Genomic DNA, 129,998 nt, shown 5'->3' with positions numbered 1-129,998 from the left:
AACTCAGTGGAGAGTAAATAGACAGTTATCTACTGCTGGAGATAGGAGCTTCTGATGTCAGATGTGGAAACACAGGGCATGATAAAACAGATAAGACCCACACAGGTGTTTTCTGTGGAGATGTAGTGAACCGGGAGAGTGATAGAAAATTGTCATCCAAAAAAAAAAAAGAAAGACAAGAAAGGGAGAGAGAGAGTGAGAGAGAGGGAGAGAGAGAGAGAGAGAGAGAGAGAGAGAGAGAGAGAGGGATGGCAGAGCTAATCTGCCCATGGCCATTTCAGGAAACACTTCTCATTTCCCCCCTACTTATTTTTCTCCCAGTCATTGAACGTAACCCTCTCTCTGGCGCTCTGAAGTGGTCACTGGAGCTGCGTCTCTCCAGGTGAGAGAGTGACTGCCACTGAAATCGCTCTATTCAGAAACTGCGGCTGGTGTGCACGTGCGGACGGACGGACGGACGGACGGACTTACCCTGTCCTATTTTCTCGAAGCGTGTGTACTTCTTCTTGGGATCCCCCACGCTCACAATACTCCCTGAGTCAGACAGAAAACACAGAACGCCATGTTTGAGCTTGTGTCATGACAGCCTTCACACAGACACACACAGAACATCCTGCAGAACCATTTCTGCCTTTCTACTTCAGTCTGTTTGGTGCAGCTGCTCTAAGTACATGCAGCTCTACTTGATGCTGGTAATACGTGCTAAAATTGCATAACAGAGAGGAGCAGTATTGTGAAGGCCACAGTATAGGAGAAATGTGTCCTTGTATTGTCTTATGCATTTTTCTTATGAATACACAGATTAGGTGCACTGGAGGTAAAATGTGGAAAAAAGCCACTGGAAACTAAATATCCAGCCTGTCTTCTATGCGACACTGACCCACACACAGCCAGAAATCATGCATAGACACACATGGGACAACAAGGTCATGTCTCCAGGATTGTTTGGGGCCATTTATAACAGATTATTATGATCAATTAATGAATTATTGAATATTTGATTGTTTTTCGGAAAATAAACATGAAAAGGAGAGGATTTAGGATTTCTACATCATCTACAAAGATCAAATGTAGTGAAAATATAACTTAACAATTAAATGAATCATTAACATCTCATCTTGACTCTGAAGATTTCTCAAACTCTTTTCTGAGGAGCATTAAATCACGTGTGGTTCTAAAGGCACGTACTGAGTCTCTCCAGAATCTCCTCGTCGGTCATTTTGGACTTCTTCCTCTGGCGGTCAGTGTTGCGGTACATCGTGTTGGACGTGTTGTCCGGCTGGACCTGTGACTCCGGTGGAGTCACCACCTCTGTCACGGGGGTGGGAGGCTTTGGTGGGTCAACGACGGAGCGCGTGTAGATCTGCAAGAGGGGAACGGTGTCACAGAAAGACAGATGGAAAGGAGAAGGATCTCAACCATCGTGGCGTAGAAACTCACAGATTTGGTGTGTTCGGGCCGAGGTGCGATGACGGGGGGCAATTCGTCCTCGTCGTCTTCCTCCTCTTCCTCCTCCTCTTCTTCTTCCTCTTCCTCATCCTCCTCTTCGGATACAGGTGGAGCGATCGGGGGCTCTGACGATGATGTTTTGGCACCCTGAAGAGAGGACATGGAAGTTAGTCTGGATACATGTGCCACGTAGCACCCTGGAACAGAATTCTCTGTCGTGAGTTGTTACCACAGTAAAGAGCCTGAAAGCCCCAAACCAGCCAGGTACAGAGTTTGAGTTCTGGCCAGTTGAGGTTAAAGAGGACTTTGTCTCTCTAATAATAACGATTAATAGATATTTAAATCATATCATTCATACAGTAGAACAGATTCAGATTATTCACCAAACTCATAAACATATAAGTAAAAAAAAGGAGCATGTGGTCAACATTTGACCTGATATCCTACACTGGAACAGAGCATCTGACATTTTGGGAAAGATAAAACAAAACAGCTTGAACAGTTTATAATGGAGGAAAGCATTATGGGTCAGGTGAGAGCTAAAGGGACTCAAGGGGTGAGGTGCCATTCAGTGCAGTTTATGTGAGGGTTCTTTAAGTTGAGGGGTTGACGATGAGTTTCTACGTTGGAACAAACTGTTCGGATTTAACTGTGCCATAGGAGAAAAGAAACAACATGACGCAACATTTCAGTAGTGTGCAGTATGGGGATGAACTGTCCACATCCTCTCGATATGGAAGATGCATTTTAATAAGCATGACTTATACTCCTCAGACATGTTTATTATGCCTAGTCGCTCAGCCAGTATTAACCTCCCCCCCCCACACCTCCAAAACTCTGTTAGCCTTGGATTGACTTCCTCTTATGGAATGGAAACGTTTTTCAACCATTTCCATTTTCGTCATGCATACATGAATCAGTGCAGCTTAGTTCTAGTGATTAAAGGGAGAGGGTCTGGTTGAAGGAAAAGTCCCAGTCAGACATGCTGGGCCTCTGACCTGCTCCGGGAGGGCCGAGCCAAGACTGCAGTGCAGAAAGGAGAATCTGGCTAACTGGAAGCAGAGCTAAATTTTTTTTGCTTTTTTTAAATTTGATCCGAGCCATGCGATAACGTCTACGATGGTGATGAAGTTAAAGGCACATTATTGGTCATGTGGGTTAATCTGTGAAGAGTATGAGCTCATACATGCAGTTTGACAGTAATCACAACCCTCTGGGACATGCGCCCCTCCCCCCTCCAGTTCAGACACAGTCCAGTCACAAAAAAAAAGAAGAAGTGAGATAGATAATAAATACATTTGTCATCAAAAACAGATCCAATCCCACCCCCCATGGAATCTCAAGATGGAGAGTGAGGATGCCTCGAAAGTCAGGTATTCGTTTTTGGCAGAAAATTAGGAGATCAAATGGTGGAAATTTTGCTTTAAAAGCCAATGTAGAGATACATCATGTGGAAAGTAATGTGGAGGAGTTACCTTGTCAAATAATGCGCTGCAGGTTCTAAGGCTGACAGGAGGCCCAGATGACAGCAGCCGGTTCTGAATGTGAAGGTTGAAAATGGGAGGATTTACTCAAAACAAAACCCACACAGTGTTTATGAGTAAGTGGATTTCATGGGGAGAGAGGGGGGGAGAGGGGAGGGCGGGGGTCCGCTACAACTGAGGGATGGACATCACGTCCCAAAATCCTCCTCCTGACACAGAGCATGGGGAGAGGACAGGACAGAGACAGATCAGGCCACCTGAGGACTGTCCTTGCACGTCCCTTGTTTCCTCTTCATTTTCGTTTTCTTCCAGAAATGTTAGTTTAGTCCTTTAGGGAAAAGTCACATCTGTACCTTAATTCTAATTGAAGTAGTTGTTATTAGACCTTGTTAATTATTGTCCAGAACGTTCATAGCATACACAGCAAGACAACATAAAGACAGATGTTGGTTGAATCTTCTGCTCCTCAGTATTGTGGTTGGTCCATGTTGGTTTTAACTTACATCCAGTTTGCAATGTTACAATGGTGATGAAGTTACAGGCAGAGGAATGTTTTGACTTTCTTTAACATTGTGAGTTTGGGCGATTTTACACACTTTGGTTGACATTGATCTTGATGAAAGAAATCAGGCATGTTAAGAAAAGTTGTACCTAACTCTTAATGCAGTATTCCACTGCTGTGTTTGTGCATTTGCATGTATTATTGATTTGGATAGAATACGTAAGTCTTAGTATTGATATCGTCAAAGCTAAGAGACTTTAAGATCTCACTGAATTATCAAATATTTGAAAAGAAAAATCATATTACAGGACAAAAACCTTAATATTGACTTGATATTCACAACAATATTAAGACATTGCAAAAAAAAGACATATTTTCCTGTGTATACTGAGGAGCATTTGTATTGTGTAAACACACACGGAACATTTGCGTGAAATGTTTCTCAAAATTGTGGCATCCATGCACCAACTGCTCTGGATTTTAGGCTTTTTGTGAAGCTGAGCCGTAATTTCAACAACAGACGGGAGATGAAATGTCAAGTGCAGCGTGAGGTGAAGCTCACACTCTGCAAAACAAACTGTCAACGTTGCGAGCGTAGTTATGTGAACACTTGATCTGTGTTTGTTAGTTGACAGACGAGTGCTGTGGGTCTGACAAACACTGAAGTGAAATATATATCCAGAACCTCCTGTTTCAAACATATTAACTTAACTGATGGTTTAACAGTGAAAAGCTCCTCACATGTGAAATCAGAAGAGAAGAACTAACACTGAGTCACCAGTCAGTTAAAGAGAGGCAACAGAACAGATCCGAAAACACTCTTAAGAATGTGTTGCTGTTTTTTTTATCACTTTATCTTCATTTCTGTTGATGATAAAATCAAAAGTGTTTCCGGCAAAACAATTAAAATCTCTGGAGTAAATCTTTTGTATAGAAGAACAGGATTTAGCATGTGACTGCACGGTCACACATATGTGAGTGTAGCAGCCTGGCCTCCCGGGGAATTTGACTTTGGTGAACGTTGGATTGCGACATTTATCTGCATCGTGCATGACCGTTTCCTTATGATGGACAATCAGACCCAGCAAGTTAAGTTTTCTTACTGCTGTCCTTTAATCTAACATTCAAATGGTGCTTTTTCAGTCGGTGGGCTTAAGATGCAACCACAGCGTGTCTTCTCTACCGCCACTGTTCTCTGTTACAGGTGCACGCTGAGCTGAGGTCAAGCTGAGGCACTAGGTCGACCTAGAACGTGGGTTAGGGACGACTGGCGAAAATCTCAAAGACATATCTCACAAAATAGCCAGCAGATAGCTGTCTTTTATTCCATCGTGCTGATGCACTATGGGCATTATTTTTCTGAGTCTCTGATGACAGGATAGCTGCAGGTTGGACGAGGGCTGGACGTGATGAGTACAGAGGAGAATGTAAGAAAATACAACACCAGATCTCAATCATGTGCCTGTACTACAGGTTAGCAGGAGCTGGTGTTTGATACAATCTGACAGAGAGCACGAGGTAGCAACTCGGGACGGGTGACTGTTGCAGTTTCTAGAAAACTTGCTTACAAAATTATTGGCACCTGTCCTGTGGCTCTGCTGGTCTCAGACGGCGTGGCCAAATCTTCGCCGACTATCTGCGGCACTGCGGCCAAAAGCTGAGTCACCTCTGCAGTCGTGGACCAGCGTGACAGTCCGAGGCTGAGATGCTCTTGAAAGCCTTCACTGGGCTCGCACAACCCTTCAGACTGGACGCCACACCCGCTCGCCCTTCACTGGCAAAGAGCTCTTTCACGCGATAGCCCTGCGTGAAGTGCTCCCAGTATAGTTTGCCCTGGGCGGCAAATCTCACTGAACAGACTTGGATTTCCACTTCTTCACCCGGCCGAGCGTGCGCAGGCCGAGGCATTGAAAGCATAGATTACTCCGGTCGAGGCCAGGAATGAGGTCAACACAGTGGGAGTCCCTTCTAGATGCAGTTGAGCCTCCAGTGAAGCCTGTCTACGGGCATTTCAAAAAATCTGGTTAAGTGGATTGGAAAAGCAAACAATGAGCCACGGCAAGCTCCCATAGAAGTCACCGTCTCCGTGCACGAGCGGCAAAACTGATTGGGCCGTGTGCAAGAGCAAGGGCACTGCGGTGCGTAGTCGGAGCAGGGCGGCTCCGGAGGGGAACACAAACATTTTGCCAATAAGAGGGAGAAGTCTGTGTGAAATGAATGTGCTCGAAGGGTCACAGTCTATCCCCGACACTCCCAGACAGAGTTGGTGAGCGTAAAGTGAGAGAGATTTACTGAGGTGCAGCCGGAGCGGTGTAATCGCTCTGAGGATTGAGATGATGATATAAAGCCACATAATGCTGTAACTTACCTGATACATTATTACACTGTTGTATAAATCATAAAGAAATAAAATACCCTCCATACGATGAGGTTTTTTCAAAAGGAACGAATTAAAGCAGAGATGGTGAAGCAGAGACTGGATTGATTTCCAATTGTAACGTTTTTTTTACTGTAATAACCCGACACTCTAGAGAGGAGAAGATCTGTAGTGCAGAGATAAAAACACTCATAAAGCAGGCCGAGGAGCCGCCTCCAACAAAGAGCGGCATTCTTAATTAACAACATCACAATTCTTTTAAAAATGAAGCATTTAATAGTTATTGAGTCGTATTAACAGGCGAATACTTTGTCAAGCTAAGCGACACTAACCAAAGTAAGTTTAGGTTAAAAAAAACAACTCACCAGAGTGTTTGCGGCTATGTACCCTTGTGCCGACTTGTCTGTAACAATAGAGAAAACATCACTGTAGATGGCACACTAAAAATATCGTTCACATGTGTGTTTTGAACCTTTTTGTGTTATGGTTATCAGCGTTTTGGTTTTTGCCTACCTCCGGAGGTGAAGCTCATGTATTTCTGGTTGTTGACGGTCTCTTTGGAGTCGTAGAACTTCAGGACGTCCAGCACGGCCTGTGGATTCTTCTTCTGCTCCAGCTTGGTGATGTTGGAGGTCTGTAGGAGCCGCGCCCACTGCTCCGGGATACCCTGAGCAAACAGACGGAGGTCCAATGTTTTAAAGGAAAGTTTTGTCCTTTTATTTTCACACCTGAGGATTGAAAAAGTAAGTCCACTGTTCTGCAGAAGCAGTGGTGTTTAGAGAGATGCTACTTTGAGTGGGATCAAGGAGCGAACAGTAATGTATAGTTTCTACCCAGTAAACCACAGGACTGGTTTAACCAGACTGTGGTAATAGGGCTCTATTTGTGAAAAGGAAGTACTTGTAAGTGATACCATGAACTGAGGGTTGTTCATTTGGAAGGCAAATCTATTTGAATACAAATTATTCATTAGTGTAAAGTCTGATTAAAGGAGAAATGAAGAAGACAAGACTTTACGGCTTTAATACCAGAGAAGTCCTGGTTTTTGTTAAACCATGTCAGATCTTTCCGGGGGGGTTCTGTTTTTTTTACTACCAAATTGAATTAGCTGTTCATGAATATGTGAGTATGTTTCCATTGTTTAATCTGACATCAGCATTACAATCTCCTGAGAGAAAATGACAACCATAAACAAAGTGTGGAAAAGAGTACCCTGAACACTTACAGTATAATACACCTGCAATAAAATCCCCTTTAGAACAGAACTTAATGTGTGTAATACAATATCACTGAGTGGGGCCTGAGATTAAAAACATTAAAAGTTAAAGATATTTGCAGTGACCTGAGTCAAACAGATGCTGATGTTGATTTATTTCTTCATAATATGCTGCAGTAAACCTGGTTAGAGTAGCTGGCTGTTGGGGGAGGTACCAATCATAAAAGTAACATAAAGACATTAGAACAGGTCTGTTAATTCACTAAATTTGATGAAAACAATGTAAAACTGAGAAAATATAAGAAAAGGGAAATACTGTGTTATGGAATTTCTTATGCAGGCTTTGGCTGGAATAAAACATCAACTGCAAACCTGCAACTAAAATGTTATTTACCAAGAAACACTAAAGGATTTCAATTCAGCTTTCACCTGATAGAGGTGATAGCATGATGTTCATTCAAGTGACTTTATTACCAACGTTAGGTGAGGGGAAACACATCAGTGGACTCCATCACTTCAGGGAGTTGTTATTTTAGAATGTGTGCCTGGATCTCTGCCACGGGAGGAGGATTTTAGAATCACTTGCTGTTTATACGTCTGGTCGTCAGGTGAGAGAGATACTCACTGTGAATTCTCCCGTTACAGCATCAAAGCCGACATGGATGGTGTGTTCAAAGTCCGAGGGGAGGGATATCTCAGGACGCTCCTTCTCCTTCTTCTTGTTTGCTGCAGGAGAAGAACAAAAACCTGATTACAGGCTGGTTTATTTAGATTTTTCAATGTTTAGAGCCAGAGAGGGGATACTCACTCTTATCTCCCCCGGGGAAGATGGAGCGCAGGCGGACCTTCTTGTTTTTCTCTTCAGGAGCCATTGGAAGCGGTTTAGAGGCGTGATTCAACAAGGAAGAGTCTCGGGAACTACTGTTCATTCTCAAGGGGGGGGCTGGTGGTTTCTCTTCAATATCAGCACTATCAGACATCTTTAGTGGCACTCACAATGTCCTGTGAGGGAGGAAGAGAGAGATGGAGGAGTTGGAGTTAGTGGAGTCTGATCATAGATCAGTAAGGATGTCAACAGGTGAGGAACGGTTACAAAATTCCTTTCAGTGGACCAAACCCAAATAACTTAAAGGGGACATATTATGCCCATTTTACCACAAGTTGATATGGCTCCTTGGGGTCTTAATGAAATGTCTGTAACATATTTTGGTCAAAATAGCACAAGAATCATTTAAAACAGCACCTTGTTACCCTGTCTAAAACAACCCTACTCAGATTGACCTGTTCATTGTGAGATAGGGCGTGTTTCAACATCTTCTCGGATTTCTCAGAAATCTGGTTTATTTAGGGGACTGATACTAATGAGTGAAAGTAATTTGGCGTATATTAAAATCCAATTTAAAATCCACATTTAGGAAATTGTCATGTTACAAAACCCAGTGTAATATTTTCAAATTCAAAATCAAACAGTCCAAAACACAAAGATATATTGGCTGAAATAATAGATAATTGAAGAGAGAACTGGTAGATCTATGCTGTTGTTTATTTATTAAACATCTGCTATTTGATTAAAGTGTGACATTTTGGCCAAAGACAAGTGATAAACACATAAGGAATATCATTTTTTCTGTGGCTGGTTTCTAAAGCAGTAGCACTGGAGCAAGGTGGAGGTCATATTCAGACAGATATAACACTTGCCAAAAATTCCTAGTAAGAGTTTCAGAGCTTTGGCCTATTTTTGCAATGTAGCATTGAGCAATCCTGCAACAGCAACCCTATCTGCAGGTCTGAGACACCTAACCCTGAATTGACGATTACGATGCAAAAGACTCGATCTAGTGTTTCCCTTGTTATTTGAATGGAGGCGGTATAGAGCAGAGGTGGGATTCGATGTCCAGTGGGACTGTTGAGCTGCAAAAAATCACAGTTACCAGGAATTGATTCTAAAAGAAACTGGCAAGAGTAAATATTCCCATCACTCATCCCCTCGTCTTCTATCTCACTGTCCCACCAACATCTTAGGACTCCTTCACTGCCTCACCCCCGAGGCCAAGCCCATCATGTGATGTGCAGCACGACCGTCCCAGAAAGCGGGCCATCCCGGGCCGCCCCCTTTAGTGCAGACCTACATTAGCAAACAAAGAGCCTTCCTCAGCTCTTAGACGGTGCGCACTGCCTCTGACATATTACACATGTGCCTTTACAATTTCACAGAAACCATCGCAGCGTGCACAAGACCAACTCTGGTTGGTTACACCCTACTCTTTGTTAGTAAACCTAAGGAACTGGTTTTGAAAGATGGAATTTGATTAAAGCAGAAAGATGTAACTTGATGCCCTGATTAAATCGGTTGTGTCGACAGCAACAGCATTATTACACAAGACGTCCGGGCTTTCCCCTCGGCTTCCTCAAATCTTAATATAAACACTTTTCCTCTTTATTTCTTAGTCATGTGTCACTTCCTCATGAACTTGAGTGACCGGAGCAAACAGAACCGGTACTAAGAGTGTCTCAGAAGGCATCATTCGTCTTTACAATTCTGCAGCGGCTTTATGGCTGTACATCTCAATAAAGGAGAAGCAAAAAATGATGTGCTGACACAAAATAAAATAATTGCTAACAGGACTGGTGGATACTTTGATTACCTTCTTTAAATTAAATTCAGTTTTTTCTCATCTCCTCAGCGACGCCAGATTGGGAAATGTTGAAAAATCGTACCAAAGGCTTTTTTGGGGGTAATCATAGAAGTCTTATCGAGGAAAACAGTGATAATATATATATAAAAAATCGTTATAAATTAACAGTTCTTTAATATTGACAAACAAGTATTTGACAATATATTAACCTAGCCTCCTGAAGAAAAAAATTACATATTTAAAGCTTCACCTCTGAATCACCGCCTGTCTCCTACATCAATAGCTAATTATTATTGGCTGGAAAGAAAAGAGATACATATGGTCCATATTCATGTTCATCCTCAGCACAAGCATGTGTACACACAGACCTAGATCTATACAATACTGATAATAATAACTTTGATATTGTTACCAAAGAAAATTCCAGGTAGGTGTAAACCTACTTGGCAATAAAATCCTTTCTGATTCTGATTCTGAAATGCTGAATTCATCGTATCTACTATAAATAGTTTAGTTTATGTGTACATCAAACTTGACAAAGTCGATCTCGTCTCAAGAACAACTGAGCAGTGTCTCTTCTAATCACAATCTGACAGTTTTTCTTCCCATCAAATACAAATTAAAATGTGTCAACAGGCTTTTTTTATGTTATATTCTTACGAATCAGACGACAAAATACTTGCCAATTCATATTATGTGGAAAAAGTATTGAAGATAGAACATTGGCCTGATATATAAAAAAAAAGATGATCAACATAATCTTGATGTTTCTTATTAATTGGACTGTTTTTGATCCCTTCTGCTTTCATATAATGAGAAAAAGAAGGATTAATTTGCACTAGTATTCAACTCTGAGGTCTTGTAAACAAGATTAACTATTCAAAATAACTGCAGGATGTTGTTTGTTATTCAGCAGCCCGAACGATGATGTCCTTCAGTATCAGATTTTCATTTCTCATCTAAGTCAAGATGCAGCACGTTGTAGAAATAAGTTATACACTGACAAAGCCAGAGAGTTTCTTTCTAGTGTATTTCCAGGGTCTTATGGGATATACTGGTGGTGCTGGTGTTAGTCCAGACATCTGCACCGAACAGGTTCTCTGGCGCTGGAGGTTAGGCGTGTCACAGACAACCAAATCTGGAGGAAGTCTGTTTACGAAGAGGTGTCTACAAAAGAGCGTCACAGTGTTGACATGCGTCAGCAACTAGGAGTCGCTGACAACATCGCTATCATAACACCTGAGGGGGGAAAAAACAGAAGCTGTGACAGTAACAGGGAAGACATGGAGATTAGTCTTATGCTGCAGCACCTAGATGCAGGAGGAAGTTCTGTGTGGAACTGACCAGGGTTGAGCTGTCTGTTTTCACCATGCTGTAAACAATGGCTTCAAAAGACTTTATAAAAGTTCACTTGAATCACCAGTTGTGGATTGAGGTTAATTTATCAGCAAAATAACACTGACACAAAACTGAAGCGTTTATGCTCATTCATGCTGCAAAAAGAGATACGTCCATTTCAATCGATGTAACCATCACTGCCCACAAACTTCCATACATCCTTTACATTGGCTCGGTTGTAAAGCAATACATCAGCTTGAGGACAGCACAGGGTTTCTAACCACAACAAGTATCATCATATAGATGCCTCTCATTTCTTTCCTACTGTTGAAGTCTCTCGTCAAAAAAGTTACGTCATTGTTGAAATGTCTTCCACATGTCCTACGGTCGTCTGGGTTGAACTATTGACTACACTGCCCCCCTGCATAAATGAGTCTTTGTTGAGGCGCCTCTACCTCCTCTTACTATCCAGAAATGAAGCCAAATTGCCCCAAAACAAACGCTGCCATCTTGCAGTAGAGACCAGGAGAAGCAGCCAATCAAAAGTCAGTCTCAAACATGAACACTTGAACATACATCAGTTTGACAAGAACCAATAACATGTAGGAGGTGGGGTTCATCGTCTGTAGTGCAGCCAGCCACCAGGGGGCAATTGAGGCCCTTTGGCTTCACTTTTGGGGAGCTGTCATGTTGCCATCTACACTCTATGGTTGATATAAGGTAAGTCACATTAAATCATACCTGAAAAAAAACAATGTGAACTCTGCCACTTCTTTTTTGTCTTAAACAAACAAAAAACATTATTCATATCCCCAGACATCCTTAAGTGAGGGAAAGACATTTACTGTAATTGTTTCTGCTTAATGCTCAGCTGCATTAAAAAGCATTCAATATTCAATCCTTTATATACATGCATGTATCCACCTTGCCTTGAGTTCATTATAAAGACACATACAGCTGTGACTGATGCCTCTGTTAATCCATTAGCGTAATCGTCTGAACACATTGAACTCAGTTTGTCCGACAGCTTTCATAGTTATACACTAAAGTGGATTCAGCAACATGTTCACATGGAACAAGAAAGACCTGACAACAGTAACTGGGGTATCATCGATCAGGTCTCTATCTGTCTAGCAGCAAGTACAGTGGGTTAGAAAAAAAATCAATGGCTGCAACATCAAATGATGAGGAGGTGGCAGGAGGTTAGGACTCCTTTGAATAGGAAATTGCTATTTTCATGAGGTTTCTAGGTAGTTTCACGCTGTACTTCGTGGCTTCTCGTGTCCTTCTTTGGAGCAGGCAACACGGAACACTTCCATAAAACAGTGAAGGTAGCGCATTGCTCGTAAATATGATCATTTCAGCGAACAACTGCCATTGGAGAACAGTGTGGCTGAAGGATGGAGCTGAAAAACTCCTCAAAGTCTGTGGTGATCAAGTAATCTGAGCCCCCCGCGGCAACAGAACACCACAGAAAACCACAAAGAGTCTAATAATTTGATGTATTACAGATTTTAAATAAAACAAATCCTTCACTCCTGGTCCTGACTACTCTACCGTGTGGCCATTTGGCTTATCACCTGACAGCCTGCGAGCCGTTAGACAGCGAGAGATGGCAGAGTCATGGAGGCCCAGACTTTTCTGAGTCTTCACTCACATAAAACACTGACCTATTTACTGTGCAGACTGACAGGCAGGCAAGCAGTCAGTCAGCGGGTGCACTGTCCCTGAAACAAGCAGCTCCTCTTTCGGAAACACACATAGGCCAGTCTCTCGACATCATAAATCAACGCTACGCTTGCTGTTTGCCTGATACTGAGGATAGTCTTACATGAGGCTCAACTATCCCAGCAGGAACGAAAAGAGACCAGTCATTCATGAGTTGTTGATTTGTTTTTTCGAGATGTAAACCAGCTGTAACACTGATCCATGAGATGCAAATTTGTCAGATCTTACAGCTTCAAACTTCCTTCTGCTTCTGCATGCTTTGGTAGGGGAGCTGACTTGCTGACAACAGCATAAAAACCTTCAAGTGTCTAAAAAAACTAAAAAACTGAGCCACCACACCAGCTCAACTCATATATTACTGGGGATGTTTTCGCATTTCTGTCCCATAAAATATGAATCCATCCAAGAAGAGCAGGCATTTTCACTCTCTTTCAAACATTAATGCTGAATTTGAATGTCTAACCGAGGAAGAGACTCTAATCTTGAGCCCATGGCGGCTCAGTAATGGCCCCCGCAGCGGGGGGAGGGCTCCATACGCCTGGCTCTTCATGCCCCTGATTAGGACACACTCACTGTTTGACTTGGCTTTAGCTTTGGCTGTGCTTCTTTGAAGGATGCTGATTGCTTGGATGGGACGGACAGCTAGAGGACATTCAAAGGATAAGGAGGAAGGAGGGGGGGGGGGGGGGGTACTCCGAAACCACAGTTTACTATTGTTGTCTTATTTATCTTGGTTTTAATGACCACTACAGAGTGTATTTTTAAAAAGCTGCGGCAGAACAGCGATGCCAGTTTACTTGAAAAACCAAAATACAAACAACACACACACACACACAAAAATTAAGAAAACCTTAAAAGCACAACAAAAAAACACTTCACCCAGATGTTACAGCCCTGGCGGCTGACGACACACGGATGTCAGCGTGTTACTGCATAAACACTCCTCTCTCACATGGCTGGCCTTTCAAGGTCAGAACATAAAAACACACAGAGCCACAGTGTAGATGCCATGCGATGCCATCCCCCTTTAATTTCAGACGGAGGGAGAGAGGGAGGAGGAGGAGTGGTGTTCAATTCTGTTAAAAAAGGCTTTGAGAGGAACATGAGCAGAATATATGGTCACAAGATCAAAACCTCATGTGGCCAAACAAGCCACAGCTTCCTCGAGGAAACAACCTGATCTCCTTCAAGTTTTTTGGGGGGTCGTTTTTGTTTATGTAACTTTTGTTATTCAACATAGGACAATGGTGTCTTTTTTGATGCTATTATATTGACATTTTTCTCATTAAAAGCGCACTCCTGTATCACTGGAGTTTATGTCCAGTCATCAACCTTGACTTATACAAGACCATAAACAAGCTTTTTCTCTTTCTTGCCAAGAGTTGACATTATACGGTCTGTAAATTATGCATATAAACACCTTTAAAACTCACTTATTAACATATTATATATAGTTACACCTGTAACATGCTATTTTTACACTTAAATTTTACGCTGTTTAAAGTAAAAATACAATACGTCAGAATTAGAAATCTATCTGACTTCATCCGTGAGCTAGAGGTCATATCTCCACCAAGGAACAACAGTCCCCTCATGAAACCACCATGAATTATTCTTTGAGAAATCAAGGATAATGTTGGAAAATAATTCCTCAATCGCTGCCTGATCCAAATCTGCACCCAAATGTAATGAGTTCCTCCTTAAGTCATGTCCCACCTCTCATGTAGTTTTGCGTAATCCTGACAACTGACAAACGTGTTATACGTTGCGAGAGCATGAATTGAACCAGAACTTTCCAAAACATCTAAATATGATGAGACTGTGACTGAGTGGGTAAAAAAAAGTTCTGCCATAACAGCTTTTGTCAGTTACAGAAGCTCCACCTTCTTTAGCCTGGTTTGTTCCCCCTCCTGTTCAACTCAGTTACTCTGCTTTGCATACAGCTGCCAATGTTTGGTTCATAACAGGGACAAGTCCACATTAGTTTTCTGAGAACATGTGGCAGGTGAGACAGTTCATCATCAGCTTGTTGCTGGGTGCAGAAGAAGCTGTTTTAAATTTCAGGATTGAAAACTAGAAACATTCCTTCAAACTACTTTGCAACAGTTGGGAATAAACAGGGTTAAAATTGATATATAAACCCAATGAGATAGTGATGGCGCTTAGAACTGAGCTTCTTAGTATTGACTCAGTTGTTGTCACCTTTTATAAAATGCAGAATCACTTCTCCCCTCCATTGTTGGCTAATTGCCTCACAGCGGTGAAAATCATGAGTTTTCATTACTGAGTCAATTTGTTTGTTTTTCTTCCAAACTTCTATTTTTAGCAGATACACATGCCTGGGGGGGGGCATGGAAAAACGTTGAGCATGAACATCTTTTAATCGTGTTGGTAGAAAAGGTTTATACCCGTTCATAATATGCCAACTAGAGCATGAATACACAATATCCAAGGCAAACCTAAATGGATTCAATAGTTGCTCTTCCATGTTAAATGCCCATTTGAGCTGACCCATTGGATTCTTCAGAGATCTGAACTCTCGCCTCCCGAGAAAACACGCTAATGTAGTCAAATTCATAAACATGATCAGGAACCAGTGATCTATTATTAGCCACCACACGGATGTTTGTGTCTGATGTTGTTTCGCTTCATTCAGTTGCTTTCCTGGATTTTCTACAAGAACTCAATAACCCGGTGTTATTAGAGCTTATGGAGTCAAACTGTGACACTTTTTACACCTTATTAGCTTTTTATAGCTGTACCTTAAATATTGACTTTATGTATTTCAATATTCATATTACATTTCCATGTACATTTTTTAGGCCTACATTAAGTTCAATTCTTTATTCAGTCAAATTACTTTAAAGTTTTTTTATTTATTCACACGCAGCCTGATAGATAACACTTAATTAAATATAACATTGAACATATGTCACATGGAAGTAGAAATACGTAAATTCCATGTTTTTGAAATCATTACTTTCTGAGTGTATCACTGCTCTTTTTCCTTGCAAATCACATAAAAATGACACGACAATTACGCTTAACCAGCAATTACAAAGCTGGAAATCCATATCATATGAAGATAAAAGAAAATAAACAAGTCCCTAAACTCTTGAGTCTGGATGTTGTTTTTCCTGTAATCTGCTTCAAAACCACACAAGGTGCTTTCCTGATACACTTTTTGTTTAATCTCAAATTAGACAACTCTGATGCATCTTTTGTTTGGCTTTAAAAAACTCCACTCTGATCTTGTGCGATGCCAATCAGCAGCAACACTAATGAGATTGAAAAAGCACACAGTGATAAAAACCTGCCTTATCTTCTCTTCAGTTGATCGCACTAATTACTCTCTGGGAGTCAAAGGATTCAGTGGGTCTTACCACACAACAGCTCCATGGTGGATTTACCTACTATTTAGTAACCTTCTGCTCCCAGGGTGTGGGATAACAATCCTCATATTTAAAACAAAGCAGGGGAAAAGGCAGGTTGGTCCACGCTCATATTCCCCACAGACCACAAATCCACCAGCACTCTTCTTTCTATCAGGCGTCATCCTTTCACACACTCCCCTGCTGCTGAGGCCTGAGAGCTCGCTATGTCATTTAATATCTAGTCCTGGTGAACCTGGCCCATGTGCTGCTCTCCTCATATCAGGAAAAACACATTCTCCTTCCCCCTCATGTTTTAAAACCTAAAGCTGTCACATAAGTTTCACAATCTCAAATACGACAGTTTGGTTAACAGCGTTTTTTCCAAGGTAATTCAATCAGCTGTGTGTACACTCCCTTTTGCTGGATGATGACATGTCAGCAGCAACGGTAAACAACATTAAATTTGAGGCAATAAATGGCACTGTGGTACAGTCACAGCTGACAAGGGGGCTGTGCACCTTGTTCTGACAGTTTGCTTTGAAAATGCTTTAACGTGAAACAGTTTATTGCGTCAGTTGGGGAATTTGTGTGGAAAAGGACGACCAAGGACTTTATAGCTTAAAATATGTAGCTCATTCTGTCAAATGGACGAAAGCTGGCTGGTTGACTGCTTGGAGACATTGTCTGATTTCATTCAAAATCTCATAAATGTGTCTTCCACTTATCTAGTTCTGGAGAGATGTGGGATTTTCTTTTGCATGTGTCTGTCCACTGTGTAAGGTGATATTCAGTTGGCACCTTGAGGGATTAATAATGTTGGTATTGTTGTATCGTAACATATCGTATCAAATGTACTGTATCAAGTGTATTGTTTTTATATTGTGTCATATTGACTGTATCATATTATAGTTTATTCTGATTGGTATTTCCTGTCTGACAAAGCCCACGTTTGTTAGAGTAGTACCTCATGTCTTGCCTCCTCCAAATAACCCCAGCTCTATGTCAGTGGCTGTAATGTAAATATACTGTAAATAATGAGCCATAGAATACATACGTTTTCAAGATTACAAACTCGACACAGTAATGGTTTCCTCTGGTTGATACGACACATTCTCCGTTTTTTCTCGCTATTAGCATCTCTAGGTTTCCTTGATCTAGCATTGTAAGAGGACTTGCCAGCAATTAGACAGGCCCATTAGGTTTAGTTTCACACTATCGAAACAATGATCGAAAGCTACTTGAATTAACTTTTGAACCAAACTACACTACTGCTGTTTACTGCAGTTTTCTTTTTTTGCCTTGACCTTCTACTACCATGTCCAGGAAAGACGTGAGCACCAAGCACAGGTGAGGCCTCATCTTGTATCGTATGCTCTCAAGGTACCAGAATTTTTGTTTGTTGCATTAGTGTGGCATGGGTGGGTAATGTTTGAGAGCCAGCTGGAGGCAGAGAGGGGAGTGGATTCCCTCCTGCCACGCCAGCTGGTGCAGGAAACTCTGTGTCGAGTTGAAAGGGTTAAAATGCACCCCTCGGAGAGCAGGATGAGAAAATAGTATGGGGGGGGGGGGGGGGTGTATGTAGATTTGTTGCTGAATTTAAAATGTGTAAAATGCTTAATTTGTGTGTGCACGTCACCCTGCACGTCACCTCTAAAAGGTCTGGCCCTCTGGTATGTTCTTCAATTACACAGCACATAATAATGTTAGTTTTGCTGTTCTCTCATAATTAAACCTGCCCAAGCATTTCATTATAATAACTCATACAGCCTGGCTGCTTTTTGACTTTGCATGGAAAAACGTTACCATGAGACAGATGAGACTGTGTCAACAAGTGAATCAGAATCAGCTGAGAAAAGACACACTGTTACTTGGATCTGAAGCAACAGTGTGTCAGCAGGACTTGGCGTGATTATTGGTGAGCATTCACTCTACCTTAAGTTACAAAACACAATGTGGTTAAGAAAACAGCTTCTCTGTAAATCTGAAAACAAACTGTGTCCGAGTTTTTCCTAAATTATTAAACTTTGAATGTTTGATGTATAATTTTGTGTAAATGACAAATAATAAACCAGGTTTGCTGCATTACCATAAATGTAATTAAAGTTTCCCAAATAGTCTAATATCCTGTGGCATGACAGAGTAAAGAGAGTATCACTTAAAGGGTAAAAAACTGAGATTTTGATAATTAACTGGTGATATTATGAGAAAAAAATCATAAACTCAAGAGAATAGATTCAAAATATTCAAAATAGTCGTAATTTAGGCTACATGTCATTTTAGAAGGGGATATCACATCAGCTTCTTGCCTGCCTTAAAAGGATGAATGTGGAGCATCTTGTAAAGTTATACTTTATGGTGATTTTCACAAACAATGAAACACTCCTCTCTTATTTTTGAATGATCAGGACATTGAAATTTTTTGATGAAAACTGAGTCTGCTCGGAAGAAAGAGCGACACTGACTTGCAGGATATTGCCTCTTTTGTGGAGGAGGAAATGTTTGTTGGTGGTCGACGATACAGTTATCGTTTGTTCCATTACATCTGAGTTCTCTTCAAAGGACTTTCATGCTTTCAGGAAACAATGAGATTGGTTCAGAAGGAGTGAAACTGCCTATTTGCTAAGAAATCTGTTTTTTATTACCTTTATCTCATTTAAAAAACACTTTATTATTGTAATATTTCTACATTATGCTTGAAATCTCTGAATTTATTTTCTTCAATGCGGCCTTTATACCTGTAGATAATGCTCCAGGAACATAAGTTAAAATTCTAATCTCAGAAAATCCAGCACAGCCACTAAAATAAGGTTAAAAATGTGAGCTTATAACACTTATAACAATTATTTTTTGTAGGATAAATGACATCGTAACCTTGTAACCCGCTGCTGCAGACTTGTCATTCTCTGGACACTCTTTCTACTTGATAGCCTCCAACGTGTTACCTCCTGCAGCCTGTTCATCTTCAATCAACTTCAAGTTCAGATGCCATTCTCTGCAACTCTCGTGTTAATCTTTTAAACCCCCTGAACCCTTTTCCTTCTCTGCCACATTTCATCCTTTCCACAGTCTCGATCCATCTGGGACGTATTCTCCATCATTGCACCACCTCAACGTAAAGTCTTTCACTTTTTGGGATCTTGAATCCCACCTCCGACTTTCCTGAGGCCTCAGAAACAGGACAGGTCACACAAGAACCATGTGTATTTTAAGTGCACACAATCATATGTCACACAAACACACACAGACAAGTAACCCTTTTCTAAGTAGCAACAGACATCAAGTAGGGAGATTACCGAGGGGAGCTGTGTCAATGTGTCAGTGTGTGAGTGTTTCCTCTGTCTCTCTCTCTCCCTCCCTGTCTCTCTCCATCCATCTCTCTCACTTATACTCTCCCTCCCCTTACGGAGACAAAATGGCCAGATGGCTTCCAATCCTACATGCTAATCCACAACACACAGGCTGGAGCTCTGACACACCTACCGCAAGACTACCACTAGGCTCTAGGCGGCCGTGCCCTTAAAACACACGCATGTACGCGCACGGTCGCACGGCACGAGACCGCGACACATTTACAAACTGTCAACAGGAGTCCTCCACGATAACTCCACTCAACAATAGCAGCACAACTCAGCTGCACTAAGTCCTCAACAGATGGAGGCCTACTTGTGTGTGTGTGTGTGTGTGTGTGTGTGTGTGTGTGTGTGTGTGTGTGTGTGTGTGTGCTCTGTGTGTGCGTCCTACTATCATATTTCAGCCAGCCCAGCTAGCAGGCTACAGACTGAGATGAGGTCCTGTGTCTTTTGCTTTTGTTAGCTGAGGTGAGGTAAGAGAAGCTGTGTGTGTTGGGTTACACCGGCCAATGGAAAACAGGGGGAAGCCCAAAGCGGCACACTAAAACACAATGGAAAAATAAATGGTTTGCATTGTTCCGGGGGACAAATTTGTCCTCTACGACCATGTTATACCAAGCAGCAGGACAATTTATGCTTAGATGGGGTGGCCAATTATATATTAACTCTGGGCAGATGATCATATTATAAAAATAAATAAGGAAAATTAAACATCCACTGCATGTATCTAACTGTGACAGAGATAAGCAGGTCCAGGTATAATCTCCTCAGCAGAACCCTGCTACGCCTTTCTGTCAAATCAAGCTAGAATAAAGTTTTACATTATTTAAGCAGAACGTTCAAGGAAAAGTCATAACCTTGATACAGATACTATAAATGAAGATTATTGATCTATTTTCTGAGTTAACTTATTAATAAACTCCCCCCCCCCCCCCCCCCCCCCACACACACACACACACACCCTTCAGTCTTGCAAGGCTATTCTATCCACTGCCAGTAGTCAGCTGACATGATGTGATGAATAAAAATAAAAGTAACCCTAGTTCATTTTTCGTCCATCATCAGGTTCAGTTGTGGAAACATTTGCATCAAAGCTGAACCTGGATTTTGCCTGCAGAATTACATGTTTACACTGTAAACAGCACGCTGAAAGGTGCAGTTTTACTTTTGCTCTGTAAGACCGGTGACATCATCCAATTTGGACCAATGACAGCTTCTGTCTGTGTTTTTCTCGTTGCTCGCATGAAAATTTCATGAGGTGCATGTAACCAACGCAGAGGCAACAGCAGGTTTGAATACATGGAACCGATGTCAGGCACGTCCTGCACAAACCCATAAAGCTTTGAGCTGTGCATCTCAACGCTGGACCAGACGTGTGAGAATAAAGGTGTGATAAATGTGTCAAGAGTGTGGCATGTGGAGCGTAGCTTCTAAAGCCCCGGAGAGGAGACCAATTATCCAGCAGCAGTTTCACAGATCCGTTGAAAACAGCAGGACGTACACAAGCCTAAAAAAACACTTCCATTCTTCTGTAACGGCATATACAGCATTTCTGTCTGATGGCATGCTGCATTAGATGATTAGTGTAGGCCTGCTGTCTTGCCTGCCAAGACCAATACTGAGTAATGTGCTGGACCAGCATAAATAAAAACGAAATTTCGTTAAAACAACAATTTAGATCAACAAATGATGTTCAGGACAGGAGAGTGGTGTTGGCGGTGATGGCAGGGGACAGTTTGTGTTTTAAGCCAAAAATATGTTTGTGTTGTAAGTCTGGATATTGGTGAATGGAAGAGCATGTATCTGTATCAATAGACCAGGCCGGTGTTCAAAGAGAGTATAGCACCTTCCATACCCCATCCCCCAATTCCCCTCTACAACCATCTCGCCCTCCCTCCATCACTGACATGACTCCCTAACATCCCTCCTTCACACGAACGCCAGACAACAGGTCTCCCATCAGGCCCTGCTCATCCTCACAGACCTGATGATGACTGTGCTTCCTGGGAGAGGAATCTCTCTCAGCCCCTCCACGTCGCCTCTGACACCACAATCTAAAAAGGTGATGGAGGGGGGGGGGGGGGGGGGACACCAATCCAGCACCCTCTCCATCCTCCTCCACCACCAACGGCTGTGGAAGGATCCGGGGCGGAATAGCTCAGCGTTCACAGGACCGGCCCCCACCCCCACTCCGATCCCAAATGAAGTCAGGTGACCAGATGTTGTATATCTCCCTGTCACCACAGCCGCCATGAAACCGCTACACACATCCATGTTGGAGCTGGGAGACAGAGGCACGTCTCTGCTCTGTGTGTGAGATCAGTGTCATGCAGGAATGGAAATCAAAAGGCATTTCTTCATGGAACCCTCCCTAGAAAAACCATCAATGTTAGAGATAACAAAAGAGCATCCATGAGCATATCAACCATCGATCACCCCCCCACCCAACCAACCCATGCACAGCATATAGAGCTCCGATCCCTCCGTCAGCCTCGGGTCTACAGACCCAAAATAGCATTGCTTCATTTTTTTGTGCCAGTGATGCCACTGCAGCTGCTGCATTTCTCCAGGACTGACACACACTCACACACACACACACACACACACACACACACACACACACACACACACACACACACACAAGGCCTGTACAAACGCCACCATTGATTATAACACCTCCCCATCAATAAAGATGCTATGTGTGAGGCACAAGGGAGAACAACATACAGAGATGATGTGATGCAGGGGGGGGGGGTGGGGGTGGTGTGGGGGGGGGGGGCTATATGGTAATACAAAACATGTCCAGCCCATCTGATGCAGGCATCCATTTCCATCTCGCCCTCACAGACAGACTGCTGAGGAAACAGCTGCCTCCTTAGCAGGGCAGAACGCAGAATGGAAGGAGAAGGAGAAAAGGCTACAAGGCACCCCTACATACACTGCCTCCCCCACCTCCTCGTCCTCGTCTTCCTCCTCCTCCTCCTCCTTCTCCTCTTCTTCTTCTTCTTCTCCCTCTCCTCCCTCATCTGCCGCCCCCCCCCCCTCCACATCCCCTATTACATACACAGAGAGGGAATTACCTGAAATATGTCTTCACATTCTCTTGCTCGGGGTTTCGCCTTTGGGCCCGGAGCTGCGGAGGGTTCATCGTCAGCAGCACTAGTGACAGTTTAAAGGCAGGATTGCCATTCTCTTGTCAGACCAGTTCCTGACCCTAAAAAGCAAAGCTTGCTCGGCAGGCTGGATGCTTCACTGGCTGCTCACTGTTCCCTAGTCCATGATGTCACCCGCCCTGCTCTGCCCATTGGCTGAGAGGCTGAATATTAATGCAGGCAGCAGGTCTGGGGGAGGAGGCAGCCAACGGCCAGACAGCGTTGGTTTGCTGTTTGACAGAACAAACCTGCTGAGTGAGAAGAGAGGAGGGAGGCACCTCTTTCTGTGTGGGGATCCTTCGCAGAGTTGAAAAGCAGAGGTCCACGTTGCTTTAGCTCTTAATACCTCATGGATATTGGATAAGCATTATACAAAACATCTCAAGCCGTTTAAGATTATATCTTAACAAGAGGAGTAAATCTAACACACGTTAAAAATGTGAGGAAAATAGGTGTGACTAAATGTGATGAAGATCCCTGCATAAAACTCAAACATATCGCAAACCTACTGAACTTTGTTATTTTACATTGCACGTGGAATAGAACACTTTGATTTCGTGTAGGAATAATCTTAGTTGTCATTATTGAGAGATTGTTGGTGTGTGATGATGACACCCAAGAGCATTTATTCTATTCCCTAAGCCTTTGCAGTGTATGTTTACAAATATGGCATGAAATTTATATCACTGATATTTTGATAAAAAAGAAGATTCCCTATAATTAACAGGTAATGTATTACATGCAAGTTGTGCTGAATTTTTTTTCATTGTAAAAGGATTATGCATGTTCTGTACACAATTTTTGACATATACCAATACATTTCAGTTTTCCATTTTTAGAAATTACACCAAACACATATCTGCCAAACACTTACAGATTTGATAACAGATTTCCAGGTGTGAAAGTGAAAACAAAAGGCTGAGGCGGACACGACAAACACAATCCTCACTGCATTTGCCCTAATTTGCCTATGATGTCATCTTTTTCCTCTGTCTCACCTGTGATTGGCTGACTGTCACAGCATCTGCTCAGTCTCATGGCTAGTGCTTCTAGCCCAAGGTGGAGGCCTATCTGAGGCTCTGTGAATCATGGCTGGTTGTCCTGACAACCCCTGTAATGTCGATTCCTTGTCGGGGAGTAACATGGCTGTTCTGTGACAGCGTTCACTCAAATGATGATCGCAAGAAGACAAACGTCTCTTATCATCCCTTGTTTACATCAGGAGGAGGCAGTAGTGAGTTCTAGATAAATCGTTGTTAAAATGAGAAATTGAACGTATTTAAAATATAGATAACTAAAATGTTGTCTGAAATCTGAAATAAAATCCACTTTAATATCTTTATAACAATAGTATATACAACTTTGTGGAGTCCTAGGTGTACATTAAAACTCATGCACAAACAATTCCATGAGCATCTTTTGTGACAGTTGTATCCAGCTTTACAGGTTAACACCTGCCAGCACAGACAAGAAAGAGAAATGCAAATGTAGATCAGCGGTGCCACATAAATGTTTCAAAGCAGCAGAGGTTCTGCTCTGTCCTCCTGACAGTAGACACTGAGAATCCCTGTGCACTTACAACAGAGGCACTGGGACGCGGTTTATAAAGAAAAACGACTGGATCTGAGGCAACACCACTGTAGCGCGACAAAGCCTTTAAGACATGAAGAAAACAAACATATGGATTATATTAATCTCTTGAATGTTATCCTCTGGGGATCTACTGTCTTTTTTGTTATAGCCAATTCAACTCTCCCACAAGTTTAAAAATATCAGCAGCCACTGCTTCATCCATTTCCTACGCCTGACACTTCCCCACATGTGACTGTAATTATGACTAACCAGCATCACAGTGAGAATGCACAAGCAGACATTTGGCTGATGGACAGGAAATACCCGGGATAGGTCAGCTGTCCATCACAGGTCCAACACACGACGGACAGAGAAACGCTCTCAAACACGTTACTGTGTTAGTCATCGTTAACACAAACCAAAGGTCACTGGATACCAAAGAAATCCATACAAACACAGGTACATAAAAAGACCAGCAAGAGGAACTCACCCTGTTGAGGTGGCAGTGCTACCAACTGAGACACCTAATGGTCCATCCGGAACCAGGGGCTGATCAAGTTCTTTTTTTGTTCTCGAACAATCGCTGCTTAGTGCTTTTGGCCAACTGTGTTTATGCTGTCTGTTATAGAGTGAATGCTACATGGTATAATGAGATATAAGAGGCTGTAATCCATCTGTTGCTGTACACACTTCATTTCAGCCTTCAATTAGCAGAGTTGTTACATGAGCCTGGTCAGAAACCTGGACCCAGCACCCCAACAAAGAAACAACACACGCAAAATCACTTCCTCACCTCTGCAATGGTGGAGATAACAGACTTTCTATCAGAGGCAATGAATGTCCCGTCATGCATGTGTGAAGTTGTCTCCTTTAGCACGACTGAACTGACATCTTCTCTCTCACTGTACGACTTAGACTGTATATGAAGACGTACTATCTTGAATTTTTGACTTCATTTTGAGCCAGAGTCAGTGTGATGAGAACTAACTAAAATGACAGAAACCATCTTTGAGAAACATTAATTTTGCATTTACTTTGACTTTTTAGTTTGATCCGCCTCCCATCCACAAACATGGAGGAGACAGGGTTTTTGACTTATTACTGAACCAGCCACCAGGAGTTGATCAAGAAGATTTTGCTTCACTTTTAGTGTCTTGTCGTCCATCTCTAGATACAATCTATGGTCACAATTGATAACAATATGAAATGTTTGAATTAAAAACCCCATGTCTCACAGCTTGAAGTTGCATATGTCTTAAACTTAAAACTGTATCCATCATTTTGACGTTAATGTGACTGATGTAACATTGTCCATTGCACATTCTGTTGAATAAGTGATAATCACTTGTGAATTCTGCTGAGTAATACTCAAGGCCGATCATTTCCTAAAACTTGACAGTCAAGCTCAGATCAGTTGCTGACAGGACAACCTGCAGCTGCAATAAGGAGGAGCATGATTTACTAGTACCCATAGGCTGCTGCTGTCAGTGATCAGGTTTATATAATGAGTCCTATAAATATCCCTGGAGGCAGAGCACATCTCTGCGGTGACATTTTGTTGTAGGCCGTGTCAGACTTTACAAGTGTTTCGGTCAGTCAGGAAAATTGCTTTCTAAATTAAGTATAACCTATATCTGTATGACCTACAATTATTCTGATTAACGTCTTATCATCAGTAACATAATCCGATAGGTTCCTAGAAACAATGAAGTAATCTTGCAATGTGCATTTGCAGTTTCTAGTTAACTGGCTTGTTATTTCACTACAAAACTGTAATTCAATAAATAAAAGTGGTTTTGTGAGCCACGCTAAAGATGTGGGTTCATGGATGGTGATGTTGATTCCGGCCTAAATATAATTGAAAACCGCTTCCAGTGACAATGTTTGTCAGGGTCAAATTGATCACTATAAGCAAATTGCGTAGCTTCTGTATGATAGTCCCAGAAATTCAGGGAAAGTTAAGGGCGATATCACGTGTCACTCACTTTTCTCTCTTCATCTGCTCGTAATGAGCAATACTTTTCTTAAACTAGTAAAATCTTTCTTCATAGCGGCACGCCTTCATTTATTAATTCAGCTCGTCTCTCGCACTGACACAAGCACAACGAGATGCACGCTAACACACACAAACAGACTTTGTAAACTTAGGCAACGCATGGATGGCACGCTCGGTTTGGCTCTACTCGGTTGGCAGTGATAGGGACACGGAGAGGAGCAGTAAATTACTGAGAGAGCCGGTGAAAACTACAAAACATAATTTTCACAATCCAAACCGGTATGAAAGGACCCGAAATGAAGACTGTAAGCCTAATCCTTCATCAATCTAACCAAATTATTCAAACAGCAATTGTGTTAGGAAAGATTCTGTCTGAATATTTTTGATCCAAATAAACGCTTGATCACTATATCCAGTTTCCACTGTGTCACAAAAATGGAACACCATGAAATGTGGTATATTCATGGTCCCCCGAGGATGAATCCTAAGGACTTTTGTGATCCTCTGACCTTTCCTCTAGCAACACCAGCAGTTCAGTACTAAGCTATTCAAATATCTTCACATGCATTGGCACAAAACGTTTTGAACAGTTAAACATGAATCCTGGATGATTATTGCTTTAAAGAGAAACGCCCCCCCCTCCCCAGGGTGAACTGTAACGTCTCTGATGATCAATTCACTGTTCATGTAATGCAGATTCATACATTTGAAATAGCTACACAAACAAGGCCTTCCCATCAGCCCAAATTACAGGATTCTAAACTGCTAACTTACAGCGTGAGCATTACACCTGCGAACATAAGCAGGTTAGCTTCATCAATGTGAGCATACTAGCATGCTGATATTATCATTTAACACAAAGCACCACTGTGCATTACAGCAGAGCTGGTAACTTTGCTGCAGCTGCCGAACCTTGTTTGTTTTCAAGTGTTGTATGTATTAGTACTGAATTCAAAGATTTGTGCACCTTTTAATGATTATTTTTGTTCTGGACATGTTTCTCATTTTATGCCAATGAAGCTTTTCAACCCAGTCCAATCTATTTTATCTGCTCAAGGATCCCTTTTGTTTTCCAACTCAGCAAGCCAAACCATAAATTCCATCAACAGACACCTCATACAATTTGTTCGCATTATGAATGTGAACTTTCATCACTGCTTGTGTGCTGCAGCATTTCCTGATGATCCTTCCTCATCTGTCCAAGAGGAATGTATCATTCTGCAAAATGGATGCAAGAAATTTGAGCAGAAGCTCCTTTGGTCTGAAATCAAATAATAATAGCGCTGGTCAGTCACCGCTGTATAAACCATATCAAATTATGGTTTGGATTATCATATTATGGTAGAGCTCACTGTGCACTGGGAGGGAGCGGAGGTAGAGGGGGGCTTCGGAGAGACTGGCATGCCTCGCAGGAGACGATGATATACGAGACGAGATGAGGTGTGGGGGTGAATCCCCACTGAACTAAACTTCACTCTGTGTTAGGAGCATCGATAAAATCTCGCGCTTCTCACTTGTGCCTGAATATACGTGCATAGCAAGTCTTGTAAATTTGTTTGCTAAGTTAATCATGTATTGCAGTTTAGGAAAACACACTGTTTTCAGATGGTTTCATTGGGTCCATGTCACGTTGACTAAAGTCTATTAAATATGACAATAATATGAGAAGAAATCGTTCTACTACCAATTCCCAGTGTATTTTAAAAACATCATGGTAATAAAACAATGTAAATAATAAAACGAAAACCTGGTCTCAGATTTTGTCTGCTGTTCTAAATCATACTTAGTCTATAAAGAGAGAGAGAGAGAGAGAGAGAGAGAGAGAGAGAGAGAGAGAGAGAGAGAGAGAGAGAGAGAGAGAGAGAGAGAGAGAGAGAGAGAGAGAGAGAGAGAGAGAGAGAGTTTAAAACCACAACCTTCACTCAGGAGCAAAAAGTCTTTAATTTGAAAAGAAATAATAACATGACATTTATCGTGATAAATATTGATTGATAACATAAACACAGTTATTGACATAGATATTTGCTCTATCAACCATCCCTACATTTTTGTACTACACTTAAAATGCTGTTTTGATCTTGTAACAGTGGATATTTGCAATGATATTACTCACAAACCCTTTTACATTTGAATCAAGCACTAACTAAAACTAAACTGAAGGATTTTAGCATTTGAAACCACTTTTAATAACATTACATTTTTCATAATGGTGTTTTACAGCTGTTTTGAATCTGACAACACACCTCACAAGCATTCACCCCATAATATGGTATATTTGTTGGATTGTGTGGATATGTATGGATAAGAGAGGACTGGTATGGACAGTGTATTAAATGCTCTTCATTTTACTACATCAGATTAACGTCTGTAAGCCGCTGGTAACGCTGCATGTAAAAGATAATGGGTCACGCTCCCTCATGCTACAGCTTCAGTCACAGACAGGAGAAATCAGACGTTCTTTTGGTGTGGGTTGGTGCACAGCAAACCCCCCAAAGGAATATAGTTGAGGTTAGTGGGCCTCTATCCTGCTGATTATAGGTAACCTATTGATAGGTTACACGTGGTCTTGTGAGAACTCATTAGGTCGACTCCCCATTTTTCAGATTGAAAAATTGCTCAGCAGTAAATAAACGCTGTCAACCCAGCGCAGCAATTACAGATTACAGTGCAGTGTGTAACTTCTCAATTCTAAATTTAGAATTGAGAAGTTACATGTTTGAACATGCTAGCTCAAAGAGGATGCTAAGAGGGAGCGTCTCTGACTGTTGAAGTGAATGTCTCGGATTATAAATGCTGGTTTATAGCATCAAACAGGATTCCCCTATCCTCCCACCACTAATCTGTGGTTCCCCACAATGGTGGTGTTGTGGAGCGGGGGGGGGGGGGGGGGGGGGGGGGGGGGGGTCTTACTGATATTTTGCAGTATCATACCCTGCTCTGTCTGATGAGTGTGAGGCTGGTGTGTTTAATGTCTACTAAATCGACTCCATGTGACGATAACATAAAATGATTTCAAAACCATCCACATAGCTGTCCAGGGAAATTGTAAAAGCTTTAACAGCTAAATTAAATGAATCAATTAAATTACAGAAACATGCATGAAACGTTGATAAATATACTATGGTGATGGTAACTGCTCTACAGCTACATATCATTTGATCTATCTTTGCTCTGTAACATGCTGTCTCATCCTGCTGTTAAATATTTTGTCCAGCATTCTACACTTGATAAACAGCTAAATACTATACAAACCCGAAGTACATCAATGATGCATTATACCTCATCTCTGGCTATAATGATGTATGATTGAGCTTCCCGTGTTATATTGCTATTGATGAAAATTACATAGCAATAATTATAACGGAGGTTTTCAAATCCAGTGATGGTGTTGGTGACTGTAACAATATGGGAGATGAAATAAACCATGTAAGGCCCATTGTACGATCTTATGAACAACACGTTAAAAACTGTTTTTCTGTTTCTAATCCAGAAAATTGAAATCACATATCTCGGGTTCTTTATTAGTTCAGTCTCTTTGCAGCGTGATAGCACAGGTACATTATTCAGCATAGTGTGGAATCGCACAGTTTAGTGCATGAAACACTCAGCAAGGACATAAGCTCTGATGCGGCGAACAAGACGCTCGGAGAGAGAGACACACCTCTGAATGTAAAACAGGTGTGAAGAAGCAAATGAGGAGCCCCTGGGGATTAGAGAGGAGCATCTGTGTGCATTTAAATCAGTTATTATTTATGCGCTATTCAGAATTAAGGCTGGTGCAAATGTAATTACAATGTTGCTGGTCAGTAATCTAGTTGTACATTGAAACTAAATGCAACACCTAAATATTTTTCAGCACCAAGTCACAAATACTCGAGTATTGTCTTATCATTAAGCTTTGTCATGTAACTTGTGGATATGCAGAGCCCACACAGAGTATCTATATTCACTTTACACTGACATTTCTATGCTGCTCACTTCAGCCCTGCTCCCTAAATCAGGCCTTGTGTCAGTGTCAGTCAGTGCATGGCGGCCTTGCACAGGAGCACCTATCAGCTCTCGGAGGGAAAGGCAGCACTAAAGTACTATCCATTACAACACTGGTTAGAGCAGGCCCCTCCCACTGACAGCTGGCTCATTGTGTGCTGTGCGTCTGAAGCGGCCTTGTTTCCCCTTGCTTGGACAGTTCAATAACTAATTTCAATGCAGCCAGCAGCATGTTGCTTTGAAAATGAGCAGGGAAGGTTCGATGGAAAGTCATAATCTGCTCGTCACTGCTGTCTGCCACCCGCTTGGGAGCCATTTCAGTTGACATGAAGATGCATCGATAGGGTCAGAAACTAGAGTGCAAATCTTCACCAGGGCCCGACAGTGACCTTATGAAGCCACATATAAATCCACTAGATCCCGATTTTTATTTGACCTGCACCAGATTGCAAACACTATATATCAGTCCCCTAAACATGTCTGATCTCTTTTTTTTTCAATAGAACAAATGAATTATTGAATGAAATTGTTGTGATGTTCTTTTTAAGTCTGAATAAAACACCCTTTTTTAGCAATTTGCCAACAGCGTGTTTTTATCATTTACTTCATGTATAATCAGTGAATATTAGCTACAATTATTAGTCGAGTCCCTTTTCTTATATCTGCTGAATAATTTGGTTTGCGATCAAATTAATTACATCAAAGGTTACTGTGGCATCAAGTTTGCAATTATTCTTCCCCAATACCGAACAATGACATTTGGTTCTGTCACTTTATTGTCCTTCCGAATAATGAAATCCAGAAAGGCCATCTACGGTTTGGTCTGTGTCGTTCAGTTGATTCATGCATCTGTCACATCACACACATCCAATTTTGATCAAGCTCAGTGGGGGGATGATGCATGTCAACAAAGCCATACTGGTTTATCCTCTACCTTCAGTGTATCTGTAACAATGACAATAATTAAATAATTGTCTTATCACACTGATGTAAACCTTGTGTTTATTATTTTTGTGCCTAATGCATATTGTTTGCGCGATATTTGATTTGTTTTAAGTGTGAAAATAAATTATAACTGGTACCTTTGGATCAATGTACTGATTAAAAAAGGCACTTTAAATAGCACGTCGAACTGTTGAGTCATCCCACAGCCGACGGTTATTTTCAATGACACCACACATTACATCTGAACTTGACACGCAGCATAACAAATGGTTGGACCGCCCGGATGCTACTGCACACAGGGGCACGCGAGCTCTGTCACACGTATTCTTGTGAACAGCAGGCTTGCACCCTTGATGGAGGAGCCTTTTGGGCCACAGGAACAGTGTGTACTCACCACTTTCTGCATGGTAACACGCAAACAATGGGACACGTCTGGAGTGCTTGGGGCCCAAACCCTGAGGAAGGGCAGATGGTCTCCGGGATCGAGGACCGCACCCCCATTAACATGAGAAAAGAGGGGGACAGAGGCGGAGGGGGGACAGGTACCCTCTCTCCTATATTCCCCTTCTAAAGAGATTAGAGGGGGGTGAGTCGTAAGCCCAACAGAGTCTGTGGTGCTGATTTGAGACCCAATTAGACGGCTGCTGTCAACACAACGGAGAACATCAAGTGTGAGGACCCTGTTTGTCAAATCTGCAGTGACAAAAAAAGGACAATTTTCCTTTTTCATATTTAAGATTTCCAAGTCCACACTTCAATCAACTTGTGAAGTGTGATGTTAGCCTGCAAGAGTAACTGACTCATGTTTGTCATTGTAGATGAAAAGTGTTAAAAATATTTTTTGCCTTTGTGCATGTGGCTACATTTCCACAGGATTCATGTCATTTGTGTGAAACTTTAAATTCCCATGCCAGCAGGTGGTATAATCCTTAAAATGTTTTTATCGGATTTTCGATTTTAAGAGGATATACATACTGGGATTTCACATTATAAAAACCAAAGCTAGAGTTAAAACTGCTACAGTATTTGTTGATTGTTATTCGGGAATAAATATATTTTTTGTTAAAAGAAAGGGCTTATTGCAGCAACAGTGACTGGATTTTCCTGAATGTTCCTGGACCTGGTAAAGCCATCTTACAGTTACAGATTGAGTTATAGCCTTTCAAAACAAAACCTCAACAGATTCCTTGAGGGTTGGTGGTGTTTTCCTTTCTTTTCACTGGAGGCAAATCTCCCCCTAAGAAACACAAATACTACTGTTACAACAGCTGCAGATCTCGAGGGCTGGAGCCTCTCTGTGGGTGGAATGGGGCCGCTCTGTTGCTTTGACTCATTAATCACACTAACCACGATGTATATCTCAAAACCACAATATTACTTTCTGAAATAAATATTACCATTCCTTTTTTTTCTACTACTCCATAATAAACCAACTGATAGGGGAAGCTAAATTGCAACATTTTAAGTGTAAAATTGTAGTGATGCAATCATGGAATTCATATGACAACAACAAAATGTAGTAAAATTATGATTAAAAAAACAAGAGAGGGAGAAAGAGGAGGGAGAGAGAGTTGGAAAACTGATGGTTTGTTTCTTTAGGCGTACATACCTGTTCTACTGCATATTCTGTCTCCCCCTAGTGGTTATTTGGAGGATTGCTAAAATCTCCAGTAAATTCTGACGTCCTCCTGACCATCCTCAGCACAGTATCTCTTTACATAATTGCTGTGTCCCATTTTGATTAATTAGGGCCCGAGCACTGACAGTGGGAGGCCTTATTGAAATTGTAGTGATTATTATTATTATTATTATTATTATTATTATTATTATTATTATTATTATTATTATTATTCAGGCAAATTAATTGGCTCTCTGAGGGCTTTAACATGCTCAAATTCTTACCAAAATTGGCAGAAAGTTAGAATGTGGTGAAAATGTATGTATTCTGGAGGAATTTTCAATGGGCGTCCCAAAATGTCTCAATTGTGCCCCCCGAGACCCCCGGAACGAGTTCACATTGACCAATCTTCACAAAAATCGATACACAGGTGTATCATGACTAGACAAACAAAAAAGTCTGAAGGTGCAATTGGAAAAACGCAACAGGAAACCTGCTATTTTGCATTTAGTGGCCATTTTGGCCATATTCCACACTTTTACTTTGATATACTTGTACCAGGGCAAAGGTGACGTCTCTCTCTCTCTCTATCTTTCTCTCTCTCAGAATTGGACATTTCATCAAACCGTGTTAACATTGAGATGGTTCATCCTTCGCCAAAGGAGACGATGTTGTCATAACTCCACTGTGCATTGTCCTATCACCACCAAACTTCTGTCTCATGATCAGAGTCCAAGCCTGAACAGCTCTATGTGTCAATATTTCCTCAGTCATTATTTATTTTTTTCAGGCAAAACGATGCAACACTTCAAAATGAATGTGTTCTGGCACGCTCAGTACTGCTTTGCAGTCCTAAAATTTTTTGTTATTGTTATTTCTGTAGCACTTCAATGCAATTGAGAAAAAAAAGATCACGAATCAAGAATTCTGAAGACTTGTTAGGGAAGAGAAAGTTCATCCTATGCCATTCGAAATAACACATTAGTGTATGATCATATTTTTGTTGTTTTGTTATTATCTGAGTTAATTTAACTGCGTTAATAAGTTTATAATTTCAGATTTGTAATTTTCAATATATGTGTTGTGGTATCACCAGAGGTTTAACCACCAAGTGGGGTATAGGGCAGTGCGTCATAGAAGTACAAAGTAGTCAAAAAAAGGTTTCAAACAAAGTCCGGTTTATTAAGTAACCAAAAGTCACTCCAGAAGCAAAACATAAAGTTCATCAAACGGTAAAGGTGACCAGTCTTTAGTTTATTGGCATATTATTCTTGGTTCTGCACCATTAACACAACACAAAGCTGAAACTTTGCAAGGCCTATGAGGAAACTGCCCCAAATTACATTTGGTTGTAAAAAAAGGTAGGTTGCTGCATTAACCTTTACCTCTGGAAATCAAGGGAGGATTATAGAAGGATCTTAGGATACTTTGCCTTGGTTGGCTTCAAAAACAATAGGCTGTTCCTTTGTAATCTCTTTATATCATAGGAATGTACTGATTCACCTGTTATTAACTACTCTTGAATAGACGTTGAAGTCTTGTCTGATTCTCTCAAGGCGGGACTTTACCTGACTCTAGACCCCAATCATGAGTGGCCACTGGATCAGAACCCTATCAGATAGCTCCTAGTGATGGTGTGGACAGCAGCAGTGATGCTGTTGACAACAAGGTGTCAGGATCCCAACCAGTTAGATCCAGTGATGTTAACAACGAGCTATTAGGATCCTTATCAGATAGCTCCAGTGATGGTGTGGACAGCAGCAGTGATGCTGTAGACAACGAGCTATTAGGATCCCTATCCGATAGCTCCAGTGATGGTGTGGACAGCAGCAGTGATGAACAGGGGGGTCTGATGCTCTCTTCTAAGCACACACAGCCTGTTTATATCCCAAAGGAGAGCAGTGGAAACCGAGAGGAAATCTCAAGGCACCGCAGCAGATCTCCATTGAGAAAGGTAAGATATAATTTGTATTCATGTTGCTGCATTGTAGCTGGTTTTCTTTTAAATTATATCTCATGTACAGAAAATTAATTCCTGTAGTTTGTTTCTCTCTTGCAACAGAATGAGTTCGACAGCGAAGCTCATGATGCCCCCTTGAGGCGCCACATGCAGAGCAGCCGCCTCTACAACAAGCCGGTTGTCCACAGATCGAGGAACACCAAGAGGCCTAAATTTCTACATGCAGGAAGGAGTCTCCTGAAAACCGACTCGCCCTGTCCTCTACCTGTAGAATTGTTCAGAAGCAGTGAGTGTGACATCCAAAGCAGCAAGGACTCAGTTTGTCTTCAGTCACTCCGGAATTCCCCAGAGAGCCAGTCAGAGAGCAGTCTGGGGAGCGACTCTGTCGTCACTGAAGATGACCTGAAAGAGCGCGCTGAGTCTGGAGCAGATAGCAATGGAGAAAGCACTCCACTAAATTTAGCGAAACCGCCGCTGTCAGCTTGCAACACACTGAGCACCTTAGGAGCTCTGAGCAGCCACAGCAACCCGTCCTCATCCGTCACACTTGCCCCACTGCCAGGTAACAAACACACCCATAAACTACGATACAGCTTGAAATTGATTTCTCACAATGTTTATCCCCCCCCCCCCACACACACTTTTTTCTTGCAAAATGATAGTTATTTTTTTTGTATGAAAACATACATGTTCAATACTTATCTTAATAGTTCCAGGTTAAAATTATCTCTATGGAAGATATTTGTTACATCATTGTTTTATCTCCAGCAGCTTTTGTTTTTATATCCCAGGCAGATGCTTTTTGAATCTGATACTGGATGAGTCATGGAACATGTTTTGTTACTAACAGAGAACATTGTGACTTTCTAAAATGAGATAGTATATTTTCTGTTCCGTTTAGTTGTTCTTTGTAGTAACAGTATCTATATGCAGTGGATCACATGGTCATTTAGGTGAAATTATTGGAAGTGGATTGTGCAATTCATGCATCAAAAAAACTATCCAAAACCGACTGGTCTATCAGTGTGTCCTTTTGAGGGATGTTATAGATTTTCAGTAGTGTGGCTCTTTTCTTTATTTTGTGTAGTGTAATTTGCTCAGGTTGAAGATGCTGAGTCATGTCTCCTGTTTTTAGGATCATGGAAGACGAGCGGAGTGACAGATGAGAGAGTTCTGAAGTTGCCTCTTGAGTTTGGGTGAGCTGTTGTGCATGAAATTCTTACTAACAAACTAACATTGTTTGGATTGTCTGACTGTGTTGTCTTTGTCCTTCCTGCTGTCATACTTGCTGCACTGTTTGTGTCTCTGCTATTGGTCTTATAGTTAAATGTCAGCTCACTGAGTGCTGACTAGTGGCCTTTTATAAAAGGTCACCTTTGGCCAACTTTTCTTTGTGGGGCTGCCTCCATGTTTCTATTTTTTATTTTACATGCAATAAACAATGAGTACAATTTCGACAAACACACAAATCTATATGAAATACTATATTCTCTAATCAGATGCTGTCCTTGTGCTCCTGGTTATTTTTCCACTCCCCAATGTAAATGTTGGTAAATATTAATTTTTCCTAAGTCATGGCTCATCTCCAGTTGATCTCCTGGGGACTGAGGGGTTGCCCCTCTTGGCTCATATCCATCTAGGAGTAGACAGCTGTACAGTCATTCATTACATAATTTCCCTCCTTGTTTCCCTGCTGGTTTGAATGAGAAAATATGTATCTGCCCCAGTTCTGACCTTGAACACCATTATTCAATTGCAGGAAATAACTATTGAAAGAAGTCTTTCTCTTTGAATATATATATATATATATACATTAATGATGACTGAATACAGCTGAAACAATATTTTAATGATATTGATTCATGATTTACATGTTGTACTTGGTTTGCAATTCTGTTTGCTCAGGTGGCGGAGAGAGACTCGGATCAGGAGTGTGGCAGGTCGACTCAAAGGCGAGGTTGGTTACTTTGCACCATGCGGGATGATACTGCGTCGCTATCCTGCTGTAACGAAGGTGAAGCAACAATTGATGGAAAATATAAAATCTTAAACCATGGCATATAGTCAATGCTGCTTTATGCAATCACACACCATTGGAGATCCCAACATGTTACCAGTTATATAGCTCAGAGTTCTTCCCATGCTTTAATTACAATGCATAATTCTTTTGTCTGCAGTACTTAGTGCGGAATGGAATAATGGAAATCACACGGGATAACTTCAGCTTTAGTCCAAAAATTAAAGTTGGTGCCTTCCATGAAGCCAGAGAAGGACCAGAGGTAAATGTTCCCTTTTATTTACTTTACACAACATATATATATATATATGAGATACATACATTTTATGTAAAATTGTGTGAGGTCTGATAGAAACATTACTCCAATGAAAACCTTCTGTTTGAGAGAAATTGGTCCAATGTACCCACATAGGTATGAAGCAGAAGAATTCACATATTTGTTGAGACATCTATCAAAGTTCATTTATGATGAATCTTAAGCTTGAAAGCTTGCTTTTGTTAATGAAAGCAATCGGTAGATACAAGTCAGTCTGACCATCTTTTCTTTTCATTTTCTTTAATCCATCCTTCATCTTTGTAATATTTCTCAGGGTACTCAGTGGTTTTTACTGGCTGAGGAGGAGATCACTACCATTATAATAGCGATGAATGGCCGCCACAACCGCCGCTTGATGTCCAAGAACCAGCCATCAGGTGATGGTGCTGGGAGCCAACGATGGAAGAATTGTCCTGGAGAAAATAACGTCCAAGACGTCCAAGACGAATTATCTATCGTCCCATTTGGAAAAGTCCATATTGTGGTCCATCTGTGACCCTTGTCTTCATAGTATAGTAGAAACTGTGTTTAGGAAAGAAAATAATGTGTTTGTGCTCGGCTAGGAGGCGGAAAAGCGCAAGCAGGACATGCTGCTTCTGAAGGCTGAGGAGAATCGTAAGAAGGCAGAGGTGGGTAACTGCTGATTCACACAGATGGTTTCCTCACTAGTTTTAAATCTCTGGGAAATTTAATTTTTTGTGTTTTTATACCAATACCAATATCATTGGGAATAATATGATCTCTTGGCTGCAGGAAAAAGAGCGTGTGAAGCAAGAAAAGACGGAGGAGAACCGGCTAAACAATGAGAGGAAACTCCAGCTCAGACGATTGGCACTGGCAAAAGCAAAGGCGCTAAAGAAGCCAAACGAAGACATGTGTTTAGCAGATCTTAAGGTATACACGCACAGAGAGTCCGTACATCAGAGTGCGTACATATTACCACAGATAGTCTCCATCTGTGGAATATACATCATCAGGGGCGTCGTTAGGCCTGTTTTAGGGGGGCTGAAGCCCCCCTAAAATGTTCTTCAGCCCCCCCAAATAATTATTTGGATTTTATTTTTTTTTAAATTAAACTAGTAACGTCTCTCATCAAGACATTAGGATTACAGCCAAGGAGTTTAGCTCATAGTAAATGATGCACGGAGTGAAATTGTAAGTACAGGTAGTTACAGAATGTGGCAGAATCTGTAGTTGTTAACTACGGTGGCCCTGAAAGTTCAACAAACAGCAACTTAAGAAAACACATTCAAGTTAAGAAAACACATGCAAGTTGACAAAACACAAGCAAAGTAAGAAAACATCTTCATCAAGTTCACAACGCATTACAGAAATGTGCAGCAAATAGACAAACGCGCTGAAAATAGACAAACGCGCTGCAAATAGAGAAGAAACGACAACGGAAGTGTTTCCAGAGGACTGTATCCTAATGTTCTTCTGGCCATATTCAGCACCGTAGCTCAGGAAGAGTAGCTGAAGCTGTGAGCTTATTTCCGTTAAATTAACTGGTTATCATTGACAATTAAGGGACAAGCAATTATACAGGCTACAGAGGATAAGAAGAAAAATACACTAACATCAATTTATAATGCACCATCACCAGGAAACAACAATATCAGATAAAAACACAATCTGCATCTTCCTTTATCAATGCACGTTGTCTCTGTTTGAATTTGTAACGGCTGATGTTTTCTTTTGGTTTCGAGCACTGCCACCGTTGTCAAGAGGGGGATAATGAAGAACTGCTCTTACTTTGTCACGGCTGTGATAAAGGCTGCCACACCTACTGCCACAGGCCTAAGATCACCACAGTCCCTGACGGCAAATGGTTCTGCCACATTTGTGTGGCAGAGGTAAACCTGAGACTCTTTTCTCTTGCCTTTCACTTAATACAGTCTCCCAGTCCACAAGCAGTGCAGATCAACGAGCCTCAATCTATTCAACTGTCCAATGATATCTTCATTGTTCCAAATGTCCACATCCATTTAATAAATCTGAGCGGTGTATGTTGCGCGTGGCTCCTCACCCGTCGTTTTTATGTACAATCTTTCAGGAGAACGCTGAATTCCTCCGGAGTAGGAAGCAGAGTAACCGAGCATTGGGGGGAGGGAAGCGAGACAGGGACCAGCTTGACAGCCGTGGGTCCTGTGCCAAAAAAGCCAAACTGGCCAAAGACCACAGATATTAGCTGGAAATGTGCCAGTAAGTATGAACGCATTGTTACTGCATGGATAGAAAACCGCATTTATTTCATCTCACTGTTATAAGCGCAAACATTGGGGGAGTGGGACGTGACCCAAGGAGGAACCCATCAGATTAGATTTAGTTGTGGATTTTTTACTTTAACATTGCAAGAGAGGATGTTTCGCAACATTTTTGCTAATTTCTCAGAGAAGGATTTATGGATCTTCGTGAAAAAACCGGGACTGGTATTTATGAGCGGGTGCAGATCCAAATAAAACTTCAGATGTAAAGAATCTAGCTGTGGTTTTGTCATGGGACATGTCCAATCATCTTTGTTCACTTATAAATCTGTTTCAAACTTTTTCACAAATATCTGAAACTATAGTAAAAGCTCAGCTTTGTCAACTGCTCATTTTCCTCCAGAGTTCTGCTGGCTGAGCTGGAGGCTCATCAGGACGCGCGGCCCTTTCTCACTCCAGTCAACCTTAAAACCAAACCCTGGTACAAGAGGATCATTAAGAAGCCAATGGAATTTCGACAATCGGGAAGAAACTCAGCAACAACCAGTACGTTTGTGTTATACATACATTCATACATCCTTTATTTCAGTTACTTTTCTGATTTGAATGCTGCCTCTGAATTAAAATTAAACTATTTCCAATCTTTGCAGGTACCTAAATTTCGAGACATTCGTCATGGACGTCAACCTGGTTTTTGAAAACTGTGAGAAATGCAATGAGGAAGATTCGACAATCGGACGAGCAGGACTGACATTGAAAGAATTCTTTGCCAAACGATGGGCTGAGCTCCTGAAGCAAAACTAAAGCACAAATATAGAAAATCACTTGTGCTACTTTCTACTTATCAAACGTCCTCTTTGGTGTCGCTCGCTTTCTCTTCGCCTGTGACCCTATATCTGTATGAGCTGCAATAAAGCTGATTGTACAATGTGAAAGAACAAAAACTGTGTGTGTCCTGCGTGTGTGTCCTGCACAATATACTGTAAGAAACCCCCTTACACAAAATGCAAAGTTCTCTGTGGCTGAAGGCGTCTCCAGACAGCTGCAGCTGGAAGACTTGGAAGTAACTGGATTTTACTATGAATATAGTAGTAGCAACTTTTGTAGGTATATTCTTTTTAAATGGTGGATGAGTAGCACAGATGACATAAAAGTTTTTTTCCCAGTAGTAACACTATTATTAGGCAGAATCTCAGCCTTTTTAACTTTGAGGATAATGAGTTTAATAATCATTAAAAATATATTTTAAGGACGCTTACTTGAGAATTTACCATTTTTAACCCTTGTATGGTGTTCGGGTCTGTGGGACCCCCGTTTTCAATGTTTGCTAACGGAGAAATGATGCGATAAATATTTTTTTAACCTGAGACTCATTGGCCTTGGCTCATTTTCTGTGATGAACATATAAAGGAACATATATTCAATAACTTTACACCCCCCATACACATTTATATTACATATGTGATGTTCGTGTCCACTGGACCCAGGACTACATAAAGTGTTAAATTGTATATTTCAATCACCTCTGCTCCCACATTCCTGCACATTTACGTTAAAGTTCTCTGCAAATTACTGCATCCCACAAGGAATCTATTGATTCCCATATGGATTTGAAAACTCCAGCACGGATAATAACCCCAAAGTATGCAAATAAATGGGTTTGGTCCATCTCAATCTAGCTTTCTACGAAAACATGCTGTCCCTCCAAATTAGTGCAATCCAGAATGATTTTCGGAAAGAAAAGTTCGTAAGAAGGCTTGATGTCCTGCACATGAGTCACTGCTATCCATGTCGGCCCTGATTGCACCTTATTACATTGGTAGCCATGCGGGGTAGTGTAAGTGCAAAAATACCATTAAATTGTCATCATTTTTTGTCATCCATATGTTGGCTGCTGATGGGCTGGCCTGGATTTGGGACTGGCTGCAGATTAACTTTTTACGTAGCTGGCTGATGGTCAATCTCATCCTCTTCTTCAAACTCACTTTCAGACTCTGAATTGACAGAAACTTGATCTTCATATTCTCTAAACTCCTCCCCTTCATTGTCTTCCAAAGATTTTGTCTCTTCAAAAATAATTTCTAGATACTGTATCTGTTCATTGGGGCTCGTGTGTAGACTGACATGAGTGCGTTCAATTTCTAATTAAGTTCAATAAATAAAGTCAATACTGATGAAAACCTTGTTTAATATTTGTTTTTTCCAATCATATCTTGATTGTCATTGATGTTTCTTTGTTTAATTGCATTTTATCACAAAAAACAAGAAAAAAAAAAAAAGCACTTTTATTCATGAATGTGATTTAACAGGGGTAAATGACAAATATTAACCATCTATGCTGTTTATATTGCTTGTTATTGGGATAAAGTTAACATCTGTGAAGTATTTTTACATATATCGTTGTAGCTGTATTGATTGAAAGACCGAATAATGCGATGGGTCCACCAGACCCATGAACATTGGCTGGGTGGCCCAAACATGAACACCACACAGGGTTAAACTTCTCTTCACTGGGAAGAATTTCCTTTATTATTTCACTCCGCTCCTGCTGCTTACTTACATTTCCCAGCTTAGTTATGTGGTAGAATAAAACATGATCAACAAATACAATACAAAGTGTAGAGTTGAGATCTGATAATCTAACAGGATGTAAAGGAGCTCAAATCGGTTCAGGATTTAGATTTAAAATAATTCGGACAATTATCTTAATATTTAAGATAAAACTATTATAACAGGACTTTTTAAAGTTTGGTTCTAAGTCAGTGTATTTTACAGACACTTATGGGGAAAAAGTTGTGCTATTTAGAAAAAATGATTTCGATTTGTAAATGGACTAAAAGAGCAGGAGTTTATCATACACATGCTATAAAGGGTTCAAAGCATCAGTGCCAATGAAGGTTAATTCACTACTTCAGTGATATTTTGAGGGATTTAAGGATTTGCATTTTTTCTACTTCATACATACACCACTTCATTGGGAAATATTCACTCCAGTGTTACTGCTTACTTTAATTTCCCAGCTACAGAAGTTGGGTAATAAGCAGGTATAATTCTGAATATAAATGATCAACAGATGAAATGTAATATATTGTCATGGTTATAAAGTAAAGCTCCACTGAAAGGAGCCACTCTGGATTGTTTTAGGTTTTCATACTTGTGGCAATTTGTCTCTGATGATCACCTTCATAATTAAAGGTATATTAACTGATTTGGATCTGGAGTTCAGTAACAAGTAGTGAAACCCCTTCACTAAGAGAAGGTCAAACTGTAAGAAGAAGTGAGCATTGTGTGACTGAGGATCACATGACTGATAACATCTGAGATGAACACATTATAAATGGGCTGAAACAGGAAGTTCGTAGCCTGACGTTGTCATACTCACAATTCTAGTCAGAATGTGAGTCTGATACCGCTCCATTGGGCTGTGATAATGGGCCGTGTTTCAACCGAACCAGAAGAAAAAAAATGCCTCTTGTCTCAATTGGATAGACCTACAACCAATCAGAGCAACGTAGCATGTGACGTATGTTAAGCGACGCATTGTGAGTTATTTACTTAAGGCCGATTAATAGTCCTGCGACTGCAACCGCGGAAGGCCACGCAGTTGTATCGACGGACTCGTTTTGGTTTATGCTTCTCTAACGTGTTGCGCGTGTTGCAACGCAATTCACCGCCATTACACTAGGCGGGGTAACGTTTTTTTTCAAAGACAAAACACACAAAGAGGAGACGTCTTCTTCTTCGTCGACTTTTTATTTACATCGCCACTCCGGCTCCTCATAGTCTATTTCTGGCGGACAAATCGGCCAGTCAGTGATGGGTTATACAAGCGGTCATACTTTCGGATCTCTTCTGCCAAGTGCTCATCTATTTGGTCCATATTCGTTCTTCTAAATCTTCCGGGATTTCCGCGTATTATGGGGCATTAAACCGGAAACTAGACTCCGGACGGGATGTAGTAAGCCGACCAATCACAAGCCTTGCGGGCTGCGTGAGGCTCGCGTCGTTTTGTCGTATTGTTAGAAAAATTGGCGGACGCACGCAAGCCGCCAGAGGGCACGAAAGGGGCGTGTTGCGTGTCTTTCGTGCATGCGTGCGTGCGTACAACCCGACTATAATTCGGCCTTAACGCCGGGTTCACACCGGACGCTGAAGCGCCGCGCTGCGCCAAGGCTGCCTAGCGCCATGCAGCGATCGTTCCGGCGTCGAGTCAATTTTTTTCGCTTGACGCGACTGATCCCGCCAGGAAACACACTAAAAAATAATTTTAAACGATATTGATGACATATTTTATGATATAAATGATCAAATCTGCATCCCATACTTTGAATTCACCTTCTGTTGTCCTGGAGTTTTAATTTTACCAATGACATTATTAAATGTCCCCCTCTGCCCATCAAAAAGAGAGAGAGGGGGGGCTACGTATTGTCCACATAGGCTTGAGTGGAGAATACGTAATTTACCCTCGACATCCGACATTTAACAGAGCAAACATTGGAGAAGTTCTTCAACATGGATTGTGTGGTAGTGGGGGATGGTTAGTGGCGGCTACAGGAGGGAGGGAGTGGAGATGGGGTTCTGGGATCGGAACCAGGGAGACAGTCTAAAGGTGCACAGGTGTTCCAGGTTAACTAATGACTCTCTCCCCCTTATCAGCAGTAGCGCGCTGGGGCGCGGGACATCCACGCATCCACATAAGCCAGACTACGCCCGGACGCCGGTTGCTAGACTGAAGAACGGAGTATTATATGCGTGCGAAGAATTGTGTGATTGTGAATTGTATGTGTCCGGGAAATAAAGAAAGCTTGAGACACACGTACCGTTTCCCTGATTCCTACGAAGAACCCCGGTGACAAAGAGACTTGTTACAGGATGACATTAAATTAATAATTGAAGTGGAGAATTACAGTGAGTTGTATGATCCTCTGAACATGTTGTATAAAGACAACACCAAAAAATACAAATGTTGGGACGCTGTTGATTAATGTTGGAGCAACAAGTAAGTATATGCATGAACACTACTGGATCAACGGGTGATATTATTAGCGCTGCCCGGCAGCATCGCTTCAGCGTCCGGTGTGAACAGCCAAGCGCCGGCGCGATAGGGATTAGCGCGGCGCGGCGCTTTGGCGTAGCCTCCGCGTTCTCTGTTCCTCTTTCAAAATGAATGCGCTGTTGATGTCTTCTAAAACAGACTCAATTTCTCGGAGCTGCCCGGCTCTCCTCTGTCTGGACACGGCTACGGGGTTCACTGCAGCTGCTTCAGCGCCTGCGGCCGGAGCCTGGTCAAAAAAAAAAAAATCTCCGACAGGCAGAGACGCAAAGCGAGTCGCTTTCTACCAGCACCGCGTCTGAACGAACCCACGTTTAACAGAACTCTACTGGTTAATAAGTAAGTACAAACTGAAATAAAAACAAACTTCAAGCTGAAGAAACCCTAAACGTTAACGGAAAAGACCCGCGAACCTGAGTGACTGAGAGCTGTTCTGTGAGTGAATGAGCAGAGCGGTGTGTGAAGGGGAGGAGCGCTGTGACGCTGTGCGAGGATTTTCATTCAGTCCGAGCACAGATATTGACTCGTATTACACGTATAATACTCGTGCTCAGCAAAAGTGCTTTATCCGTACCGGATACTCGTTTCAGCCGAGTATCCGGCTCATCTCTAATATTCGCTCTTCTAAATCTTCCGTGATTTCCGCGTATTATGGGGCGTGAAACCAGAAACTAGACTCCGGACGGGATGTAGTAAGCCGACCAATCACAAGCCTTGCAGGCTGCGTGAGTCTCGCGTCGCTTTGTTGTATAGTTAGAAAAATTGGCGGACGCACGCAAGCCACCAGAGGGCACGAAAGGGGGCGTGTTGCGTGCATGCGTGCGAGCGTACAACCCGGGTCGGCCTTTAAGGCCGAATAATAGTCCTGCGACTGCAACCGCGGAAGGCCACGCAGTTGTATCGACGGACTCGTTTTGGTTTATGCTTCTCTAACGTGTTGCGCGTGTTGCAACGCAATTCATCGCCAGAACACTAGGCGGGGTAACGTTTTTTTTCGAAGACAAAACACACAAAGAAGAGACGTCTTCTTCTTCGTCGACTGTTTATTTACATCGCCACTCCGGCTCCTCATAGCCTATTTCTGGCGGACAAATCGTCCAGTCAGTGACGGGTTATACAAGTGGTCATACTTTCGGATCTTTTCTGCCAAGTGCTCATCTATTTGGTCCATATTCGTTCTTCTAAATCTTCTGTGATTTCCGCGTATTATGGGGCATGAAACCGGAAACTAGACTCCGGACGGGATGTAGTAAGCCGACCAATCACAAGCCTTGCGGGCTGCGTGAGGCTCGCGTCGCTTTGTCGTATAGTCAGAAATACTTTGGTGTGTTTTTGAACGATGACAAACCGGAATGAAAACAAGCCAAAATGAAATAGGAGTAACGAGGCTATTTTTAAAATGTAAGGAGTAGAAAGTACAGATATTTCTGTAAAAAATGTAAGGAGTAGAAGTAAAAGGTCGTATGAAAAAAAAATACTCCAGTAAAGTATAGATACCCAAAATTTCTACTTAAGTAAGGTAACGAATAGTGAGGGCAACATGTGAAAATCTGGGAACTAAATCCTTACCAAGAAATTTCTTCACAATTGTGTTTAGGAAGGTGTGTAATATCATGTTTTAAAATGTTGAAATTCAACTCCCGTGGGAAACCTCCTAAAAAATTGCTCAAAGTTGGGGTACCTGTAACCGATTTTTAAAAAATCGAAATTGGTTAAATTTGGCTTTAAGTAACTTGTGAGGGGTTAAACTAGGGTTTTTTCATGATTCTGAGTTGATTGCAAGCCTTAGCTTTTCACCAAAACCACTCCTTAGTGCAAAAACAGCCACCCCCACTTTTCCCACTCACTGCATTTTCAGCCATTATTCACGAATAAAGGGTTCCAAACCCCCCCCCCGCCTCCCCCAAAACAATTTTAAAAAAAAATAACCCAGTTAACACCATGAAAAATTCTATCTTTTTTCTATTTGTCTAAAGCAATAGCCTCATGGAAAGGTAATAATTGTCAGGGCAGCATTAGTTTTTCACCAAAACTGCTCCTTAGTGGAAAAACAGACATTTTAGTTAGGAAAGTAGCGTTATTCGTTTATTTCAGTATCTTGCATAATACTGATCCAATCTGCCAAACGCCTCATGTGTCAATGTCTGAGTCTTCTCCAAACTGAACATCATCATGAACACAATTCTTGCACGTAATGCCTTTGCAAACTCCACATGCCGAGATACACTTGACACCATTCTTTTTGCAGCTGCACCGGCGGTCGCTGCAATCTCCATTGCAATTGCAGACTGTGAACTGAAGAAGCTCATCAGAAGCCATGGGGTCTAGTGTTGGAACTGGCTCATATCCCTGAGCACCTAATGTCCACCCGTAGTCACTAGGGTCCAAGACATGCTCTTAAGAAGGATCCAGTCCCGGGTTTGTATATATGCACGGAGAGAGTGCTGTGCAGCTGCACCCTCTGTTGGAGACAGAGTCTCTGGTTTGATCACCCCAGCTGCCGCTTTCTGTGAGAACATGCTGTATCGAATTGAACCCAAACTGGTACCTGGTGCACGGTAAATGCACTGAAAGATGGCTGTACCAGCTTGAATCACTGCATCCTTAGAAGCCTGTGTGTCAAGGAAGATGTCCATGTGCTCATCAATATCCCCTGCACAAAACCTGCAAAAATTGCACTTTGAGATTTGTTTCAAATGCAAAGTGCAATAGAAATAAAATGTATTATTATTATTATTATTACTATAACCTGTCAAATAGAGCTGTTTTCCCATGGCCAGCGATTGCAAAAACCGTATCACAACCAGTGAAGGCATGACAAAAGAGCAGGTAGCGTCTTTGTCTTTCAGAGAGAGCTTCTCGGATCCTCCTGACATCATAGGAGCCCCTAGATGTGGTCAAGTAGATCGGATGGTTTGTGCCTGAGCTATGGTGCACCAGCATTACCAGCACATCTGCGTCTTCTGCCTGCACCTGAAAATAGAACAAGATATGCAAGTGTGTTGAACTATGCAAAAACAGATAACCATTGTCAAGTTATTATACAATGTGAATACTCTTCTTTTCAAAGTAATCATAGCTGGTGAAAGTAAAATATGTACACAAATGTTACTGACCTCAACAGAGCCATGATCTCTAGCAGCAGCCAATGCCTCTCTCACAATTGAAGTGTCAGCATCATTGTCACACTGCTCAACAGTGATGTGAAGTTTTCGAAATGTTGAAGAGAGGAGGTGGATGAGCTCACTCTTGTTATGAGTGTTGTCCAAGAACTTTGCTCTTGGTGTCCAGTGTATCAGATCTGGTTGAATCTGGAGATCACAGCATGACTTCTTGGTACGTCTGATGTGGTCATGATCTTTTGGCGATCTGCTATAGCCATCAAAGACCACAATGATCTTCTGAGAGCGACAGCTAAGACCCTGCAAGTATCTCAGGTAACTGTTGGCAATCTCCTGCCAACTCTGACCTTGTTCCCACTTCACCATGTAGAGAAGCCATCCACCATTAACCACCAGAGTGGAGGAGGGTTGGCTAGTGAGGTCAAGCGGATCAGTTAAATCCTTCAGGCTAGTCTTGGAAAAGCCTGCCTTGTTTATTAACTGGGTCATCTCTTGTGCTTGTGAATCCTGTTGAGAAAGACACAAGCAACTCCTTATCTCAATCTTGGTCAAATGGGTTGATCTCCTCAAACCATTTGAGGACAAGTTCAATCGCTTCAGCATCTCGCTTCATTTGAGTTTTGGCAAGGTCTCTGTGGAGTGGACCATGTTTCTTGACACCTTCCTCCATGCGCTGGTTGACATTGGAGAAGTGGTTGAGGGTAAGCACTAGAGATGAGCCGGATACTCGGCTGAAACGAGTATCCGGTACGGATAAAGCACTTTTGCCGAGCACGAGTATTATACGAGTAATACGAGTCAATATCTGTGCTCGGACAGAATGAAAATCCTCACACAGCGTCACAGCGCTCCTCCCCTTCACACACCGCTCTGCTCACTCACTCACAGAACAGCTCTCTGTCTCTCAGTCACTCAGGTTCGCGGGTCTTTTCCGTTAACGTTTAGGGTTTCTTCAGCTTGAAGTTTGTTTTTATTTCAGTTTGTACTTACTTATTAACCAGTAGAGTTCTGTTAAACGTGGGTTCGTTCAGACGTGGTGCTGGTAGAAAGCGACTCGCGTTGCGTCTCTGCCTGTCGGAGAATTTTTTCTTTTTACTTCACGCATTGAGTGTCTGGCTTCTCTCTCTGGCTTCTCTCTCTAGCGTCTCTCTCTCTCTCTCTCTCTCTCTCTCTCTCTCTCTCTCTCGCGTCTCTCTCGCGTCTCTCTCTCGCGTCTCTCTCTCTCTCTCGTTGGATTTTTTTTTTTTTAAACCGTCAGTAGGCTCTAACCAGTTTTATTTTACTTCACGCACTGAGTGTCTGACACGTTGTAGGTAGTAGTGGTATAACAAATATTACAAATTAAGCTACACACACACACACACACACACTCCCCCTCTCTCTCTCTCTGTCTCTCTCTTACTCACTCATACACACACATAAACATACACACACACACACACACACCTGGTGTGGAAATAAATTTAAAAAAAAAATAAAAATACAAAAATCATAAAAAAATGTCAAAGTTAAAAAAGAAGGTTATGTTGATTATGAAAATACTTGTTATTACATTTCACTTCATAATTGCAACAGCATGTGTTGTATTCATTGTTGCAAAACTTGTTCTGTAAATAGTTAATTTGCTATTGTGATCAAAATCATTGATCTGAAGCTCAATGCTGATGCTGCTGTGTATAGTTCTCTAATCAGCAATAAATATAACAATTTTTGATCAACCCATATCAATTGCATGCTTAAAATAACATACTGGTTAAAGCCCCGCCCGTTTCAAGACAACCCGGCCTACTGCCGGGTTAAATCCCGCCCACTTCCTGGTTAAATCACACCCACTTCCGGGTTAGGCTCCGCCCACACCGAGTACGGATACGGATACAGATAATTCATATGGTTAACAGATACAGATACAGATACAGATAATGCTGTACTCGCTCATCCCTAGTAAGCACCCAGCACCTGTGACCAGAATCACTATTTCTCATCCTCCCTCTGCTCAGTCCACCTTCTGACTTGGCTGCCTTCATTAATGTCTGCTCAGTACAGATGTAACACCAGGTGCCAGACCAATCATGGCTAGAGTAACGGACAACATGGTTCCCATGGGCAGTAAAACTTTTAAAGGTTTCCTTGTAAGCAGGCAAAGTTTCGAGTTGCTTCATGAGTTGACAGTACAGCCGTGCCCCCTTGGCGTATTGGTGATGCCCTGCAGCTGCAAAGATGTCTAGCATCCTGGTGACAATGCAGGACAGGTGCCCATTGTGGTCTGCAAGCCGTTCAGTTCTGATGAAGATCTTGATGACATCTACCATGTAGTGGTACTGCACCCAGAGTGCAGGCGTTCTTCCTCCTTTGGCAAGTCTTTTGAAGATTTCTTCAAACCTCCGTTCAAACACTACAACAACTGGATCTGTGTTTCTGGCTCCCATTTCCCATCAGCTACCTTCTCCATCAAGGTCCTCATTTCACCAAGCTCCTCCTCAGTGAAGGCATGTTTCATGATGTGCTGATAGATTGCTGCATCGATCAGGAGGTGAGCACGGATTGCCTTGTCAAAACATCCTCCATCCAGGATGTGGTTGGCTGTCGTACTCCCTGGATAGATCAGCTGGATCAGCTCTAGTAGTCCAGAATCCTCCATGATATTACCCAAGGATCCAAGGTAGGACTTTAGCAGGTGAAATCCACCCAACCGTGGAATGATGGGTAGATTTGCCTGCTTTATGATGTCCACAGCTTTGAGCCAGATAGGGAGATCGAACGTCACTATAGTGACTTTGTCTTCAGAGAGCCGCATGCACTCTTTGAGAGTGGTGAAGATGGTGTTGTGGTCATTAGGGTCACCTTCGATGACTGGGAGGAAGTCGATCAGCGTGCTCTGCTTGGCATCATCTGCATGGATACGTTTCATCCAGCCATTCCAGTTGGAGTGTGAGAAATCAGGATCCTGTGCTTTGATCACTCACCCTGCTGCCCAGAGTGTATCGCCCGGAGTGAGGAGTGGCTGATCTTGTGTTACAAAGGAGGAGAGCTCAGCGATGGGAAGAAATGTGATGGTGTTTATTCCAGTCTGTTTTCTGTTGGTGAATGGAAGAATCTTCACTTCAGCTCCCTTCAGGTTCTTAGCTTTGTCGAGTGCCTTCAAGATGTACAATACTTACATATCAGACAGAAAAAGTAGTGTCTGTCAACGACACAGATCGAAGACGGTTGCAAATGGCTTCAGCATGTCTAGCACTAGCTACTAACTACATTAGACCGTTGCTATGTAGACTGTTGCTAGGGACGCCACTCTGATCGACCCTGACAATTGTTACTCAGACATTGACACATGAAGCGTGTGGCAGAGTGGATCAGTATTATGCAAGATACTGAAATAAATGAATAACGCTTCTTTTCAAATTCAAATGTCTGTTTTTCCACTAAGGAGCAGTTTTGGTGAAAAACTAATACTGCACTGACAATTGTTACCTTTCCATGAGGCTATTGCTTTAGACAAATAGAAAAAAAGATAGAATTTTTCATGGTGTTAACTGGGTTATTTTTATTTTTATTTTTTATTGTTTTTTGGGGGGCGGGGGGGTTGGAACCCTTTATTTGTGAATAATGGCTGAAAATGCAGTGAGTGGGAAAAGTGGGGGTGGTTGTTTTTGCACTAGGGAGTGGTTTTGGTGAAAAACTAATGCTTGAAATCAACTCAGAATCATGAAAAAACCCTAGTTTGACCCCTCACAAGTTACTTAAAGCCAAATTTAACATTTTCGATTTTTCAAAAATCGGTTACAGGTACCCCAACTTTGAGCAATTTTTTAGGATGTTTCCCACGGGAGATGAATTTCAACATTTTAAGACATGATATTACACACCTTCCTAAACACATTGTGAAGAAATTTCTTGGTAAGGATTTAGTTCCCAGATTGGTCAAATATCTGCTAAAATGCCCTTACTAGAAGTATTTCGGCCTATCGCCGCTTTCTACTAATATTCAGATTTACATGCCACATTAAATACAAAAGACTGAGGTGCAGGTTATAAATAATCTGAACTGTATAATATATAAGGCGTTTATTCATTTATTTTCTTGAAAAAAATATAAATTACTTAAGAAATCATCACATCAGTTGAGGCATGTGATTGTTAAGGCCGGCGCATGCTTCTGCGTTTTCAAGGCCCTGCAAGCGCAAGAGCCCTTCCTGGCCCCTTATGTGCTTATGTATCTCTTCTTACGTGCTTACGTGTGTCGCCCAATTTTTCTGACTACTCGGCAAAGCTCCGCGAGCCTTAAGCAGCCTGCAAGGGATGTGATTGGTCTAACTACATCCTTTCCGGAGTCGCATTTCCAGGTTTCATACCACATAATACCGGCAGAAACAACAGAAGATTTAGAAGAACGAATATGGATCAAATAGAAGAGCGTTTTGCAGAAGAGATCCGAAAGTATGTCCACTTGTATAACCCGTCACTGACTGGCGGATTTGTCCGACAGAAAAAGGCTACGAGGAGCCGCAGTGGCTATGTAAATAAACAATCGACGAAGAAGAAAGAAGGCGTCTCTAAGGTCGTCTTCGACAAAAAACATTACTCCGCCTGGTGTTCTGGCGGGGAATTGCTTTGTAAGACGCGCAACGCTTGGGGAAGCTTGGGGAAGCATGAATGACAAAGAGTCCTGCGACACAGCTGCGTGAAAAGCCGCCGACGCAGTTGCACAAGCATGCGCCGGCCTTTAGTTGTAGCTTTTAATAAATCATGTCAAATATCTGCCCTTATCAAAATGGACAGGATTTTATTTCTTCTTCTCCTTTCTCCAGGCGGTCGAGTCGTGGTTGAGGAGTTTCACTCACCGAGGATCTCCTGGTCAGCACCATGAACCTGAAGCTGGGGCCTGCACTCAAACTCTGCTTCCACATCAACTCTCTGATTGATGCATGTTTCATGTCTGTGAACTCATTTACTCTGGACTGTGGATTGTGTTCCCTTGTATTAATTGTTATTATTATTGTGTTCTTGTCATAATTAATATATAGATTTGACCAAATGTAAAAGTTAAGAAACATTGTTTGTCTTCTGTTGCTGTGCTGTGTTCGTGTGAATAGTAGCAAACTAAATGAATCATACTGATTTGTTTCACTCCAACACTGTGTTTATTGATCAATGAATCCTGTATCTATATTCAGAAAGACAGAGGCAGATGTTACTGTACTAGTTATATTTATTCAAAAAGTTTAACATATTTACAACACGTTAAATTATTTAAAATATGTACAAAGGGGGACAGGGGAGGGGTTTCTTTTGAGGAGTAGGAAAAAGGTGAGGGGTGGCGGGGGCAAGGAGTCTCATGCTCCTGGTGCAGGCTCCTGGTGCAGACTTGCTTCCATAATGTTAGCCCTCGCCTGACAGTCACTGAGCTCAGCCAAGCAGTCAAGATAGGCCCTGAGGCGAGCACACCGTTTCTTGACCTCCTTCGCTATGACACCATCTTTGTCAATCAACTGGTGTTGCAGTTGCTCCACCTGCTCCTTCAGGGCCTGGATCTCCTTTTCCTTCTCCTTCTCTTCCTCTTTCTCCTTCTCCTTCTCCGTCTCCTTCTCCTTCTCCACCTCCACCTGACTGCTACAGATGGTATCAGGCTGGGGTGGCTCCTGGTGCAGACTCACTTCCATAATTTTAACCTTAGCCTGACAGTCAGTGAGCTCAGCCAGACAGTCCAGATAGGCCCCAAGGCGAGCACGCCGTTTCTTGACCTCCTTCTTTATTACTTCATCTTTGTCTTTCAGCTGGTTTTCCTACTGCTCAACCTTCTCCTTCAGGAGCTGGATCTCCTTCTCCTTCTCCTTCTCCTTCTCCGTCTCCGTCTCCGTCTCCTTCTCCTTCTCCTTCTCCACCGCCATCTTTATCATATCATCTTTGTCTTTCAGTTGGTTTTCCAGCTGCTCTACCTTCTCCTTCAGAGCCTGGATCTCCTTCTGCTTCTGCTTCTCCTTCTCCATCTCCGTCTCCACCTCCTTCTCCTTCTCTTTCTCCTTGTCCTTCTCCTTCTCCACCGCCATCTTTATGACATCATCTCTGTCTTTAAGCTGGTTTTCCAGCTGCCACATCCTCTCCCTCAGAGACTCGGTTCCATATTTAAGAGCCATGATCTTCTTGTTGGCTCGGAGGAGTTCGATCCTGAGGCTCATCACAACATCTGGTTGCTGCATGGTTTCCAACAGAGAGTAGATCTATTTGTTGATGAAGCTGTTTGAAGAGTTGATGCACTATTTTCCGAAGAAGTTTCCGTTCTTGTCTGGATCAAGTCAAATGGCTTTATGTCTGCAGGTGACAGGATGAAATAGTGTGTAAGATTTAGGTGAATTTGATCTATCAAATATTCAATGTAAAACTGTTGACACAGATAGAGAGAGAGAGAGAGAGAGAGACTCCCCTCCTGCTATCTGTGTGTATCGCGTTGCCATGGAAACTCAAATGAATGCACCTGTTCTCTCCTCACAGGGAAGAGAGAAATCTAAACTCTGAGTGCAGCACTCAAACAACTATAATTCAGAAACTATAAGTCCTATCTGTGAAATAAAGACACCGCGAGAATTCCAAGACTTTGCCGGACACACAGATATATTTGAAACTTGTGAGAGTAAACAAATGGGACCGTGTGAGCGAGTTATGTGAGTTGATGCTCCTTCCAGAGAGGTTTTCTCTGAAATAACATTAGACCCAATGGAGAGGCATCGTTTTTTTCCTTAAAGGAGCTACACACCTCATGTAACCTGCTCCTAGCATTAGCTTAAGCTCCCATCAACACATTCAAACTCCACATTAACCCAAAAAAACTCACTAGTAAAAAATAGCATTTTTTGAAAGAAATGACTGGGAAAACTCTCCTCATCAATCACCATAGCAAGCAGACGCTTTGATTTGAATTTGAATCTGAATTTGATTGGCAGTGATGGCAGTTGTTGTTTTTTTACTTTGTCTTAAATACTAAAGTTAAACACCAAGGTTAATCTTCCCAATGTTACAACAATCACATCGGTTTTTGGACTAAGATGTGAAATGTGAAAATATCCTGGTGCTACAGGTGTTTTGTCCACAATGCCTCGCTCTGCCTGGCATAACGCTACTTAGCATCAAGTTAACACATATCACTCATTAAGATAAGCAGCAGAAAACACAAAACAAGCCAGCTACAACATTCCCACATTTGTCATAAAAGCAACAGAAAACAGCACATTATCAACATGTAACAGCAGCAGCTTCATTTTATACAGTGGTTTCATTTCAAACTTAAATTATCAGCCTGAATTGTATTGTGGACCATGCTGGGTAAATAGAGAGAGTGAGACATGACTTACCTCAGTCAAGGTCAGAGTGCAGTAGCAACTGTCTTGAACTTTAACAGTATTTAAAGCAATCAACAGCCAATCAGAGGTCTCCTATCAAAATACCTCATTTGATGCAGTTCATCAAAGCATCAAAGGAGGTAGTGAGGGAGTGTCCCTGTCAATCAAAATAATCTTCCATTTCAAATCTTAGCATCTGGTTGCTATGGTGATAGAACCACCTCCCGATGAGGAAGTTTTGCGATCATTTAAATCCAGTAAATACTTTTCATCATTTATTTCAGTAAATAAAAACAGGACGTTTCATTTTGGTGGACTTTTAATTGCGTCATACTTGCAGCATCTGATCTTTAAAAACAAAGAGAGGTGCCCTAAATCCGTCACAATACCCTGACAGCGGTGTGGTGTTACTCTCCAGCTTATTGAATCTAATAGACAACACTGCAGAGGTCATTGGACACAATATCAGCGCTTTATTTAGAGTGTAAAACGCATTAACCTGCTCTGTGCTCTGAACATTTCAAGGGAAGAAAGAAAGAAAACATAATTCCAGGATCGATAAGTTGAAGGACAAGCGGCAATGAGTTTGAAGAGATGTGGCAGAAACATACAAACATACACAAACACACACACAAACATACACACAGACACACACACTCACACACAAACAAACACTCTCACACACACACACACCATAGGCCATATATGAAGACAGATGACATGGCGGCTCCCCAACAATAAAGCCAAAGCATCTCTATCACCTGATAGATGGGGCACAGACCGAACTAACAAGTCCACATCAAATAAGCTTTTCTCATAGATGGTTTCTGCAATTTTAGGTTGTTCTTATCATACTGATGTACTGTGTGTTCAAGTATTTATTTTTCTTTTGGTTTGGTTTTGATTAGTTATTTGATGCAATAAAACTTCCTGAGTCTGACTTGCGATTGGTCGAACGTTAATATTGTCCTTCGTACGTCCATATCCTGATGCCATCCCCCCGATCACTTTTGTCCAGGCTATGAGACCAATTGCGCAAGATGACGACATTTGTATCTCAGATATGTTGCCTTCATTTCTGCATCGTGGGAAGAAGTCTACGACAAACATAAAACTCTCTTCTAAATTCAATTTATTTTCATGAGGAAAAAATTAATTTGTAATTCATTGGTAATTGTACATGAACGACTCAATAATCCCAGCAACACAGGCTTTGCCAGCCAACTTGTATGAAAACCTTGTATGACCTTTCGAGTTGTTGTTTGACTATTTCACTGCATCAATAAGTAAGATAAATCAATCAATCAATCAATCAAAGATTATTAGTTAATAATTAGTAACAAAGAAAAGCGTCAGATCCACATATGAGAATGTGGAACCAACAAATGTTTGGTATTACAGCATAAAAGCACACGTTAATAATCGATTATCACATAAGTGGCAGTTTAGTTTTATGTAAATCAACTGTTTGACTGATCAGTTGTCTCAGAATCAGTGTGAATGTTTGCTTTGGCCACATCTGGTACAACCTTCATCAGCAGATGGAAACATCCCGCAACGACTATTAGGATCTGCCTTGATATATATTGTTTTGTAAAACCTAATGGTGAACAGGATCATGTGCCTTCAAATTATTAAAGTAATCGTCAGAGTGAGTGGAGCACAGACAAAAACACATTCAAAATGTCTCATAGTAAGATGCTGTTTGGAAAAGTGTAACCTGTAATCATTCATTAACTGAACCCATCTTCTAAAGAAACATTAAAGTTAATTCAGGGCTGCATCAAAATAAGGTATAAAGTCATATTACTGCTTTGAAAAGATACATGTGAGACTAAAGAACATGAAACACAATCACATCAATGAAGCTGATGGACTAAGTTGATAAAATGGTGTCCTTGTATGTGCAAAATCATTCTGGCCCTCATCTCCTCAGGCCTGCTCTGTCCCTTCACTCTCACAGGTCATGTTAATCTTCACAGTCTAATCCAAAATGGTTTTTAAACTGGTTCATGTCGTTCCCTCTACTTCACCCCCTTCTTCCTAAGCCGTGTTGTTTCCTACACAGATGCAGTTCAGTAAGCGAGGCCAGTGTCGTGGCGTGCTGCTACTCACTGTGTGGCCAGGTCTTCGTGACCGGCTGCACCAGCGGCTACCTTAAACTATGGGACGTGGCCATCAGCCTCCTGCGCGCCGAGAAGGACGCCCACGACCTGGGAGTCACCTGCTGCAGCTCAGCACCGCACCTCAGACCTGGTGAGTTCAGAGAGCTCGAAGGGTCAATTCAGTCAAACCACAAAAACAAACATTTCCTCTGATATTCACTCACAAGCAGATATATATATTTTTTTTTTTTCAACAATTCTGAACTGAATATTGTGATTCATGTTGTTTGGAGAAAACAAACAACATGAACACATCAGTTTGGGGAACTGTAGTCATTCTCTTTCATTCAAATCAACACTGTCACTTTTACTGAGCAGCAGCGCCCTCTGCAGCCTCATGTGGTGATTCATTCTGTATGTTCCCTGTAAAGAAAGAACTATATCTATCAACGTGTGGACTGGAGCTCTGACTGTGTCTCCCACTTACTGAACTGAAACACAACTGAACAGTAGATTCACAGCTTCCTCAACTAGAAGAGCTGCTGTTGTTTCAAATTCACCAAACTCTGTTTAGGATTCTTCATATCTGAATAGTTTCCTTGCTGAATAATGGAGAGAAACTCTTTAAGGAACTATTTCAGCAGTAGTTCCACTTTGACAGCTGTTAATCCCAGGGGATCCAGTTCTGGCCTGTTCGTCTCATATAAAATATAGAATCCACTCACACACAAATAAAGTTTTCACAGAGAGCACAGATTGTTGAAAACATCCTGTTGCACAGTGTCTTGAATCATAATGTTCATTTTATGATGTTGATTTTGAATTAAAGGCTCATAAATCTAATTTAGTATGAAGTCCATTAGTTCAATGCAAAGTCAGCTTTCTTACTTCAAGAGGAAAAAGTGCTGTCCAGCTTACATTAGGGAACAGGGTACAGCCTATGTCTTATTTGGAAATGACAGTATTTTCAAAATGAAAGTTAAACATTTAGGTTATTTTATATATTAATTCGTGAATAATATGCTCTAAAAGTACTTGTATTTTGGTAAATGTTGCACTCTTCTCCATCCAACTTGCTTCATTCAGCATTCATCACTGTCAACCACATATTGTCATAATTTATAATACACAACAAAGCTAATAACATTTAGGGTATGAAGCGTGTTATGTTGGAAATTAGATGTGTTTTGTATTATACTGGTATGCACCTTGCTGTCGGTGAGCTACCAGAGAATGATACAGTGACAAGACGGCAGAGAAGCCTATTTAAAGAATGTACTCAACCTAAATCCAAGCAGTCTAGTAGTATTAAACCCCCAGAAATGAAATGCACACACAACAAAACTACTTATAACTAATTTGCATACATATACACCTCTGTTTTTATTTGCAAACCACTCACTGATACTTAAAGTCACTGATGGACAAAATGGTCAGCAAGTGTCACGTGTTTATTTTACAAGAACAAAGAGGTACAAGGAAAATCTGCATTAAGAATGTCACTGACATGAATAGGGTGGCAGCTTTGGCTGAGGGGTAGAGCGGTCATCAAGTGCTGCCCATAGTTGCACTGTATGAATGTGAGTGGGAATGGGTGAATGTCAATAAACTGTACTTTAAAACGCTCTGAGTGGTCATAAAGACAACACATGTGCTATATATATATAGCAAATGGTCTGCATATATATGCAAATGGTCTGCATATATACAGTATATATATATATATATATATATATGCAGACCATTTATACACATATATTTTATTTAAACCTCTGAGGTCTAAATTTAATTTTCAAGTCCAGACAGGTCAGTCATAGAGTAAAAACCTCAAGTCTTTCAGAGAATTTTATCTGGAGTAGGTAGCACAGATCAATTTGCTGCCTCGACCGAGAACAACAGGATATCTTCAAGCTGACAGATGAACACTGGCCTTGATCCTGCCAAAGCTGCTCCGGTGAACAATCACAATTATGTGGAGGTCGAGGTGACAAGAGGTTGCCTTGCTCCCTTAGGGAATTTTCCTAAACCTACCTCGTAGTTTGGAGCCTTGAGGTTGACTCTGATGGCGTCATCAAATCACCAACAGCTGGTCTGTAGATGGTAGCCGTGGCTGCGATGCTGTGGTTACAAAGAAAAGAAGATGTCGTCTTTGAGATCAAAACATGTATCAAAAATCTAGCCATGATTTTGTGTGCAACATAACCATGAACTTGAAATGGCCTTTACATTCGCTACCTCCATGGTCCATGTTACACAGGTGACTCCTCTATCTATATAAATGGAATGCAGGTCCTACGTCACTGTAGCCTTTGTTATGGCATGTTGTGTACAGATAGTGATGGTATCCACTTAAAAATCAAACATGCTAAATGATTACTTGACTAAATTGAATAGTGTTTGTACGATTAATCAATAAGGACAACAGATAGATCAACGTGATGATTCATTAAGTTCAATTTGATCATTCATAAATTTGATGGTCTGTTTTACTTTAGTCCAAATAAAAGATTAATCAATTAATTCATTAGGGCCCAAGCACTGACTACTATTGAAATTGTAAGGATTATTATTATTATTATTTTTCCTGCAAATGAATTGGCTTTTTGAGGGCTTTCACAGGCTCAAATTCTTACCAAAATTTGCAGGAAATTTGAAAGTGGTGAACATTCACAAATTCTGGAGGAATTTCCCATGGGCGTGGCAAAATGGCTCAATGGTGCCCTCGAGACCCCCGGAACATGCTCACATTGGCCGATCTTCACAAAAATCTATACACTTTTTATTTTTCTTTGACAAATCTAAGTCTAAAATACAGATATAGAAACAGAATGGTACCCTTAAACACCAGTCAAGTTTTTAATTGAGGTTAATCAGATGTCCAAAATGTGAGGTATTATATCACCAACTAAACAATTAATGGATTAATTTCAACAATATTCGACTTATTAATCAATAAGGAAAACAGGTCAACCAACTGATTGATAGGCCATTGTCAATATTTTAGTAATTCAGTTTCCATAAAAGTGAGGTACTTTAATGTTGAAGCTTCAGTTCTGACCTGTTTTTATGACAAAATAAACAGTTAATTGATACATTTTGACAATATTCAACTTGTTTATCAGGAGAACAGATCGACTTGATGATAGGATAATGGTCAATATTTTTTTATTTGAGTAATTCAGATGTTCAAAATGTGAGATCCTATTCCACTGTAGCCCCAGTTATGACCTGTGTTTATGTCCAACTAAACGATCAATCGATTCGTTTCGACTATAATCGATAATTATCGACTCAGCAACCGATAAGGAAGACATATGGCCAGTCTCCGGCCTCGTGTTAACCTTTATTATTGTGATCCGTGAGGCTCATCATCACATGGAGACAGCCTCCACCCCCCTCACCATCTTGCGGCCGCTGGTCGGAGATCTCCGCCCCAGTCATGTTGGGCTACAGCTCGGAGCCCGGATGCGCCGCCATGCCGCCTCTACCACGGAGCGAATAATGTCTCCAGCAACCTGCCCGACGCTGGAGGACTAGGAGTTGACTGAGGAAGTCTCAACCGGCGGTGGTGGGGGACAGAGGAGCCGTCTCAGCGGCCACAGAGCTTTGTTTTCTTCCGTGTTTGTGAGTCGACCTGCCGCCGTGTAGGAACACTTGTGTGTGTGTGTGTGTGTGCGTGAGTGTGTATTTGAGTGTGTGTACGAGCTAGCTCAGGCTAACGCTAGCTCCGAGTGCGGGGCAGTGACAGTCCGGCCGGAGGCGGGGAGGAGAACTGCGAGGTGAGACTGTTATCTTGATGGCGACTACACACACTTGAGTTGTAGGCGAACAGGAGGCCGCCAGGGAGATAGTATCACCCCGGGTAGGGCGACTCACACACGGGGCTCGGGCAGCAGCGGGGCTCCTCCACTGCTCGTCAGATAGCGCGGTTTGTGCAGCGGGACGTTTGCTCGACGTTGTGGCCCGCGGAGGAGAAGCTAGGAGCTAGCTGCTAACTAGATAACTGTCCAGCACAGCCAGGGAAACTTTTCAGGTCAGTCACCCCCGAGCGGACACGACCCAGAGGTCGCCCCCCTCAGTCCGATAACTGTGCGACTGACTCTCCGGATTTATAAGCGAGACCATGTTTTGAAATGACAAGTGGGAAGCGGAGGAGTTGACCACGACGTCCACTTGAGCTGACCCCGTGTTTGTGAGCTGCTCCCTGGAGGACACAGGTCCCTGGACCCTGGATCCCAGAAGTGTAGCCTCTTAGGAACTTCAGCGGGTACAAGCGACTACAAGTTTTCACTCTTAAGTTTGTGAGATCGCAGCCACTGGAAATCTCCTCCAGGCAAATTTGAAGCTCCTGTAACTGCTGTTAATGTTTGGTTATGACATGTAGCTCATTTTTCCATGTGTGATCAGGATGTGCATTTCATATTTGTTGTTATTCCAGTCATCCTGCCAAGTGTTTTTTAAGCATTGTTAAAAGAGCTGTACAAATACAATGTATTATTGTTATCAGCACATTGAGATAGGGCAGGCAGATGCTTTAAAGTTGGGAATATTGCAGCATTTCATAAAATATCTTTAAGAAATATGAAAAATGGGGGTAGGACTGGATGAGTATTTACTTCTCCTTTTTGGATGTCATTTATTTATTTATTTCAAACAGTTGTTGTTAAAGTTCAGTTGCTTGCTTTGCCTTTTCTTACTTGCAGATATTGATATTTTTATTTTAAACATTCTACATATAAACCTAACTGACCTATTGAAATATTGTTGACCATAATTGCAAAAACTGATGGCACGTGGTAGATTATTTCAAAAACTTTATTTGAACTGTTGTTCTCTTTGACTTTCAGATCGAGACAAAACGTAAATGTTTGCATCAGCTCTGCAAAGCTAACAAGATGTCCGCCGATGAGGATACTGTAAAAACTGGCGGCCCACAGGCCAGCTCAGCTTCATTTATGCAGCTCTCAGATTGCACTGGAGGTTACAGTGACATATCCGTTATGGTGGAGGGTACCACAGCCACCCCTGACTTTGTGGCCGCGTGTCCCGTCCCGGGCACTGCGGCCTCGCCGAAACACACCAGCGCGACCGACGTGCTTAGTCACTCAGACAATACTGCACCGAGAACCAGAGGGAACGAGGACAACATCAGTCACAGGAACAGCTTTCATCATTCCAAACAACAACAACAACAACAGCAGCAGCAAACTAAATTAACGAAGCGGCGCAACACAGCTAGCTTCGGTTTCAAGCATCCGACATCTGGCAAGAGGAGACGAAGGGCCAACTCTGAGAGTGACTCCGTCCTGCCCACCAACTTCCTGCTGGGTGGGAACATCTTCGACCCACTGAATCTCAACAGCCTGCTGGATGAGGATGTGAACAGGGCCCTGAATGCAGAGACGCCCAAATCCTCCCCGTTGCCAGCGAAGAGTCGAGACCCCGTGGAGATCCTCATCCCCCGAGACATCACAGATCCGTTAAACCTGAACAGCGGGTTAGCAGACAGCAGCTTCATGGTGTCCCCCTTTAAGAGCAGTGGCAGGAAGAGACACCGCAACCGACACCATGGAGGAGCAGGAGGAGGTGGAATTTCACACCCGCAGGTCAACCTCTCCGACTCGGGAAGACTTGAGGTAAAAACTGGCCCCTCTGCACTGCTTCCTGGTCTGTTACCTTCATCTTCTGCACTAGATGTCTCCAAAGAGTCAGACAGTGTCTCCAATATCACAGGAGAATCCCATGAGCACTCAGCTGACACCACAGCCAGCTGCAAGGAGGAGACAACATCTGTACCGATGGAGGATTCCGGTTCCTCTTTACTGGGAGGTCCAAACCAGCACGCAGGCAGACGCAAGCGGCGGCGCAACTCTGGCAAAATGGAGCTTCCGGTAACCCATTCTACCCCCGTTGCAAAGTCAGGCTCAGGAGACAAGAGCAGCAGTACGGGGGGACAGAGATACTCTCAGTCTTTCCACACACCAAGAAGTGGTTCTAAAACAGGTCCGGGAGGCCGTCAACACCAGCAGCCACGCAACCATAAAAAGGAGCAGCAGAAGAAGTTCCAGTTCGGGAACTACAACAAGTATTATGGCTACCGCAACCCGGGCGCCAGTGAAGATCCACGGGCGCGTTGGCTTCGCCCAGAATGGTTTGAAGGTAAAGAGGTACTGGATTTAGGGTGCAACTCAGGCCACATAACACTGTATATTGCCAAAATGCTAAGACCGGCCCGCATATTAGGTCTGGATATTGACAGTGGCCTGGTGCACGCAGCCCGAAAGAACATCAGACATTATCTTTCTGAGATGCAGACTCAAGAGGCCAGGCGGGCAACGCAGGAGAAAAAGAGCACTAAACAGGAGGAGAGGAATGGAGACGACAGTCGCACAGAAAAGAAGCACAATGAAGACGAGAGCAGGGACGAAAATGGGAAACCAGCGAAAGGAGAAAGTGGCCCCGCAGAGGCTGTAAATGACAATGACCCCCGTCGCACAGATGAGGCAGGGACCCAGAGGCAGGGCAGCAAAACAGAGGAAATGGAGCAGGAAGATCGTGATTCGGGCCCTGCTGATCCCTCTGTGAGCTGCTCTTTCCCCATGTCCCTGCGGATCTCAAGGGGGCCCATTGCTGCACCGCCCCTAACAGAAACATCCACCACACGGCCTGGGGAGTTCCCCTCAAATGTGTCCTTCGTGAAGGTAAGAAGACGTTCTGTGTATGTGTGTGAACATCTGGTGCAGGCGGAATCAGGCTGCCATGTTGGTGCATCCTGGGAGCCTAGATGAAAGCATTTCAGTAATAGAATTCAGCATGTCACTGCCTGCATTACGTCTGCAGTGCATCATATATATTCATTAAGACGAGGGTAACAGCGTGTCGTTAGCGCTTGAACAAAACAAACAGAGCTATTAGGAAATAAGGACGAGGCTACATTTGAGATGAAACTCTGATTTGAGTGAGTTCACTCTGAGGATTCGATAGAATTTGCGCAGCCACTCACCTCCCTGTAACATGAGTGATAATTGTATTGCATCTCAATGAAGGCTGGCACTGTCACAGCACAGTCACTTATACTCGTATGGCAATAACCTACCAGGCTATTGAACGGCCGCTTTGATTTGCATTCAAATTTAACTATTGTAACTAAACGTTGCTGATATTCAAATGAGTAGAGTCAAATGTGCATTCATCAGGGTTTTATAGATTTAATTCTCTTCAGATCTAGTTGTAGGCCTCCAACAGTAAGTGAATGAGTCACGTAGGTCTTTTAGGGTATTGATCAAAGTTCACGTGATTGGATTTGTTATTCTAGTTATCGGTTTCTTGTTTTGAATTATCAGCAGTTTCTTAAAAAGACCAGAGTTTCTCCTCCCTCAATATAGTCTATACAATAATATGTAAATCAAGCATGTTGTTCAGAATCTCTTTAAGTCAGACTCCAAAATTTTGTTAATCAGAGTCTTTACAAGCTCAAACTGAGCGTGCAGGGAATTTCCACTCATTTGTCACCCACAGATATTTCCGTGTGTTGTATGTTGGTGTTTGATGCTGGGAACTGACGGATGGAAGCGACATAGAGGCAGCAGTCTATCATTTTCATCGTGTTTTTTTTAAGTTGGCCAATGGCCTCTGCTTTTTATTTTGCCTCCCTTTGTCGAGGATGTGACAAATATTCCGACGGCTTTACTTTAATCGACATAAATGTTTCTCATTAAGGGTTTTGTTCCTCTAGTTTCTATGGACGTCTCTTCACTCCACTGGCCTTGTGCCTGCTGGCGGTGTGTAGGCAGCCACATGAATGGGTTTGGAGCAGAAACTGTAGTGTCTGGGAATGAAGCAGTAGAGATAACAGCCGTGTAGCACAGACCTTATCCTGTAAAAGCAGTGAACCGGGCCCCTAGATGAACGCCTGAGCCTGCGCAGTCTGCACAGTGCAAGATTGGATATGAAAGAAGAATGTCAGGCCGCAGAGCATTAGAAAGGTGAAGGGAGGCAAATTTAATTTTTTTAGTTCCATACCACTAAAACCTTATCAAAATAGATAATACAAAATATAGTGACAGTGATTAAGAAATAAAATTGATCTTGACTAAACTGCCTCTAAATAGCAACAACGGTGCTTTTCCAGATGTGATATTCCAAAATCTCTTTTGATGGTTGATCACTCTCCTTCTCTTTCTCCTCAACTTTGCTCTTCTGTCATCTCTTATTCATGTGTATCAGTCCATTATAAGGTTCCCACTGTTATACCTGCCAGAAACATTATCAGGAATATGTGGGACTTCTAACCCAGGCTGATGTGACCCAATTACCAAAGACCCATATCACATTATCAGTTTGCTGATATAATTTTCTTTACATTGAACAATTTAACATACAGTACAATAGGGTCATTCCATGTCAAAGGGACATATCTGAAGGGAGATATGGGCTAACAAAGTCAGAACTTTTTGCCTTTGGACATATCGCCGTTATTGTTTTGTTTTCCAACATTTTGCTATCCCCAATGTAAAAAAAATAACAGCACGATGAATGATTATAACAATAAAAGTTTTTTTACCCCCATAAACCTGTATTCGAAAGTTAGTGAAATTTTCATCAGTTATTTTGTAATGTTATCAAGACCTCCAGACAGGTCAGAATATGGAGAAGCGGAGAGATAGCTGAGACAGTATCACAAAGAATGTGATGAACTCCATATAAATGAGATCTTGACTTTCCACTCACCTGTCGTAAAAACCTGGAAGTGTTTATGTTTCAGAAATAATCTTTACTTCATGACATCTGTGGGACTAATTAACCCCACAAATATGTTTATCCTGTCAAGGTCCTGTTTTTCTCACTCCACCCCTTCTCTCCTTCAGGCCAATTATGTACTGGAGAGTGATAATCTGCTTCTGACTCAGCGGCCGGAGTATGACGTAATCCTCTGCCTGAGCGTTACCAAGTGGGTTCACTTGAACTGGGGAGACAATGGCCTCAAGCGGCTCTTCAAGCGAGTCTACAGACACCTCCGTCCTGGAGGCTTGTTCATCCTCGAGCCGCAGCCGTGGGAGTCGTATGTGAGGAGAAGGAAGCTGACGGTAAGAGATTAAGACACAGAGTGCATTCTGCAGCGTTCTCTTTCACTGAGAAATAACAAATATTTGTTTTCTCTCTCATGTGACAGGATAATATTTCCGGGCATTATCACAGCATCCACCTCAAACCTGACCAGTTTTCATCATACCTTATATCTGAGGTGGGCTTCACCAGTTTTGAGCACCTTGGGATCCCCCAAAGTTCAATAAAAGGTAACTCAGCAATTTGTCAGTGCAAGTTTATAACCTACTTGTTATTCACCATCGCAGCCTGATACCATCTTTAACTTGTCTTTGCATTGTGACAGGTTTTCAGAGGCCAATCTACTTATTTCACAAATGACCGCTCCTGCCTTGAAGATCATTGAATGTGAGTAGCCTAAAAACAAGCCAGCCAGCTGCTCTGGACTGCAAGGAATCTTCTTGAGTCCTTAAGGGTTACTCCGGCTTTTTCAGACGCTGAAGAGGAAATGGGACCAGAAGTCGAATTAATTTTGTAAAGATGAGATCCGTTGAGAAGAGGCACCTATCAGAATTTTCTGTGACTTCAAATTCTTTCGGTATGAGATGAACTCTGGTGGGAGCCTACAACGTTGTCCAACCTGGAGCCTGACATCATAGTTTGGCCAGACTGTGGAAATTCATCTGAACAGTTTCCACGTGCTAATGACGCCCCAGTTTGATACACAGCCATAACACATGTTTGAGTACCTTTGGCCATATATCTCCTCTTTCATGACTTAGTTCTGTGCCACCACGTTACCACACTGTACCATGTTAGGGTTGGGGGGTGAGGCAGAATTTTCCAATGGGACACCATCACCCTTTCAACTGGAAATAACTGGTGAATTCACCAGATTATCTCACTGTAAACCTGCAGTGTAACACTGGATTACAAAGCTATTAAACATTTACACGATGTCTCTGTAAAGCCCGCCCTCGAGTGCAGATGGAGGATACTGCAGGCTGATGGGAAACACAGCCCCATATTGCCAGCTGCCACTGATGGCACAGGAAATGTTCTCTTCGGCGCTAAGTATTTGGATTAGGTTTGAAGCTTTGCATCAGCAGGCACATTAAAGCAAATTTGGGTGTTTTTAAAAGGGCCAGAGTCAATCATTGGATCACTGATGGTGCATGTACAGTATTTGTCCCATCTCCTAACCCTAATATGTAGTTTGTTTTGTCATTATTTTGCAAAATGGACCTTAGAGCTGAATTAACCCTAATCGGATACAGAGCTGTAAAAATGTAAAACTCCTCATTTTGGAATAGACCAACCCGAAAGCTCTTAAATTGCTGAAGACCTGTGGAAAGAGGTTTGTCTAAGTGATGAAGATAATGATGCACTCAAAACGGCCTAACGGGGAACAGCTTGGGAATTCCTGAAAGTTGTTGTGAATGCTGTTGTTTACTTCCCTTTATCAGCAACACATTTACCACTTAGTGATATTTTCTTTTTGTGCGGCTTAAGTGAAAAGGAGTTGTATAATGGTAGAGTAATGACCGACAAACTGGTTGTTCCATCCAGTCCCCGCGAAGCTCCCTTTCCTCACTGTGTTGCCAAATTGGTGCGTTCACTCAAGTGTCTCGCTTCCATCACTGCCGATTGGAGCCGATAAAAACCAGTGTCTTCTGCAGAGTCCTTTGACCTGCCAGTGAATGTTGATTGCATCCATTCCCATTGCAGACAAAAGCAAGATGTAAGCTGGTGTTACTGGGGGGCTTTCATCAGTGGATAAGAGGCTATATAGTTCAACAGTGCTCACTGTAATTGGAAAGTAGAATACTTAGTCTGGCTGCTGAAATCAGACATCAGCTGTAATTCTAAATCCGAAATTGACAAATCAGATTGAAAAAATAGTTTGGGCTGTTTTGAGTGTAACTTTATCAGCTGGAAGCAGCAGATCACCAGATGGGTTCTCTGGGCCTTTTCGATGCTCCATCCTAATGGTAGGGGGCACATTTGAGCTGCTGTGACACGGTGGTGGACTCTGCTCAAGATCATTCAGCACAGACATCACAAGGACTATTTTGCAAAGTAGAAGTTTGGCATGCAGTAATCTGTTTTCATTTTTTTTTTTTATGACAGTGAAGCCATAGCCCGACCTTACATGTTGTTTACAATGTCCTCCACAGAGTTCTGACAAGAGAATAAAATAAGAGTGAAATCGAAGGCAGAGGCCTGTAAAGAGAGTTGCTCCACTGCGCGTCTTCAGTGCCGTGTAATCGTGACATATGCTTAGTTTTGCACAGTCTGATCATCACTGCTGGACAAGCTTTAATTCAAACAGCATCAGAATCACCTGAAGTGCTCGGGTACTTTTTTTTAAGGCTAAAAGGACATTCATTGCTGGAATCTATCCACATCAAGGTTTTCTTTAAACCGAATTTGAATATAATTATGCTGTTTGCATTAAAGTGCACAAAGATTTGATGTGTCTTTTCCTCTTGTTTCCTCGATGTATCATCATCGCGTTAGTCTTTGGCCCAATAAGAACAGGTATGAGTTACAGGTAGTCAGGTTTGTTCTGTGACCATATCTTCGTTGGAGTGCACCGATCACTCAGCTTCAACCTTTCGTTAAAATTGGCTGTGGTAAAAAAATCTTCCTTTTTTTGTGACTGGTTCAGTCACAGTAATTAGCACACTGGGGTAGGAGTTGATGATGATGGATAATTTCTATTTTAATATGTGATCAATGTAAATTAGTTTTGAAGTTATGTTTTTACTGTTGTCAATATTTAGTTCAGAACTGCTTTTGTCATTTTTTTCAAGTGGATTTTTTTTTTGGACGCGTTTTCAAATGTTTGCTGCCAATTTGCAAATTAAATCCCAGGTCAGAGTTTCCGTCTCCTTTAACGGATCAGTATCCAGTTCTGTCACAACAATTGAACATGTACATTGCAAAGGTCTGGTATGATTTGATTAGTTCTGTCCTGGCAGGCACATGGATTGTTAGAGTAGTTCTTTATTTTTTTCCTAAACTCTTTGAAAGGAGTGTTTGTGTTAATGCACTTTCATTTCACTTCATTTGACATGTTCTAGACATTTTTTTTTTTAATTCTTCAAGATTCCGATTTTGCATACTTTTTCCGTCAGACTTTTTTATAACAAATGGTGGAACACTGATTAACCTATAAAACAAAGCTTCAGGTTATGTTTTGAATCAAAAGTGAATCGGATCGGATGCAGCCTCAGTTGGCCCAACAGACACGGCACCAAATCACACTTCTCTCCTAAGCTCAGACAATCGGATTCTCAGGCTTAGATCAGTCCACTGCTGTAGTTTTAAGGGCGTTTTGCATTCTATATTATTAACAATCTTTCCTTTTCGCAGGTCACATAATAAGCATTTTATTTGAAAGATGAATTGTTTAAAGTTCATTTGGTTTTGCCATTGATGTTAAAGATTGCACCTTACTGTCTCAGCAGTGGTCTCCCACAGATTTCAACCCTGGGCCTGACTTGTCATGTCCAGGTGTCCAAGTGAAAGGATGTCTTTGCCGAAGATGTGAAATGGCATGTTGTCATACGGTGTTGTTTAAAATCTTTGTACTTCCCTTGAAGTTTTGCACAAAGTTGTGCCACGTTCTAGATTATATTAACTTTCACAAAAACCTGGCTCTAAGTAGCCTGACACCCTACCAACAGGATTGGATGCCAGTGAGGAATATAACTACAACTATTTCAAAACCTTTCATGGTCAGGTCTCCCATTTCAGGTTGTAGTTTCCGTCACAATTTTGTGCAATATTTGCTCTTGAAATCTGTTTTCATCGACAAAAATATTTGCCACCATAAGTGTAGGACAGATTTGAATTTGAGATATCTTTTATAGTTTTGAATTTGAAAGATTTTTAGTCCAAGTTTTCATGTTGCAAGGAAAATAATAGGTTAATATGACATGGTAAATTTCAATCAAAGTTAACCCTATTTAGCTTTTTTATTCTGTTTCATATTTGCATTTTGAAGACTGGGACCCATTTCAATACTAAGTTAAATGAATTGCAGCATTTTGTTATTTGGCATTTGACTGAGAGAAAGAGATGTTCTGGTGTTTATTTAACGATGTGTGGTAATCCTTATTTTTAGAGATCTGTGGATGCCAAAGAAATTCAATAATTATGTTCAATACTGATTACATTTTCTAAATTCTCAAAACTTGTAGCTACAACCTGATAAGATTTCTGCAGCATTGCAATGAAATGTCGATCAAATATTTGTCCGGAAACACTGTCATACTTACAGTTTGCCCACCTGCTTCTCATTTTCTAGACATTTCATAACATCAAAGTCCATAAAACTGTTCTAAAACCTAACAGAGAAAATTGTAATCTCTTTGTAGCACAACAGATGCATAAGTTCAAGGCGTGCATGACTTTTAACGGCACTAAAAAGTCACCTCTTCATGTTGAATTTGCACTGATATGACTCGAGGGTATTAAACTAGCTGAGTAAACCTTTTGCGGTTCAAGTTGATGTTTTACATGTGTACCTTTTACTAGGATCAGATTAAAAGAAACTGTTTGAATAAAAATATCAGTTCTGTCAGGGAAGCTTTTAATTTTCATGCCTCTGAACAACAACAAGATATATCTGAATGTTTCTGTGTTCAACATCATCAATGATTAAAAGTGGTTCCAGATTTTGTGGTTCAGTAAGTTTTTATTTTGGGTTGGAAGTTGGTCCAGACGTGGACTAGTTTATTATCTATAATGTATGAACGACTATCAAATTAAGTGTTTTACTCATCGTTACCAGGTCTGTCTTGTGGCCTGTTAGGCTGCCATCTTTTTAGCCCTATAGCTTTTTTACATGTTGCTTCTTTCCATATGACCTGGACAGAAAAGCTGTTGTCATAGTGACCCCTGGTCTGCCCAGAACTGTTCCTATTGATGTGATGATAATCTGTAAGGACATTAGCAACCTCCTTTTTTGAAAGATTAAATCCACCCCCCTCATCTGGAAACATCTGGAAGTGCAGACCTCTCATTGACCCCTGCCAAATGGAAAATTTATATCCTGCAGTTTATGTCTCATATAGAGGCCGACAAAGACAAAGGCCGACAGTCCAAAGTTTGTTTGGAAAAGGGTGTGGAAAGTGGACATGAAGGCCCAAACTTGCAAATTATATTACTAGCCAGTACAATAGTTTCTCAGGCCTTGGAAAAAGGCTGCGTAATAGTTTGCAGGTGTTTCTTCTGTTGTGTGTAACGGCCACTGTTAAGTTTTCATTCGTTCACCTTCATTTTCTTATGCTTTCTCAAATTTACCATAACATTCAAATTGGAAAAAGTTAACATTTTAAGACTAATTTTAAAGCAAAAAACAAATAATGATTTCTAAAGTAACCAAGCTCAGACATTTTTAGCTAGAAGCAGATTCGAGGTAGAAATGTTTGCTTTATATTTAGGTGACAAAATGCACGCGGGTCCACTACAAAGTTTCAGAAATCCTCCTGAGGACCGGCTTGTCCTCTGCAGAGCTCCATAGATCAGGTCTGTGTACTTGTAAAAGTAAGAGTCTTGTGACTTTAGAGCTATAATGGTATTAAATAGACTCTACGAGCACGAAGAAACATTTTCTCTCTATTGATTCCACGGAAGTTAAACCTGTATGGGTAAGACTTCTTCAAATGAAAGTCGGGTTTTTTCTCATAAAAAAACCCTTGAAAATGACCAAGAAGCAGAAACATTATTGGAAGTTGTAAAAGGATCTTGAAGCCATCTAGTAACATAAAGCTGTTTTATTTAATTTACCTCTTAAATTCTGAACACCAAAGCTGAAGTTGCACTAGTTCACATTTGTATCAGTTACAGTGCAATTTAAATGGACTGTACATAATTGAGGAAAGAAAGAAACTGTTCTTGATTTTGTACATTTGATGCTGATGCCATGTTTTTAATAATCGATTAAAAGCAATCAGAGATAAATGAAGCCAAACAAATAATCACAAACTGAATAATATAGTAAAGATGCCGTTGAAATTTACATTAAAATCAAGTGTCAGTTCTCCGATTGTTTAATTTAATCATGTTTAATTAAAATGTTTAACGATGCAATGAAAATTTTACAGTAACAGACCAGTGCTATGCTAAAAACTCCAGTTAAATAACAAAGTAATAGGATCAGGTTTGAGGAGCTGCACAAGAAAACTTCAAACCAGAGCTCAGATAATCTAAGCTGCGATGTTAAAGGTCATATAACTTCCCTTCAGTTTTAGATAAATGCTGGTCCCTGTGATTAATTTGTCATCAACATCGTCAAACCCTGAATTCCCCACAGTAACACTGGTCTATACAGTTCATGCATCCTGGAATAATTATCCGTTCCAAGCTGCTGCTGTCTGTTGCTTTGTGAAGACAGAAAGCCTCATGTAAACAGGTTTGTGGGGGTTTGCCCCTTTGTGGCTTGGTCACGCTCCGCTGTCTGAATAGTACAAAGATTCAACCCAGATCACAATGCAGGGCACAATACAGTGGCTCCTGTTTACAAATAGCATCCATGCCTTTAACACCTACCTGCCCGGGCCAGTCATCCACCATCTTCAGATCCTGGATCAGTTAGTGCAACGTATAGCACGCAGAGGGATAACAAAATGTTTGAATCTCACTGTGGAGCAGTTTTTATTATTTATTACAACAGCCTTTTTGTTGGCCTGTGTTGGTGTTCCCTCAAACTGAGATCAGTTTTTAAGCAGACAGTTGTGTCGCCTCCTAAAAAATAGAAACAATAAATTTACCAGCAACGACATTTGACCGCCCGATGATCGGAGACGGGCCCGGCGATGGGACAATGAATCGGCTTTGCAATCGTGACGTCGTCCGTCTGTTCCAGACAATGTTGTCCAGACCGACAGAATGGTGAGGTAACATAAACACAGAGCCATAACACTTCATTCACAAAAGCTCTATTTCATCAACAGCTATTTAGGTCAGTCACTTGACCATTATTGTGTCCTGTCAGGACAGCGCTGAGCGACAGCATGCCAGACTCCACGCAGACTGCTTTCCATGCTGTTATTTCCCCAAGGTCAAGCCAAGTGGGCAACGAGCTCCATATAGACACTGTATTTGATGTTTTCTCACATGCAAAGTAACTGGTTTACTTTGCATTGCATTTGGGACAATACGATCAAATCTGAATGTGAGGATCCTCTTTGCTAAACAAACCAAACACCAGTGCATCTGCTTCCATGCATTTATTGGCATTGGCACCGCATTTCAGAGAGAAGGAACCAACTGTTCACAAAGGCTGTGTTATGAGACATCATTCAGTTTGAGTTACAGGATCAGCCGCATCATGTTTCAGGCAACAACATGAGTAAATTAGTTAGGTTCTTAGTACAGCATATAAAGTCCACTTCAAAAGCACTCGGCGTCAGATCCAAGAGGGACTGATCGACAGCAAATATGTCAAGATGGTTTATCCGGAGAAAGAAGGCTGTGCCGGCTGCCAGGATCCCAGCTGCGGGAGCTGAAGATGCCGGCCATCGTGCCGGGACACCTTGCAGGAGCTGCTAAGACCGTATAGCACAACACCTGGAAACGAGCACAGGGCGACTTTAGACAATCTCAAAAGGGTTCTGCCTTTCTTCAGAATAGGTGTTTTTCTTCTGCTGGAAGTCAGGCAGAAACAAACACAAATATGAGAGGGCTGTGTGCAGGTCTACCTGTATCTCCGAGGGCAACCGTGATGTCCGATGATGTACTCCTGGGCATAGCAGAACCGTCTGCAGAGTCCTCTATACCCACAAGTCCAGTACTGCATTTCTGGATCATCACCTGTCGATAGAATCACAAACATGTTCCCATACGCCTGATCTATACTGACTCTACTTGATAGTGCTTTTCACAATCTGCCATCCCAAAGAATATGTTAATATCGTAAAGAAGTTAACATTAACTGTCATGTTGTCTGTCACGCCCCGTTGGAGCACAGTGACGTTTGAGCATTATGATTTGCTTGATCTCACACAGTAAGAAAATGGGTGTGTTTCATTCCTTACCCTCTCCGACTGCAAGCATCAGGAGAAGCACCAGGAGAACCAAGCTCAGTCCCTTCATGTTCGGGCACCAATAAGCATTCAGACACTGCTGTTGACAGGCTGATGCTGCATTTATACAGCATTTCCATCACGGGGGAGGAGTCCGTCCGTCGTGCTCTGTCCAAATCACAATAACAAAGTATCGCTGAATGATGGGAGTCTGAGGGCTGAGGGTCAGGACTGTCGGCTCAATTTTTACTGTCATTTTCTTCCAAAGAGCAAAACAAGTCTTTATTTATAAAAAATAAGGGACAATTCTTTTCTCAACAACACCTCTATGTCTGGACAGAGGCGTGAACACAGACCACAAAGAACTCCCTAAGTTATAATTACTTGGTGAAGAACTAATCTGTTTGATTTAGACTCAGTGAGCAGCACAATTTTGTCCCACAGTGTTTTCAGGGCCGCCCTCTGTTCGTCCACTGCTCTGCCCACATCTGAATATGCCAGTAGTTCATGTGCAATTGCTGATGCTGTGAAACTACAATCAAACTGCACAAAACACACGACTCCAGTGACGTGGGATGGGGGATTGTTAACAAACAATAACAACACAACAGATGGACATGCACTTGTACAGCATGCCCCCTAGTGCTTATTGTAAAGATATTTGTTTGATTGCTTGTTTTATTTACCAAAAATCGACTTAATGGAAAAAAAATTGATCAAATTTAAGACCTTTCCTGAAAAAGAGCAAAAACTCACTCAAGCAGTTGTCTCACAGCTGCTCAATAAGAGCTGGGCAATTCAATTATTATTGCAATAATTTTGGATCATAGAACAAAAGCCGATTGCATATTGATATAATTCGTGTGCTTTGTGCAAACATAATGAAGTGTAAATGAAGTGTTTATTATTCAAACTTACATTAAATAACTAATTGAAATGGATATCAATAAAAACGTTAAATTCCTGTTTCATTTATTTACTTCTTATTGATGAGAGAGAAACTGAGAGAGTATTTTGTTTTCATGGCTATAACGTGCTCACAGAAAAGTACACCTGTCCTTCTCTGTTGTGTACTAAATGTACTGCAGCAGATAGATAGATAGATAGACAGACAGACAGACAGACAGACAGATAAATAGATGGAACCAATAGATTTCACGTGTTTCAAAATTAATTCTTCTCCTTAAAGCCCTACAACTCGTGAAATAATGTGGTCTAGAAAAGCTCTGTCTATTTTGTCTTTTCTTTTCATTTATATATATATATGCACTTGTACTTTCTTTTCACGGTGCAGTATTTGGATTAACTGCCATACTATGTGTATATTTAACATTGTTCAATAATAAGCGAAAGGCTGGGAAGTGTTTCTGTGTACAGAGGGGGGCGCTAAAGTTTTGTAAAGCAGTTTGCTTCACCTCTATTTCAACGCGGCGAAGAAAAGCGTGCTCATGTGCGCATGCGCACCTCGAACAGCTGCAGCCCACAACAACAGTCTGTTCCAACTTTCCAAGATGGCGGACCTCCTCGGTTCGATTTTAAGCTCGATGGAGAAGCCTCCGACTGTCGGCGACAAGGAGAGCCGACGAAAGGCTCGAGGTACATAGCGTGTTCCCTGAATAACAACCAGTGTTGCGGTGGTTTGAAACTGTCGCTATGGCCATGATATGAGGCTCAGCAGTGTGTTGAGTACGGACCCGGACAGGAGTGGGCACTTTCTGCTGCTGCTGCCACCGGGTCAAGTCAACTCTGCTCCAGGTTTAGCGGCGCATGCAGCGGTGCCTGTCCCGCAGGGCACAGGCAGCTGCCGGTGCTGGAACACTCTAAACAAACAGCACCGGTGATGTGTCGAGGTCGAGCTGTGTGTGTTTACCCCCCGAGCTGTAACCTGAACCTAGCCTTATTTAACCTGGTTCACTGTGGAGGGTTCAAAACATGGAGCACGTGTGAGCCGCTGCAGCCTCCTCCTGGTTGTAACCCCGAGGGGAGAGGTCGCTCCTCAGCAGCGGCTGTGCTCTGCCCTCCACACACCAGCCTCCTCTGACCCACTATGTGTCCCAATCCCGATCAGTGATGTGCAAGTGAAGTCAATGATCAGACCTAAGCTAATCTGCTAACTAGCTCTGGCCACGGGGATTTAATCAGCGACAGAAAGAGTGTGTAAAAATATAAGTGAATGCTAGTAATCTAAATAAAAACATATATATGTTTATATAATTCCTAGCTTCTGTGATTTGTAGTCATAAAAAAACAAAAGATAGACGATGACTTTGAAAGGTTCCTTAGGGCTTTCTCACAGCAGCCATTTTGACCTGAAACAGAAGGTAAACATAGATGTTACTAATCACATGTTCTTTAATACAACAGAACCTCCATTGGTCAATTACTATACTCTACTGCTATATTCATTCATTACAAACACGTCTATTTATCTACTATTTCAATCACCGGCTCCTGTGAAAAAGGTCTATGGCTCCATTTTTATTTATCAAAAACTGAGATAACCCAAAATTGTTATGTCATCAAATAAATATTATAAACTAGAAATTCTTCACAATATTGACAATTGAACCGACTGTAGTATTATGAAAAATAACCAACATCAGTTTTTCAACTTAGCCGAAAAATGGCTAAGATGAAAACCCAATATAATGATTGACGGATCAAATCAGCTGATATGAGCTTCACAAAGACTTATCTATATGTTTGCAAATATGTGCTGATATGAAAAATTGTATTTTAAAGTGTAAACAATGCAGAAAAGAGCTGCTCTTAAGAAATATTCTTGATTTGTTTAATTCAAGATGGACATAGTTGGTTATATTTGTGTTAAGTTTAGGTTTTCAACTGTAAAATATCAATCCTTAAATTTCTAAGGATTAAAAAGTTAGTATAACACATTTTCCCTCCAAAAATATCGGCATTGGCACTGGCCCTCAAAACTCAGATTTTGCTCAGGTTTCAATCTAATGTAGCCAGATCAATTTCTTTAAGGGTTGTTAAAATGCTTTTCAATAAAATATTAGAGGATGTGCCCACTTTGACAGATTAACAAAAATAAAAGGATAAGAGTAGCTCTGTGCTCCAGACCTGAATGATCCGAAAACATTGTGGGAAGGAAATTTGTCTCTTTAGAACCCATTTTGTGAATTCAGTCTTTACAAATACAATTAGGCCGGTTGTGGCTGTAAGACTCCATGATCTGTGTTTACAAAACAAACCATTGCTATTGGACGTAAACAAACCTCAACTTTAACCTCTGCTATTTTCAGAGCAAGCGGCTAGACTCAAGAAGATGGAGGAACATGAGAAAAGAAGGAAAGCAGAGTTCAGGAAAAAGGTAAGAGTTTATGTGTCACATCTAATGCAGGTTGAATTTAGTTCTGACACGATGCTGCTCTGCCCTGACTTCATCACTGTTAGTATTCCTCACAGACTTTCTCTTCCCACATCTCTTGATTAGATGGAGAAAGAAGTGTCGGAATTCATCCAGGACACTATTCAACAGAAACGAAAGTACAACCCTATGGGGAAGCTTGAAAGGAGTATATTGTGAGTAGTCGTCAGTGCATAAAATAAACACTGTAGGGCCAAAGAAGGTGTTATTGTCACACATTCACAGCTGTTTTGCATTTCATCTCTTCCTGCCTCATAGGCACGATGTTTCAGAAGTGGCTGGGCTGGCTTCTTTTTCCTTCGGGGAGGACGAGGAGAGTCGTTATGTCATGCTTTTCAAGAAGGTCTGAATACTTATTAGTGTTTGATATTTTAATTAACTTGACTTTTGGGCTCAAGTTACCAAAAAAACAGTGTGTAGTAATTTGGCTGTTTTCAACCTTGCGCCGTGGCAGGAGTTTGCGCCATCGGATGAGGAGCTGGACGCTTATCGCAAAGGAGAGGAGTGGGATCCCAAACTCGCAGAGCAACGACGAAAACTAAAAGTAAGACTGGATGCTCACTCTTTGTATTTACACAGGTATTATGGTCTGTCTAGGGGACAGTATTGAATAGCAATAAAATGAGCTATTTGCATCACCTCTGGCTTCAGTTTGTTGTCGCGTAAGTATTTAATCCTTATCAATGTAGATAAATAAACATCGTGAAATATTTGTTCCACTATAAATATCCCATAATCTTCTTACCTTCATATCGACACTACATTGGGCAGCAGACAGGTTATAGCTTTATGAGAAAATTAGCAACAAATTGAAATTAATTTGGATGTCACAGAATAACAGGGAAACCTGCCATAATGTAGAAACATGTAGAGTCACTCAGGGAGAAAACGTATCCAAGGAGGCACCAGTTCCTTCATAGATCCATAAAAAACACAATCACAAGACATGTTGTGTATTTGTCAAATTATAGGAGCAAGACGCACTGGAGGTGGCAGCTTCCTGTGAGACGAAGAAGACAGAGGTTCCTAACTCCAACTACAGAGACAAGTACAGTCACCTGATCGGCACCTCGGCTGCAAAGGATGCTGCGCATACTCTAGAGGCAAACAGCACTTACGGATGTGGTGAGTACATCACATGATCAGTTACATTGATCTGTTTCATACAGAAGTGTGAAAAATGGTTTATTCGAAAACTGTAGCGTCCTAGCAAGGTGGTCAGATCAGATCTCAGATGCGAGATCTGATCAGATCTCAGATGCGACCACAATATGTCTTGGGTGCGTAGTCACCAGTACTTAGTGCTTTTCACTTGTGATCAGATCACTCAGGACAGATGTTGGCACCAGGTCCGACCGTGGTCATAGAAACACTGTACAGCTTCGCCTCCACCCCTTTTTTCATTTACTCACCACATTTGTCCTTTTCTCTCCCAGTACCTGTGGCCAACAAGAGGGACACTCGCTCCATAGAGGAAGCCTTGAACGCGATCAGAGCAAAGAAACGTCAGAAGCTAGAGGACGACACAGGGGAACACAGCAGCACTTCCTGAGTCCCCACTGTTCCTGATATGTCTACTGTCGTGTGGGCGCAGTAGTGCGTCTGTTTGAACACTCTTAATTCATGCTGTAAAATAATATCCTTCTCTCCAGACATTTTAAAGTTTAATTATTATGAGGGGCAGCAAATATAGTATGTTTGCCTCTCTTTTACTGAGTCTGTGCTGAAACCATTATATCCTGTGTAATTGGAGATTGCTTGGGTATGTCTGATCAAGGAAGTGGATCACTCTACGTTTGTTTAACGATTTCTCGTGACATGTTAGTGTCTGTTATCAAGCCTCTCACACACATGATTGGATCCCATATAATAGGAACGTTTTTGACTTACAAAATAGTACAACTGGATAAAAACATCTGATAACTTCATGCATAATTTTTCTTTTTGACTTAGGGCTTTATAGATAGACAGTCAAGAGTGTGATCAACATTTTTAATGCAGACGTGCATCTGTAGTCCTTTAGTGACATTTTAATAACTAAAAGTATTTCCAGTTTTGAGCTTTGTCAGGACCTGATGACGCTTTGAAATCAAGGTTTTAGAAAAGCATGACGGAAAAGTCCCACCGACAATGTTCCAAATATGCAGTACAGTTTTTAAAAGGGAAACAGCAACGTCATCCATTGATCCGTTTTTGTTTCTCTAACCGTAACCTGTTGGGACATTTTAAAGTTGGATACAAGCCTTTCCTCCATTGCGACAGGAGCCCCATTTTAGAAAACACTGCTGTGGGTTTTAGGAATCTGATTATTTCTCTCCATCTGCACTGACTGTGAATAAAAACTGTTTAGTTAAAGGCTTAATTATCGAGCAATGCAATGTCTTGCAATGGGCAACATCGCAGGGAGCGGGATTGCCAGACTCCTTGTTGGGATAAGGGTCATTAAGTTTTACTGTCTTTTGTTTGTTGAGGGGTTCTTGGCATCTTGATGTCTATTTTAACATGGTTGCACTGTTTTATCCCTAATGTGTGTCAATAAACAGTATTATAACTGTGTCTGGATGTTGCCTTCATTTCTGCAAGGCCGAATCTTTTCATTTTAGCTCTCCATTGATATAATTTTTTTTATATTTTACTTAGTAATTACAAAGGGCAGGAAACATAAGCAGAACACTTTATAATATAACATCAACCTATAAGAAAGTATAAGTAAAATTCAGCCTCAAACATAAGCAGACTCAGAAATACCCTTATTCTGCAGTCACTAAATTCGTTTTTTTTTTTATTTATTAATGCACTCACTTCTCTGAATACTAAATTTGTTATAAATACACTATTACTAAATTTGACAGTCTGTTTTTGACGAACAGGTAAATGGTTTAAAGTGGATTGGTTGGTTTTATTAAGTGACGTCTACTTAAAGGTCCTGCCTCAATCCACGGTCAGCCTGTCCAGATGTTGTGACGCCTCTGTCCTGAGGGAGGCGCCAGAGATCAACAGAGAAATACCGAGGTTTTCTTTTATCCCTGTTGTTTCTCACTGTCCTGCAGAAACATATTTATTGCGCACAGGAGAGCGAGTCGCGCACATGTACAACAATAAAATGAAGGCCATTCTTTTGCTCCTCTTCATCATTTGGTTTGCAGATGCAGAGCTGAAACCCAGGAAAGGTGAGTCCAGACCCTGCTCGTGGTCTTTCTCTCTCCTCTGGCATCAGACGTTTGGGGCTTAAAATAAGAGAAAAGCGTGAGAAATTGTGACTGAAGTTAAGGACAGCTTTATCGGACTTTTCCAAAAAGATGATCTCATACTTTAAAATGTAACATCCCCTGTTGTTCTAAACACAGCTTTGGTGTTTTGTGTAATAAGTTGTCTGGTCATAGAAGCATTTCAAAGTGGAACCCTGAAGTCTGTTTGTCTGAACAGTCACAGGGCCAGTGGTGGGATGTAACTAAGTATTAATCCCTTTCGTTTCTTTACTTAAGTAAATATTTAATGTCTCTGTACTCTGTACTTAATATTTATTATCACATTCTTTCCACTTTTTATATCAGCAAGTATTTTTGTTTGTTTGTTTTAACATGAATCAATAATGACAGGAGAACTGGTCCACTGATCCAGTCACAGTATTCAAGTAGATAAGTTAACGTGGTACCTTTACTTTGATATTAGTTATTTATTTATATGTATTTATCAAGAGGAAAATTAATATTGTACTTTCAATATTTTAATAGCGAGTAGTACCTAACTCACTGTTACTCATGTAAAACAGTTAATATGGTACTTTTACTTTTAATATTTTTAAATATATTTAGTTGCAAGTATTGCTTACTCCTTTGTACTCATGTAGAACAGTTAATGTGGTACTTTTACTTTTAATATTTTCAGCATATGTTATAGCAAGTACCATTTACTAGCTTTTCCTCAAGTAGAACAGTTAATGTGGTAGTTTGTTTGAGTACTTACTCCAGCACTGCATTACGCTCAAGCTGGATCAGTGGTATTTGTAGCTGTGCAGGTTTTTCCCTCTTCAGTTTAAAATACTTAGAGCTGATTGTTGACAAAATGACAAATGTTTAGTCAGATTAGTTCCCATGTAAATGCTTCTGTTTATTTGCACCACATGTGCCTCAATAGCTCGTCTGTCTCGTCTCTGACACGCAGGCTCTGCGGTGGTATGTACTTTTAAAGACAAGACGTTCAGCCCAGGAGACAGCTGGCATCCCTATCTGGAGCCACTTGGATTTATGTTCTGCATGCGCTGCCTCTGCACTGAGGTAACTGCTGATGTTTCAGTTTCTGTAATACTGGTTTAGAGGTGGGTTGGTATCCCTGTGCTAGTAAACTGTTGCTGTTCTCTCTCAGATCGGCCACGTGAAATGCAACACAATCAAGTGCCCGGCTCTGTCCTGTGAGAACCCAGTGGCTGTGCCTCAGCAGTGTTGTCCGAGGTGCACAGGTAGGTCTCCCCACACACCTCTCCAGGCTTTTTGACAGAATCGATTTCTCATCTCTTTGACTTCAAACTCTAATCCTCTGTGTGTGTGATGTGCTCTCCTCAGACGGGCCAAGGATCCCTGCAGGCCTGAGAGCATCAGTGAAGTCCTGCAGGCACAATGGGAGTATTTATCAGCCGGGGGAGACCTTCACCAAGGTCGACCTCTTTCCATCCAAGCAGAGCAACCAGTGTGCCATGTGCTCATGCTCCGTAAGTAACAGACAACTTACTGCTAATGTTTGAAGTAAATTAAATGAAACAAAAAGAATCTTCAAGATCCATTTACTTAACAGTGTGAAAGAAAGTGGAAAATAATTCCTGGCTCTGCCCCCTGATCTGGATCCACAGTAACATTCAATATTCTTTTGTCTAATAACACATCCCTCCTTCAGTTTTAGCCTAATACTTTTAACAACAGAGAGACAGACTGACAAACAGAACACAGATGAAAACAAAACAAATCCTCAGGTTTGTTTGGTAGGAAACATTTTCTGACCGAAAATTCATGGATTCTCACAAACCTACTTTGATTTATATCTGCTCTTTGCATCTTAAACAACTCAAATCTATTCAGGCACAAACCAGCACAGCTTTAGATGTCTAAAACCAAACAGGAAATCAAAAAAATTGTAATATTAGCTGTGATAAAATACATTTAAAGATTACTACATATGCACAAAGATGCAATCTCTGAGCACAAACTTACTCCTGCTAATGATGTGCAGTTAAAGTAGACATGCATTGTTGTATCCAATGTATTTCTTAATACTGCAGCCGGTGAAAGCATCTTGCTTTGGTTTGCGTGTTGGCTTGGCGTGTTTGTGACTGTCGCCAGAGAACAGATGAACTTCTTCATATATATAACAAAAGGCAGATTTACTGTAAAAGACACAGAGCCAAAGCTGAAATCTCCCTGGACCTCGACGTCCACGCACGTTTCTAAGTCTCCAAGGAGACAAAACATGAAACATAAACTCAACAAAAATACTTGTAAACATTTTAGAACAGTACAAATTAAGTGTGTCCTGATATTTGTCTTTAATTTATCTCTCTGTAATATCCTTTAGAGGTGGTTCAGGTAGTAAAGCAGGAAGTCCATTATTCATAGAGCTGCTGGTTCAAGTGTCCTTTATTCCCTACTTGTTTCCAATGAGCCGGCCAGCACATCGCATTCAATCAGCCAAATAACCCACATCAAGTTTTTGATGATTCATTTCAATATATCTCATTCGATCTAAAGTCGTGAACAGTAAAAATGAATCCACATAAGCTGCTGTAGAGAGGCCTGCAGAAACCTGGGAGAGCTTCAGCTCACCTCAGCTTCAGCACATACTTGGACAATGTAAAAGATGAGTGATTTTCCCTTCTCTCCTCTCCTCAGAATGGAAATATCTTCTGTGCTCTGAAAACGTGCCAACCAATCACCTGCTCCTCTCCAGTGTCAGTTCCAGATACCTGCTGTTTGGTGTGTAAAGGTAGTCGAACTCCAAGCGCCGGGCAGACGAAATGTCTTTACTCTGTTTCCAACCTGGAACAATGATCGCTTTTAGGAATTTGAACTGTGGGTCAGGGCTGAGCTTTTGAAAGAATGTTTTTTTTCCTCCCTGATATCGATATATATGGAAAAAAAAATGCAGAATTAAACTTAATAACAAAATTTGCCTTGTGACGATGTAATGCAGTAAATAAGATTATTTTGTGAAATATCATAATATGATCTTTCCACTCCGCCCAACAGTCCCCTCATGAAACCATATTTAAATTCACTAGATCCTGAATTTCATTTCTATCTGCACCAAATATCAGTTCCCTAAAGGTGCCAGATTCTTTCCCCCAGAGTTCTTCCCTGACCCTTTCCACATTCTTCCACCAATGTTCCTAGTAATCCATCCTGTAGTTCTTGTGTCATCCTGCCAACAAACAAACTAACCGACAAACAAATAAAACATAACATATAAACATATAATAATATTGAAATACAGACCAAACACTATGTAGATGAACCATTGTGTTTTTTTGTGGCATTACACTGTCATCATAGGAGGTTTGTGCTTTTTATTCCTTTAGATCACGGCATCAGTGGGTCCTCATCGACTGAGGATGGAAACCAGCAGCTGAACAGAGGCGTCGTATGTCCTTTTTTTTATATTTCATAAAAGTAAAATATCATTGATGTTGCTTGCACATGGAACTTAAACTTAAAACATGTTTAAATGTAGCTGAAGATAGTAAAGAGGTGTAATTGCACGTGAATCACAGGACTTGGGTTCAAGTGTCACAGTGAAGTGTCATTGAACGTGTTGAGGAGGGGGCGGATCTCTACTGACCCTGACCAATCACCTCCCTGTGCATGGGGAGAGGAAAACTGTTATTTTCCATTGAATACTGCTGGGATCATTAGTTCAACTTGGCTTAGTATTATTCAGATTAATACTGAAATTATAAATGTTTTGCTGTGATCAATAAATACTAACACTTGCCCTCACGATCCACAGATCAGTTTTCTTATGAATCAGACTAAACTATGTTCTATTTGAAATGCTTATAGCTGAATTGAGGGAAAGATAACTACGTCTTGTTATTTCTTTGCTTTCAAAAAGAGGCACTCAGTCGACCAGTGTCCTGCCGAGCCGAGCAAGGTGCGGTCGGACCGTGCCACTCCGCCCAGGGTCAGGACTTTTCCCAGAGGCCTGAGCCTGAGTAAACTCAACCTCAAAGGGGCTTCGGGGACCACTGTGAAGATTCTGTTGCAGAGGAAGCAACAAAGAGGTGAGACTTTGACAAAAAAGAGTGATCCTTTATAGGTGTTTGATTTTTTATGGACATCTTCCTCGCAACTTTTACGATCGTTCCCATATGCAGCCCAACGCTCAGATGTTTTCCATTTCTCCCAGCGTGTTTATACAATGGCAAGACGTACTCTCATGGAGACATGTGGCACCCAGTTCTGGGGAGGGTCCTGGAATGTATCCTGTGCACTTGCACTGATGGCGTCCAGGACTGCAAACGCATCACGTGTCCCAGCCAGTATCCATGCCAACAACCCATGAAGTCAGCGGGACAGTGCTGCAAGACATGTCCAGGTAGGAAAAGTGTCTCGTTGCACAACGGACTATTTATGATGTTGATCGGCTGCATCCACACAACCTGTGTTTTTTTTCCTCTCTCCAGAGACCAAAGCTGAAAGTAACCGCACCCTGTGTTATCCTGGATTTAAATACAGTGTCTTGGTTTATAAAGTCGAATCATCTCTGAGACTCGACTCGTCCAACACGGTCAGGATCATCGCTGCTGAGAGAAAACGAACTGCTGAAGTTGAAGTGCAAGCATGGAAGACTGACGGAGGTACTGTCAACACTGCAGGGAGCTATTTAACAGGAGAAAATGGCATATAGGATTTTTGAACTATTGGAGCTATCGGCTTCACACCCGGCATGTGTGTTGAATTTGGTGCCAGCTAGACACAGAATTCGTTCAATAAAATTTGAATAAACAAGCTTTGGGACTCATCAACTTAAGTGGTGAAGATCGAGACAACAGGAACGTTCATTAACGATAATGGTAACGACAACTTATTGTCCAGTTTGGAACAACCGGTGATCAGCTCTTTGTGCAGCAGCAATGGCTTCAGAGTCCTGCAGTCTGTCTTTATTTATCACTGCAGGTCACTTTACAGTTTCAGAAAGGAGAACTGCAACAAGCATCAAACAAACAGCCCATTCCAAAAAGACCGGTTCACAACAGGTTTTGCAGTCGCTCAATGCTAAGCTAGAGCCAGCAGCTGGTTAGCTTAGCTTAGCATAACAAGTTGAACCAAAGGGAGACAGAGCCGTGACAGATGTTTCTGTTTTTGCTAAGCTAAGCTAACCCCTTTTTATCCTGATAGTGGCATCAATTATCTCATGTGACTCGTGAGAAAAGTACCTTCGAAAATGCCAAAAACAATTACTTGCAGCATTGTCTGAATCTCCCCTGTTTTATTTATTTATTTTCATTCATACAGGTGTTTTGAAAATATTGGATATTGGGGATATTCAAAGAAAACACATCATGGATCATCCAGAAAATTACACAATGCTCGCGACGCTCGATGAAGGTTTGTTGAAAAACGATTTCACGATGCATTTGTATGTTTGTTAGATGTGATTTATTTATGTGTAATGATTTATTTTTCAGACACATGGAGTAAATTCAAAGAGGAGCGAGGAAACCTGACGAAAGCTCCTCAGACCACGATTTGTGGAGACGGGATTCGGGAGGTGATGACGTTCATCAACCCCGCTCAGACTGAAGGCCTGTGTTCACCCTGATACCCACTCTCTGTGCCGATGCTCCACATAAGCACATGGTTGATATACATACTTCCTGTCATGCATGTTGCACTTGGATCCTGAATCCTTCCCATTGTAATGCTGGAGATTCTAGTTGTGATATTGTTGCTCATCAGTTAATTCAGACATCATTGTGCATCATGTTGGAACCATCACATATTTGCATTTTTTGATTATTAGGCTGCAAAACTATTGGTAATGCCAAATTCTGAAATATTTAAATATAAAAACTTCAAGAATAATGGCCTAATATTATGAGAATTAAGTCGGAATTTAATAAGAAAACTTTAGAAAAATGTTTATCTCATTCTCCAAATTCCTTGTTTTAACACAGTTGGTCTTCTGATATGCCCCTTCTTTGACATTTGGTCTAAGATTACGACTTTATTCTTGTTAATTCACAACTTTTTTTTCTCATAACATCACAACTTTATTCTCGAAATATTTAGATTTTATTACATAATATTGCAGCTTTATTCTTTACTATAACAATTTTACTCTCGAAATCTGGAAAATGTCCCCCTTTAAGTGGCCCTAATACTCTGTCACGTAAAACACATATCAATATAATTTGTATTTCAGAATTTGCTTGGGCAAGCTGCCATGTTCTGATTAGAATGTAAAGGGTCTATTAAAGGATGTATGATCAGTATACTGTATTTATTGTAAATATTGAGGGTTTTTTGGCACCTTATTTAAAGCATTTTGGTTCTTGTATGATTTCTGTATATACAGTACGTGTGTGGTTGAATGTTGTTGTTTTTCCCGCCTTGCACGAATTAGCGAGAGGCATCGCATTGTGGTAAATGCACAGTTTTATCCAAACAGTGGTTTGTTATCACAGCCTAGAGACATCTTACAACTCCACATGCCAGAACTATTTAAATTTTAAGTGGCCATTGTTGATGTAGCTGAATTCACTCTGTACCCCCCCGCTCACAATTTTAACCCATAAAGTTTTTTCTGTGTTTTACACCAGTCAGCAGCTTTTGTCTGATTTATTTCTGGCTGTAGCTTTCATGTTTGAATGTTGCATGCACTGGAACCATTTGTCCTTGTACGACAGTGAGAATGTGTATTTGAAACAAGCTTAAGATGTGGCTCAGAGCTCAGAGTTGTTTTCAAAGCGTTGTATAAAAATGATGCTGATTCATCTCTGATCCGCATGCCGGGCAACAGCGGACGCCATCATCGCCCCGGGGCTTCAGTTAATGGAGCTCCGGAAGGCCGGATAAACTGTGTTCCCGCTGGAGATGAAATGTTATCAGAGACGTGAAAATCAAAAGCAGAAGTTGAAACTCCCTTCAATCTCCCAAACAAACACACACACACGTAATGTTTTCCCAGCACCAGTGTTTCCCCCAAAATGTCTTGTTATTTATTATTAGGTATATAATATCATAATCAGACGAAGTGACTGGCTTCCTCTGTCCCGCTCCCAGTTTTCACTCCCAAAACATGGGAGTTTTACTGCCCTGTAACAGCTGGTCTTTGCAGGATTTTATTATACGACAAGGTTATTCATTATTCAGGATGGAACATAGGAGCAGTGGAAGCTGTTGAAGTATTGCAGGAAACAAACAATGTAACTTGTTTTTGCATTGGCAAATAAGCGCTCCCCACTTCCTGTTGTGTGCCTCATTGAGTTGCAAAACAGCAAAAGCCTCAAATCAATTCAACTGGCACGTTATGTATTGTCAAGTTCAATCTAATATTTGACTATTTATACATGTTTTTATTTATTTACCGACTCGAATTACCCTTCAAACTGTTGAGAACCCCAGGGTTACAATGTTGGTCAGACAATGTCAAAGCAGCCATCATCAATATATTCACATTAACATAGAATCATGTATGTGAAAGGTCTTTGTTTTAGTGATAAATTCAAAGAGTTATGGAGCTCCGTAGTGGCTCTAAAAACTCACTGGTTATCAAACTAGCAGCAGCTAAAGAGACAGATAATTGTGTCAGGAGTTGGTGGAGACCAAAATTGAGCTAAAAGAGAGAGAATGTTGGAGTTAGATTCACCAGAGGGTTCAGAAAGATGTCTCCAAATTAATGACAATCTGTACCTTCTGGATGTGTGACTGACAACTTGACATTGACAAAACAATAAATAGCTTTCCCCCAAAATACTATTAATTGCAAAAATGGAATGGCAATTTGCAAATAAGTGTGTGTCCCTCTCTCGTGTCTGTTTGAGGTTTCTCGGATTCTCCAAATTGCAAACATGATGAAAAACATATCTTCCGTTAAAGGTTTGGCTTGCTGTGGTAGGGATTACGCTAGTGTAAACATGGTTTGCGCTGATGGATCTAAAAGTAGGTCAAGAAACTCAACAACATCTGTACTTCCAAAACGTAAGAGAAAGGAAGAAGCCTGAACGATACTTATTAAGTAGTTAGGTTTCACTGAAAACACATTTATACGTTCAAATAACATCCCAGTAGTCAAATAATCTGCTTGTGGAAAAAAAGTTTGTTGACATTTTCTTGTCCACAGGTCCGTTTGATCAACAGGTTTCAAGTTATCCCGGTGGTTCCCATGACTCAGTCGGTGTGCTGAGCGGGTGCTTCGGAACAATATCGCTTCCCTCCTCTGTGAACTCCCGACGTGCTCCCTCCATCCCCACCCCGTCCACAATGACTCATTGTGTTTCTTTCACACTTTGCAGCCAGACAGCTCTGTCCGTCTCTCCCCGAAGGGGATGAAACAATATTTTGAAACAAATGCGCTTCCCCCCCTGCACGCCTTCATTACCCGCACAAATATTTTTGTGTGCGCTGCCGAACCTGACAGTTTACAACAGCCTTAGTTGTCCAAAGTGGTCCGTTCCAGTCAAAAGGGCTCGAAGGAGGGGTGTTCCACTTTCCTGCTGCCAACATAAATTAGTTTGCAACGTTGTCAGTTTTCCATGCAGGTCGTTAAATGATGGATATTAAATGTTCTGTTTTTTATTTTTCAACTAACAATGTTGTATCTGACTGTGCATTTTTTTTACATGTGTCATTTTATTAAAATGGAATTTTCCTCTCTGTCCACATTTTTAAATTCGTCTCACGGGCCAATTGAGCTATGCATGCTTACTCCTGGCTCTGCAATTGAAACAGCTGGGGGCAGTCAGTAGGTATAAATCATGCAGCCGCTCGGCTCTCTGTGCCTGTGCACTCTACCCTGCTGCCAGTGTAGACCGGACTCAGTCAGAAGTGAAGAAAATGTCAAAGGGTCATGACTCAGCTCGGGATGGGAGGCACCTCTCGGCCATTATTATGATATTAACAACTCCCTTTTGCTTTTCTCCCTCCTCTGCATGTCAAGTTCTTTGTGACTGGGTCAGGGAGCATCAATCAGTTCATGCATGCCTCGGACAATACCTTGACATGGTTATTTTTGCTGCTTTCATCTCTGTGTTGTGTTAGGTAATTTAGTGAAACATTAAGTTAAATAATTGCAGAGTTGTAAAATGTATCATTAGTGTTCATGATTCAACACAGAAAAATGTAATTTACTTCTTTTTCACTTGGCAAAAACACATGAGATCTGATTCTCTGATGTAAAATTGGACAAACCTCGATGAGATTCTTGGGACACCATCTGTAACCGCTGCAGTGGAACTCTCACACATTCTCCAGGTTTGAAGATACAGAATAAATTCATGCATGCTACAGAAAAGACTCTGAAATGATTCCAGCGATCACAATCTTTTTGGGGTTGAACTTATTTCTTAAGACCGAACCGAGCATCCTGATCTGCTGCAGCGAGAGGCTCCTCGCCACATGTGTACATTGTTTGTGAACAACTGAAGCATTGCAAATCCATCAGGCAGCCTTTCGGTTCAACGCGAGCCAAGTTGTGTTAAGTGAATTAAGTCTGATAGACGTGTTTGCTTTCATAGCTGATTAAGGTGCCCGGCGGAACCCCTGAGTTTATACTTCATCCAAATGCTTCCACAATCTATCAAAGGCTTCTTTTTTTACACCCTCGCCCCCTCATTAATTAAGTTGGCCCTGATCACTTTAGCCGGCGGCTGGCCCCTCGCCAGGAAAACATGGACAATACCGGGGGTACGTGTCACGAGCACTTTGGGTCTTCGTCCCCTCATCCCGAGCGGCTCGGCTAAAAGGTGAAAATTTGAAACACTTGCTTGTGACGACTGTAAACTGTTAACGACAGACCACAGTGAGGTGTTTTGTTTCTCCGAGTAAAATAGGACCTGCAACTACTTAACAGCTATAATCTGTAATTATTAATAATGACCTCTTTTCAGATGTCAGCCAGAGTATCCGAGGGCCCGTCCAGGATTACATGATAATTGTGTTGGAGTTCAATTGTCCATCAAAGGAAATAATGAATAGGTCCAGTCTGCAGTGAACTCATTTGGCACTGGAGTAATGAGGAGTGTTCATGAGGTATTCAGGCCTGTTCTTCCTGAGCCAAATCTGGTGTCTGAATCTCCACAGGGTTATTCTCAGAGCTTAACTGTTGGCCCTCAACGCGAGAGTCAAACAAATCTTACCCAAACATTTCTCAGGCTTGATTTCGGTGATGACTGCTCCAGATGTGAACACGCACTGCCTTCAAGTATACATGATAAAAAACATATACAGGAGATGTGTATAAACAACGAACCTGTCTCACACAGGTCTGACATTGTCCACGGATGCTTTTCCTCATCCTGTCTTTTGTTATTTTTGCTTTTGGACTCGGTGTCCGGCTCTGCTGCCAGACTCCGTCATATCACAGCGAGCACGGATAAAATGTGTTTTCAATTAATAACTCACCTCATCAGTTCTTTATGGTACGAGCAAAGGAGAAAATGCACAACTGAGCCTTTTTGTTTGTCCGTTTATTCTGTGTTCATTAACGGGTCCAATAAAAATAATGAAGAGACATGGGTTTCTATTGGCTTCACTCTGAAACATGAAGTAACTGTAGCTCTGTGCTTTATAACAATAACACTTCTGGAGTAATTTCCCATATCTGGAGGACATGTGTGTCGATTGTGTAATTATGTTCAAAGTAGAAGTGATTTTTCACATTAGTGGACTGTTTTCACTTGTTTAACATGCACGCCTCCATGAGGTCAGTGCGTGTAAATCACCAGGATCAGCAGGGCAGAAAGCAAAGGTGATGTTTACAAAGCAGACGTAATGCCTTGGCTGAGATAAGGAACAAAAAGCCCTTAAAGAGAACAATTTAAGACACAAAGTTAGTCGTTTACTGGCTATACGGAATAATGTTATCTATTAAAACCAGCAGATATACTGATGTAACAGAATCATGTGTCCTGTGGTGCTGGATGGAGCTGAGGAAAAAAACATTGATGATGTCATTGTGATGTCATCAGGGTCACCCCGGCTCGGTTCATAACAGAAAGCCTGTGACCTGGGGTGTTAATACAACATGTACCAGACAGGGAGGTTCTGATGAGAGACACGATCAGGTTGCAACGTGGGAAAATCCAGAAGTATCCAACGTTTTTGAAAGTTGAACTACGGATAAAAAAAATCAGGATTATTTAAAAATATATCTCTCTAGCACTTTTATGTACGACACAAAATCAGTTGCTCTGTTTGATGATTTTTGATATTGTTGTTTTGCTCTTGATGATAATGATTTTCATCACCATCAAGGAAACACAACTGTTTACACAGGTTTTGTGCGATTATAAAATAAAAAATTAAAGATGTATAATACACTTCTGACTGCTGTATAATTGTTTTATACATTTTCACATATATAAGTAGATTCAACTCGTCCCACTGACCATGGACTGTATATTAAAACGGACGCTGCATCTCAACTTCCTCCCACTATCCCGAAGTCAAGCTAAAATATCCCGAAAGGAACGCTGCCATGTTCCCCATTTGGAGCCAGTCTCAGCTGTCAATCATGAGGTTTCACTGTGTTTTTATAGCATGAAATAACTTATTAAAACCAGACTTACTGATACCTAAAATAACAGAACCCATCTTTAAGAAAAATTATTTGAGTGTATTTTGACTTAAGTTTAGTCCATGCTCCATCCGCTAACATGAAAGAGCCAGGGTTTATGACCCATACTGCAGCCATGCTTTGGCTTCACTTTTGGGAAAAGTCATGTCGTCCATTTTTAAATACATTAGCGTCCATGGTGTGACAGACTGAAGCATTTGATTGTGCAGCCTACAGATCACCTAATCAGAATCATAAGGGAATGCCAAGTTGTCCATTGCCTTCATATTTTCAATTCGGACCCTATTTGAAGAGAAAGGTAGTGGTGAGAGTATGAGATGAGAACTGATGCTTGTAGGCTTTTAAAAAGATGAGGAAGATAGGAGCTAAGGGGATTTTCTTAGTTTATGGTGCTAAATTGTAGTTTATCTAAAACGTTGATATAAGCTAACATATAAACGTATTGTAATATTATGAACATTGGCATGTGAGAAATAACTGTTTCTGATTCGTTACTCAGGAGTCTTGTGAGGCCACATTCTCGTGTTGAACAGTCTGCACAAAAGAGGTTAGAGCTGAGGTCAGTGAGTGCCTTCTGTCTGCATGGATTACATTAGTGGTTACTCTGACTGATCATTGTTAGTGGAAAACCCAACATGTACAACAAACTCTTTCACAACGTCGGTACGTGTCCACTTCCAGCATGAAACCGCTGCACTCGTGCAACGTGTGAGAGCTTTAAGAACGAATCATTATCACTTCACAATCACAGCTTTGGAAGCAGCTTTCCTGTCAGAAGTTAATTCGCACCAGGACTCACTGGCTGGAGAACAGCCTCCAACTAAATTCTCTGAAGGCCTTTACTTGAGTTTCACTAGAGTCTGGGTAGAGCAGTAAAAGTATCGTGGTTAACAGAAAAAAAACTCAGGCACAGACTGACGGCCAGGTGTTTGCCCACTGAGAGTTTCAAGGACCTGAATGTCTTCCCCAGAGAGAAATACCTCTTTTTACATATTGCTAGGACTTTATGTTTATTTTTTCTTTTGGATTTTCTGATATCCGAGTTTTGCAAATTGCATTGCATCCAAAAAACTGCTTTCAGTTAGGCTTGTGTCATTATACAAATAGCCAGTTTCATTTTGGTCGGTTATTGTAATAATTCTAATCAAAATATTTGATATGGGGTCTTCACTGTCGATGAGAAGCAGTCTTCTCAATTAAAAGGTAATATGTCTGAAAATATTTTGATATTAAATTAATATCATGGTTTAAATGACATTTGAAATTAAATCAAAATACAACTTTTTTATTATTTCAAAATAAAACATGAATTATGGGACAGGGTGACAAGGCCCACAGATTCCATCGGGTATATTATACAATATGTAATGCATATTTTATGTACCATTTAATAGATACAGAAGCAGGGAAATATTCCCAGATGAAGGTAATAAAGTAGAATCGTGCATGACAGCATCTTCACAGCACCTATTGATTTATTTCACCTGGGCTGAACTCGCATTCCACAAAACCTGCGAGTGGCGCCGAAGACAGATAATTGGAATCATATGAAGGACCGAGCCATGAAATCAAACAAGGAATGAACAACGAAAACAAACATTGAAACATGACTCCAAATGAGAAAAAAAGAAACATTGAGCTTGTTGGAACGTCATGTAGAACAGATCAACCAGTGCTGTAATAAGACATGATCGTGTGAGCTGTAAATCTTACTGAGCTGCTGAGGTCTGCTCACAAATGACAAACAACTGCTAGGCTGTGTGCTCTGGATCCTGCCTGATGGAAATGAAATAATGACCGAACATATATGAATCATACAATTAAATATGTCCGATACCTATAGAGCCAAATACCTAATAACAAACCAGGAGATTTGAGATAGTAAATCTATTAATTACCTTTATCTGGCAGAGTATAAATATTCTCCAGATGGTTTCAAAGCATTTGACATATTAAGAAATACTATATTCCTTTGATAGTATTAATGAGATGGAGATTTCAGTTCCTCCGACACCGGGTGTACACCGCCATCAGCAAAGCAGGAAGACAAGTGCATCTAAACATCTGGACATGAATTAGAGCGTCTGACCAGGTGGAGGTGAAGCTTGATGAAGATCAGTGTTTCTGTCAGACTCAACGCTGGCTAGTTGTTCAATGCTTTTCTTGTGCAGCATCTTGTACTTTGTCTTCATGTCCCTCAGCAGCGATAAAACCTCCTTATGTTCCTGCTTGTTCACACGTGTGCCGTGTATGGCATCGCCTGTGAGGAGGAAAATGAGAATTACCCACCCTGCGGTTTTATGTCTCCTCCAACGAGTGCAATTTCAGTCTACATACGTTTTCTTCAGAATCATATGAGGTCACTGTTACCTTTGACCAATGAAATCGAATCATTTAAAGGTTCAAGTGTGTCAAATTTAGTGACATCTAGTGGTGAAGTTTCATATTGCAGCTGAATACCGCTCAACTCACCCTCCCCTTCCAAACATGAAAGAGAACCTGTGGTAGCCTTCGGTTGTCATAGAAACTCAAAAGGTGAATAGTTTGTCCTGTTTGGGCTTCTGTAAAAAACATGGCGGCCTCCATAAAGAGGCCCTGCTCCCTGTATATACAAAAGTATTAAAATATAAAGGGCCCATTTTAGGGTTTAGAAGACAAAAATCCTACCAAATTAGAGGAAACACACTAGTGAAAACATCACTAGGATTATTTATATTTAATTTAAGCCAATAGATCCTTTTCACCTAAATCTTACAGATTGATCCTTTAATCTTTGAGTCCAAGTTAAAACTGGTCTAAAATCAAAGAAATTCCATAAAGGCAGATTTGAGATATTATGTTCAAGAGACTTACAAATATTTGTCGTGACCTTGACCTTTGACCACCAAGTTCTAATTTATTTATCCAGGCCTCTACGTGAACATTTGAAGCAAATTTGTGAGGTCACAGTGACCTTGACCGTTGACCAGCAAAACCAAAATCAACTCATCCTCGTGTCCAAATAAACTTTGGACCAGATTTGAAGAAATTCCCTCAAGTTATTCTCTGGGAGTCAGGTTCAGAGGAGTGAGAGAGTCGTACCACCCGGGAACATATTCCCTCCGGCCGAACTCTCGCTGACAAGGAGCCATTAACATAAAGAAAGAAAGGCGTCGGTTCATGAAAGGTCAACTCAGGGGATGTATCGGAAATGTTTCTTACTCAGGGTGAGTTCTCTTATCGTTGTACTCTCTCTGATTTGCTTGAGCATTTCATCCACCCTCTCTGCCGGCTGCTTCGCCAGTCTCAGAGGTGGAAGATCTTTTATCTGTGTACAGAAATGTTATTTTTTAAAGTCACACTGGTGCAAACATCTCCTTTGTTATTTACAGTGGTTGTTGCGATTTGACGGCAACATTGATCGAGAGGGAATTTTGTGAAGCACAAATATCAAACCTTTCTCTCTTTCTCTCTGTGTGGCATCTGGATGCTATCAGACTTTGGTTTTGAGTCTCCGTAAACATTGAGAGTCTTCAGTGTGTGTTCCAGCATCCGAACAGCTGTTTGAATTCCTGTTGACAGAAAAAAAAAAAAAAGCATGAATCTTCCTCCTCACTGTGGAGCCATTGTATGGTCAACCCCCTCAGGGCTTGATGAACATGTACAGAACATAAACAGCTGCAGGTGACACTTCACAGGCCTCACCAACGGGCTCCACCACACCGGGGTTTGGTTTCGGGTCCGTCAACGTTTGGCAGTGGTGGAATTCTTCAGGAACGGCGGCGTCCTGGTGCTCTGTCGTCTCTTTTTCATCAAAGTTAGAAATGTCTGGTGCCTGATTGTGAAATAACATTCAGTGAAGACACAAAGAAAGTGGAAACCCCGAAACACACATACACATACACATATACACTGTTGATTTATCTTGAGCTCGCTATTATGTGCGAGAGATGAAACAATCAGACTAATATAAATCTAAGCAGTGGAGGATCTTAAAGGCTTACAGAATTGAGAGGAACCCCCCATCCCCTATCTCTTTCTCTTCATCTGTCTGTCTGTCTCTCTCTTTCTCTTATGCTTTCTGTTCTTCCCTCCATGACCTGGTTCGTCTGGATTTCGTTTTATCGTGTTTTTTCGATCACTGCTGTGCTCTTTGGTTTCACTGTTTATATGTTTATATCAGATTTAAACGGCAATATGAAATAAGAAATTGTGAAGGCGCTACTCTAACATGCATTGCTGTAGAATTCATGTTTTTTAGAAACAATAAAGGTAATGTAACAGTCAAGGCCACAGGACAGGTACATACCTGAGTGACAAAGAAGTCAGTGTTTTCTGTGAAGGGGCCGTCTTCGTTGTTCTTCCCCTCACACTCCGGTGTTTTCTTTACAGTTTCCTCGGCCATCAGAAAGTAATTCTTTGACACCTTCGGGAGTCTTTCTTCCACCTGCGATACGAGAATGTCCAAAATGATGCATTTTAAAATAACTATTCAACTTTCATAATGTGATTTAGACAGTATTCACTATGCAGAACATGTCCAACCTTCCATTTTGGAACAGTGGACACTTTCAGCGGCATCTTCACAACTTCGCGTGTCTCTTTACGCTTTAGTGTTATCCCCAGTCTCTCCTGGAGGTAGTAGGTCAGCAAGGGAGGGTCTCCTGTGTCCGGACAAAAACATGGAGGAGATTTTAGCGATTCAAAATCAGAAACAACTTCTTTTAAAATGAATTTGTCGATAGAGGAGAGTTACCGCTTCTGTGTGTGGTCAGAGGGTTGGAGTGAATATCGATTTCACGAAGCATGGGGAAAAAAGCGGCGGCCATCAGTGCTTCCTCCTCTGCAATCTGACGAAATAACACTGATGAGACACATGAGATATTTATTTTTAAATTGTTGAGTGATTTATGTGAAACAGGAGACGCACTTTGTTGTCAGATAAATTGAGGAACTGAAGCTCTGGCAGTGGCAGACTGGATCCCTCGCAGAGCTCCTCCAGGTTTTCCTTGTGAGGGACCACACACAGGTTTTAAATGCAGGCTGTAAAAACATGATGAAACATCTCAAACACCAACTGCAGAATGAATTACCTGCGAAGTTCTCTTGACAGATTCATGGTTGTTAGGGTCTGGCTCAGTGTGAGCTGCTTTGAAGAGAGTTTTTTCAGCAGATGTTGCAGGAACTCTGACACGCAGGCCGATTATTAAATCATTTACTTAATGACATCGAGCAGATTCTTAGCAATTACCAGGTTTGTCTTCCCCGGGTTCCTTTTCAGAAATGGATGCAGGTTCTAAAGAGCCCGTTGGATGTACGTATGGGATTTCAGAAATGCGGTTCCCCTGTAGATTTAAATACTTTAACCTGTAAGTGACAATTGAAAAACAAATTAATATTTTTCAAATGGTTCTTCAGAGATTTAGTGTTGTATTTCCATTGCAACAGATGAATAGAAAAGAAGATTAGACTAATTTGATGCAGCAAAGGCCAAAATATATTTTTAGACATGTATATATTAATATATTCCTGCAACCTATTAGAATGTGCCTCTGCATTGTACTGGTCACATGAACAAATCCACATAAAAAATAACACTGGATCCTACGATTCTTAAAATAGGTAGATTGGCTTTCAGCTAAAATATGAAATACGAAACCACATAATTACCTTTTCAGGTTTCTGAGACTGTTGAAGACTCCAGAGGAAAGGTTGTTGTCATCAAGCATCAGAACTTCCAGAGCTTTAAACTGTGATTCTTCTTCTGAAGCTGACCTGCACAAAACACAGAAAATAGTGAAATGAGCAATGTCTCAGAGTCTATACATGAACATTAGCTAATAAACAGTGAAAGTAATAAATTATGCCGTTGAAGTAATAAAGTTACTTTAACATGATTGGATGTGTGTATGTTTCCTGCTTGACTTTATATATGAGGCTATGGAGCAGGTGTATTAAATGTCTTTACGTTTTCTTCACCAGAATCAGAAGTGAGAATCTGGAACATGTGTACGCCACCTTCTGGTTAATTTCAAAACTTGCGTTTCAAATGCTTCTTGAATTTTTTAGCATTTTCTGTAATGAACTGTTTTGACATTAAGTAGAACTAATACCCTGATCAAGTAAAAACATTTGACATAATAATGTGCAAAAAAGAATAATACATGATTTAAATATAGTATGTAAAAATGTAATATAAAAATTGCAAATTGATGAATAGTAAATATGATTAGATAAGAGAATAATCAGCATAACAATTATGAAACATTTGCATCATTATGTGTTAGAAAAGTTTCAATATATTACTGATTTTTCATGTAGTAATATAATAAAGAAGCCTGGAGGCAGTGTCAGACCGTAGTTTGAGAATTTCATCATTTTGATATGGAAAATATGTTTTCGTTGTTCCAGCTTCTCCGTGACTCATGTCAGAGTTTTTCGAAAAAAGCTTTTATGTGAAGAGTCTGCCTTTTGTCGAGCTACACAATGCAGTGATTGACAGAACTGACCCGCGTGTGAAGATGGGATCAAAAAAACAAGACAAGCCCACACATGCTAATTACCTCGATCTACGAGGTTGTGTTCTCACCTTTGTCTCTTGGTTGGAATCTTTGTTTGTTCCTTTTTCCCTTTATTCTTCTAAGAGCCAGACAGACGTGTGGGACCGTCTGGCCCAGAAGGGGGTATGTGCTCGACTGCGTGTCATTCTAGTTTAATCAATCAATTTGTGATTTTGACATTTTCCTCAGATCAAATGACCAAATTTATTATTAAAAACGAAGTGGATTCGTTTGTGTTAATGTGGATTTTGTAGCAAAATTTACATAAAAATGTATAAAAGCAAAAATAGCCAATTGATTAACTGGTTGTCTGACCGTAGATGAGTTTTTTTTTTTTAAGTAATAAGAATGCTGTAAATAAAAGTTAGTGTACTAACAGCTGAGTTGATCCCAGATCAGGAGGAAGATGATGAAGCTGATTTCCAGTCAGATGAAGCACTTTAAGACGAGAAAGATGACCGACGGACACAACATCATCAGCTGACAGACTGTTGTAGGACAAATCCAAAACCTGAGGATTTCAATAAATAACAAAGATAAACATAACCATGGAGGAGTTATAGTGACGAGCTCCCAGCAGTGTAAACATGAGGAATGTTACAGATGTTACAAACTTATACATTTTCTACATCGGCTCCTGATCTGTCCAGGTACTAAAACAACTGAATCATGAATTTGACCCTCCCTCCTTCGGAATAAACTTGGTTCAATCCTCAAACAGGCTCAAACTTTGAAATTATATTTTAAAATGCAGGATGTAGCATCAGTAGAGATTTTAATTAGCTGTACATGGTTCCTTTGTTTGTCACCAGATCAGAGAAAAGCTCTGAAAGAACTGGAGTTGTGAGAGAAGCTGAAAACGAGACGAGGGAGCAGCGCAAAGAAAATAAAATCATGTTGGATGAAAGTAAAAGACTCTCCAGTTCTTGTTGGGATTGCAAAGTGAGGTCAAGTTGTGTATTAATGCAGTGACGCTTTATCATACAAATGTATATAATGGTTGATTTAATATGTATAGTCTCAGTCCTCTCACCTGGAGATGAGGGAAGTCAGAGGCATCAAACATCATGTGGTGAATCCCGTTCACAGACAGATTGAGTTCTCGTAAAGACACGAAACTGCTGAAAGACCCTGGAGAGAAATAATTCAGGAACTTTTGACTCTTCTCCAAAAGAGGGTTTTACACAGGGTTTACATGATGTGTAAAAACAATCACCTAAAGACAGGAGGTTGACGGAGGCATCGATGTAAGCTACGCTATCGAACATCTTGAGATCTTCAGGCGTCACCTGAGCACATAAAGGAAAATATATATTTAGTCCATCTCGTCCACAGACGCCCAAATATTTTGAACTGAAATGTGAAAAGTGTCTCTTACAGAATCCAGCTCCTGTTCACTGATGTGAACGGTGCACAGCTCAGATGGTTTATCCACACAATGTAACCGCAGCTGCAAAGGAAACAAGACATTTGTAATCATTTGAGATCGGCCTGAGGACAACTTATCGAGCTTCATTTAGTCAAATAGGCCATTTTCATATTGGTAGAGTTTGGTGACTTACGAGGAAGGGTCCGTTTAACGTGTGACCGTGAGGCACATCAGTCACTGCAATGTTCACATGTTCTTTATGAGTCTCTTTAATCCGTCTGTGCACGTGACTGTCACTCTGCTCCTCTGCCTTCCTGTAAGCCACAAGCCAGTGTCCACCACCTGCAAGGGAAATAAAACTGAATTAATAATGTCAGCAGTTGTTGTTCGGAGATAATACAAAAATATACAAACGCTGATGTTCTTTGGCATTTTGTCTGTAAAACATAATAAAATCATTATGATAATTCATATAGATTTTCAGATTTAGAGGCTGTGAAGCTTAGAATGTTTTGGCCTTTTCTCAGACAGTTAACTGAGGATCAATATAGATGCAGATTGATGTTCTGTCCTCAGTTAATCCACTCAAAGGTTCAAATACACGGGGCGCCCTTAGCTCGGTTGGTAGGGCGTCCCCCCCATGGGCCTCGGCCAGCAGCGGACCCGGGTTCGATTCCAGCCCGCGGTCGTTCTCTGCATGTCACTCCCCTCTCTGCCCCATTTCAACTCTGTCTCTAAAACTATCAATAAAGCATAAAAAATGCCAAAAAATAATCTAAAAAAAAAAAAAAAAAGGTTCAAATACACAATGTATGGTATTGCTGTACAGACTATGACCAAAGCTAAGAATGCATATGATTCATTGCACTTGATCAGATGTTTAGAAGTCATCTCATATAAAATATTGTGTTTGAATCCGCAGTCTCCAGATGCTGCACATTATCAAACCCTTACAGAAGGGATCTCCAGTATCGGCCTGAAGTGTGTTGAATTGAGAAACCCACGACACAAAGGTTGTTGACACTACTGTGAAGCAGTAACAATGAGTCATTATTTTTATTTTTTTAGTATACTAACCTGCAGGCCTACTCTTTTGTGACGCTGCCATTGTGCTGATATTTCCATGCAGCCTGACCATATAAACCAGTTATTGTTCATGCATTATCTCCTTTAAATGGAATCTGACCCACCGTCCTTCCTTCGATGGAGCAATGACCGAGCAGGGAAACATTTGGTGGCATGTCCCTGTCCGTCCTCCAGTTTACAGGACGCAGCAGTCATCTTGATTTCTCATCTCAATCCATGTATCTGGAGGAAAAGAGGGAAACAAACTTTTGATACGCTTGTTAGTGACGTTTCTCACGCGCTGAACAAACTGCTGCAGCGCCTATGTGGTGCTGAGTATCCTAGCAACAGCGCTTTAAGTTGGAGTTTCCCCCTCCGGTCCGGCAGGGGGCGATGAAGCTAGGCACCGATTGTAAATGCTCAAAGATTGAACTCTGTGTTAAGATGATACACCGCCTAGCTAGCCTGGAACATTTAAGGGCATTTGACAGCTACTGTTACGTTTATGCTGGAGTTTTCCAGCACGCAACGCAAATGTGTTTTATAAGATTATTAATAAGAAAACGTTACGTCCCACCGCTATTCGTTTAAACCGGCTAGCTAGCGGTCATCACAGTGCACTGATTCCTGTGAGTGCAGCGGAAGACTGGTTACTCGTCGCCTGTTTCAGCTAGCATTTAGCTTGTCTGCTATAATGTTAGCATAACAACGGGAAAAGACACAGTTCAATGGAGTCTTCGCTGCTCCAGGCTACGTTGCTGACCGGGCTTCGTCACGACCAACGAGGAAGTGCGCGCGAGTGTCCCTCTCGCTCCAGCGCGAGTCTTCTCTTCCGATGAACCCACAGCACCAGTGTCGTGAACACTAAAGGTCCCTGGTTCAGCGTGAAATGAGACGCTGTGATGTCGATAACGCACGAATCCAGGGGGACGAGCGCGACGAGTGACAAGTGAAGGTAAGACGCTTCGTTGCGGTCCACGCACTGTGCATTAGATTCGGTGTGTGGCTGTGCGGTCATGTGCCATGCATCACACAACTCCGAGCACCAGTGTGTGCGTTTAAAGCCACAACAAGAGCACAAACACACGCCGGTCACACATCCGGATCGTTGTCTGTCCCCAGGAGCCCGGATCCACCATGGGGAACACGGCGTCGAAGAGTGGCAGCGTGGAGGAACTGGCCAAAACAACTTTGTTCGAGAAGGAGCCCAGTGGGATCACATACAGGATCCCCGCTCTCGTCTATCTGAGGCACAGTCACACCTTCCTCGCCTTTGCAGAGAAGAGGTCCTCCCCTTGTGATCGTGATGCCAAGATTCTAGTGATGAGAAGGGGGACGCTTAAAGAGGACGGAACTGTTCAGGTTGGTGTCTGCACCTTGTATTAACCCCTTTCAGACTGAACCCCCCCCTCTGCAGGATCTGTGACCACCTTTTCTCATTCTTTCCCCCCTTTTTTTTGTCTTCCTCCAGTGGTCCCCCAGTCAGGAGCTGTCCACGGCGTTTCTACCCAACCGCCGCACCATGAGCCCTTGCCCGGTGTATGAGAAAAACGGCAAAATGTTGTTTTTATTCTTCATATCCGTGTGGGGGAACAGCACGGAGAGGAGGCAGATCTTCACAGGTAAGAACAAGGCCCGCCTCTGCTGTGTCAGCAGCGGTGATGACGGGCTAACCTGGAGTCCAGCGAAAGACTTGACAGACAGTGTGGTCGGAGACACCGTCCACAAGTGGGCCACGTTCGCCGTGGGACCCGGCCACGGTGTCCAGCTGGAGAACGGCCGGTTGATCATCCCCGCCTACGCCTACTACATCCCTCACAGATGCTTTGGCTTCCCCATTCCGTTCACAGTGTACCCGCGTGCACTGTCCATTTACAGCGAGGACTTTGGACAGACGTGGCATATCGGTAAGATGCTTCAAAAAGTGTCGTGCGAATGTGAAATGGCGGAGATCATAGACCACGAGGGCAGGAGTCACCTGTACTGCAACGCCCGTCACAGCGGAGGTCACAGGTGCGAGGCCCTGAGCGAGAACAGCGGCCTGTATTTCGACAAGCCCCACACGGCCCCGGAGCTCGTGGAGCCGCCCTCGGGCTGTCAGGGCAGCGTCATCGGCTTCCCCGCTCCGGAGTTTGTCCCGAACGACGACGCCGAGAGCAAAGCGTGCGGCACGTCCCTCCTGTCCCCCGACACCCAAACCTGGCTCCTCTTCATGCATCCGACCGACAAGTCCAGGAGAAGGGACATGGGTGTGTATTTGAACCGGTCCCCCTTGCACTCGTCGGGATGGGACCGTCCCAGGATCTTCCACAGGGGCCCCAGCGGCTACTCGGACCTGGCCTACAACGGGGACAAGGATCAGTTCTCGTGCCTGATGGAGTGCGGGAAGGAGAGCGAACTCGAGCAGATTGCCTTCATGTCGTTCACCCTTAACGATGTCATGCAGACCGGCGGTAAGAAAGGAAAGAAGATGCATTGAATCGCGGTTGCTTTATATGTGTATTAACTTAACAGAGCTCCCTGACATTCTCATGCAACCTTAAAATACAACCCCCCCACCCCCACCACTGAATATGCTGTGCAGCAACATCCGTCTGTGTTTACTGTTGTTCTACATTCTGGAGATGATAATGCATGACTCGTGTGTTTTGTTGTCTCCCTGTTTACATGAAAACCTAATTGAAGTCCTAATAGTGTTGACATGCAACCAACTGTACCAGGAAGGGGAGGGTGGTAGATTTCGAAGCATGCTGTGCCGGACTGTCCTTTTTTTTTTCAAACAGACGATGTGTGTAGCATGTTTGCCGAGCACCTCATACCCAACTCTGCATCTTATTAAAGTGTCAGTATTCCTGAGCAGCGGAGAGAGTTTTGCCTACCTCTTTTTATTTTCATATGAAGATCATTCGCGGGCCTTGTAAAGTCGAGTGAAGAGTTTTCTCCATGCTCAGCCTCTCCCTGAGATCCAGTGTACTCTGATTCACATATGCCTTCTACTGCTCTCTGAACTTCAGCTGGGCCGCTGTCGCCTGTCAGCGCACAACCTTTTTTCTGTGGGTCTCAGAGAAGAAGCATTTACTTCTTACCGGCCGCATCCAGCTAATGATCGATGAAGAGACCAACCAAACTGTACCAGCTCGTAACACAGCTGGTGAGAGATTGATAGAGAGAGTTTAAGAACCTTCACCAAACGACTTCTGTTGACAGCATTTCGGCGACTTTATCTACCTTCATTTTCCAGCAATGTTTTCTTATTCTTTTCCAGTTTTCCAGCACATATTCCAGCACATTACATATTGCATGAGTTTCCAGACGAGCACTATCATTTTTTTATGGATTGCAGGATTAGGACCAAGTACGATCAGCTGGCTCTGGGATGTCACTATTTACGAAGCCACTAGGATTCTGCAAACATACAAAACCTTGTAATCAACAACTTTCAACATCCGTCTTTGCCCGATGTCGTGGTGGCAAACTGGCTCGAGGCGACTCCGTGCTAGTTTCATTGTGTTTTTGTTGACTGTTGTGGAAAAGTGACAAAACCTGCATGAAACATGTATTTTAGTAGAAAAATAAAGGTAACCTGTGATCATCGGACTCATCTGTTGTTCATTTGTGCACTTGGAAGTTATAATAATCATTGTTGTTGACATCAATTTTAGTGGACAAGGTAAACAATAATCATTTGGCAGAAGATCAGGGCATGGATACAATTATAAAAGCAGGCATGAGAAGCACTTAATCAGCTGTGGGGAGAGTGTATTCCCTCTGCAGGCAGAGGAGGCTAAAAGGCCACAGCGTGCTGAAATGATGTGAAGGACTTCTGTTGCAAAGCGGCCTGTAGGGATTTGATTGTGATGCAACAGATGTGCAGACAGCAGGGATGAATTAGGGAGGAACGTTTGTGTCTGGGGTGGTATCTGGTTGTTTGTCCAACTGATACAACATCTATATTATAGTGACTGTTTGATACAGGCAACAAATGAAAACATCTAGATGTATTGTGACATGATTTGCTGTAAAATCTGTACAAGTGAAAATAGAGCAATAATGTAATACTAACAATTCACTAATACAACTCAAAGAATAATGCTAATGTTGTTAAATCGTGTGCAAAGACCAGAACCAAGGATATGTTAGTCTGTCTCCTTGTTTCTGACTTGTGGCTCCTACTGAAGATTCAAGAGATACATTTCTTTTCTTTTTATAAGGCTCAATAATTAGCTGGGTGTTGGTTCCTATCAAAACGCTATTCAATCAAAAAAAGTAGAATGATGAAGGATGAATACACATTTGATTCGGTAGTGAGTACTTTATGTCGAATTAGGGTGTATTGCCTTATGGAAAGTAAAGTTACAGTGGTTCCGTTCATTATGAAGCTGCAATGAAATGGCTCATTGATGTGTTTCTGGAAACAATGGAGTTTTATGATGCAGACAAATAGGCAACGTCAGGATTTGACTACACAGGCAATACTTACGATCATCACAGGATCAATTCAGGGTTTAGTCTTTTGAGTGGATGTTTTTGGCCGATAAGAAAAATATTCCACCATCTCCCTCCCACAGTAAAAGACATATTAACTTGAGAACTGTGAATTTCTTTTACCAACAATCTCAACTGTGCCCTGTGACCTTGGGTACACAGCAGCAGCTACAGGCTGCTACTGTCCTGACCATGAACACTATCTCTGATCTAATCCAAAAGCAACAACGAGACAAGATTTGAAGTGCACTTTATTAGATGTGGGGGCTTGTACGTCTCGAATGTGCTTTTTAACTTTCCACAGCCACTCGTTTCTATTTCTCTCCACCTCGTCCGACCTGTTCCTTTGCAGCAAGGATGACTCATGTATTGAAACCTGTTCATTTTTTTTCTCCCGTCAGTGTTGGCGGTGAGACATCCAACGTTTTTCAGCACACGTGAGAATGTTTATCGAGAGGGTGGCTGTCTACACACATATGTCTCATCTCTCACTCTGATGACATTATGGAGTCCATTAGCGGAGACATTAACAGTGTTGGCGTCGCAGATGTTCTCTGTTTTGTGGTTAAGTGTGTGTGTGTGTGTGGCGGGTCCCAGCGGAGTTCTGCTATTTTAGCAGCACAGACAGCGAGGGGCACTGCAGCTGTGATGCTGCTCCTGGACCGTCCATTTGAAGGCCCCTGGGGTCCACTGGCAGAGAGCTGCCACACGTGGGATGTGAGGAGGACAGGGGTCCATCTAGGTTGAGTTCCTTCTTTGTGTCTGTCTGTCTGTCTGTGTGTCTGTGTGTCTTTCACAGAAGAAAGTGGGAAAATGGCTTGTTTATTTGCAAGTTAGAATGTCTTGATCATCTACTCTGACTAAAATGACATTTTTATCCATAAATTGTCATTCCCTATGATCTAGTAAATCAAAGACAAGAGCTGACAATATATCCCAATGTTAAAACTAAAATTGAGACCTTGGTAATCCTTTAGAAATGTACTGTTTGCACTTCAAGCATAGGTGATATAAACAAGCTTGTGAGTGTGTAAAGCTAGCTATAGGCTTAAGACTTCTGCAAACTGAATATATCTCCTTTAGGTAGGAGCACAACAAGAGTCATGTTAATGTTTCAATGCTCAGTTCAAGTTGCTTCCTTTTTCTAGGCTCCCAAAATAATCTCTTCCCTTTTCCCTGTACAACACAATGAGGCACTCTGTAGCAGTGACACTTCAGTATGAGCCTCAAATGAAGAAATGCTGCTTGGAGTCAAAGGTAGATTTTGTGTTTACTGATCTACCGTAGTATGTATCATGTTGTAACTGTTATCCACTGGTGTCAAGGTTTATTAGTTCAACTTATGATCTCTAGTGAGTTTTCAAAACGTGTTTGCTGTGCAGTGTCTGGTTTTCATAGTGCTTGTTTCACTTTCTTCCATTAAATCCACATTCAAAAATCTGTGTTGTGCATCAGAGGGATTCAAGTTTTGTACGCACACATTAATTAAGTATGTTGGTTATCAATGTTGTCTGCGTTTGTTAGATAGTTAGTAGAATTATGCAAAATCTAAACATCTTTTGAAAGTGGGGGGCATGAACCAAGAAGCAGCCCATTACATTTTGGTGCAGCTCAGGATCAGGGGGCGGATCCAGGAATTTTGATTTCATAGAAAAAAAACATCTTTCGTGTTTAGGGGATCTGATATTAATGAGTGGTTGAGATTCAAATACAAATCTGCATCTAGTGAATTTCGATGTGCTTTCAGAAGGGGACTGTTGCATCTTGGGAGAGAGACGTTGTTCAGCAAAATGCAATGTATGAAGGAAACTGAGAAACCACCATGGAGCACATGTTATATGAGAATGTTATGATCATAATCCCACAGTTCACATTGTGGCCAGAAGCCACCATTTTGCTCTTCTTTACAAAGTATGTAACTCATGAAATATCCCTGTACATATTCTCAAACAAACAGTTTTATTCCAAATGTCAACATAGAAGATAAGCTAATGTGGATGTTCAACATAACAGGTAGGATTAGCCTGTTTCAACGAATAGGACCTGGTTATGAATAGTCAATACAAAACTCTTCTCTGACTCTCTGCGAACAGGCGAACACATTTTGAGCCTCTGTGAATAATCTTTTAGTCCTTCAGTCACAATGTTAAACGTTTGCATTTGTTATTCTTTTTACGGGACAGGTTCAAAGACCAAAAAAAAAGAAAGATACCTTTAAAACACGTGATGTGCTTCGTCCCTTTCGGTTAGATATGCTGTAGGTTTGGGTAACAGACAGGATACATTCAGTATGAGGTGCCTCTTCTCTCTTTTGGTTTCTTTTTGTTTGCAAGACAGTAAAATATAAGTTATGCAGGCAAAGTTACATTTTTTTCAAGGTTTGATTGAAGTATCTATGTACACTGGAAGCTACACTCAGTCAGATTGTACATTGTCACACAGACACACACACACACACACATACATACACACAGGGAGCAACGTTTTCAGCTGATCCTTCAGGAGTTCCCTTCTTCATAAATGTAACCACCTCTTATCTCACTGTAAAGCAGATACTTACACCACAATGTAACCCTGTGTCAGCGGAAAACAACCTCACGTGTCAGAATGCACCCACCCTGGAGATTAGTGCCGTCTTCACATGAGGAACACAATCCCCCTCGCGTTACAAAGTAGTGGACTTAATACAAAACTATAGGGAACAGACACGGGGTGCACAGTAGAAAAATGAGTTGTGCATGTGTGCAAGAATCAAGGGAACAAATAATACAGAGAGAGAGAGAGATAGAGAGAGAGAGCTCCCAGAGAAATGAGCAGAGAAGCTATATTTTTCGGCCTCCACCAAAAAAATCAAAAATAAATCACATTTGCTAAATCTCAACCCAAGTGACCTGCGGCAAGAGTTGTGGTATTTGATAAACGCAAGACGTATCATTCGTGTCCCTTCGCTTGAAAACGAGCAGTTCACCACAGTGTGTCCAGATCGTTGCACCAGAGGCTCTGTGACCTTTCAACACAGTCCCAACTGTCTCAACCCTCGGGTGTAGCAACAACGATGCTCTTCACAGGGACGGCATCGTCTATTTTTCTTCTTCTTCTTTTTTTTTTTTTATACAGTTGAGGACAATACAAAGGTTATATGTCGGATGGACACGCGCGGCTGTGTCTGCGCACTGCACAGTCTTTGAAAAGCAAAAGTGCCCACACCTGGATCAGACTGCCAGACCATTTTCGAGTTAAAAAAAAAAAACGATGGCTTACGAGGGCACTGCAAATCTACCTAAGCCGTAAAAGCCATGCCACATTTATGCCCTGTTTCGGGCTGTTCTCTCTTAAAGGGACATGCGCACAGTTTACAAACAGGAGGAGGCAAAAAGACTGCAGAGAAAGCAGCAGGGTTGGGAAAGTCGCTTGATTGACAGTTTCAAACCTATACGATGCTAATGTGTTCAACCTAATGGCATTTTTTTTTTAAAGCAGGTGATCTGATTGTAATACCACAGTGGATTCATTTTTATTTTTTGAACAGTCAGATCACTCCAAAGACTCGAGACCAGTAATCCTTTTTTTCCCAACCCTGTAAAGCAGTGAGCATGGCAGACCAGTCACATGCACACTATGGGAAATGTTAGGCTAGACACGTAGAGTACTAACCTTTGGCTCTCTGGCTGCTGGGTAACAAACATCATACAGAATAACAGGCGGCTGCGAGGGGAGGAGACTCAGGAGTCCGATGAAAGCACCTTTCACGCAGTAGAGTTTTGTTTTAGCATAGAGGTGTTCCCCCCCCCCCCCCCCCCACACACATTAGAACTTTTCATTAAGACAAGTCAAATGAGTTGAAGTTCTGTCAGCGTCTCTCGGTTTCAGTGGATCACAGAGAAGCGGCGCTCCGACCGTTTCCAGCCTCCCCCTCTGGAGAAAGAGTTATTCTTTGAACAATCGGCAGTGAGCAAATATATTTTTCCCACAATTGAAAGACTTTTTTTCTTTTTTCATACATGATAACAATGTACCGCGCAAAATGGATCCGCGCACATACTGGAAGCATAATGTTGCCGAGGACATGCAAGTTGTTGAGTATAGAGCGGAGCGAAAAAGTGATGTTTCCCGGTGTCATTGTCGTCTTTGTCTCCTCGAAACATCGTCCGTCACTCAGATTTGCATCTTCAGGCCCGCGACTCTTTTTTGGAGTGTGGCTTGTTTCCCAGCAGGGCATCGATCTCGGTAATGGTTTGTGGGGTCATTTGGGTTAAAATCTGCAAAGAGGAGGAGGGGAGGAAAGCGATCTTTTAGAAAATGGTCATTTGCTACTCTTCATCGTGCACATCACAAATATCATATCCGTTGGTTTACACAGCTGTAGCTTGTGTCGGGCAAAATGATGAACGTGGGAGGCAAAATAATTGAATAAAAGTTTTACCCGTAGGGCACCCAGGTTCTCAAGTAGCTGTTCTGTATTGGAAACTCCCAGAAGTACAGAGCTGACTCCCTCACTACGCAGACACCAGGCTGTAAAGAAAACGTTCTGTGTTAAAACTGGGAGACATCAGTGAAAACCAAAGAAAATGTACTTAACTCAAAGAATATTAGGTTTACTGCAGCAGTCAGATCACATGACACTGTTTGAAATCAAGTCTTTACAGTCTCTATATGCTGTACAGATTGTAAAGCTTACCTATGGCTAACTGTGCAGCAGTGCAGCCCAGTCTGTCGGCCAGTAGATGGAGCTCCTTGATTTTTGCGAGCTGTCTGCGGCCCTCCTCGCTGTTCACCCGCTCCTTCAGCCACTGGTATCCCTTCACCAGGAGAGAAGCATTCATAAGGCAGCTACTCCCACACAGATTTCAGACACCACAGTACCTCGTTGATCAGGGAGAGAACCCCCATGAGGACGACCGCTCAAATCAAACTGACCTTCATTGCCGCTCTGGAGCACTCCGGCACGCCGTCGCTGTACTTCCCTGTGATTAATCCACAAGCAAGTGGAGACCAGGTCATAGCCCCCACTCCTGAAAGAGTGGACATTCGAATGAGACAAAACAAATCTTCAGTTTAAGAAAATAAAGGTAAATTGAGCTGTGAGACATGTGGATATCTGACCGATCTTGTGGTAGAGCTCTGGGAGCTGCACCTCGACTTTATCCCTCTGGAAATAGTGGTACTCCGCCTGCTCACACACAGGTGGTATCAGGTTGAACTGGCGTGCCACTGAGTACGCCTCCTGGTGCCAAAACAGATGCAGACAAAATGCCATGGTTACCTATCAGCATATTTGACAAACACTGACAACATTAAAGGTTCAAGTGTGTAGAATTTAGTGACCTCTAATGGTGAAGGTGTACAACATGAAAGAGAACCTGTGGGAGACTTCAGTTGTCATAAAAACTCAAAAGGTCAGTAGTTTATCCAGTTAGGACTAGTTTAAAAAAACATCACTAGGATTATTTGGTATTCAATTGCTCCCAAAGATTCCTTTCACCTGAATCTTACACACTGGACCTTTAAACTTGTGAAGAATGGGAGATGAGCACTCACCATGATTTCCATGGCACTCCAGCGTGAGGTTCCCCAGTACATGGCCATACCCTGGTTTATTACAAAGGTCATGGCTCGTACAATCTCTGCAGATCACAGAATATAACATCGTATTAAAGTTACACAATTCTGATCACTTGAAGGCAATGGATTACAGATGTTTCACACATAGGCCGTATATTACAAGATCTCTGCACATCAGCAAACAAGAATGATCATTTCAAGTCTATAACTGACCTTCCATCGGACTGTTGACATCATTTCTGTTGGCAAAAACAATGTCCACATAATCGAGCTGGAGTCTTGATAAGGATCCTCTTAAACCTGTCACAAACAATGGACAGTTGTTAAGGGACATTGTCACTAAAAACACAAGAGGCCCTCTTTTGTATCATTTTGTACATCTAGACCAAAGCAGTTGTCATTTTCCTGTCCAACGCCTACGTTATCTAAATAGCAAATGCACTTAGACCCCTCTGAGCACCCATGGGCACGTTGGTCTTTACATGAAGTGTGATCAGGCACATCGTTGGCACGTTGCAGAAGTGAGTAGGAAACAGTTGTACTTTTGCCCAATAACAGCCTGGTCTGAAGTCAGTGGTGCAGTATCTGTTATTTTAAAGGTACATTTTGATGATCAAATATATTCACGGCAAAGATTCTCAATGAATCCTTGGCAATACTCCAGTGAGTAAATTAATGGACGGATAAATGATAAATTATTCAAAAGGATGTTACTGTTTCTTAAATTTCTGCACTGTATTTTCCACGTCTAACTTTTTAGGATCAGTATCTGGCAAATTTTCCAACTGTCTGTAATTTGATTTTAAGTTTTAGAAATGTTAAAAGCATGTGTGCGAAATCCAAATATGAGCAAAGACCTTGAGAGCTGCACATTGTTTGATTATTATGTAATTGCCTAAATTTAAAAGCCCTTTGACAATGACAGTCAAACAGCCCATTCAACTCTTTGGTAAATGGTCCTGCGGCTACACTGCTTACAAAAATAACTAAGATGACGACTGTATACAAAGACATCAGCCTGTGGGCTTTATTTACTTACTTATTTATATTTTTTAAGGTCGTGACCTCTACGTTCCCTATTCTGTACCCATATGTAGCCCCCATATAAAGCATGTAATTAAAATGATTTCAAGGTATCTTGAAGTATCAAATTCACAACTTTTCTATATTTGATTTGTATAAAATTACTTTAGGATGAACTGAGCTTTTCTAGTCTTAAGCCCCAGACTTTGATATGATCCTTTAAAGTAAATTATTTCCCAAAACATTTAGTGAAGAATTTGTTTGTCAATGGGTGAATGGTAATAAACTGTACTGTGAAGAGCTTTGAGTGTTCATCAAGACTAGAAAACAGACCACAAACAGACCATTACATGTAAAAATATATATATCATTACCTTCAATAATGTGCTTTCTGGAGAGTCCTCTCTCTGTCTCAGCTCTGTGGAGTGTGGAAAATACACATTAAAGATATTCTGCGGAAATGATACAAGCAAACAATGATTTTGAATGAGAAACAAACAGTCAAACACATAGAAATAGTCCATAGAGGTTCACTTACTGGCCTCCCCAATAGATCTTTGTTGTGATGACAAAACTAGAACGCCTGGCAAGGACACAAGAGAGTTTTTAGTATTAAAGTATTTTTATTCTTCCCCTTATTTCCTAAGTTCTTCAAATACTTTGTATACTTTCGCTGTGCCTGTAATAATAAGTATGTTGCATTAAAATCTAAATTTATACCAGTTATGTGTTTTAACATCCACAAATCAATCTGAGACAGTTCATTGTAGTGACAAATGCTGTCGAAAGGCCTAATTTCAAGTCTGACTTGTATTTATCAATATTTTTTCCCAACAGTAAAAATATCTCAAGCATTTCCCACACAAATGTAGTGGTTGGACAAGTCAGAGAGCTGGTTTTGTGAACTGGGAAGTTTATTTTCACATTTTTATCCTTTTATAGTCTTTCTGAGACTAACGGTCCTCGTTTGTGTAAAAAATATAGCTTTCCCTTGAGATAATTTAACAGTTTGTCAGTCCCAATGGAAAGGCAGTGCATTTCAGAAAAGCAAGAAATTATTCAGATTTCCAAAAACAAGTTAAATCACCTCCATCCTTTCTTCTTGATGATGTTCCCCAGAGTGATTTCCGCTCTGTGGAGAAACACATCATTGATCGTGACGGCTTGACACAAACTTCACATCGCTGCACAACAATATAAAAAAATCTGCAAACATGTGATACGTTAGAAAACTGAAGACTCTCAGTTGTTTATCTGCTTTCAAGAGAGACGTTGCAGTCAGAGGATGTGAAGGACACATAAAAGTACTGATGCCAAAAAACATGGGTGTGTGAGAGAAGCAGAAGATTTAATTGGCGCGCAGAGGAGAAAGTGAAGCCTGACCTTCCAGAGGCGTATACCTCCGCTGTGTCAAACAGGTTCACTCCGTTCTCATAAGCTATGTTCATCAGGTTCTCGGCCATCTGAGGGAACACAAACATTGAGACTGTGAGACGGAGGCGACAGATAAATTCCAATTACCCAGAGGTCGTCCATGAAGGTCACAACGCAGGGAGGATAATACATTAGAGAAACAGACAATATTTCAACAAGCTGCTGTGGTTTGAAGGTCTGTCGGACTTTCTCCATTCTATAATTGGAAGACGCTCAGAGATTTGCGTTCCCGGCACCCCGGTGTTTTCCACATAAGCAATAAGAGCAAGTGTGTTTGGAATCGACGGCTCACACAAACACAGAGAGAGAGAAAAAACAGCTCTCACCTCATCAGAGATCTGTGATCCAAATGTCACCCAGGTGCCTGAGCGAGAGGAGAGGAGAGACAGAGACGTTTGTTTTGTTTGAGGGGTTGAAACAGGGATGAGTATTTTCCTGCCTTCAAACCAACTCACCTAACCCGAGGCAGGAAACGCGTAGGCCTGACTTTCCCAGATTCCTGTGGAGGGGAAAAAAAAAAGCACAGAAATAAATAGTGGAAAAAGACATGATGATGTTTGGGCTTTAAAAATATGTTTTTCACACACATAGGTCAAAGGTGAGCTTACACTGAATGACATGGTAGCGTTATCGCCACTTTTATTGGTTACTCATTTCTTTGGGTAATATTTTATTTTCAGTCCCACTGATTTATCAATAAATAAAGATTTGGTAAATGGGTAATAACATGTTATAGCAACGAAATGTACTTATTACTGTACATTATTTCTAAGCAGTTACAATTTATACAATGAAGACTTGCAATTAATAATTTATTATTAAATGTTTTACATTATTACAGCTCTGTTTTAACATACTGTCATCTATTGTTTATAAACACCTAAGACTAGTTATAATAATAATGTTATAGTTATATGTTATCAAATAATGAATCAAAGCAAAGATGAATGAAACAAATGATTTGTTTCACATATATCAGTGTGATTAGAACTACCTAAAGTGATGAATTCAGCTTTAAGAAAACTTCGTTTATTGCGTATTTTGACTTTTTGAATATCCCATCCATCAACATGGGTTAGTTTAGGTTAGGTTGTTGACCAGTACTGCAGCCAGCCACCAGAGGGCCATCAAGATTATTTGGCTTTACCTTTATGGAGCTGTCATGTCTTTATTTAAAGTATATAATTAAATGTCATATCTCCTTTCAAACGCATTATATTGTTTCAGAAAAGATTGTATTTGAATTTGTTATGTTTGACCGCATATTATGATGATACATTTTTACTAACTAAACAGGAAGTAGTTTAATTAGCTCCACCTCATCCAGCCACATGAAAATTATGCATATACATGTTAATGCATCAGTCAAATACTGTGTATATTGATGTAAAACTGTTGAATTTAGATTTAATTTAAATTTTGATTGATAATTAGCAAATTGTGCTGATAATACTATAACACTTTACTTAACATTGATGCTCCTAAGTATTCACAATTAAACTTTTACTCATTCTTCTATTGTAAAATGCTTGACCAAGAATATGCAAGACTAAAACAACATATATTGAATCATTGAATGGCTCACCGACGCAAAAAGACAAAAAATTAAATGTATCATAATGAAATGTAAGAAAATGTAGTGTGACACAAGATAATAGCTCGATTCTACAAAGTGTTCCTGGATGTGACTTCTTCCTTCACTGCAGTTGCTGAGTTGAAGTCTTGCTCGCCCGTGGTTAAATGACTTCCTGCGTCTAATTATTTCGGAACAATTGACCTTTTATCCTTCGTATGTTAACAGTTCAGTGTATTACACTGGGCCAGTGAGACAGCTGGAGGGGAGAGAGCTCATCTCACATAGAGGCCAGACAAAAGCTTCTTTAATGGGGACAGTTAATGTCCCAAAATGTCCCATAAGCTTAAGAGGAGTCCATTACCCCACATGCCACATCTGATTATCCAGACTGCTGAATGTTGAAGGGTGAGCGGGGAAGAGGCGAGAGCTGCATTTCTGACCGCAGGAGCATCTCCAGCTGAAAATGATGTGGGCTTCATGCTCGCTCTCCTCCTGATGTGTGCTCTCCCCCATTCTAATTAGCCTGGGAGCCAGCTGGAGAGGCAGCAGAACTGCAACTCGCTGCTCGCCGTCTTTTCATCTCCAGCACCTCTCTCCCTCTCTGCCTGCCTGCCTGCCTGTCTGTCTGCCTGTCTGCCTGTCTGCCTGCCTGTCTGCCTGCCTGCCTGTCTGCATGCCTGTCTGCTTGCCCGCCTGCCTGCATCTGCCACAAATAGCCAAATGCAAAAAGACAGACTGTCAGAGCATTTAGACTCAGTCGAACGAGCCCTGCTTTTATTTTTCCCTGGTCTATTTTTAAAGCCTGACCTTAAGCTATTTTTAGTTCCCTGCATATGTAAGCGTTTGTGTCCCTCTTTGTGTGTGTGAGCAGTGCGGGGGGGTGGGGGTGGGGGTGGGGGGGTGTCAGTGTTCATGTGTGAACTGCGTATTGTTTTTGTCGATACTTTCAACTCAGTCAAAATAGCGCGCAGGTTGAAGGTTTGGGATTCTTTCTAGGGGAGAAAAACACGTGAGCAGAGTTTGATGTCGCCGAGTCTTTGCTCTTGTTCACCGTATTTCAACCAATGACGGCTCTGCATGTTCTCACACACCGACAGTCACTTTGAACACTGCTAGCAAATATAAATGAGGCACATGGGAGAAAACACACTTCAGAGATTCTTTTTTTACAAAGCGTCTTCTCCTTTACTGCCGTTTGTTTGTGACATTCATCAAATTATACCATTTTGCCTCAAATTCACTTGGGGGACATTAAAGGATTTTTTTTTTGACAAGGAACATTTTATAAGGTTGGAACAGGATGCAGGTCTACAGCAAAAATCTTGAGAGCATATATTGTTTTGTCTTGATGTGAAGCCTCAAAATGGACTCTTATTTTTAAAAATACACATAATGTTGTCTATATTGAGCATTCTGGGTGTTTATCTAAGGTTGTTTTATCATATCACCAAACCTCATGAAGCTTAAGGGAATTGAGGAAAACTGATGCTTTGATGAATTATGTATAGATTCTGTATAATTTTGCCTGACAATGGCATGTCAGGGATTTTTCTAAATCAGGGGTCATAAAGGGAAAGGGAATTGGCATAGAGGGACCACACGTATGTTCAATGCCCATGCACAATTGCTAATTAAGTTGAGTGCACATTTGAGTCATTCCTTGTTTTCTGTAAGCTCTATAGCTTTGAGCAAAGCAGCATATCGTTGACTATATTTAAAAAATGGTGTACTTCAAAAAAGCGTAGAAAATAGAAAAAATCCTTGAAATGTCATATTTACTGTTAGTATTGTTAGAGACTGACTAGTTTATCTGAAGAAAAAAAGACTATTGAGAGTCCTGGGGCACTTTCATGGTCAATCACATTTCACCGGGGGCTAGTGGCCCCTGGCCCTGCCTCTGTATCTGCCCCTGTAGCCTCAGGCTATCTTGTGCTTGTAATGCATGAGAAATAATTGCACTAATGATACCGAGTTTCAACTGTGCCATCTTAGAAACACCTTCTTTCAAAGTTTCCCATTTTAAATTCGTAGCGGGACGAATAACACAAAGGTTATGTGTGGCAAATACCGAAACATGAGTCAGCATTAGGGGAATATCAAGCATCCAGTCGCATCCACCACTGATACACAAAATCAGGCCTCTTCTGTTTCCATGCATTTGTATTCAGTGTGCTTTTTAATATGGAAAACAAGTGCGTGAGACATGTTCTACAAGCACATCCTGACAGGAGAGGACAAGAGGAACCAGTGTACGTCTGAGGGTGAATTCCACAGAAAATACCTTTTTCTTTAATTTGTGGGCAGTGGAGGATGTCATTATTTGTGTGTGTGTGTGTACGTGTGTGTGTGTGTGTGTGTGTGTGTGTGTGTGTGTGTGTGTGTGTGTGTGTGTGTGTGTGTGTGTGTGTGTGTGTCTCAACCGGTCGCCCCCTCCCTGCTCTCCCTCAACTCCGCCGCTCACTGCAGTGCTGCAGTCTGCTAAATTACTATCAGTGAGTGTGAGGAGACACATGCTCTCTCTCTCTCCTCTCACTATCTCCCCCATGACAGTCTTTCCCACTTCCTCTCTAGCACAGTCACACCATCACACACACATGCATGCACAGACGCTCGGCCTATATACTGCGCCTGACATGGATTCGACGTACATTATGTGAGGACTGATGAGATCTATACTGCGTGACGGTCAGTAGGGCCGCTCTCCACGCTTTCACGTGGACATTCACGCTTGACGAGAACTACGCTGCAACACAGGCACAGATCTACGCACGCTCATGCATGAATGCGCTCATGAGCAGGGCCCACAGAAGCACAGATGCTTTGCTGTTGCCATCATGAATGGGCCTTCCCATGTTTTCTTATCTACCGACCATAAATCATGAAGTCCAAACAAGGTGATTACGGGCCCGTAGCGTTCCGTGCATTGGTAATGGCGGAAAGAGAGAGAGAAAGGAGGCACACAGGTGCTCCGTCATGGTGGAGTCAGCATTTTAACCTGTGCTGACTTTTACAGTTAGTTTTCACCTGAGACAGGAGGAGGACACTGTACACAGATGGTTAGGTGCATATGATGGGAGGGCTTTTTTCTGCAGTTGTCATAAAATGGCACACACACGCTGAGCAAGCTTCTCTCCGGAGGGAAGCAAACCTAGATATTAATAACACTCACGTCAGTCGGTGTTTACGCATGTGTGTGTGTTTGTGTGTGTGTGTTGTGTGTGTGTGTGCTTATACATGCATTTTCAGAGCACAATCTGTGGGGAGATAGTGGCCTGTCTGCTCTCTTTAATTACTGCTGTTTACTCTGTTTCTGGGTTTTAAAGGTTCAGTTCATCCAAATTACAAAGCGTATTTATCCACGCAGCCTTTTGGGGCTAAACACATCAACACAGGTGAAAACATTATTTATTCGTGGGGCTCAGTGCAGTGACAGCTTTTGGCATCAGACGCCCCACGTTGTAAAATTTGCTCCTTATTGGACTTGGACAGACTTATTCTATTCTATTCTTCTTTTAAATACCTCTATTGTATTGTTCTCTTTAATTTCATTTTTCTTAACAAACACCACCATCTCTTTTTCTATTGTCAGCGTCGTTGTTATTCTTGATCATACAGAGATTAGTAGCAGGGACTTCTCAATAGAAAGTAGTTTTCTCCAGTGTATCCAGGACACTGCTTCTGAACAAAAATACCCCAACTCACTTCACGATGAGAAAGATAATGAGAAAGGTTGTTTTTTTCCGTCTGAGCCGACTCTTTAGCTCTGAGGGACAATAACCCAGCGTAATTCACTCAGCGCTCTAATTCTTGCTTCGGCTATTATTAATGTTACATGATGTTTTTAATTCAGTTATATTGTAACAGTTAGGAAAGTAGGGCTGCCTTCATTATGAAATACCCAGGCTGTGAGCGGAGCCCTCGCTCAGGCACACAGACACCAACTCAGCTGCTCTCCTCCGATCGTCAGTCGCTGACACTTGTATTAACTGAGTGGGAAGTAGTGGAGTGTTGCAGCTAAGAGATTCACACCAGCTGACGTGTTAACAGAGGAGACATGTACTGTATGTTTTCCAGTTTAAATCTTGAGACTGGACATGAGGTTATGTGTGTAAGACTCCTGATTATGTTTGTGAAGGGGAGTTCAATGTGATGTGAAGCTGAAACACTATGAAAACAACTATATACTTTGAATTTTAAATCATCTCAACATGATCCCTGGGTCCCTGGGTATGCTGCCTCGTATACAAGTTTCTCTTGTTTCTTGAAATCAATAATATGTCATCCGAGCTGCTTTACCAACATGTAGTAGGAGAATTCATTGAAATACTTAAAATACCATTAAAGTCTGTATAGATTATGATTTCGTTTTTTCCAACTTTCGAAAAACATTCGAAATTTGTTAGAAACTTCCTAAAAACTGAATTAGATGAATGTTGTGAACAATACTATTTGTTTTGAATCTTTTCAGTGGGATTATTTGTAATTGCAAACACACAGTCCAAATATAAATACCAAACTTTTCATTGAAACAAGGCAACTTTTGATGTTTATCTTTTTATGTACGTCCTTCATAAGCAATGTTTTATTTTATCCTCACACCATGGATGTACTTCTGCTGGAACAAGGCTCTGCCATTTTTCTTTAAAAAGTAATTTACATGAATAATTATGATCCAGTAATCACTAATGCCCACTAGATCATGTTATTTAAAGATATCAGTTTAAACTGGAATAGTCAAAGTTTCCTCTATTGGCATTTAAGGTGTACTGATTGTATCACATCATGCAAGACAAAAATTCCACCTTAAGAGAAACTTTGAGTGGCACAGTGAGTTGAAATTCTACTTATCTGATGTTAACTAGTAGCCTGAAGATGAGAAGGCAGAGGAGCATCCCTCCATCCATCATTCATGATTCTGACAGTTTATCTAATTGTGATAAATTTGCAAAGAAACGTTAGAAAAGCAGCTTGTTAAATCTGGCAGCGTGTGCTGCATCCATTCTGCTGGAGGTGGAAGCTTGTTTAGCATCTATTCACAGTATCGTCTATTAGATTAACCTGCAACTCTTCCTCAGAATGGATTCTTTCCAATGTGGTTGCCTTCACTCGACACAAGTACATAAATAATTCAATGTACAAGCTACTTGTGTTCATTCCCCTGTATTGTGTATATAACCTGTACTTCAGCTAAATGCTGCTGCATAATGTTCTCAACATGAAGAAACTATTCATAGTCTAACATTGGAAAGTTGTTGTTCACGTATACTTAGAAAATCTAAACTTGTCACCTAGGTAGCAAAGATAACAACCTGGGAAACGAGCCACAAGGAGCATGAGCTCATATCCGGTACTTTAACAAATAGCATTATACCGATGCATCACATCAATATGAATGTTAATTCAAACTAAAAGCAAAATAGGAAATTGATTTCCTCATCGACCTTACAGAAATGTGTAACAACTAAAGCTGGTTACAAACATGCGTTGAACCCCAGACATTCTCCATTTGCTCCAGATAATCTCCAGAGTTTTTTCTTGCAAGCCCTCTTGTAAAATCTCTGGATAATGAGTGAGCCCATATGAGGAAACTGCAGGATAAACAAAAAACTCATGGATTTTGCTGCAGATATTACGGTAATAACCTCCTTCCCTCTTGCTCTACCCAGACACCAACCCTCACCTGAATGTTCCGGTGATTTCCCTTTTGTTGTGAATGCGTCTGACTCGGACAATCTTCTTCATATGTCTGGATCCAGTCACCTGGACATTTTCATGTATGGAAAGAGCTCAAGACATGTAAAGAGCTTAGATTGAGATCATCAACTTTGAGCCTAAATACCTTGTGAGTCCTTCCCAGGACCTGCAGAGCCTTTGTTTTCAGACCGTGCCTCAGCTCTTACATAATGACATGCAATGATGAGTTTATCTCTCCCAGAACACACTGTCGGACTTTGACTAGACTGCCCACTCCGAACAACGAGAAGTGGATTCTCTACCAGTCCACAGGCTGATATTGACAGATGCAAGCCGTGTCAAGCTGCACTGACCCTGCAGTCACGTCACATCTCCAACAGACAGAGTTATCGGCTTCATGTGCACAAGTTGAAAAAAACATTTTCTGTTGGGTTAATGTGGTTTGGATGTGTAGTTGCAGCTGCATGAATAATAATGATCTAAACTGTTGCTTGTTTTTCATTATTCATAACTATACATTCAAGCAGCCTAGTAGGTGGTAGATGAAATAAGCAGCCAGATTTGTTGTAGTCTGGCAGCCAAAACAGATCAGAGTGTGGATATATTTGAGTTACGAGCCACTGAGATAACGTCTGACTTTTTAAACTTGTCGCAAGACCTCGCAGGATGATCAATTATCAGGTCAGTGAGCTGGAAACTCCAGGGAGAGAAAAGTTTAATGACAATATCTTGTTGCAGCACATTGTCACATTCCCTTCTCTGCTACCCAAACCATTTGTTTCCAATGATTACTAACCATGACAACAATGTGAGGCCAAATTACTTAATTATCCTTTAATTATTATCCCATAATGACTCTGCTATGTGAAACGCATATTGTATCACTCTCTTCTACCAATTTCTTTTTCCACAACTTTTTGTGAGTTTTATTTATGAGGCAAATGTAAAAGCACATTACTTAAAGTAAATAGTCTTCGATCAAATCTATAAACTGAAGCTGTTAAGTGTGCGTGGGTGTGTGTGTATGTGTGTGTGTGTGTGTTTGTGTGTGTGTGTGTGTGTGTGTGTGTGTGTGTGTGTGTGTCTGTGTGTGTGTGTGTTAGTGCATGTGTATGTGTATGTGTATGTGGGTGTGTGTGTGCCTTCTGTGTGTATAAAGGCCTCCGAGCACTAAATGACCACAATATTTCTGTAAACCCTGACAGGATTGATCATCAGACACCAATGATTCCATCATTACTTCGGCAGCAGCTGAGTTCAGCCTTTCAAAACTCACTGTTCAAGTGCACTCTGCTAGAGAACAGAAGCTCTCTGCGTCACTGAATGTCAGGACTCTTCAACTCCTCATACAAATGCAAATACACGCAGGCCCTCCAGTTAGACTGAATATTCTGTAATGTTACTGGTGCAGTATTTAGTTTGGACATTTGTTATCTGTTTATAATTTCATTCTACTTCAATAAATAAATAAATCAAGAGTGTGAAAATTCATTTCAAAGTTTGGCAAAATAATTTTAAGCAGAGGTCCACTATCATCCAACTTTCCCCAGTGCTTTCTACCACATCACCGCATCTGAGGGAATTCCTATTAACAAGACTTGAGTCAGTATTATTTGGTCCAAGCTAGTAGCAGTGCCTAAATCTTTGGAACTGAATTCAGTGTGTTTTACCCATAGACATTTGGACGTTTCAAATATATGTTCACACGAATTTCAAAAAAGGGGTTTCATTACCTATTTGATACTATAAAATGCTATAAAACTGATTTGTGATTGGTGGAGCGCATGTGTCAGCAGGACGTCGATACCTCAGCTCCATCACTATTGCGAAGACACTGGCATTCATTTCTGGAATATTTTAACTTCATTTCTTAATAGCGGGAGGAAGTTAGGACACGTCCATCTTTATAACCAGTCTGTGGCTTAACACAAGAGCTGGTGTTTTGCTATCTGAAGGGACTTCTGTGGTAGACAATACCTACTGGTCCACATAAATAAGGACATTCAATTAAGATTGGTAATAATCTCACATCTGATCTGTCCATATGAAGCGAGCACCAGCACCTTCAGATAAGCTTAGTACAAAGTATAAAGTCTAAAAAGAAAAAAGAGGAAATAGCTAGCCGGTATCTCTAAAGCTCATTTAGCATGTAGCAATTAACAGGTTAAATCCTCTTTGTTTAATCTTAACAAAACCTGAAGAGTTTGGTCTTTTTGCTAAGCTAAGCTAAGCTAAGCAGCTACTTGCTCTGGTTTCATATTAACTGTACAGTCATGGCATTGATCTTCTCATCTAACTCTTGGGAAACAAACAATTAAAACGATTTACTAAAAGTTATGGACACTTAATTCGCCCATGTATGAGCTGGGGCACCCCGAGATGACAGATTTAGAAACAGCAGAACCGTGTCATCATCCTTGAAGTGCTCCTTGTTTGTCCTGCTGTCCTGGAGGTTGTTACAGCCTCAGAACAGTCATTAACAAAATTGGACTCTATTTCCTGCTGTATCTTTTATGTACCAATGCCTTTCTTTCCACCGTGCATACTCCCTCTTTCAATCATGCATAAAGCTAATGGCAGCCGGCTGCCTGCCACCAAGATCCCAGAGAATTGACCGACAGTGGCAGACAAATCTATTTTGGAGAAGAACCTGACCTGCTTGCCAGGTTGCTGTCGGTGAAAGGAGAGCGCCTTGTTACCATAGAAACGGCCAATTTGCTGACTGACAGAACTTAGCTGGAGTGACTTCTCCACCCACCACTCCACAGGTCCCCCGCCAAAATAAAGGCCGCCGCCGATTTCAATGCATTTAATGGGAAAATTTGTCGAAAATGAAGAGACTTTGATTAAAGAAAAGATATGAGGAGATTCAATAGATTTGGGGCGGGGGGTGACAGCAGGGGCTCATGGGAGTGATAACTAGCAGCAGGGGCCATTGTCTGTGACCTGCCACTGAGTGAAGCTCAGGTTAATGAGACAGCGGTGGTCTTAGAAAACAAGCAGTCAAACAGGGAAAACACAGATAGGTGCCTCCTGGGGACCGGGAAAACAGACGAGATCAAGGTCACGTGCTCTCATTCACTTTCTGATCTGTCGTGGAATTCCTTTCTCCTCAATCAGCGTCGTGTCAGGAAATCTCCAACATTCATTCACTGCACAGACTTACACAGCATGTGGATGGGTTTCATGCACAGCCCTGTTCCTTCAGTCTGCTGGGGTGTAAAATGGAGAACGTGTGACCGCTGTGCTGCCACCAACAGATTTCCCTGGCCGGATGGTGGGGCTTTGAGCGGACTCTGCTGCAGAAGAGACTGATAAGCGACAGCCGTGCTGGCTGATTAGGAAATGAGACAGACAAAAACTATGCCTAGGGTGTTGCCACTGGCAACTGGTCCTGGCCATATGCTATAAAGACGTATTGTGCTGCTGCACTCCCCATTAGTGACACTTTTGCACAGACAGCAGAGGGACCAGAATCATCCAACCCAATCGGAGGTATGTACGCACTTCTCCGGGGAGAAAAGAAACAGCAGAGGAGATATCTGGGTTTCGGCCGGTGCCTCGTTCCCTTTTTAAACATCCTATTAAATGAAACCTAAATTGACTGACGAGAATGGCAGCAATTCAATCAACCTGATTAATAGGAAAACAGGTCATTAAAACTCTCCCACTTGCTATTGAGTTTTACAGTTGAAATAAAGGAAACAGATGGTAAGGGGTTACGGCCTTATAGATTATGGATGGTATAATGTCAAATGCAAGCTGCCTAAATTTTATGTGCATATTTATAAAGGTATAAATTATTTTCCACGGCTCTATGGACAGCTGTCCTTGTCAAGCCGAGGCTCTGATCCATCAAGGTGAACTGAATCTGAGTCTGTGCCAAAAAAAAACTAAAATAAAATTCCTCTCTTGATGTTTATCTGGTCTGTTTTCTCTTTCCTACATCATGACTCAGACCCGGTGTGTGCCACAATGTTTTTTTTTGTGTGCAAACAATACTCCACTGCAACACCATTTTATGAAAATGAAATGCTTTTAAAACCTCCAAGAAAAGCTTGGTGTCCTGGGGTGATTTTAAGAAGAGCTGTTATTGAAGGCCAGCTTTTTATGAATCTGTGATGAGGAGCAAAGGGCTAGGGCAAAAAATCTGCATAAAACACATAAGCCTATGGCAGTTGCTCCTATATGCATACTGTCTGTTATAGCGTGACAACACTATGGCCGTTTGCTCTGGATTATCTAAGCATTTTTACATCCGTCCGAGAGAGCGCTTTTAAGAGCAAATGTCGTATCTTTTTATAATGTCACTAAAATCACTGCTCGCTGAGGTGCTCTTATCTTGGCTAATGGATATGGAGGCTGTCAGCATGGTATATTATAGAGTGTATGTTGGTAATAATTCAAGCTAACCTTAAATTCACCTCACATCTCAACAAAGACACCGACATAAAGGCGTCACGTTGAGACCAGGCCCGATCAAGTCACTGCTGGAGGATTGGCCACTGATGCCCGTCGTGATAGTCTGGTACCTGAGGTCTAAAACGCCTCAATGATCAAAACCCTCTGAGTCAACCCTCCGCCACCTGACGCTCCAGCACCCCACCTCCTCGCCAGGCCCATACTCACCTATACTTCATGCTGGTGTGGCGCCCGATGGCCTCCTTCATGTGGGCATGGCCCTGCGGCGTGTGACGGGACCCGGACCCATCCCTGGTTTTGACAGAACCCTGGGAGGTGTAGTTACCATTGCTCCCTTGTCCACCACCTCCACCTCCTCCACCGCCACCTCCTCCTCCGCCGCCACCGCCTCCTCCTCCACCGCCACCACCCCCTTGTCCTCCACTGCTTCCCCCCGGAGGTGGAGCGGTGCGAAGGCCACAAAGTCGGTCCTCACTGCGACTCTTGAGGTTGTGCTCGGTGCAAGCGAAGGACACCTGCATCCTGACCCTGCTTTCCTGTGTCTCTTATTTTGAAAGTTGGGGTGGGGTGCTGGGAGTGTGCCAGGAAAGTCACACTTACAGTAATGTCTGCAAATTGCTGGTGCTGGTTCACACTGTTTTCCCGTCGTTGCACCGTCGTGGCTCAGTCAGACAGGGCAGGTCAGAGATTTTGGCTGCAGAGCTGGAGGGTGCAGGCAGGAGTTCAGCCTCTAACATGACACACACGGAGTTACCGTCTGCTCTGGCTCCTGTCTGGCGATGCAAACCTGGCACGGGGCTCTCGGAGTTGTTCACACTCGCAAGATGCATCGGGGCTGCCCTCCAAAAAGCATCAGGAAGCCTGTCAGCTCGCAGCAGTCCTCAGACGGATGGGAGGAGGTGGCAGTTTTTGGAAAGCCCCGGACCCACGGTGCAAAGAGATGCCTCCCTGCAGGGTGTCACTCGCTCGGCCTCTGCCCGCATACATGCACGGGCTCCTGGATGGCTGAGGTAGGCTGGTGAATCACTTGCTTGCTCGCTCCTCGTCTCCTGTTCAGCTGAGATGAGTTGTGTCGGACTTGAGCTGGGGAGCTCCGGACTGTGCCGCAGCAATGACACAACCACAGCTACAGGCATCCTCGCACCCCGCGTCGAAATATGACATCTTCTCCTGTCGTTTTTTCAGGCTCATAAAAAAAAACAGAAAGCGGCTCGGAGGTCGGATTTTCTTTCTTTTTTCTTACATTGCCTCGGTTCGACCCGGCTCCATGGAGGATGCGAATTCACACAGTCAAACGCCACCGATGCATCATCGCCTCAGCAGAGCCGCCTCACAGAGCATCAGATTGATGCAAGAGAGAGAGAGGGAGGGCGAGAGAGAGAGAGAGAGAGAGAGAGAGAGAGAGAGAGAGAGAGAGAGAGAGAGAGAGAGAGAGAGAGAGAGAGAGAGAGAAATACAGGAGCTAAAAAACCACGGAGCCGGTTTTTCCTCTTTTTCCCATGAGTGAGTGAGCTCCTTCACAAACCGAACCGGCAGCAGCCACCGGCTGCCAGCTCTCCTCCCGTTAACCGACACAATGTCACGGTGCACGGATTGGAAACAGAAATGATACCGGTACAGTGGCCCCAACAAAATTATCAGCAGACTCAAGGATTATGATGATGATGATGATGATGATGATGATGACGATGATGATGATGATGACGATGCCACTTGGCTCTCCATCATTATCCTGTTATTATAATTATTATTATTATTATCATTATTATTATTATTATCTCCAAATAACTGTTCACGACACACGAGCGATCAAGTGGGGGGTTTGGAAGACTTTCTCTCTCTCTCTCTCTCTCTCTCTCTCTCTCTCTCTCTCTCTCGCTCTGGGTGTGATCTCTACATTTTTCATCACACACACGTTTCATCACATCGTCACATTATGTTAGTGTAGCTTGCTCACTGTCTCGTCTGAAATGGCCTCCAGTGAAATCACAATTAAAAAATCTTCATGCACATTATTTTACACACGAATGCTACCACCATTATCCACGTCCACCACCGCCTTGACCAACACCACCATCATCTTAAACAGCACCACCACTACTGTCATCATCATCATCAACATCATTATCCACTACCACCACCATCATCATCACCAGTATCCACCACCACTACCATAATCATCATCATCATCATCATTATTATTATCCACCACAACTACCATCATCATAGACACCATCATCACTACCATCATCGTCATCATCATCATCATCGTCATCGTCGTCGTCGTCATCGTCATCATCATAATCATCGTCATCATCATCATCATCCTCGATCATCATCGTCATCATCATCATCATCATCATCATCGTCATCATCATCTTCATCGTCATCATCATCATCATCATCATCAATCCTCATCGTCATCATCATCATCATCATCGTCATCGTCATCTTCATCGTCATCATCATCATCATCATCAATCCTCATCGTCATCATCATCATCATCATCGTCATTATTATCCACCACAACTACCATCATCATCATAGACACCATCATCACTACCATCATCGTCATCGTCATCATCAAGATCATCATCATCATAATCATCATCAACAACACCCTCACCACCACCACCACCATGGTGAGGTGAGAGCAGGCTGGATCAAATCCCTCGCTGCCTTTCAGTGTGGATTAACCAGGGATGCTCATCAGGATAATCTGGTACCTGAGAGATTATCACGAGGTTCAAAAGGCCTAAATGATCCAAACCCTCTGAGTCAGATCCCCGCTGATGTGAATGAACCCACCTGAGGCCCCAGCTCCTCATCAGGCCAAAACATTGTTGGTGTTGCCCCCCCATCAACAGTGTGAACTCATAGAATCATATTTATGTTGATGATGGAAAATGATCCAAATCATATTTATCTTATTTTCAATTATTTCCAAATTAAAATCCACAAAGCATTTTGCACAAGGTTCTCTGCTGTTCTACCACACCCAGTTTCCATCAACATCCAATACAATTTCAAAAAATCCAAATGCATGTGCAGTGCATTAAAGCAGATGTGTATTTCTGTGAATAGTGATTCAAAATGGTGATCAATATTATTCAATTTAAGAAAATGTACAAAGAAAAAAATAATGGAATGGTATATTGAGTAGTATTTATGTTATGACGATGGCTATTGATTAATTTATAATCAATGTTATGTGATTTGTTAAAAGTAAAAAAATCAAAAAAGTGGATGGCCATGTGAATTTATGCTATGTTATCTAAATGAAAGGGGCGAGTAATGGATGATTTGTCTTAGTGCTGCTCCTTTTTAATTCATGAGATGTGTTTTAGTTTATGAGTGTATTGTTTTGATTACACTGAAATGAATGAAATACTCCATCACATCACACATCACATTCAAATGCAGCGGAGGTGTGATTTTTGTAGCCAGGCGATGATGAGTACGTCACTCACAGACAACTTCCTGTCTGCGATATCTGCTCCACACAGCGGGACGACCTGGGAAAGAAGCCGCACTTGTGCAAATATAAATGCACACTCACATTCAGACATTCATCATCTCTGTCAGGGATGCTCCGGCGCCTAACGATCACTTGCTTTTGAGCAAACCTGCAGATTCCAGGACGAGCTGCTGCCAGCGAGTCGTTGGTAATCAGCTCTTATTTAATGGAGCTATTCAGTAGTAAGTTGGGATGAGAAGTTTCCAGCTGTACGCGCGGAGAGAAGATGGGAGGGCCACCCACAGTGACATTTCAAAAAGAGATGCTTCAATGATCCTGTTAAAGCACATTCATTACCAGCATTTTTGATATCACATCGACATTCTCATCATTACATTTTCCAAGAATCACCTCACTCACTCCAAGGTATCCCCACATTCATCCAGCTAGTTTGAATACATTTTAATCTAAGGCTTCGATTCACTCTCACAAAGCAGCCGCTCCATCTGAAAGCTCAAATCTGAGCTCGTCCTTTGAAACATGTATTCACTTTTACGCAAACATGAATGTCTCGTTAAACCGAGATCTCAGGAAATGAGAGAGTAGTTGACCATGTTTCTCATCGAGATGCTTCATGCAGCAGATTGTATAATGAGAACGTCCTTGAAAGGCTCAACGGGCAAGTCCACCATCAATCTCAGCAACAAAACTCATGTCAAAGCACGTCTCCAGTGGGTGATCCTCAATAAAATGCACCGGCTCATTTCCCTAACGCCCGCCTGATCCTCTCTGTAATTCATCTAGCTATGATTCTTTTCTTTTTTTCTTTTGAACATTCCCAGTAACAGATGGTAAAAAAATATTGTTTTAAATGTAGAAATATAGAGGTAGTAAGAAACAGTGGCACATTGTCCTTTATCTGAGGGCTGCAGAGATTTGAACAGCTGGTTTGGACTTCCTTGTACGAGAGCAGTGAAGAGTGAAGAGTGCTGGGTATTGTTCGTGGCGTGGCCCTTCATGAAATGTGCACATAGTTCAAGAAAGCTGAAGGCGTTTATACTCCGTGGAACTGCAGCACTGAAGTTTTCTCTCAGACATGTTGTTTTCCTTATGGTGTTGGTTCATCTTGAAGTTATCCATAAAGGGACGACAGGCAGATGCAGATGCGGATCCACTATTTCTCTAAGTCGGGAGCCAGCTTTGGGTCAAACCTACCTTCACAACTCCTTATTCAGTAACTTGCACATTTAAGGCATTCCTTGCTAACTTTAAAAAAGCTT

At 41.7% G+C, this 129,998-nt stretch overlaps 8 protein-coding genes across 10 annotated transcripts in view; 4 read left to right on the top strand and 4 right to left on the bottom strand.

Moving 5' to 3' along the window:
* The window catches only part of LOC128457420 (serine/threonine-protein kinase PAK 3), a gene marked incomplete in the record, with an annotated part of 23,284 nt that extends 533 nt beyond the window's left edge, over positions 1-22,751 (bottom strand). The window contains 9 exon segments of the mRNA XM_053442099.1: positions 472-534; positions 1,189-1,363; positions 1,441-1,596; positions 2,925-2,987; positions 6,178-6,215; positions 6,326-6,479; positions 7,654-7,754; positions 7,837-8,030; positions 22,535-22,751. Of these exon segments, the coding sequence (XP_053298074.1) occupies positions 472-534; positions 1,189-1,363; positions 1,441-1,596; positions 2,925-2,987; positions 6,178-6,215; positions 6,326-6,479; positions 7,654-7,754; positions 7,837-8,008 (922 nt within the window).
* A 29,911-nt stretch (positions 22,752-52,662) lies between these two features.
* Positions 52,663-56,968, bottom strand: LOC128457421 (GTPase activating protein homolog 4). The gene is made up of 2 exons (XM_053442100.1): positions 56,843-56,968; positions 52,663-53,702 (listed from the first exon to the last, which is right to left on the bottom strand). Exon 2 carries the CDS (start codon positions 53,588-53,590, stop codon positions 53,177-53,179), a length of 414 nt encoding a protein of 137 aa, XP_053298075.1. The 5' UTR covers positions 53,591-53,702; positions 56,843-56,968; the 3' UTR covers positions 52,663-53,176.
* A 3,267-nt stretch (positions 56,969-60,235) lies between these two features.
* On the top strand, positions 60,236-70,562 carry mepcea (methylphosphate capping enzyme a). 3 transcript variants are annotated; one of them, XM_053441056.1, is made up of 6 exons: positions 60,236-60,611; positions 61,680-63,533; positions 65,700-65,918; positions 66,005-66,128; positions 66,224-66,285; positions 66,372-70,562. In XM_053441056.1, exons 2-5 carry the CDS (start codon positions 61,728-61,730, stop codon positions 66,256-66,258), a joined length of 2,184 nt encoding a protein of 727 aa, XP_053297031.1. In that variant the 5' UTR covers positions 60,236-60,611; positions 61,680-61,727; the 3' UTR covers positions 66,259-66,285; positions 66,372-70,562. The 3 variants fall into 3 exon arrangements, with proteins under 3 accessions (XP_053297031.1, XP_053297030.1, XP_053297029.1); XM_053441055.1 differs by having other exon boundaries at positions 60,236-60,456; positions 66,224-70,562; XM_053441054.1 differs by having other exon boundaries at positions 66,224-70,562.
* A 4,790-nt stretch (positions 70,563-75,352) lies between these two features.
* Positions 75,353-79,863, top strand: spag7 (sperm associated antigen 7). Its single transcript, XM_053441101.1, has 7 exons — positions 75,353-75,509; positions 77,183-77,250; positions 77,374-77,462; positions 77,566-77,650; positions 77,762-77,851; positions 78,279-78,432; positions 78,744-79,863. The coding sequence occupies exons 1-7, from the start codon at positions 75,362-75,364 to the stop codon at positions 78,857-78,859; spliced, it is 750 nt and encodes a 249-aa protein (XP_053297076.1). The 5' UTR covers positions 75,353-75,361; the 3' UTR covers positions 78,860-79,863.
* Positions 79,864-80,307: 444 nt separating this feature from the next.
* chrdl2 (chordin-like 2) lies at positions 80,308-87,114 on the top strand. The gene is made up of 11 exons (XM_053441399.1): positions 80,308-80,477; positions 81,472-81,584; positions 81,673-81,766; positions 81,870-82,015; positions 83,187-83,280; positions 83,873-83,934; positions 84,406-84,574; positions 84,700-84,888; positions 84,977-85,150; positions 85,809-85,901; positions 85,982-87,114. Exons 1-11 carry the CDS (start codon positions 80,396-80,398, stop codon positions 86,113-86,115), a joined length of 1,350 nt encoding a protein of 449 aa, XP_053297374.1. The 5' UTR covers positions 80,308-80,395; the 3' UTR covers positions 86,116-87,114.
* Positions 87,115-93,338: 6,224 nt separating this feature from the next.
* xrra1 (X-ray radiation resistance associated 1) lies at positions 93,339-102,394 on the bottom strand. Its single transcript, XM_053442124.1, has 17 exons — positions 101,190-102,394; positions 100,193-100,341; positions 100,009-100,080; positions 99,847-99,919; positions 99,664-99,761; positions 99,008-99,141; positions 97,741-97,845; positions 97,322-97,437; positions 97,164-97,216; positions 97,001-97,078; positions 96,827-96,920; positions 96,616-96,734; positions 96,380-96,517; positions 95,776-95,905; positions 95,527-95,642; positions 95,293-95,398; positions 93,339-94,351 (listed from the first exon to the last, which is right to left on the bottom strand). The coding sequence occupies exons 1-17, from the start codon at positions 101,278-101,280 to the stop codon at positions 94,167-94,169; spliced, it is 1,857 nt and encodes a 618-aa protein (XP_053298099.1). The 5' UTR covers positions 101,281-102,394; the 3' UTR covers positions 93,339-94,166.
* LOC128457443 (sialidase-3) lies at positions 101,521-104,661 on the top strand. Its single transcript, XM_053442125.1, has 3 exons — positions 101,521-102,019; positions 102,187-102,426; positions 102,536-104,661. Exons 2-3 carry the CDS (start codon positions 102,202-102,204, stop codon positions 103,541-103,543), a joined length of 1,233 nt encoding a protein of 410 aa, XP_053298100.1. The 5' UTR covers positions 101,521-102,019; positions 102,187-102,201; the 3' UTR covers positions 103,544-104,661.
* Positions 104,662-107,542: 2,881 nt separating this feature from the next.
* On the bottom strand, positions 107,543-114,069 carry LOC128457444 (voltage-gated potassium channel subunit beta-3). The gene is made up of 13 exons (XM_053442126.1): positions 114,024-114,069; positions 113,895-113,932; positions 113,518-113,597; positions 113,222-113,266; positions 112,673-112,717; positions 112,509-112,552; positions 111,325-111,411; positions 111,088-111,173; positions 110,653-110,773; positions 110,467-110,561; positions 110,228-110,348; positions 109,973-110,061; positions 107,543-109,808 (listed from the first exon to the last, which is right to left on the bottom strand). The coding sequence occupies exons 3-13, from the start codon at positions 113,595-113,597 to the stop codon at positions 109,719-109,721; spliced, it is 903 nt and encodes a 300-aa protein (XP_053298101.1). The 5' UTR covers positions 113,895-113,932; positions 114,024-114,069; the 3' UTR covers positions 107,543-109,718.
* Positions 114,070-129,998: the final 15,929 nt, after the last annotated feature.

The sequence above is a fragment of the Pleuronectes platessa genome, chromosome 15, assembly GCF_947347685.1.
Source record: "Pleuronectes platessa chromosome 15, fPlePla1.1, whole genome shotgun sequence".
In the NCBI taxonomy this organism is placed as follows: domain Eukaryota; kingdom Metazoa; phylum Chordata; class Actinopteri; order Pleuronectiformes; family Pleuronectidae; genus Pleuronectes; species Pleuronectes platessa.
This window is presented reverse-complemented; position numbering and strand designations above follow the sequence as displayed.

What these genes read in the sequence shown, in the direction of transcription:
- LOC128457421 (XM_053442100.1), bottom strand. Translation starts at nt 53,590, where the DNA reads ATGCAGCAACCAGATGTTGTGATGAGCCTCAGGATCGAACTCCTCCGA.
- mepcea (XM_053441055.1), top strand. Translation starts at nt 61,728, where the DNA reads ATGTCCGCCGATGAGGATACTGTAAAAACTGGCGGCCCACAGGCCAGC. An exon ending in CAAATGTGTCCTTCGTGAAG is followed by an intron (nt 63,534 to 65,699) that starts GTAAGAAGACGT and finishes TCTCTCCTTCAG; the next exon opens with GCCAATTATGTACTGGAGAG. An exon ending in TGAGGAGAAGGAAGCTGACG is followed by an intron (nt 65,919 to 66,004) that starts GTAAGAGATTAA and finishes CTCATGTGACAG; the next exon opens with GATAATATTTCCGGGCATTA.
- spag7 (XM_053441101.1), top strand. Translation starts at nt 75,362, where the DNA reads ATGTGCGCATGCGCACCTCGAACAGCTGCAGCCCACAACAACAGTCTG. An exon ending in ATGTCATGCTTTTCAAGAAG is followed by an intron (nt 77,651 to 77,761) that starts GTCTGAATACTT and finishes GCGCCGTGGCAG; the next exon opens with GAGTTTGCGCCATCGGATGA. An exon ending in AGCAACGACGAAAACTAAAA is followed by an intron (nt 77,852 to 78,278) that starts GTAAGACTGGAT and finishes GTCAAATTATAG; the next exon opens with GAGCAAGACGCACTGGAGGT.
- chrdl2 (XM_053441399.1), top strand. Translation starts at nt 80,396, where the DNA reads ATGTACAACAATAAAATGAAGGCCATTCTTTTGCTCCTCTTCATCATT. An exon ending in AGAGCTGAAACCCAGGAAAG is followed by an intron (nt 80,478 to 81,471) that starts GTGAGTCCAGAC and finishes TCTGACACGCAG; the next exon opens with GCTCTGCGGTGGTATGTACT. An exon ending in GTGCCATGTGCTCATGCTCC is followed by an intron (nt 82,016 to 83,186) that starts GTAAGTAACAGA and finishes TCCTCTCCTCAG; the next exon opens with AATGGAAATATCTTCTGTGC.
- xrra1 (XM_053442124.1), bottom strand. Translation starts at nt 101,280, where the DNA reads ATGACTGCTGCGTCCTGTAAACTGGAGGACGGACAGGGACATGCCACC. An exon ending in GATCTGGGATCAACTCAGCT is followed by an intron (nt 97,846 to 99,007) that starts GTTAGTACACTA and finishes TGTTTTGTGCAG; the next exon opens with GTCAGCTTCAGAAGAAGAAT. An exon ending in ACAGAGAGAAAGAGAGAAAG is followed by an intron (nt 95,399 to 95,526) that starts GTTTGATATTTG and finishes TTCTGTACACAG; the next exon opens with ATAAAAGATCTTCCACCTCT.
- LOC128457443 (XM_053442125.1), top strand. Translation starts at nt 102,202, where the DNA reads ATGGGGAACACGGCGTCGAAGAGTGGCAGCGTGGAGGAACTGGCCAAA. An exon ending in AAGAGGACGGAACTGTTCAG is followed by an intron (nt 102,427 to 102,535) that starts GTTGGTGTCTGC and finishes GTCTTCCTCCAG; the next exon opens with TGGTCCCCCAGTCAGGAGCT.
- LOC128457444 (XM_053442126.1), bottom strand. Translation starts at nt 113,597, where the DNA reads ATGGCCGAGAACCTGATGAACATAGCTTATGAGAACGGAGTGAACCTG. An exon ending in AAGATCTATTGGGGAGGCCA is followed by an intron (nt 112,553 to 112,672) that starts GTAAGTGAACCT and finishes CACACTCCACAG; the next exon opens with AGCTGAGACAGAGAGAGGAC. An exon ending in AGAACCTGGGTGCCCTACGG is followed by an intron (nt 109,809 to 109,972) that starts GTAAAACTTTTA and finishes TCCTCTTTGCAG; the next exon opens with ATTTTAACCCAAATGACCCC.